Here is a 144,179-nt window from a genome sequence, read left to right as displayed (position 1 = left end):
TCATAATTATGGATTGCAACATATATTCAACTACTGCTGACAGAAAATAATAAATATAATATTCAGGAAGTTCCAAGTTACACCTGGAAAACTGTCAGAACTGTAAGTTCTCAGGCTCTACCTAAACATACTGAATCAGCCACTTCAGGAGTAGGGCCCAGTAATCTGTGATTGAACAAGACTTCCAGACGATTTTGGTAGACTCTAAAGTTTTAGAACATTCATATAAACACAGCCAAAATCTAGAACAGTTCTTTACAAAAAAAAGATATGAAGAATATTCTACTTTCTTTTACCTTTTTTTCCTTAGGCCCTTTTGTTATCCTTCCAAGGAAGAGCACATTTTTCTAACATAACAGTCATACATACATTCAATTTTCTATTAAGGTTTGTGAATATATTTAATTAATAAAGCTATAAAATATAAAGAAATTCAGTGAGTCTCCTAGTTTGTATCAACTGAGATAATTCTAGACAGCTGAGTCTCATCAGATTAAAAAGAGTGCCTCCCACCACCCTCTAAAGTGAGAGACTTATTCAAATATTTTAAGCCTGGACCTGAGAATTAGGCACTATACACAGATGCCAAAAGCTCCAAGCCTCCATGTTGAAAGGAAGTATCTTTTAGGTTTCCAAGGAAACAGAGATTCATGTTAGAATCCTCACTTGGGCTGACATGAATTCTAAGAATCATCAAGATTTATACCTGGAGGCAAGAATAGAAATGGACTGAGCTAAAAATAGTGTATCCATCACAGCCACCATAAGAGAAGACACAATAATAGGTAAGAGCAACAATTTGCCGATTGTGCAAATTCTACCAATTATATTGTATAATTTTAAAGAATGAATTATTTCCAATCACTGTTGCCATGCATGAGTTAACTGGAAGAGAGAAGCAGATTTTCACCCTCCAGTTAGAAGATATGCCTCAGGCAGATTCAGATGCATGATTGAAAATATCTTTGAAAGAAGTCCACACAGCATCTATTAGGAAGTAATGCAGTTTCTAAGTAATTCATGGATGATTCTAGGTCTAGTATGTGTCTGCACAAATACACAATTATATGTGCCAGTATACAGGTTGTGTGTGTGAGACAGAGACTGGATACAGATTATATCAATTAAGTGTTTCCCACATAAAAGTGAAATCTAAATTGAAGAGAAAACAAGACATGCCCTGGAGCCTTGTGTTTTAAAAAAAGTAATAAAGTCAGCCAAAAAACATACCTCAATAAAAAAGTAAATAATACTAGCGAGCTGTGCCAAATATGGCAGATCATAAAACAAACTTGTAGGAAGAGTGATCCCTTAGGTATTAGTACTGATCATAAGTAAAATTTATCCTAGGACTTTTTCAGTTAAGAAAGAAGAATAAAAAGCACTCAGGATAGTAGAGTATTTTATCTTTTCAACTCTTAAAGCAAAGCCTCCATTTAATATTGCATTGATCACTTTTATTGTGTTGTTTTTAAAGGTTCCTCTATCAGTTATGAAAGTATGTAAGGAGTTATACATATTTTTAAATTAATAGACCACATTTTAGAGCATTCTTAGGTTTACAGGAAAATAGAGCAGAAAGTATAGAAAGTTCCCATGCACTCCCTCCCATCCCTCTGCTTAGTTTCCCCTATTATTAACCTCTTGCATTGATGTGAGACATTTTTTTACAATTCATAAATCAATATTGATGCATTATTAACTAAGGTCCATAGTTTACATATGGGTTCAATCTTTCTGTTTTATACTGAGTTTTGACACATGTATAATGCCATATGTCCATTATTACTGTATTATATAGAGTAGTTCACTGCCCTAAAATTCCTCTGTGCTCCACCTATTCATCCCTCACTCACCTTTACCCCTATCCCTCTGGTAATCATTAATCTTCTTCCTATCTCTAAAGTTTTGCCCTTTCCAGGATGTTGTCCAGTTGGAATCATTAAGTCTGTAGTCTTATAAGATTGGTTTCTTTCACTTAGTAATGAGCTTTTTTTTTTCTTTTGTATTTTTTTACTAAATTATAGTTGATTTATAATGTGCCAATTTCTGCTATATAGCAACAATATGCTTTTAAGACTAATCTATGTCCTTTTACGGCTCAAGAGCTCATTTCTTTTCATCACTGAATGATATTCCACTACATGGCTGTACATAGTTTGTTTATACATTCACTTATTGAAGGACAACTTGGGTCACTTCCAATTTTTGTCAATCATGAACAAAGTTTCTGTAAACATTCACATAAAGGTATTGTATGGACTCTTCATTAGTTATGGAAGTATATAAATTATATTTTGGGAGTTTCCCTAGTGGCGCAGCAAAAACGAATCTAACTAGGAACCATAAGGTTGCGGGTTTGATCCCTGTCCTGGCTCAGTGGTTAAGGATCCCAAGCATTGCCGTGAGCTGTGGTGTAGGTCGCAGACACGACTCAGATCCCATGTTGCTGTGGCTGTTGTGTAGGCCAGCAGCTACAGCTCCAATTGGACCCCTATACTGGGAACCTCCATATGCTGTGGGTGAGGGACTAAAAAGACAAAAGAAAAAAAATTATTTTAATCAACATACTTCTTTGTTTAAAGTATTTTTGTATCCCAAAGTGTCTTAGTCATTCTTATCCATACCAAATCCATGAAATTTAGTCCTATTGTATGAACTGGGATTAAAGAAGGGAGGAAAAGAAGACTCATAGGAACTCATGGTTAGAAGGAATTGATGATCATCTAGGTTATTTCCTCTGTTTTCAAGCCTATGTTTGGATTCTTCTACATGTCTCATATTTATACAGCTTCTGCTGACCAATTGTTCTTTGTTTGTCATGCTGTTAATTTTAAAACCATTACTTCTTGTATTGCATCATCTGAATTTTCTATTTCTTAGGGCTACACAGGAATAGTAGACTTAATCATCTCCTGGCAGCCTTGATGTTTTTGAATACATTTTCACATTTCCCAAAATTCTTCAAATTTTTCTTCTTAAAATATGTTTCTGAGTCTTTCCATCAGCATGATCCATTCATGATTCTAGTTGAACTGTATTCAAATTTCCAAACTATTTCTGCTTAAACAAAACAGATATGTTATACTATAGGTTAATTAGACAATATACAATTAGATAAAATTTCATGGTTTTTGCATTGCTTTTAAAAATGCCAAAATCAAGCTATTACAATGGCATAACAAATCTATTGTTTTTAGATTATGCTTGTTATTTGCATTGTTTGATAGAAAAGTTGATACATACAGACATAATCTTAAAAACTTTGTCAAAAGCTTTACAGACGCTGTTTAAATTTAAGGATGGGGAAAAAAAATCATAGAATATCCCTCATTTGAATTATGAACAAAACTGCACAATTCCTTTGATGAAAAATAAAACAATCACAAAAAGTAAAAAAAAAAAAATCAGAAGAAAGGAAAAGAAACCCAAGAAGACATGAGATGTATTAAAATCATAACTACTGTATTAATTACAATGGACTTAGTTGATCCCAGATTGAAAATACCCTAAGAATGAACCAGTGAGTTAGTATAAAAGTTCTAGAAATTCTTACATCACGCCTATAGACTGCTTAATAAATGTAAGCTTTTCAACCTCCAAATCTGGACAATGCATTTTGTGTGTGTGCATGTGTTATTTTAGGATGGCACCCATGGCATATGGAAGTTCCCAGGCTAGGGTTCAAATTGGAGCTGTAGCTGCCAGCCTACACCACAGCCACATCAACACAGGATCCGAGTCGCATCGGCGACCTACACCACAGCTCACAGCAATGCCGGATCCCCAACCCACTGAGTGAGGCCAGAGAGTTAACCCAAATCCTCATGGATACTAGTCAGATTTGTTTCCTCTGCACCACAACAAGAACTCCCTGGACAGTGAATTTTTAAAGTATAGGATCCTGGAAGAGAAATGCTTCCACCAAGGATACAGCAAAATCCCATACACTTTAAGCTATGGTTGCCAGCACTTCAGCCTCATTTTGCCAAGGGACCAGCAGGACAGGAAAGAAGTCACGATCCTAGCAGATATAATTGTTCCTGATGACCAGGAGAAGACAGGTCTTCTAGAACACACTGAGGAAAGGAAGAATACATTTGGTAATCAGATGGTTCCCTGGAACATCTCTTGGTACTTCCTTGCCTAATTTTGGTGGTAAATAAACAAATACACTGCTCTGATAGGATTATATCACCTAGACGATCATACCTCTCAGGAATGAAGATTACCGGATCAGGCAAGGCTTCTAGTGATTTATTGCCAAGAATAAGGGGAATGTAGATGAGCAGCAGAGGAAATATAAATGAGTATCAGTTGTGTCCCCAAGACCAACCATAGTGATGGGGACTATAGTGCATTCCACTAAACTTCTTTTAATTTTCCCAGAGAACCTGTTTCCAGATAGAGAACATATTATATAAAATGGAATCATGACAAAAAAAAAAAAAAAAAAGGTCTGTTACAGATATTCCCTACAGGACCAAGATAGTCATTCCTCCAGCTGCCAATAGTGTCAGCTTCTGATGGCTCACAGCTCAAATCCTTCCAGAAATTACCCTTGGCCAAAGAGAGCCACCTCAATCAAGATTAATCCTCCCAATAGCCATCCCATATCTATTGCCTTAATTTAGGACAACTATCAAGTCTGGATGAACTGCAAAGCTCTCCATGGAATCAACCAGAGATTTTCTTCAGACTTCATCATGGCCTAACTTCTTCTGCACATTCTTCTTTTCCCTCACTCACTCACCTATATGGTTCCCAGTAGTGCTACTCGCCAAACTTACTGCATCCAATCTCCATCTCAAAACCTGTTTAGAGAAGCTAACCTAAGAAACATTATGTTGCTAGATTCCACTGAGAAGCTCTCTAACAATGATGCCTGAACACAAACATCTATAAATCTTTCCATAAGTTCTTAATATTATGCTGATATTTAGAATATCAGGAGTCATCTACATGGGTCAAGCACGTAATAATACATCATTAAAAGAGCAAATTCATACATCATGAATATAATGTTTTGAACTCACATTTGTGTATAAAAGCTAATAAATGCCAAATTTAAATTTCTTGCAATAAAATTTATTTGTTCATGTCAACTATAAGGCACATATTAGAAACTATTAACTATCTCAGATACCAATCAACTATGTTAAACAACTGCGTGATTGTTCCTTTGCCTTTCTAGAAATTCAGAAATAACTAGGAACAATATTATCCATCATGAATTACTTTGTACAATAATTCTCTACCTTTTTAAAGGTAATGGCTTCGGTCTTTTCATCTAGAATTTTCAACGAACTCATATGAGCAAATTGTGCTGCTCATGAGTTTCTCATAATTTTATATTTATTTGCTAAAGGGCAGTGCTCACTGTTCTGTACTCTTTAACTGAATGACTATCATACTTTTTCCAACAGAAAACAATCATCCCATATTATTCTTCATGAATAATCTGTGCTCCTCACTCATTTTCCACATCCCATGAGTCCTCAGTTCTCTTCATCTGCCTCTTTAACATACCTCAAATTATTTTCTCCTTCTCTGCACCTATTGCCATAACATGAATTCAGTTCTTCATTTTTTTTTTTTTAGCACTTTTGCACTAACATCCATCTCCTCTAAGGTTTTACAAACAGCTAATGATGGACCCTGGAATATCCTCCTTACATTTTCCACATACATCCATTATTCCACTCTTCTTGGTCTTAATCTACAGTGATATCAGAATCATTTTTTTAAACCACAAATCTCAACTGTCACTCTCCTACTTAAAAGCCTCTATTGTATTTATGTTAGAGTACAATTTTTATCATGGAATAAATTATCTGGCTTCTTTCTACATTTTAAACTTATTTCTTACCTGTCTTCCATTTGCTATATCCGTTTAAGCTATTCTTAATACTTAAAACACTTTCTAAACATCACATGCTCTTTATAGGCCCACACATTCCTTTCCCTGTTTACCATCTCCTATGCACTTTTTATGTACCCATTTCTACTCCAGACAAGCATCATTTCTTCAGTGTACTCTTCCTTAAGTCATACTTTCTCTATTAACCTGACAATAGTTAGTTGTTCTTGTTACAATGTTGTCATATACACAGTACAAATTGCAATGATTTGCAGCCATGTTACTTATGTATCTTTCTGTTTATTGTACTCAGGCACAAGGGTCTTAAGTTGAATAACTCTGTATCATTAAAGTCCCACATAGTTTCAGACTATGGCTAATATTCAAAAGATATGAATTAAATTGAACTAAATTGCACAGAAGCATTTAGGATTGTTAACAATAGCCTAGTAACCATACGGGCAAATAATTATTTTCTAAACCTCATGCTCAAAAAATATTTTTTAGAGACCCCATGAGGCAGATAAAGGGAACAATCACAGATAAAAGTCCCAAGTTTTTCTCATTAGTCTGATGATCTCATTCTTTCCTTCAATAGGTTGGTCATGTTTTAACTCTTGAAGTAGAGGCAGGGCCTTGAACACTATAGAAATCAACAAGTCATCCAGAGTCAACAATATTAAAAAAAAAATGTAAACCCTACTACTATAGAGCTATTGTGGGGGTTTTTTGTTTGTTTTTGTCTTACTTGTTTGTCTTCTCCTAAGGTGCCTAAGTATCTATTCTCATTATTCCTTCAGACTTTTTGGGAAAGGTTCATGTGGAAATTCACATTTCACTTAGGATATATTCAGGGTTTTTTCCCCTTCTAATGCTAACCTTAGGTAACTGTCTGCATGTTATTAAATTCATTGACTATAATAATGCACATTAAAAAGTTAATGTGACACTTGAGAGAAATATGCAATATAATGTTAGAATAAAGCTTCAGAGTACCCATTGTGGCTCAGTGAGTTAAGAACCGAACATAGAATCAATGAAGAGGTGAGTTCCATCCCTGGCTTCACTCAGTGGGTTAAGGATCCTACGTTGCTGTGACTATGATGTAGGCCAGCAGCTATGGCTCCTACTCGACTCCTAGCCTGAGAACTTCCATATGCCGTAGGTACAGCCCTAAAAATAAAAAAATAAAAAAAAAATTTTAATTTTAAAAAAGAAGAAGGCTTTCATTTTTGAATTTTGCAAAACATTAATACAAAGGTGTTCAAATTATGAGCTTTTTAAATATTGCAGTGAAAACTACTTTCTCTTTTGTATTTATCACTTTTCACATAAGCTCAAGTAGATAATATAGATGGAAAGCAGAGATCAGAAACACTTAGAAATAAAAAGGAAGCAGAACAAATGAGAATGTTTCTCAGTAACCAGAATCTTTAAATAATCTTAAAATTAGACAATGGAGGAAAACATGAAAAACAAGGAGAAATGAGCTTTCCAAGTATTAAGTGGGAAAAACTGGTTTGAGGAGAAAATAAGATATAGTACTCTCCTACTTAAATGTGTTTATCAAACATTCTCTACATCTATTATGCATAAACCTGTTGTTTTATGAAAGATTAAAAGATCATAGAAGTAGAGAATAAAATGGTGGTTAGCAGGGGCAGACAGGGAAAGGGGACGGGGAGATATTAATCAAGGAATACAAATTTCACTCATGCAAGATGAACAAGTTCTAGACATCTACTGTACAGCAATGTGACTTTAACAATACTGTGCTGGGAGTTCCCATTGTGGCTCAGTGGGTTAAGAATCCAACGAGTATCCATGAGGATGTGGGTTTGATCCCTGGCCTTGCTCAGGTTAAGGATCCGGCATTGCCACAAGCTGTGGCATAGGTTGAGGATGTGGCTTGGATCCTGAGTTCCTGTGGCTGTGGCACAGGCCTGTGACTGCAGCTCCAATTCAACCCCTAGCCTGGGAACTTCCATATGCCCTAGATGCAGTCCTAAAAATACAAAAAAAAAAAAAAAAAAAAAAAAAAATACTGTACTATATACTTGATTTTCTAAGAGGATAGATCTTAAGTGTTCTTACCATAGAAAAAGAAAGGAAGAAAGGCAAAAAAAAAAAAAAAAAAAAAAAAAAAGGTAACGATGAGATGGTGATTATTTCTAAGTGCATACACATACCAAATCATCAAGTTCTACAGATTAAACACATAATTTTAATTTTCAATTATATCCCAATAAAGCTGGGGAGGAAAAAAAAAAGACAAGTGAAACAAAGTCACCAATCTTGAAAATAAATTCTAGACATATAACCAAAAGTCAGCATAACTCTGGATTTTATGCTTGGCTGCTTCCTCTTCCCCAATTATTCCCATTCTTTACTGAGAAACTCAGTGTCATAGTTTTGTCAATACTGTCCATGTTAATCTTCCCCCGTCCTGATCTTTTTCCTGAACTTTAGCCCACATATGAACTTTCTGCCTGGCACTGGTTATTGTATAGCTCATCATCAATATTTAATATTTTTCACTTTAAAGAAAACTCATCTCATTACAATTAGTAATGATTTGATTCAACAAACATGAGATAGTATTAAATAACCTTGACCCTAATTTCATTTTCATAGTCAAGATGTCTGGAAGTGACAGACTCTCTTCTTGACCAAAATCTAATCAGGTTCCTCTGAGCCCTCTTCTCAACTAGGACTAAACCTTGGCTTATGTCAATTCTGAACACAAAAGATTTCCTCAATTCCCAACACTAGAGGCTTGAATAAACAATAGCATGATTTCTAGCAGCCCAAGGCCATTTCCCTGGGACAATTCAGACCTGTGAAAGTTCCTGCTTGGGAAAGCTCAAGGCTACCAGAAGAACTTACTGCTTCTTCCAAAACAAACTGCTAGTGGGAAAAAAAAAAAAAAAAAAAAAAAAAAACTGCTAATGTATATATACCCTGAGCCAACACCTGCCTTGCCTCACTGTTGTTTAAAAAAAAAAAAAAAAAAAAAAAAAAAAACAGCCCCCACCAACTTTTGTAATGTTCCACAATCCTGACTGATCCAGATCCTACCTATTTCCTCCTCTCTAATTCTTCATTCAACTCTCAGTCATTTCTGCTTGAATTGGAGTTGATTTCAGTGTATACTGAAATCTCTTCCCCTGAAGCAGTGGCCAAAATAAAAGCTGTCTTGTTGCCTTTAACAAATGTTTGCCTAAGTTTCTCCTTGACAGAGCTAGTTAATCCAGAACTGATGGGCAAGGCACTGGCTCAGAAATCTACTTTCTTTTTATTTTGTCTCTCTGTTTGGCATTATTTCCAATGCCAACACGACCTCACAGTTAAAGATGTCTACTCAATTCCAACCATCACGGATGCATTCCAGTCAACTGGAAGGTGGAAGGGACAGAAGAAAAAGCATGCCCTTTAAGGACAATTCTTGGAAGTTCATGTACCAGCTCTGTTGATATCACGTAGTCACAGTGAGCTGCAGAGAGAATGGAGATATGTAGACTTTATTCAAGGCAATCTTATGCTCTGCAAAAACTGGAAATTTAAAGGAAAACAGATACTAGGATAGAGCTAACATGATGCATCCACACCATTCCCAAAACTGCTTCTCTTTATTTAATGTTTCTGTTGATGTATTTTAGTCATCAGAGTCAAAACTTGGCATCTCTCTTTTTTAGCCTGCATAAGCATATGAAGCCACATTATCTCCTTAATGAAATAATGACATTTAATTAGATAATCTCTAAGATCCCTTTCAGACATCCTATAGACCAACATATGATTTGCCAAGAACTCTCGAATACTTTTAATAGTGTATCTTATAATGAATCTAGGACCAAAAAATAATAACAGCAAAACATTAACTGGCTCCCAAAACATATTCATTGAAATGCAATTGAAAGATTCCTAAACTATAATTATTAAGGCTGGGAGAGGTTTTTGTCTGCCAGTCAGGAAGTAGGGAAAGGAAACTGGATAATGATACCACACTTCAGAGAAAAAAATGTGAGCTTGAAATTTACTACCTAGAGATGAGTTCATTTAGAATAGGTAGTTTAAACTTTACAAATAGGTTTTCTGAAATTAAACTGTTCTCCTAATATTGAAACAAATGTTTCTTGTCAAAGTGTGTTGCTTTTGATATAATAATATAGGAGGTCCCATCATGGCTCAATGGTTAACAAACCTGACTAGCATCCATGAGGACACAGGTTCAATCTCTGGTCTTGCTCAATATGTTAAAAATTCTGCATTGCCATGAGCTGTGGTGTAGGTCACAGATGTGGCTCAGATCCCAAGTTGCTGTGGATGTGGCATAGGCCAGAAGCTGAAGCTCCAATTCAACCCCTAGCCTATGCAGTGGTTGCGGCCCTAAAAATACACACACGCACACACAAACACACACATAATTATGACTTAATTATTTAATAATATTTTTATTTGGAAATAATGCCTGATATATCTATGAGATTATTTTCTTCCCTTTAAAAAAAAATAGCATTCAGAATTCCCATTGAGGGCAGTGGAAACAAATTCAACTAGTAACCTGAGGTTTCAGGTACAAAAATCTCAAATCAAAAACTTAACCCTGTGGAGAAAAGGGAACCCTCCTGTACTGTTGGTGGGAATGTAAGTTGGTACAACCATTATGGAGAACAGTATGGAGGTATCTTAAAAAAACTATACATAGAACTACCATATGACCCAGCAATCCCACTCTTGGGCATATATCTGGACAAAACTTGCCTTGAAAAAGACACATGCACCTGCATGTTCATTGCAGCACTATTCACAATAGCCAAGACATGGAAACCACCTAAATGCCCATCAATAGATGATTGGCTTAAGAAGATGTGGTATATATACACAATGGAATACTACTCAGCCATAAAAAAGAACAAAATAATGCCATTTGCATCAACATGGATGGAACTAGAGACTCTCATACTAAGTGAAGTATGCTAGAAAGAGAAAGACAAAAACTATATAATACCAGAGTTCCTGGCATGGCTCAGTGTTAACGAATCCGACTAGGAACCATGAGGTTGCGGGTTCAATCCCCAGCCTTGCTCAGTGGGTTAAGGATCTGGCGTTGCCGTGAGCTGTAGCATAGGTTGAAGACGTGGCTTGGATCTGGAGTTGCTATGGCTATAGTGCAGGCCGGTGGCTATAGCTCCAATTAGACCCCTAGCCTGGGAACTTCCACATGCTGCAAGCACAGCCCTAGAAAAAGATCAAAAAAAAAAATATGATATCACTTATATCTAGAGTCTAATATATGGCACAAATGAATCTTTCCACAGAAAAGAAAATCATGGACATGGAGAACAGACCTATGGTTGCCAAGAGGGAGGAATAGGGAGTGGGAATTTGGGGTTAATATTGCCTTTGGAATGGATAAGCAATGGGATTCTGCTGTACAGCACTGGGAACTATGTCTGGTCACTTGTGATGGAGCATGATAATGTGAAAAAAAGAATGTATATATGTATGTGTGACTGAGTCACCTTGCTGTGCAGTAGAAAATTGACACAACAACTGTAAATCCGCTATAATGGAAAAAACAAAAATCATTATTAAAAAAATAGCAAAGAAAAAAAAGGAGTTCCAGTTGTGCAGCAGAAACAAATCCGACTAAGAACCATGAGATTGTGGGTTCAATCCCTGGCCTCACTCAGTGGGTTAGGGATCCAGCACTACCATGAGCTGTGGTGTAGGTCACAGACACAGCTCGGATCCCGAGTTGCTATGGCTGTGGTGTAGGCCAGCAGCTACAGCTCCCATTAGACTGCTAGCCTGGGAACCTCCATATGCTGTGAGGCCCTAAAAAGCAAAGGAAAAAAAAAAAGAATTAATTAATTTATTTATTTAATTAAATAAAAAATAGTATTCAGAGTTCCCCGTTGTGGGCATCAGAAACAACTCCAACTAGTAACCATGAGGTTTTGGGTACAATCTCTGGCCTTGCTCAGTGGGTTAAGGATCTGGCATTGCCCTGTGCTGTGGTGTAGGTCGCAGACATGGCTTGGATCCCAAGTTGCTGTGGCTGTGGCGAGGCATGCAGCTGTAGCTGTGATTCAACACCTAGCCTGGGAACCTCCATATGCCACGAGTGTAGCCCTAAAAAGCTAACAATAATAATAATAATAATATATATATTTTGTACAAAAGGAAATGGCTCACTTCTTTCTCCATGTTCTGGAAAATACTGCATAACATTAGAATGATCTGTTTATTGAAGAACATAAAATTTGTTCTGAAAATCTCGGAGTCCAGATTTTTATGGTAATATTTTTGAAGTAATATTTTAATCTCTTCTACTATAACTTGATAATCAAGATTTTAAAAATTTTTTTATTCTATTTTGATATAGTTGTTAGAAAATCCTCTATTTACCAAGGCTTTAAATAAATTGCATGTTTAATCACCTATGATTATACCCATTCTCTCCTGAAATATTACATGAGTTTTATATTTTTCCCTTATAAATCCTGCTCTCTATATATTTTATTACATCGAAGAATCATATTTTAAATATAGCTATTTGGCCTTGGTTTGTCTTTTAAATTTATTATTTACATTTTTCCCTGAATGAATTACTTTTATCTTCTTAATTTGGGTTCATATTTAAACTCCTTTTTTATGACTTCTTGAATTAAATGTTAATTTACTTACTTTCACACTTTTCATTTAATAATTTTGAAAAGTCAAGGTATGATATTGCCTCAGAGTACAATTTTGACCATATGTCTAAGATGATCTTCTGTTTTTACAGAGTTATTGTTATTTTTTACCTAGCCTTTAATTCCACCTTTGAATTCTTCTTTGACCCAATAGTTATACAGGGAAAAACAGAAATTTTCTAATATATTGTTCTCAGAATAAAGCTATTTTTTCTCATTTTAGATTCCCCCCATTCCTTAGATAACATGTTTTCTTCAATGTCATTGAGAATGAATATTTTCACTTTTTTGGAATAAGTATATTTTAAAAAAAAGTTTTATCACTGTTCTTTATAGAATAAAATCTATATCCTGATTTGAAATGGATTTAGTTAAAATTTTATAGGTTATATTTCAATGATTTTAGTGTAAATCATAGAGATGAGAAGGTTGATAATATCTAGAGACTTTATTATGACAGAGGGCTTTCTAAGTCTTATCACTTGATTAAAAAACAAAACAAAACAAAAACATGAATTTGGATGCAGCTTTTAGGCTGAAAGTTTATTAGGCACTTTTTCTGTATGGAGCAGACGTCTTTAAAATCTGTTCTTTTAAATCACAGATTACAGTTGCTCTTGTTCCTAAGAGGACACCAACAATGCAAGCAAGGAAACAATCATTACTTAAGAGGTTTAGAAGCAGTAAGTCAGCCTGACCAGAACTAGGGTAGGCTCGGGAATTAGAAGCTGCTCTTATTTCATAAATCCATCACACTTTCTTGGCAATAGAAAATGCTTAGTAAATATAACGTAGTATTACTGGAAGGCAGTATCATCTATTCCCTTCAAGTTTCACTATACCTTAATGAGGAAGGAATCATTTTTCTCATTTTTGCAGATAGATTCAAAGAGCTTAGGGAGGAATCCAGCTTCCACAGTACAGGAGTTCCCAGGGCGGGGGAGGGGGGTGGAGTGTGAAAACTCTAAACTTATGAATGCAGGACTGTAGGGATGTAGAAAGAGCTGGGAGTCTATCTAGACAGCTGAATAAAAGGCTTATATATTGGATGGGTAGATGTCAGTGCCTTTCTCTTTGACAAAAAAGAAAAATCAAATTAGAATTATAGAATGCAAATTTTTTTTTTCTGTCTTTTTAGGGCCACACTTGCAGCATGTGGAAGTTCCCAGGCTAGGGGTCGAATCCAAGCTAAAGCTGCTGGCCTATGCCAGATCCAAGGTGTACCTGTGACCTACGATGTAGCTTGCCATAGTTTGAAAGCAACGCCAGGTCCTTAACCACTGAGCGAGGTCAGGGATCAATCACGCATTGTCATGGATACTAGTTGGGTTCTTAACCCTCTGAGCCATAATGGGAACTCATAGAATTGAAAATTCTAATAGCTGCACTTTTCTGTGATCTCATCTTTCATACATTGAGAGTGCTAGCTCTGCTTGAACAATGAAAATGGTACCATTTAATCATGCTGGTTTATAATAAGTATGGTGGTTTACTGCTTTCAATTATTACAAATATACATGTTGCTTTTTTTCGTATGGACCTCTATGTGATGTTTGATGCCCAGAATTCTCTTTACACAAAAAGCTTATAACGAATCTTCATACAAGATGTATTTTGTATTCACACTCACCTTTGCACCACTGTTCTCATCCCTTCATCAAGGTAAGGAATGAGACTTTTCCTATTTCCTTGAGATTTTCAGTTTGTGAAAAATGTCATTTCAGGTTTAATTTTAAAGGTAGATTTTAACTTTCCATGCCATATATCAGGAAAACTAAATTTTTCTCTGATTAACACTTCTCTACGATTTCTAAACTAGTCACTATCTTTACCATTCTTAATTAAACAACCATCTGCATCAGCCTATAAAGAAATCAATTGATTTCACTTTCACTTTCATTATTTCACATATGAGCTTCTTAGCAAGGGTCTATATACATATACACTTTGTCCTTCACAGTTAACAGACTATTTTCATATACATTACTCAGTGATGCTTAAGAGTTTCTCTCTCTCTCTCCCCATTCCTCCCACTTTCCTTCCTCCCTCTGTAATGTGTCTCCTTGGGCCACTGCTCAGTGGCACCTTCTTTTGAAGCCCATGTCATGTTCCTCATTACTCTCTTTGTACATCATGTTCTATTACATGGAACACTGCTTCATTTCCCTTAAGGACTTTAGCACCTGTCTCCCACCTTTCCTTTCCATTGCTCTCCTTCATAGAGACACTCATCATTAAGGTGACATTCCTTCTAATTTCTCAACTTGCAGTTCTTAAGGCTTCTCAACAAAAGAGCCTTCCAATTTCACTAGTTCACAACTATGTAAAGGCACAGTTCTAACTCACATTTTCCTTACCAGGAGTTTCTCACATCTAAAAGTTCATTAATTAAAGTTTTCCTCTCTGACCACCCTTCAGGTCTACTGTTCATATATCCATTCACTAAATTTGTTTATTTACTCAGCACAATGACTTCCTACCATTTCCCTCTTGCCCTGGATACTCTATAATGCCACCGAATCTACTCTTCCTGCTGATTGAACAACTTCTGCACGACAGTAGAGAATTACATTGAACTAAGTAGGAGAGATGGAGACATGGTATCACAGGAGCTTTGACCCCGATGTGGCAACCTGCATGAGGGAAGGATATCACTGAGGAGCCCAGGCGCAGACCCTTTCCACCATGGGGCACAGTGAAAAAATAACAGGTTTAAAGAGTACCTAGACCATATGTAAAGGAAAGCCATTTACTAACCCTACAGCATTAGTCAAATGGGCAGGAAACTGTTGAATCTCTCTAGGATAGAAGGCCCTGGAGAATAATTTTTTTGTTGCCCCTCCACCTTGACAGTGAAGGTGGGAACATAATCTAGGTGCTCTAGTCATAAGGCAGGGGGAGCAAATTTCAGCCAATACCACAGACCCCATTAACCCACTGCTCAAGAGGGGAACTCCAGAATTATTATTTTTAAAATGTCTCTGCTACCCACCCCAAAATCTACTAATTCAATGAAATCCCTATCACAATACCCATGGCATTTTTTTTACAGAACTAGGACAAATAGTCAAAAAACTTACAGGAGACCAAATAGCCAAAGCAATCAAGAACAAAACTGGATGTAAAAGCACCCAAATTTGAAACTACACTATACAACAATAATAATCAAAACAATACAGTACAGGCACAAAAACAGACATGAGGATCAATGAAACAGAATAGAGAACAAGAATAAGCCCATGTTTATATGGCCAGTTAATCTATGACGAAGGAGGCAAGAATATACAATGGGGGAAAGAGAGTCTCTTTAATAAATGGTGCTGGAAAAACTGGACAGCGCATGCAAAAGACTTCTTTCACTACATACTAAAAAAAAACTCAAAATGGATTAAAGACTTAAATATGAGACGGAAACCATAAAACTCCTAGAAGAAATCACAGGAAATATGCTCTTTGACATCAGTTTTAGCAATAATTGTTTGGATATTCCTCCTTAGGCAAGGGTAGCCAAAGCAAAAATAAACAAACGTGACTATATCAAACTAAAAAGATTTTGCACAGGGAAGAAAACCATCAACAAAATGAAAAGGCAACCTACTGAATAGGAAAAGATATTCCAAAAGAGATACTGGATAAAGGGTTAATATCCAAAATATATAAACAACTCACACAAACTCAACATCAAGAGACAAACAAATAATCAAATTAAAAAATGGGAGGAGTACCTGAGTAGATATTTTTCACAGGAAGACAAACAGGTGGCCAAGAGCAGCATGGAAAAATGTTCACTAATCAGCAAAGAAATGCAAATGAACACCACCATGATGAGATATCTCCTCATGCTTGTCAGAATGGCTATCATCAAAAATAAAACAAATAACAAGGAAACTCTTATGCACTATAAGTGGGAACATAAATCTTTACAACCACTATGGAAAAACTAAACAGGTTCTTCAAAAAATTGGAACTAGAACTACCATGCAAGCCAGTGATTCCAATTCTGGTTATTTATCCAGCCAAAATGAAAATATACACACATAGATGTACACTAATTCAAAAAGAAATCTGCACCCTGAAGTTCATTACAGCATTATTTTCAATAGCTAAGATATGGAAGCAAAATAAGTTCCCACTGACAAATGAATGGCTAAAGAAAATGGGGTTTATATATAAATATATGCACATGACGAAATATTACTCAGCCATAAAAAAGAAAAATCGTGCCACTTGCAACAACACAAATGGACCAAGAGGGCATTATGCTCAGTGAAATAAGTCAGACAAAGACAAATACCATATGATTTAACTTATATGTAGAATCTAAAAAACAAACAGATGAATAAGCACTGAATAACAGAAGTAGCCTCAAAGAGAAAAAACTAATGGTTGCCAGAGGGGAGGGGTATATGGAGTCGGGCAAAATAGGTAAAAGGGATTAAGAGGTAGAAACTTCCAATTCAAAAATAAAAGTTATAGGGATATAATGTAGCATAGGGAATACAGTCAATAATATAATAACTTTGTACCATGACAGATGGTAACTTGACTTATTTTAAAAAAAAAAACACCTTACCAATAATGCAAGTGATACACAAAAAAATGAAATGTACCACTCTTATAGCAGTAAAAGGGAATTAATTAAATACTAAAATTATGGGATCTCAAAAATAATTAAATAAAAGTAGGTAATACTCATGCATGTGAAATATGAATATTGCATGCCTTCTTCTGGCCCAGGAACCATTAAACATTGTGGTAAAAATCTAGGCTGAAAAGTAGCAGAACTTTTAAGATAATTTGAATGCTTCTTATGCTTTAGGAAATCCCTATTCTAGTTGGGATTTTAAGCCATTAGACTATGCTAGAGATGTCTAAACTAATCCCAGGCCAGCCCTTTTTTTTTTTTTTTTTTTGCTTTTTAGGGCCACACCTGCAGGATATGGAAGTACCCAGCTAGGGGCTGAATCAGAGCTGCAACTGCTGGCCTATGCCAACCACAACCACAGCCACAGCCATAGCCATAGCCACACAGAATCCAAGCTGCGTCTGCAACCTACACCACAACTCACCACAATGTCAGATACTTAACCCACTGAGTAAGGGCAGGGATCAAGCCTGCATCCTCATGGATACTAGTAAGGTTGCTACTGCTAGGCCACAACAGGAACTCCCCCAGGCTAGTTTTGATCCTTATTTGTTTTAGAGTCTCTGGAGTAGTCATTGAACAGATTTTCTTACCTTCTCCACAGTGGAAGTTGTGAAATCAGCCAGCCTTCTGAGAGACAGACTGGATTCCTCATAGACAATCCTCTTAAACTCTAAAGCAGCCCACCATATCTGGTTGGTTGGTTGGATAACTGGCCTACATCACTTCTCTGTTAGCAGAGTCTCCTTCCCCTGAAGGATATGGCTATCAAAATAGAGCTACTGCAAGCTTAGGCTACATAAATGCTAGTGTGATGTTCAGAACAAAGAGGTGGTGGCTCTACTCTATTCTAAGCAAATCAGTCCACATCTGCAGTAACCAAGTAAAATATGATTTGAGATGAAGGGGCTAGAAAATACATCATACATAAAATTTAACCTGTCAGTATTTCCCATGAAGAAGAAAAGATTCACAGGGATATGATAAACCTGAGTTGAAAGGCTCATCATATAAGAAATATCTTAGAACTCTACTAGAGGGAAGGAAATGGATTTGGATTCAAATATAAGAGGAGGGTTATCTTTATAAACAGTAGGTGCCACATTTCTTGACATTTATGTGATTTATTTTTAGAATACCCTTTATAAAGTCCAAATTTATAAGGTCCTAATCTCTTAGTCATATTCTACTATTATCTCTAAATTGATTTAATTTTTTCCCCTTTTAAGACATATTCTTATCTCACATTTGATTATACAAGTTGGTTGCTATCCTTATCGGTTGCTGTAATTAGATTCTTACAATGATCTTGTTATCTTGAAACATCATGACTACAGGCAGGGTGGAACAAGATTCTTACAGAAGCCCTATTTAACAGCTTCAGATGGCCAGTAGCTATTCTGAAATTGCCATATAAACTCTTGATTAAAATAAGATGTGCAGTAAAATAATCAGTTAAAATACCAAAAAGAGAGAGAAAAGAAGAGGAAAAAAAGAGGAGGAAGAAGGAGAAGAAAGAGAAGGAGGAGGAGAAGAAAGAGGAGGTGGAAGGGGGTGAAAGGAGAAGAGGATGAAGAGGAGGAAAGAAGCACCCCTTATTAGCATATAAGAATACTCAAGAATGTTAACATTTTGGTGATTTTTTTATAGAAACATTAAGAAAATATTTTACATTATCTTACCAATATACTCTAAAAACCAAAATGTAACATATAAATTAATTGATAATATAACTTCCAGAATCAAGGGAAATGGAAGATATAATTTATTACTGCATAATGAGAAAAATGGGAATTTGATGATAATAAGTATACCAAGTCAGGGGTCCTAAAGCCTAATTGTACATTAAAGCGAAATGGCCTGGACCCCACAACATATTGATTAAAACAAGATATTTGTAATGAGTTTGGGCATTTGTATTTATTTTAATTTACACAGATGATTATAAGACTTACCTAGGGTTGAGAAACACTAGCCAATTTAAAGGGTTAGATATTACTTAACATAAAACTTCTGAGAACCAATGGAAGTTAGGGCACTATTAAGGGTTCACATTTTTACTTGTCATTTCCTGAGATTTAATTTTACCCAGATGGCTTCCTAATTGGTCTGTTTTACTTTATTTAGTTGAAAATTTTCACTCATTTAAAATGAACCCAAAATGTACTATGCATTTTAATTACTGTGGTGATTTTAGCTTAAATATAAGCTTTTTATAATACAGCTTGGAGAACATACAGAATTTCTTGGTAATGTGGAATAACTTTGTGGAAATTAAAGTATTGGTTACCAATTGCAGCTTTTCACAGAGAATTGTGGTTTCTATTGGCTATTAGCTCATACACTCAGAGATGGCTGCAACTATTTTGCTTTCAAGGGAGCATTCTCACTTGAGCATGCTGTTGTTTTTACATTCACGTTTTAAGTTTTATTTATTACATAGGGGTTGGAATGGGTGATGCTCTTTGGAGAGTAAACCTTAATTAGTGATTGATCCATATATACAATCCCATCTGCTTACAAACAAGATAAACTAAGGGCTTGGAATGACTGTTGCTAAGAATGTTATCCAATTACAACAAAATGGCCCGGTTTTGTAATACATATTAGTGGTGTGGTTCTGTAATAGCCACTGCTAGATCTGGTTATACTAAAGGCATTGCCTGTTCTCACCTCCACACCAGCTATGGAATAAAAGATGCCTGACTCATCACAAGCATGGTGTGATGTGATGTCATAGCCTACATTACATAAACAGTAACACTGCATGGCCTTGGAACCACATAGCATGGTTTCTTAGTAACCACTGGCAGCTGCGGCAAAAAGCATACCCTTTATAGCTGGTAATTTAATAGGAGTGGCAAAATTGGGAGTGTGTATGGTTGTTCTCAAAGGTCAAATAAATTGGAAAACAAATGCCAAGGCTTTTATAAAGTCAAACAGAATTTTATGATGGAAGCAAAGAAACTTGAGAACTGCATAAAATATACAGAATCAAACTAGTGGAGTCCTAGCAGACTTTGAACCTACCCAGATGCCCTGTGAGAAGCAATCACTGACAAGTGATGTAGATACGAGATGCTTTTTCAGAAAATAAGGAAAAAATACATCCTAAGTTTTTTGGCTGTAAATATCTTACACTTAGCTAAACTATAACAAGTCCAGGCAATCAACTTTAGGCACTGCAAAAACCCAGGCACTCAGCTTAATCCCCTCATTAGACACATGAAAATTGATGAGAATGGAGTTTTGTAATATTTGAAAACACAGAATCCATGAATTTCAGAGCTGGAACTAACTAACACTCAAGTCAACTAACTCCTATTCTATGCATCCTCGGGGTATCTTTCAAATTTTGTTTAATCTTGGTAATGTAGCTTGCAATTTTATTTGAGAGAAATATGTCAAATTCTTTTCAGTTTACAATTCAAACATCTTAGGATTCTAAGTTATCTGAATTATGTGCAAGACTCAAAAGCTTTAGAGCAAGGGTCTAGCTCTAACTTCTCCACTGAGATAGTCGAATAAATAGGGTTGGAATAGATAATACAGAGATTTCTGTCTTCTGAGTCTTTATACTAAAGTATCTAGTTAAAATGTATTTGATATTTTCTAAAAATTTACATATATTTATCTTACAGAAGCATTCAGTACTCTATTATATTTTGACTGCAATGGATTCTTATACACTTGAAAGCTAAATACTTATCTGGAAAATGGAAAAATAGCACTTACATAACAGAGTTCAAGACAGTATCTATAGAGAAGTTTAAGAAGGTTATGTTACATTAACTATCACCAATCAAAGAATGTTATTATTATAATTATGAATCATCATGAGCAGCTCAGATCTAGGAGAAATTTTAAGTAGCCAGGATAATTTTAGAATTTTAACAAAATTATCTTTATGCTATTAAAATACAAAGTATCCAAATAATAATCTGACAACAGGTTTTCTTTTCTTAAAATCATATTATCCTCCAACATTAGACATGGAAGGAACCACTGAAACTATGGATTTTTCAGGGATTTTCAATTTCTAAGTGATTAGAAGAATACTTTTTTCTATTAAGCCTTAGGTAAAAGTCCACTATCTAAACTGCTTTGAATTGATTTGATTGAGACAGCTTCCCAGAGGCTTCATCTCTGTACTCAATAATATCTCAATTTTTAAAGTCCTCCAATCTTCCTCAAAGCTAAGTGTGAAAAATGCTGATCCAATGAGGCCCTCCTATTTTACAGGTGAGGAAACCCATGTCCAATGCTATCAAAGATGGTACATTAGTGTTAGAGCTAGAAAGAGATACCAGTGTGCATTTAAGGATTGGCCTTGCCCAAAGAGAGATGTGGTCTTTCCTCCTGGCTCCTGGGAGGTAACCTATGAATCCTTGGAAGGTCCTCTGTCCAACAGGAGTGGCCTTTACTGCCTAGAGGTGTTGAGACATGCGGATTGTCAATTTTACTAATATAATTTAGGGCCTAAGAGTTTGAGACACTTATCAACTCAAACTCTAAAGGGTCTGGAGACTAAGGGCAGCCATATAGGTGGCCACTCATTTGTACATGACCAAGGCCCAATGAAAACCCCAGAAATTGAAGCTGGGGTGAACTTCCCTTGTTCAGCAATACTCCATATGTATTTTCACATGTTGTTGCTGGAAAAATAGGTGCCATTCAAACAACTCCATATAGAGAGGACAAGTGGGAGCTCACACCTGCTAACTCTGGGATGCTGCCTGCTGTTCCCTTCCCTTGGCTTCAGGTGTAAAAAATTGTAACCGTGAGTACAGTGGCTTTTCTAAGTTCTATGATTCCTTCTAGCAAATTATTAAAACTAAGAGTAGTGTTTGGGACTTTTGAACCTTGTAGGCTGTCACTGTGTTGACTTATTTGGTCTATTTCTCTTTTTATGACAACTTGCATAACCCACAAAATCCATTTTTAATTTATTTCAATGGAGGATTTACATTATGTATAGAAATATATAGCTGTACATGTGCTGTCCTATTCATTAATGGCAAGAAGTATAGTAAACTCATGAATAAGATTTAAAGTATATTCTATACTTATTATTAACAAATTATTATATAAATATTGAGTCATAAATACAAACTAAGAAATAAGTTCCTGTTGCAGCTCGGTGAGTTATGAATGCAAATAGTACCCATGAGGATATGGTCTCAATCCCTGGCCGCATTCAGTGGGTTAAGGATCCAGCGTTGCTGTGAGCTGTGGTATAGGTCACAGACACAGCTTGGATCCCATATTCCTGTGGCTGTGGTGTAGGCTGGCAGCTGCAGCTCTGGCTCAACCCCTAGCCTGGGCACATCCATACACCTCAACTGCAGCCCCAAAAAGAAAAAAAAGAAAAGAATTAGACTTTAAGTTTTTCTAATAAGGCTTCCATGAATAAATGAGGATTTTTAAAATACATTTCATTTCACTATTTTCACATATTTATTTCATTGATTTCCCTCAGAGTTCCAGGTGGTAAAAAATTATTGTAGATATCAATATCATAGATCTAAATTTTCAAATGTTGCTTTGACATGTTTGAGCCTCACTAGACACATTCTCCTGCTCTCACCAGATATACCCCCACCCAGTGGGAAAGGATCCCAGCCCTGCAATTTCCCCTATCAGTCATACTAGCTGCACCCACCTAGTCCCCAGTGGTTCCTCCGCAACCTAATAGATTTCACCTCTCTGCCAATCCATCAAATTATTCAAACAAGCCACATCCTTCCAAAGGAACCTGAGGACATCTCATCCTTGTGTTACTATAAAGCCTGTTTCCTCCAGCCCCTCTCCTTCATGCTGCAGTGTGTTCCTCCTTTGGGTTTGAGTATATGTGACTAAATAATTACTGCCAATCTCATCAAACTACTGTTGGGCATCATATGTTTACTTACTTTGTATAGCTTAGGGCATAGGATTCTTCCACCAGCAGGGTGGGGGTGGGGGTGGGGGGAGGTGAATAGGAAGTGGTCAGAACTCAATTGTACAGATGAGTTAAACTCATCTTTCATGACATGCCCATATAAAACAAGACTTTCTAATCACATGGTGCTTTAATTGTAAACATTTCTCTACCTACTGAATCCAGGTCGATATTTCCACTGTATGGCATCCAAGAGAATGGTTGTGAGAGCTGTGTGCTTAAAAGAATAAGTAAGGAGAAAATCTTCCATGATCGTACCAAGGTTGAAAATTCACATTAGAGCTGCGCCTTCCCTTTACTTCTTTTTTTTCAGGCCAAAAGATTGCAGGGACTTCTTTGGCGCCTCTAACAGCAACAGGCTCAGAACAGATTAATTTTAGTCAATGTCAATGTTTTATGGAGCTGGTCTGGAATAGTTCCATGTAGGTCATTTAGCTTGTTTCAATTTCATGGCCACAGCTCACACCCAAGAGCATAGCCTTGTAGCTACAAAGAGTTCCAAAGGAGAACACTGATTAAACAAGCCAGGCTGTGTTGTGCAGCCTCAAGGCAGGCAGAGGGTGGAGATCTGTTAAGCTTTACTGGACACTAATTTCTAGGATTTCATTATAGTTTACTGTGAATCCAATGGATCTGTTTGGGGAAGTACTTTCACAGTATCTTTCCAAATGATGAAAATACTTAGTGAAAGTTGTGCAGCTTCCTTTCAAGGATGGAGAGAAAAGACAGTTCAGAGAATTGCAGGGTAGTGGAAACAGAGTGGGGTTTTCCAGCCAGGCAGCTCAGGGATCACATTTTCTTGTTCTTAATAGCTTTGCATCCTTGGGCAAGTTGTTTTACTCTCTTAATTTCATCATTTGAAAACTAAGAACAATTATATTGGAAACAAGTTCATATATAATACCGTACTATATTTAGACTCTTTCATTTCAAAAATCTAGATATTTGTCAGCATGAATTAAATTTTCTAAGAAATAAAACTAAAATAACCTCAGAATTCCCCTGTGGTGCAGCAGGTTGAGAATCTAGCATCACTGTAGCCATTGGGGGTGGGGGGGGCACTGCTATAGGCAGGTTCGATACCTGGTCTAGGAACATGCCACAGGGGCAGACAAAAAGAAAATTAAAATATCTTTAAGTTTCATGTATATCCTCCAGATTAACACATAAATACAATATTCTAGAAAACAGAAAGTCACGTTTCATTAAGAAGAAAATTTAGGTAATTTTCTCTGAATTACTTAAGGAAAACATGTAACAGCCAAATAAACATACCTGCCTAGAAGCAGAAATGTGTTAACATTTTAAAGTTGATTATGTACTTTTAAAAAATTTGCTAATACTATCTTTTCATTTTGGTTGGAATAATTTACCTGTTCGGATATTCCTAGGAAAGCATTTATGGATTTGCATCTCATGCGGTAAAATAATATAACTCTAGTCTGCCAGGCATATGTGATAGTCTGACATCACATATGTTAAAGTAATATAACTTTAGTCTGACAACCATCTGCAGAGGCTATGGAAATCTACAAATCGATTGAGTGTTGGAGCACAGGGAGGGACTCTGAAACACTCTTGACAAAGGACAACCTACGTGGTGAAATAAGAATGTTTAATACAAAGTAATATGGCTTTGAAATAAAGGAAGTTTTATGTCAAATTTCTGCTATATTGAATTTTGAACAATGACTTGAGAAGTGAGAAATAACTTCAATTTTCCTCTATTGCCTTAGTCAGTAAGACCAAAACCCTAAATCCAGATCATTTTCAGACTGTCTCCCTTCTGAAATAAAGTAAACATGCCCATTTTTTTCTCCTGTCCTCATTCAATATTGACATGTAAATCTCATAGCTGATAAAATTATTTTTCTCCCAGTTTCATAAAAGCCTAGAAAATATAAAATCTTTATTATGCAAATATATTCCAAAAGGAAAGAGTAAATATTTGAGTTTTTGTGGCAGAAAAGTCAGGGAGATTAATCTTTTACTTTCTTTATATATAATCTCATGGTGGTCTGGGCACAGGGATAAAATATAGAATCACCAGATTTGCCGTTAGTTTAGGCACATGACAGGCAGTAAAAATGGTACTATAAATAGCTCATTTTTTCACTTTAAAGTGTAAATGTGACTCTTAAGACCCAAAAGTCTTACTGCAAGTTATCTCCTTTCTTTAAATTTCCAAACTCTAGAGAAGCTAAGTTCATCTGAACTTGAGTAATTTGCATACAAATCATCAGTGTTTTGAAACTGTTTGATATGTTAGGGATATTTCTGAAATATATTTATAAATCTGTAGCATTACTTCCTATGTCTAAATATATAAACACTTCTATCAAATCTTTACATGCATGGGAGACAGGATTAAGATGGCAGAAAGAAGGACTAGAGCTCAACTTCTCTCATAAAAACTACAAACAAATGCTGAGCAACCTTCAACCAAAAGGAGTGGAAACTTTCAAAAAAATATCCTACTCCAGGTAACAAAGAGGAGGCCACATCAAGAGGTAGGAGGGGTGATTATGCAATATAAGAAATCTCATACCTCCCGGGTGGGAAGTCCCCACAGACTGGAAAGTAACTGTATCACAGAGACTCACCTACAGGAGTGAGAGTTTTGAGCCCCACATCAAATCCCCATGCCTGGGGATCTGGCACTGGGAGAAAGAGCCCCTGGAGCATCTGGCACTGAAGGCCAGTGGGAGTTGTGAGCAGGAGCTTGACCCCATTTTTCAAGGGTGCACGCAGACTTTCCCATGCACTGGGTCACAGGGCAAAGCAAAGTCTCCATAGGAATCTGGATCAGCCCTGACTGCAGGTCTTAGAGGATATGCTGGGAAAACAGGGAGTGACTGTGGCTTGTTGTGGGGGAAGGGCATTGGAGGCAAAGCTCTTGGGAACATTCATCAGCATGCATTTCTCTGGAGGTGACCATTTTGGGAAAATCTGGCCCCACCTGTCAGTGCTGAGGAGCCCCAGGGCAAGCAAGAATCCGGGTGGGATCACAGACCCAACCATCAGTAAACAGGCTGCCTAAAGACATCCTAGGCACACAGCTGCCTCTAATCTCACCCACAGACAAAGCCCCACCCACCAGAGGGATAGAAATCAGCCCCACCTACCAGTGGGTAGGCACCAGTCCCTCCCATTAGGAAGCCTACAGTAAGCCCCCATACCAACTTTAGCCACAAGGGGGGCAGACACCAGAAGTAAGAGAGGCTATAAATCTATTGTCTGCAAAAAAGGTCACCACACCAAAAACCTATAAAAATGAAAAGACAGAGAACTATAACTCAGATGAGGGAGAAAGAAAAAACCCCAGAAAAACGGCTAAGTGATCAGGAGATTCTCAGCCTCCAGGAAAAAGACTTTAGATTGTTGATGCTGAAGATGATGCAAGACATCGGAAATAAGCTAGAGGCAAAGATTGATAATTTACAGCAAACACTGAGCAAAAAAAATACATCATATAAAACTTAAGCAAGAAGAGATGCAAAATATAATAACTGAAATAAGAAATTCATTAGAAGCAACCAACAGCAGAATACAGGAGGCAGAAGAACGAATAAGCGAGATGAAGTATAGACAGTGAAAAGCACTGATGCACAACAGAAAAGAGAAAAAAGATTGAAAAGAAATGAAGAGCATCTCAGAGAACTCTGGGACAACATTAAATGCACCAACATCTGTATTATAGGGGTGCCAGAAGGAGAAAAGAGAGAGAAAGGGACAGAAAAAATACTAAAAGAGATAGCAGTTCAAAACTTCCCTAACATGGGAAAGAAACCACTCACTCAAATCTAGGAAGCACAACGAGTACCATATAAAATAAACCCAAGGAGGAACACCCCAAGACATATAATAATCAAACCGACCAACATTAAAGACAAAGAGAAAATACTGAAAACAGCTAGGGAAAAGAAACAAGTAACATAAAATGGAACCTTGACAAGGTTATCAGCAGATTTTGCAGCAGAAACTCTGCAGGCCAGAAGGGAGTAGCATGACATAATTGACATGATGAAAAGAAAAAACCTCCAACCAATATTACTTTACCCAGCAAGGGTATCATTCAGATTTGATGGAGAAATCAAAAGCTTTATAGATAAGCTTTTAAGCAAAAGCTAAGGGAATTCAGCAACACTAAACCAGCCTTACAACAGATACTAAAGGCAGAAAAGAAAAGGCCACAACCAGAAACAAAAATACCACAAATGACAATGCCCACCAGGAAAGGCTGAAATATAGCATAGATATGAAATCATCCATGGACAATTATGCTACCAAAATCAGAAATCACAAGAGGAGGAAGGTACAAATGCAGGACACTGGAGATGAACTTGCAATTAAGAGAACAACAACTTAAAACAATCTCATATATATATATATATATATATATATATATATATATATATATATATATATAGACCCTATATCAAAACTTCAGGGTAACTGCAAACCAAAAACCTACAATTGATACACAAACAAATAAGAAAAAACAACTCAAATACAACACTAAAGATAGTCATCAAACCACAAGAGGAGAGAACAAGAGAAGAAGGGAAGAAAAAAAAGAGCAACAAAAACAAATCCAAAGCAATTAATAAAATGGCAATAAGAATACACATATCAATGATTACCTTAAATGTAAATGGACTAAACGCCCCAACCAAAAGACATAGACTGGCTGAATGGATACAAAAACAAGACCCATATATATGCTGTCTTCAAGAGACCAACTTCACTTCTAGGGACACGTACAAATTGAAAGTGAGAGGATGGAAGAAAATATTTCATGCAAACAGGGATCAAAAGAAAACTGGAGTCTCAACACTCATATCAGAAAAAATAGACCTTAAAATGAAGAATATTTGAAGAGACAAGGAAGGAAACTACCTAATGATCAAAGGATCAATCCAAGAAGAAGATATAACAATTTTAAATATCCATGTACCCAACATAGGTTCACCACAATATATAAGGCAACTGCTAACAACCTTAAAAGGACAAATCAACAATAACACAATAATAGTGGGGGATTTTAACACCCCACTTACAGCAATAGACAGATCAACCAGACAGATAATCAATAAGGAAACACAGGCCCTGAATGAAGCATTAGACCAGATGGTCTTGATTGATATTTATAGGACATTCCATTCAAAAGCAACAGAATACACATTCTTCTCAAGTGCACAAAGAACATTCCCTAAGATTGATGACACTCTGGGCCACAAATCAAGCCTCAGTAACTTTAAAAAAAATTGAAATCATATCAAGCATCTTCTCTAAACACAACTCTATACAACTGGAAATCAACAACAAGAAAAAAACCTGAAAAAAACACAAACACGTGGAGACTAAACAACATGCTACTAAACAACCAGTGGATCACTGAAGAAATCAAAGAGGAAATTAAAAAATACCTAGAAGCAAATGATAACAAAGATAAAACACTCCAAAACCTATGGTATACATCAAAAGCAGTTCTCAGAGAGAAGTTTATGGCAATGCAAGCATACCTCAGGAAACCAGAAAAAGCTCAAATAACAACCTAACTTTATATCTATAGCAGCTAGAGAGAGAAGAACAGACAAGACCTAAAGTTAGCAGAAGGAAAGAAATCATAAAGATCAGAGCAGAAATCAATGAAATAGAAATAAAGGAAACCATAACAAAAAAAATCAATTAAACATAAAGCTGGTTCTTTGAAAAGATCAACAAAATTGATAAACCCTTAGCCAGACTTATCAAGAAAAAAAGAGATGGGACTCAAATCAATAAAATTAGAAATGAAAAAGAAGTAACAACGGACATCACAGAAATACAAAGGATCATAAGAGACTACCAGATGCAACTATACGCTAAAAAAAATGGAAAATCAAGAAGAAATGGACAAATTCTTAGAAAAGTACAATCTTCCAAAACTAAACCAAGATGAAATAGAAAAGATGAACAGACCAATCACAAGTACTGAAATTGAAACTGTGATTTAAAAATTTCCAACAAACAAAAGTCCAGGGCCAGATGGCTTCACAGGAGAATTCTTTCAAACATTTAGAGAGGAGCTAACACCTCTCCTTCTGAAACTATTTCAAAAATTGCAGAGGAAGGGACACTCCCAAACTCATTCTATGAGGCCACCATCACCCTGATACCTGTTCAAAACCAGACAAAGATACCACAAAAAAAGAAAAGTGCATGCCAATTTCACTGATGAACATCGATGCAAAAATACTCAACAAAATACTAGCAAACCGAACCCAACAATCCAGTAAAAGGATTGTACAACATGTTCAAGTGGGGTTTATCCCAGGGATGCAAGGATTCTTCAATATCTGCAAATCAATCAGTGTGATACACCATATTAACAAACTGAATAATAAAAACCATATGATCCTCTCAATAGATGCAGAAAAAGCCTTTGACAAAATGCAACACCCATTTCTGATAAAAACCCTTCAGAAAGTGGGCATAGTGTGAACCTACCTCAACATAACAAAGGCCATATATGACAAATCCACAGCAAACATCATTCTCAATGGTGAAAAGCTGAAAGAATTCCCACTGAGATCAGGAACAAGACAAGGATGTCCACTCTCACCACTACTATTCAACATAGTTTTGGAAGTCCTAGCCAGGGCAATCAGAGAAGTAAAATAAATAAAAGGAATCCAAATTGGAAAGGAAGAAGTAAAACTATCACTATTTGCAGATGGCATGATACTATACCTAGAGAATCCTAAAAACTCTACCAGATAACTGTTAGAGCTCATCAATGAATTTGGCAATGTCACAGGATACAAAATTAATACACAGAAATCAACTGCATTTCTATATACTAACAATGAAAGATCAGAAAGAGAAATTAGAGAAGCAATCTTGTTTAACACTGCATCAAAAGGAATAAATACTTAGGAATAAACCTACCTAAAGAGACAAAAGACCTCTACTCTGAAAACTATAAGATGCTGGATTCCTGTCGTGGCTCAGTGGTTAACAAATCCGACTAGGAACTGTAAGATTGCAAGTTCGATCCCTGGCCTTCCTCAGTGGGTTAAGGATCCAGAGTTGCTATGAGCTGTGGTGTAGATCACAGATGTGGCTCAGACCTGGCACTGCTGTGGCTCTGGCGTAGGCCGGCTGCTATAACCTGATTAGACCCCTAGCCTGGGAACCACCATATGCCATGGGTGTGGCCCTAGAAAAAGAGGAAAAAAAAAAAAAAAAAAACTATAAGATACTGATGAAAGAAATCACAGATGACACAAACATATGCAAAGACATACCATGCTCTTGGATTGGAAGAGTCAATACTATCAAAATGACTATTCTACCCAAGGCAATCTACAATTCAATGCAATCCCTATCAAATTACCAGGGACATTTTTCACAAAACTCGAACAAAAGATTTTAAAGTTTGTTTGGAAGCACAGAGATCCAGAATAGCCAAAGACATCCTGAGAAAGAAAAACGGAGCTGGAGGAATCAGGCTCCTGGACTTCAGAATATACTACAAAGCAACAATCATCAAAACCATATGGTACTGGCACAAAGACAGAAATATAGACCAGTGGAACAGGATAGAAAGCCCAGAATTAAACCCACGCACCTACAGCCAACTAATCTATGACAAAGGAGGCAAGAATATACAATGGAGAAAAGACAGCCCCTTCAATAAGTGGTGCTGGGAAAACTGGACAGCCACATGTAAAAGAATGAAATGAGAACACTTCTTAACACCATACACAAAAATAAACTCAAAATGGATTAAAGGCATAGATATAAGGTCAGATACTATAAAACTCTTAGAGGAAAACATAAGCCAAACACTCTCCAACTTAATGACAGCAATATATTCTCTGATCCACCTCTTAGAATAATGCCAGTAAAAACAAAAATAAACAAATGGGACTTAATTAAACTTAAAAGTTTCTGCATATCAAAAGAAACCCTAAACAAAATGAAAAGACAACCCACAGAATGGGATAAAATCTTTGCAAATGAATGGACTGACAAGGGATTAACCTCCAAAATTTATAAACACCTCCTACAGCTCAATACCAAAAAAACAAAAAAAACCCATCACAAAATGGGCAGAAGATCTAAACAGACACTTCTCCAAAGAAGACATACAGATGGCCAAAAAACACATGAAAAGATGTTCAACATCACTCATTATTAGAGAAATGCACATCAAAACCACTAAGAGGTGCCACCTTACACCAGCCAGAATGGCCATCATCAAAAAGTCTACAAACAATAAGTACTGGAGAGGCTGTGGAGAAAAAAGAACCCTATTACACTGTTGGTGGGAATGTAAATTGGTGCAACCACTGTGGAAAACAGTAGAGAAATTCCTCAGAAAGCTAAAAATAGATTTACCATTTGATCCAGCAGTCCCATTCCTGGGCATCTATCCAGAGATAATCATGGCTCAAAAAGACGCATGTACTCTGATGTTCATTGCAGCAGTATCTGCAATAGCCAAGACATGGAAACAACCTAAATGTCCATTGACAGAGGAGCAGATCAAGAAGATGTGGTACATACACACAATGGAATATTACTCAGCCATTAAAAGGAACAAAATAATGGCATTTTAAGCAACATGGATGGACCTAGAAACTATCATGCTAAGTGAAGTCAGTCAGACAATGAGACACCAACATCAAATGTTATCACTGACATGTGGAATCTAACAAAAGGACACAATGAACTTCTTTGCAGAACAGATACTGACTCATACACCTTGAAAAATTAATGGTTTCCAAATGAGATAGGTTGGGGGGTGGGGGAATGCAGTGAGGGTTTGGGATGGAAACACCTTAAAATTTGATTGTGATGATTGTTGTACACCTATAAATGTAACAAAATTCATTAAGTAATTTAAAAAAATCTTTACATGTATGTAAAATGGTTTTCTTTTAAAAGGTGGGTAAAAATAGCATAAGCAAATGGTAAAACGTTAAATGTAACATGTAAATGAACTCTTCCACTTTAACCAGTATCCTAAGTCTTTCTCCAAGGAAGCAACCACAACAAAAAGTGTTTTGAATAGTCCACCAGAAAATGTACGTGTGTTCGTAAGTTGCCATGTATGTGCAGATTTCATCTGCAAATTTACAGCATACTTTGCCTATAGAATTTTTAACTTAATATTTTATAGATATTATCAAATCAGTTGCCAAAAAGGGAACAGTGTTTAACACTTCCAACAGTAGCATATAGGGATCCATTCCATGCAGCACTATTCATTTTAAAATATTTTTAGATTTATGTTTGATAAGTCAAATAAAGTCATATTAATGTAATTATTAGAGTTAGAATCATCCCATAGGTTTATAAGTCATTCATATTTTTTTATATTTACCAAATTTTTTTATGTTGAGTTATTGGTGTTTGGGGTTTCTTTTTGGCCACATCTCTGGCATTCGAAGTTCCTAGGCCAGGGGATCAAGCCTGCACCACAGCATCAACCCAAGCCACCGCAGTGACAATACCAGATCCTCAACCAGCTGTGCCACAAGGGAAATCTGAGTTGTTGGTGTTTCGTTTATTAAGACTGCATGTTCATGGAGAATAGACTTGTGGTTGCCAAGAGGGAGGGGGAGGGAGGGGGAGGGACTGGGAATTTGGGGTAAATAGATGCAAACTATTGCCTTTGGAATGGATAAGCAATGGGATCCCACTATACGGCACTGGGAACTATGTCTGGTCACTTGTGATCGAGCATGATAGTGTGAGAAAAAAGAATGTATACATGTATGTGTGATTGGGTCACCTTGCTGTGCAATAGAAAATTGATAGAACACTGTAAATTAGCTATAATGGAAAAAATAAAAATCATTATTTAAAAAAAGACGTATTTCATAACATATTAAAATAATTAGGAGTTCTTGCTGTGGCACATAGGATTGGTGGTATCTTGGGAGTACTGGGACACAGGTTCGATCCTCCTTCAGGTACAGAGAGTTAAGGATCCAGCATTGCCATAGCTGCGGCTTAGGTCACAACTGTGGCTCAGATCTGATCCCTGGCCTGGGGACTCTATGTGCCTCGGGTCCAACAAAAATGAAATAAATAAATAATAGATAAATAATGCCTGCCATAATATATCATATTCTTCAAAGGTTGTTCGGCTTTAATTACAAGGTTTGTTAAATATTTGACACTAATAAATTGTATATTTTCAACTGTGTAACTATATCAACTTTTCCTGTGTGCTTTGTGCATTTTGTGTCTTGATAACCTACACACTGACAATCCTAAAACATCCAGTTTATCTCCAACAAGAACTCTCTTGAGGTCTGAGCAAAATAAGTAAATAAAAATTGAACTTTTTAACATATATAAATATGCAACCAAAGCACTAATCTACTTTTTCTGAATTGTTTTTCTCCTGCGTTATCTCTTTCCCATTCAATGTCACCCCACTAAGTCATCACCCAAGCTAGAAATAAAGAATAATTCTAGAATCACATTCAACCTGCCTACACACAGGCAGAAGCAAGGCACACAGGAACACATGCACCCTTACAGGGCTAACAGTCATTCAGTGCACACAAATATAGCTTAACTGATTGCTGAAATACTGAAATACCATCTACTAATTAGTAAATACCCACAGTCTTGAGTCCCCCAGAGTTCTACACTGCTCTAGCTAACCCAACCTCTCCTCCAGGTCCCCCAGCACCTCACCCATATCAGCAACTACTGTAATAACATGTATAGAGTAAGGGGAGACTAGTTCTCACCCCAGGGCATCGGTTCTGACTGACCTGTCTCTATGCATACCAGATGCTACGAGTTTCCATGATCACTGCTACGTAATTCAAACACACGCATGGAGAAGCCTGCCTCAGGTAAGGGAACATGAACAGACGTGATGCATCCCACAGACAAGCAGTGGCTTTCAGGGAAATCATGAAATTCTGCTCACTTTCACAATTCTATCCTTTCTTACTTCTGTGGAGGGGAGGTGGAGGAAGAGATGTGGAGAAGAATACAGCTGAAATGAATCTGAGACTAAGGAAGGTTGAACTTAGCATACACTTGGAAGAGGACAGTAGAAACTGATGATCACATCTCCTCCGCATTCTGATGGAAGTTGACAAAGAACAGCTACTTCAAAGAAGGATGGCTTCATTCACCATGCCCTCCTTTATGCATAATGATCCAGAAAAATGAAAATGTGTGTAATTCCTCCCACATTTCATATTATTGTGTCATGCCTCTGCCATTACTTACGTGGTATTTCAGGCCTTGAATGTTCTCTTTTCTCTTTCCTCAGGTATCATTGAGAAAAATTTCCCCAACTTCTATTCCAGGATAAATGCTCCCCTTCTCTTTTCTCCATATGCCTTGCACATATCTCTATTATTATATTGACACATCTTAGTGTATGTGTGTCTTTTCTTACATACTGTTTAGTTGATGTTATAGATTGAATTTTATTTGTCTTTGTATTGCTAGTATATATCATGTAAATTCCAAAATATTAGAGAACCAAGTAATGAATTAGCGAATGACTGAATCAATGGATGGGTGACTGACTTGACATCACCATTACAATATAACATTTCAATTTCTGATTTATGTACCATCTTTCTTTCTATTCTCTAAGCTCCTAGATTGCTGGGATCATGTCTTTTACAACAGTGCCTAAATCAGTGACTCATAATAACAGATAATTAAATGTTTACTTGAAGACTGGATGAATGAATGCTGGGAAAATTAAATGCTAAAAGAAGAAGTGACAAAGGAGTTCACAACCAAAAACAAGGCTTCAAATAGTAAATTATACATTTTGGGTATTTCTTAGTGCTGTTTTACTTTCTTTATAAATCCCTTTACAATTTTCTTTTTCTTACTTAATGACTAAAGGAATAAAGACATTATTCCTGTTGTGGGTTAGTTATTTAGCATATATAAAGCAAGAAAATGGAATTTAGTCACCTATTAAAATGTATTGAAGCTTGTGGGTAGGTTTCTTAAACAAATAATTAGAATGCAAGGTAAATCTTACACCATGCTATTTTATTTTGTGAAATGTTTTAAATTTATCAACATTTTAAAGCAAAACCCTCTATTGCTAAGATTTAGTTTCAAGCAAAGAGATTTACATGTTCTTGAATCATTTTAAAAAACAAGTTTCTATTTCAAGTAGTTTAGGAAATGGTAGGACAAATAGTATAACCCAAGATTCATTCATTTCAGGCCATGAAATAAATACAGACCAAAGAAAGACCTTAATGCTTAAGAGGGGAAACATGGTGCCAAATGGGAGCAGACAAGATGTTCTGCTATTGTAAAGATACTAGACAGAGATGAAAATATGCATGTAAAGTCCAGGTTGAGATCTGGAGGGAATGTGCTTACTGTCCCTTTGAAGACAGTCCTGATTGAGAAAAGGCATTTCCTAAAAGAGATATGGCAGAGGGGCCTTATCATCATTCTTCACAGTTAATAGATTCTGATGTAAGAATAGTGTATATCAAAAGAATGTATATTATACATATGTGTGTGACTGGGTCATTTTGCTGTACAGTAGAAAATTAACAGAACACTGTAAACCAACTGTAATGGAAAAAATAAAAATCATTATTCAAAAAAAGAATAGTATATATCTAGCATTTGAAACAACACTGGCTAGTAAATTAAAGATCAGTACCTATATAAACATGAAGAAAATTAATGTGGCATATTCCTGAAACAAACTCTTTGCAAGATTTTTTTTAATTTTATCATTCTTATTTTTATGAGGCATTTATTAAAGGAGATGATTCACTGTTACAGTAAAATATTTATGTTTCTCAGGTAAATGTATAGCTATGACTATACAATTTCCAACAGCTAGTGAAATTAAATTCCTTCACCGTTACAGAAACTTAGGGAAAACTGTTACTTTACAGCAGTAGAAAAATCCCAAGGCTATAACTGCCCCAAATAGAGTTACTTTTAAAAGCAACCTGAGTTAACCAAAAAAATCATCTTTAAGAAGAGCCAAGGTGGTAAGTAGATAAACAGAGTTGTGTCAAACCATAAAACTGTTCAGTTTATAAAAAGCTTACAGGAGTTCCCACTGGGAATGGGATCAGCAGCATCTCTGGAGCGTTGGGAAGCAGGTTTGTTCCCCTGCCTGACACAGTGGGTTAAGGATCTGGCATTGCCACAGCTGTGGCTTAGGTTGCAACTGCAGTTTGGATCTGATCCCTGGCCCTAGAATTCCACGTGCCATGGGGCAGCCAAACAACAACAACAACAACAACAAAAAACTTACAGATTTATGAAAACAGTGGCCATGTTTATCTTAGTTACCAAGTAACCTCAACTCTTAGCATAATACTTGGAATACAGTAAGAATTCAATAGACATCTGTTAGTTGAATAAATGAATAGATATATAAATCACTATATAAGAATGAAAATGAAAAAAATACCTATAAAGATTGGTTACTGGAAGGAGTTCTCTTGTGGCACAGTGGGTTAAAGATCTGGCATTGTCCATTGTCACTGCAGTGGCTTGAGTTGCTCCTGTTGTGTGGATTCAATCCCTGGCCCAGGAATTTCCACATGCTGTTGGTGGGTATGACCAAAACAAAACAAAATAAAAAGATTGGTTACTGGAAGATGAGGAAACAGAAAAATGTCAGTGCTGAAAGACTGGTTCACTACTGAGGTCATGAGAGATGACAAATCCTAGAGGTTTCCTTTTAGATCAGGGACAATTTATGTTGCTGGGTTGACCAATCCCATTTAGGGGAGCTATGCAAGAAAATGAAAATACAGTGGGCATTCTGTATCTGTGAATTTTGCATCTGCAGATACTGAGGGCCGACTGTATTCATTACACGACACCACTTTATATAAGAGACCCAAGCCTCCATGGTTTTTGGTACAGTGGGGGCTCTAGTAACCAATCTCCCTCCCTAACTGTAGATATCAAGGGACAACTGTATTTCTAACTAATGAAGAATTACTGAATAAAATCATAGAATACAAAAACAATATATCTATTTTTACTCATATTTTTTCTTAACATTTTAGATTTAGCTTTTATATTTTGCTGTGGTTTTCAAAGTGAATCTCTGTTACACACTGTATCTCAGCAAACCTATGTTTCCTTATCAGTGTATTTAATTAATGACTACTATCAACCTAAAAAATACATGCAAATTAGAAGCAGTTCTAAAGTTGGCAGTAAGATATTTAAATAGATGCTATGGATACAAATACAAAAATGCTTCTAATAATCCTTCCTTCTTGTAATGGAGGAGCAAAGTATGTTTTACCAGGATGCTTTTAGTATAACCTTTATTTCTCTTTACAAAGAATATATATTCATTATGAAAAACTGGGAAAGGTAAAACAAAAGATGATGATAATGGAATGGAATGCTGCATCACATCCTCTTGAACTCTGATTTAGTCATAGCTTCCATTGACAGCTCTACTCAAGCTCAGCCTCATCCTGTGTTGTCAGCATCATCCCTCAAGTACCCCAGGTGTGTGTGTGTTTGGTGTTTTTTTTAATTTTGTCCCCAGAACATCTTCAGCATTGCAGCAAAACACTGAGCCCTTCTGTAGTCAGGACCTAGAAGCACAGAGAGTCAACCCTCAACTAAAGAAAGTCAGGAGGGAATGGATAAATGTTCCAGCCTTCAGCCCTTCTAAAAAAATTATGAATACTTTTCAGGAGGTTGCAGTGTAACAGAGCATCTGTTGCCCACTGTGATATCTTTTTTTCCCACCTTTATCTCACTCTTCCCTCACTTCAGTTCCTAATTTTGCCTCCCAAAACACTACCTGATTGCATGCCTTTTTCTTCAGGCTTTACTTTCAGGAGAACCTAAACTAATACACATAATAACAAAAATATACAGCTGTGCTTATAATATCTAGTGATAACCTTAACATTTTGGTGGTCATTCCTGCAAGGCAGCTTATTTTTAAAAGTATACAATAAATAAAATACTGTATTTGAAAACATAATTCAATGCTGTATAGCACGGAGAACTCTACCCAATATTCTGTGATAATCTACATGGGAAAAGAATCTGGAAGAGAATGGATGTGTGTACATATAACTGAATCACTTTTTGTATGGCAGAAATTATCATGGCATTGTAAATCAAATATACTTCAATAAAATTTAAAAAAAATTTAAACATTGCCAAATTATGCACAGAAAATGATAATGATCCCCTTCCCTGTGTCTACCAACAAATCCAACTCTCCTCCTCCACAGCAGTGAGTCCTGTTCGATCAAAATTCTTGTTATTTTTCTATGTACTTTTACAAGTGTACATACTTCAACTTTATTGGTTCATATTAAGCATTTAGAACTACATATCTCTCTGTATAACTTTGAACACTTTTCCAAAGATACATAGAGTTAGCATTTTTGTTATTTTCTAAAGAGCATGTTTGATTAATTATCTCTTTGACTCCTGACATTTCTTCAATTTCTTCAGGAATGCAGATCAACAAATCAATCGCTAATGGATGACATACAATTTAAAATTTTTGAAATATTAAGTTGATACAGTATAAAGGTTTAAGTTCCATAACTTGAAATTTCAATGCTACAATGTGTTTCAAGGGTTCAGGATCTACATCAGTCAGCAAATGCTGTGTAATACACTGTCCCAAAGCAGTGACCGAGACCAACAGTCATCTCAAACATCTGTGAGTCAGCTGGGGATCAGCTGATTTAGACTGAGATCAGTGGACAGCTTTGCTTCTCACTGTACTTTAGCAGGTAGTTGGGGTATGCTTACTACAGTGACAGAAGAGAATAAAGTGACTCTAGAATTCAGAGAAAGAATTCCACAGGTTTTATAAGATTGATTATAGAGGCAAAGAGTGATCTGCGCTTTGATGGAGGGGTAGAATTGGGAGATATGCAGGGTATTCCATACATTAAATTACCACAGATGTGAGAAGGCCAAAGACTGGCTTTGGAGAGCGTTGAGTTTGATCTATACTGAGATACAGCCAGAGGGAAATTCAAAAGGTCATTATGACAGGTGCTATCACTTTTAGTTGGTACATCTGCCAAACAGATCCTTTCTGAATCCTCTGGGCACCAGAACCCAGGTGTTGCCACATTGAGCAAATATCATCTAAAGAGCTCACCTGTAACTTTTCTTTAATACCAAGTGATTGGCTGCTTATTTTCCATTAAAGGGGGCTGACCAATTACTCTCATAGTAGATAGTCTCAAGACACAACCAAAATAGTCTCAAGACACAACAGAAATAGTGAAAATACTTGGGATGTATCTTAATCAAGAAATGGTTCACATTCTAAAGAAGAGAAATTATTTTTCAGGATATTCCTTGGAAAGAAAAAAAGAGCCCCTGGGATTGTAGAATTAAGCTTCCGCTTACACTATATGTATAATGTCAATCAAGATGATGTCAGTCACAATTCCCCATTCCAATTAGAATACTCCATTCCTCTCACCAACAGTTTAGTTTGAGGGGTAATTTCTGGACCTAAGTCCAGCCAATTACAATCCTTCCCAGAACTTTTCTTCCAGAATTCCAGAGCAATACACTTCCTCTCTCATTAGGAGTTCATGATATTCTAAGCTTATAAGTTTAAGTCTACTGTCAGACCCCCAACTCAACCCAGAAAGCTTCTTTGCAATAGCAAAACGTGAGTTCAACATAAAAAGATAAGCAGAGATAAAAGAGGAGGGAGAGAAGAAAAGAATCCTTTCATCTTCCCTTTGAGATCCCAGATACTGAATTTTATTTAACTCTATTAATGTTGCCAGAGCTGCTCCAGATTTTTGCTCAATACCTGTCAACCCCCCACCTTTAGCAGGAGTGTCCTTGCTCACAATCCTCCAACACCCCTTTAGCAAAAGTTAACATAAATTAAGTTAAAGGGTCCAGAGATAAGAAAGGAAACTACAAATAAAAAGACAGAGGAGTTCAAGATGGCATCAATCTGACCTCCAAAATACCCTGGATCTCATTATACATTTTACTATATAAGCATATAAAATGACACACCTACTGGTGTATAGACAGTAGGAACAATAAAGGATAAAAAGAGGGTGGCACCCTACTCCCTGGAAAAAGCACTGCCCCTTCCCCAGTGGATTAAAGCTTGTGTCTGCCCATCGTAAGCCTCACTCCTCCCTTTGTCTTTACTCTTTAAAATTAAATCCCTCTTGGGAGTTCCGTGGTGGTCTAGTGGTTAGAATTTGGCGATTTCACCACTGCAGCCTGGGTTCAATCCCTAAAAAAAAAAAAAAAAAAAAAAATCCCTCTGAAAAGCTGATCTGTGAATTTACTTCCTGCTTCTCCATTCTTTGGCCACGGCATAAAGCTTGTGCTCTGCTGATTTCAGCCTCTGTTTCCTCATTGGCTGCTTGAACTCAAACAGAAAAAGAACCCTCCCCGACTCATGCAGAGAGCCTCAGCTGGACTAGGGGCCAAGCAGGGTCCGTAGGACTTATTTCAGAAATCTTAGCTATCCCAATTGCTTTCCGTATCCTGCGGTCCAGAAGATCCCGGGATAGGTTTGACTGTAAGACCGAATGTTGTCTCTAGATCTTAGAGACCCAAGCAAGTAGCAGGAACCAGAGAAGCCGGAGCCCTTGAGAGCGGCCAAGATGGTGGAGCCTGAGCTCTGGGCCTCTCATGGGCTCACCAGAATCACAACTATCTGCACAACCACCGTCGTGGAAAAGGACCAGAACTCCCAGGAAAGATTTTCTATAACTAAAGACATAAAAGAATCACAGCGAGACAGGTAGGAGGGGCGAACTCGCGTTTATAATCCAATCTGGTACTCTCGGGTGGGCGACGCACAAACGAGGTTAATTATATGGCCGAAGTTCTCCCACAGGAGTGAGAGTTCTGAGCCCCACGTCAGGCTCCCCAACCTGGGGGTCCTGCATTAGCAAGACGGGTCCCTGGAGCGTTTGGCTTTTTGAAGGCCAGCGAGGCTTAATTTCGGGAACCTCACAGGACCTGAAGGAACCGGGGAAATAGAGACTTAAAGGACCCACACAAAACCTCACGCGTACTTGGCCCTGAGCCAAAGCAGCAATATGATAGAAGCCTGGACCAGACCTACCTGCTGGTCTAGGAGAGTTTACCTGAGGGGCCGGTGGAGGAGCAACACTCGCGGCCGCCATATTGGGAGCTTTTTCTATGTGCGGAGGCAGATGCACCACTATTGTGGTCATTAGACAACAGCCTGCAGGTGCCAGTACTGGAAAACTTCAGGCCAGACAACTGACTGGGCAGGGACACAGCACCACCCTTAAGCAGACAGGCTGCCTAAAGCCTTCCGGAGCCCACAGCTGCCTCTAGACACGCCCATACACACATGGCTCCTCCCACAAGTGGGCAGGCACCTGCCCTCCTGAAGACGCACTAGCCTCTAGCCAGTTTCAGTCACCAGGGGCCCCACACCAGATGCAAGGAAACTGCAATCCCCCAGCCTGCAAACCCAGCCTGCCCATACAGCAGGCCAGACCCTCCCCTGGGACCAGCTGAACTCTGGCCCTGCCCATTAGCAGCCAAAACAAGCTACTGGAAACCCCAGGCCCCATACCCAACTATCAGGAACCACCCCCCACCACAACCACTAGCAATCTCATACCAACTCTGAGATCCCTGAACCTTGTAGCCAGACACTAGGACCTGATTCTGCCCACCCATAGTCTGGCATTACTCCTAGGACCTGGCTTCACCCCCCAGACAGGGAGCAATGAGTCTGCAGGACCCTGACTCTGCCCATCAGTGAGCTAGCACTAGCCGGGAGGCCTCCTAGGGTTCTGCAGTCAGCCAGCTCCTGACCCACCTGCCTGCCGGTAGTCAGCAGTGTTCGCACAAGGCAGGGTCTGGCAACAAACTGGGCTGGGGGCCAATCATGCCTACCACACCACCCACATAGCCCACAACAGAAGGACCCATGAAGCCCTCTTAAGGGGAACCCCTAGAGCATATAGCTCGGCTGACAAGAGGGAAGTGCGCTGCTGGGATGCATAGGACCCCTCCTAAGGAGGGTCACTTCTCCAAGGTCAAATGTAACTAACGGACCTCATACATTAAAATACAAATAACAGCTTAGACAAAATGAGGCAACAGAGAAACATGTTCCTGATGAAGGAACAAGAGAAAACTCCAGGGGAGAAAAAAAAAAAAAAGTGAAGTGGAGATAGGCAATCTACCCAAGGAAGGGTTCTGAGTAATGATCATAAAGATGATCAGAGATTCAGAGGAGAATGGATGCACAGAAAAGTCAGAATTTTTAAACAAAAAGTTAGAAAATGTAAAAAACAACAAGTAGCAGTGACCACCAGTGTTTTGTGATCTGTACAGCAATCTTGGCTTATCCAGACTTAGGCCAACATGCCCAAAATAAGACTCATGACTATTACACATCCAGAGGGAGCCATCCCATCATAGAAGATCTTCAATTCTTTAAAATATATCAAAGGCCCTAGAATTTTGAAAATAATCTTGATAATGAATAAAATGAGAGGACTCACTCTAGTTTGAATACTTACTATTCAGCTATAGTAAATGAGATAGGGTGGTATTGGTAAAGGGGTAGATCAATGAAACAGAAGAGAAAATTCAGAAATAGTGTAACACAAATATTCCCAAATAATTTTTATGAAAGTGCAAAATTCAGTAGACAGAGGATATGATCTTTTTATTCTGGAACATTCATAAGCAAAATAAATAAGCAGAAACTTAAATATAGTATGTAAAACTATAAATTTAAAAGAAGGAGGCAAAGTTCTTAGTCTTGACACCAGAATTATGATCATTAATAGGAAAAATGGATAAGTTGAACCTCATCCAAATAAAAAAATTATCACTATGCTAAAGACCCTATTAAAAGGATGGAAAGATAAGCTATAGAATAGGAGAAAACATTCGCAAGCCATGTATCTGGCAAAAGTCTAGTACTAGAAAATGTAAAGACTCCTTAAAACTCTGTAGAAAAAGAAACAATCCATTTAGAAAATGGGCAAAAGAGACACACAAATATTTCAACAAAGAGGATACAAAGATGACAAATAATCAGATGGCAAGATATTCGAGATCATTAATCATCAGAGAAATGCAATATGTGATGACACAATGCTAGCAAGTATATGGAGAAACTTTAACACTAATACATGGCTGATTGGCATGTAAATTAGTCTGCTGTCTCTTATAAGACTAAGCATACAACTCCATACAACCCAGCATTTGAAGACATGGAAACCTGAAGACACATCATACATTGCTGATAGGAATGCAAAATAGTTCAGACACTCAGAAGAAAGTTTGGCAATTTTTAAAAAAGAAAATATGTAACCATTATATGATCTAGTAATTTACCTCTTGGTCATATATCCCAGGGAAGTAAAAACTTATGATTTACATAAAAACTTTTATGAATATTCATAAAAGCTTTATTTTGTAATAGTGAAAAACTGTAAACAACCCAGATGTCTCTCAATGGGTGGGTGATTAAACAAACTGTAGTATAGCCACAGAATGTAATACTAGTCAGCAATAAAAGAGAACAAACTATACAATTCACACAATTGGATGAATATCTGGAGAATTATGCTGAGTTGGAAAAAAAAAAGTGAATTCCCAAACAGGTGTATTTTATGAAATAATAACATTTTCTAAATGCAAAAAAGATTAGTGGCTGCCAGGAGTCAGGAATGGAAGTGGAGAAGATGGGAGAGGAAAGTAGGTGTGGTTATCAAAGAGCAGCAAGAGTAATCTTGTGGTGGTGGAAATATTCTGTATCCTGATTGTGCTGGTATAGACAACAAATGAACACTTGTGATGAAATTGTGTAGAACTAAATGCACACACACACACAAAGAAGTACAAGTAAATTTCAGAAAATCTGAATAAGATTGATGGATTGTATCTTGTCAATATGAACCTAAAATTATCTCAAAATAAAAAGTTTACTTTTAGAAATGGATTCTCCCCTTATTTCTCCCTAAAGCTAACTGCAGTACTTGCTCTCTCACTTGGCTATTATCATTAGGCTGTCTGCAGGGCCACACAATAACAAGAACCAACAGCCTCAAATATTTCAGATAGACTTAGAAAGGAGTAGACTTTGTTTCCTTCACTTATTCTGTGTTGTGTGTGTCAAGCAGCTAAAGCACTGAATTGAAATTATTTCCAAGGAAATTGAGTGTATCCAGTCGGAAGATGAGACTTCATCTACCCAAATGAATCTTCTGTTTGATAGCCTTTCATTTTCAACTGATGCTGATGACAGTGGATCAAAGTAGGAGATAAACAGAGGCTCCCTTTAAGTGAGACCTTCAAGAGATCCAGGGACCTAGGAAGGGGAATATAAGAAGAGACAAAATATTGGTCAATTTGTGCTAAAGTATCAATTATACATCCCAGCCACAGAGGCCAACATTCAGAAGTTATACCTTTACAGTATGCTGCTCATGCAGCGACCTGCATTCACTCCATATGTTCATATGGACCCTATGTCAACAAGGGCATCTAAGGTATCACTACCTGTGGCAACTGCATTCCTGCTAGAAGCCTTTTAGAAATCATACCCTGAGTATAAGAATGTCCTACTAGTAGTACTAATATATTCTGCCTCATCATTTTCATACAGAAACTCCATTATTTTGGTGATTATAGATGCATTTACCCAGGTGAACCTGACGTAGCTGTGTTTACCCAAATGAATCTTTGCCTCCAACCATAGCAATTCCTGTCAACCTATTTGACAAACAACATTTTTCTAACTGCTTGCTGGGTTAAGATCAAGGGACAATCTTATATTTACAAATTGCCCTGACCAGTGATTATGAGTGTGACAAGATTCAAATTTATTATGAGCTTCTCCCGCCTGTCTCCCACTGACTTTTCTCTGGTCAAAATTACTCAATGAGTTCTTTTTTTCCCTAGGGAATAATCAGAATAAGGGTGTACCTTCTCTCAGAAATGTTGGGCAAGTTTAACAGACATCTAGATTAACTTTCTTTTCCAATTAAGTTATTCTCTGTGAAAGTGCTTTAAAACTGTTTATAACATGGCCTAGGTACGATAGTGTCTCTAATACACATATGAGCTTTGTTCTCATAATGAAATATTCAAATCTGTTTCTGGTGTATCTATTTCAATAATTACCACAATCAGCTATCTTTCTTTTTTTTCTGATTTCATATACATTATGTTTTATTATGATTGAAAGTATCTTCAGACATACAAGGATTCAAGTTTCCTTCAGAGTCTTCTTTAACAAACATGGTCTTACCGTTAAAATAATGTTCCTACAAATTTTTATCAGCATGTGACATAGAGAAATGTCATGTGCTAGAGAAATGTTTCCAAGGGGGTGTACTGGTTAATAGGTGCTCTTTCTAATGCTAAATTAAGAGCTTTTTCTCCGTGTTTGTTTCCTTTAATAAATAATTGAAAGTGCCCACTCTGACCGCAGCACTGATGAGAAATGGGATATAGGGATTAGATATAGAAATAAACCAAAAAAGGATTTCTTCTTTAATTAACTTGAAATTTAATAGTAGGATAATAATCATAATTATATAATTACAATAATGTAATCATAGTGTTCAATAGCTATATAAAGTCTACCCCTCCTCCTGATACTGCCCCTATGGACTGCTCAGGTGTGCTTGACTCATTAGCAGAAAAGAAAATTTGCTTATGGATTTTTAACTAAGTCCATTTATTAAGGGAATTCACCTGATGGTCTCGCAGTTATGTCTGCGAGCTCCCTTGCCAGACACATTCTCCACCCATCTCTCTTCTCTGGGCCCACCAGAGGCTGACTTTGAGGGACTTAACAACTCTGGGCTTCCATGCCTGTGGCTCCTGATTGGGTTCAATTTAATAGAAGAGAATAGAGACACCAGCAGGAGATCAGAGGTCATGAAGTGAAAAATTTCAGGATATTTACCCTCCTCTCCCTTACCTTCACTCCATCACTGACTCCCACTCTGCACCTACACACCCTCCCTCCTTGTCTAAGTACCATGTTTCTGGCAGTAGTTACAACTACACCTAGAAATGGGCAGCCCTTTTTGTAGGTGCAGCTCTCACCTGAATCTAATAACTCCTTTCCTTAACCTTCCCCTTCAGGTATAGGATGGTAATGCCTTCTTGCTACGACTAGTCCCTGGGTACCTCAGTATCACTTGCTGCTTTCCTTAATCCTGTCTATACTTCTGTAATAGTCTCTTCATCAGACTGTTTTCAACATCTGAGCTAAATGCGCTTTCTGCTTTTTTGTTAGGACCTGATTTGTACAACTGGGATTACACCTATATTACAAGATAGGAAAGGAAAAGTGATAAATGAGGTTAGAGGACTCCTTAGGTTCAGTGGAGTAAGACATCCTTTCCAGCTAGAAGATTAGAGAATGCTTTGTAGATGAAAGGCAATCAATAAAGGCATGGGTTAATCCTTCACTTTTCTAATGAGAAATATTGGCTCATTTTTCTCTCAATCTTGCTCTCGCTCACTTAGATTTGGTCTATTTAGAAAAGACTGAATATTGCTTCTGGAAGAAAGAACTGTGGGTTACAGAGTTTGCCTTTCTGATGAACTTGCAAAATGTCAGCATCTCTATATGAGCCTGATCCGAATGCTCCTGTTGAAATGTCATGGAGCCAGCCTGGTTCACAGAGTAGGGTGACAGAAATTCAGCTGGGAAGTGTTCTGGGTTGCAGCCACAGCATAGGGCCAAGGCAGGCCAGAGTTAGCTTGTGAATAGAAGTGAATCTGCCTTCTTTCCCTGTCCCTATCTCTCTCCTTGTGGTTAACAATACACTTGATAAATGAAATGGAAGTGAAGGAGGGGCTTCTTTTCTTTTAAAGACCAAGATTTTGCTCTAATTAAGAAGTATTAAAACAATTTTTTTAAAAATTCAGCACAATGGTCAGGAATAACTGCATCAAGCCAGCAAGTTATGTGGACCATTGTTTAGGCTTCTTATTTTGATTTCCCAGCTATGGCAAACTGGGGCGGAGGAGCCATTCAGCACTCCAATCATAGTAACTGCATCCACCTGGAGAGAAAACAAGGCGTAAGGTCTCAGGTGTCTGTTCCCAGGAGAGTCCTGACCCTCCCCCACCTTCTACCTCCTCTCACCTCTCTCTTCCTCTCCCTTCTCATCTGCATTTCCTTTCTTCCTTCTTTTTTTTTTTTCCCAGTGTATTGATTTGTAGGGGGAGGAAAATTATTATAACCATTGTTAAAAATGTACCTCAGATGGTATCTAAGACTAGAATTAAGAATTAGATCCGGAGTTCCCGTCGTGGCGCAGTGGTTAACGAATCCGACTAGGAACCATGAGGTTGCGGGTTCGGTCCCTGCCCTTGCTCAGTGGGTTAACGATCCGGCGTTGCTGTGAGCTGTGGTGTAGGTTGCAGACGCGGCTCGGATCCCGCATTGCTGTGGCTCTGGTGTAGGCCGGTGGCTACAGCTCGATTGACCCCTAGCCTGAGAACCTCCGTATGCCGCGGGAGCAGCCCAAGAAATAGCAAAAAGACAAAAAAAAAAAAAAAAAAAAAAAAAGAATTAGATCCATTGAGATACTGGAAGAAAAAAACCAAAACAATTGAATTCCTCAATAAAATTCCAAAATGTTAGGGCAGTCCTTCTCAGGCTTGAGTTGCTGACACCCTAATACATCAGGGAAACTGAAGCTGGAGAAAAGGTTCCCTGACATCCATTCTCAATGGATTTCAAGATTTGCAGCTGTGGGTGAGGTCATAGATCAGATCCAGGTGGGTCTTTTCCTTGTGTGGACTCTCCCTTTGGATTTATTGTTCTACACATGGAGCCATTAGATCAACAAATTTGTAATAACTATGTCACCACTTCCCAGAAGCCTTACCTAACACCTTCTCAGTGGGATACAACTGTTATACTGTCTGTCAACCTCTACTGCAACCTGTCTGCTTACCTGCCTCCTTCTCTTAATCTATGTTCACCCAGGCAGCTACAGTGCTGAATCCCCTTAAATTCCTCAGTGAGAATGCTGTGAAAGTTCAACAGCTTATTCTTGTTTAAGGAAGAATTAATGAATAAAAAGAAATGGAAGGATATACAGGGGCAAAAGCACGGATGCATTTTTCTCCATGTTTTTAATTCTCCCTTGCAATAGAATAAACCCAGCATTCATCAAATTTCTGCTCCTCTCTTTGACTGCCTGATCTTAACCATCTCCCACTGAAAACTGTTAGAGAAACTCCAAGAGTCCCATGAACTTGGCAAACAAGAGTTCCATGACAACCCCAGCCAAACTCATTGTTTTCAGTACATCATCCTACTTCTGTCTCAAGGGTGCTAAACTACTACAGTTTCCTCATGGGTCATGCTCCCCACTCTACTTCCCTTTCATTCCCCCACCCTGGAAAAGCTCTCCCCTTCCTCTGTTTCTTACTGGTAGGCTTCTTTTTGTCTTGAGCCTTCACTCAAGCACTGCCTTCCATTGACTGTTTGCTGGCCTCTTTCTGATAGGTCTTCACTATCTCCATGCAAACTCCTAATATTTATCACAGAGGGTTGTAAATAATGGCTTTGCTTGCCTCTCTCCCCTCACCCTACACCTTTCAACCACACATACATATTCACCTATAAAATTATTTGAGGTTCTTGACTGCAAGTTCCAGAACATTTCCTAGAAGGGAATAATTGAGCATTATCCATTAAATGAATGATTAGCTCCATTAGGAAAGGAGAGCAAAGATTTTGTGAAACTTCTTCACTTTTGGTTTTTGTTTTATGTTCTTATTACAAATTAATATATGTTCATTATATTAAAAATGGTAATTGCTATACTGTGTATAATTCCATCTCTCCCTTCATCTTTACCAATTTGGAAGGCAAAATAGAACCTCATTGTTTAAATTTGCATTTTTATTACGTGTGAGATTGAGCTTTTTTTCCCTAAAGTTTAATGGCCATCTGTATGTTTTTGCTGGGTAATCCACTCCTGTCCTTTACCCATTTTTATTGGAGTATTCAATCTGCTGATTAATATATGAAAACTCTTCTTATATAAAAAATAACTACTTTTTCTTGTAAATTTTTCAAATATATTTTTCAAGCTTACTTTATTCCTTTTACTTTTGTTTATTTTTGCCTGGTTTTTGAGATACAAATATTTTTAACTGTTGATAGTCAAATATATAATATTTTAAATGATTTCTGCCTCTGAGTTTATTTATAGAAAAGTTTGCTTATTTACTTATTGTTTCATTTTTAGATTTCATTTTTTACTCTTTCTGTAATTTATTTTGGCATATTTAATTCTCTACAGAAATAACCGTCTCAGCGTGATTTATTGAATAATTCATAATTTCTTCACTGCTTGAAATGTCACATTTATCAGATGCTAAATGTTTACACACACACACACACGAGGTTGTTATTGCCCTGTAAAAATCTGGTTCCATTGAGAAAGATTATCTTGCCTCAGTACAGCAAGATAAGAGATCAGGGTTTGAAAAAAAGACATTTTTATCATAATAAGACATTTTCATGTTTGGCAATGTAAGTCATATTTCCCCTTCTCCCTCTTATCCTCCATTTAGTCTTCTCCTTTAAATTTTTTTTCTTATCTGACCTCCCAGATTATTTTTCCATGTGAAATATAGAATAATTTTTGATAACTTAAACATTATATAAAATGTTGATTGGAATGAAATAAAGGTTTTATATGGATTGAAAAAAATTACACTTCTGAGTACCTCTCTTCATATTTCTAGATAAATTTTTAAAAGCTATTTAAAGGAGATACTTGATCAAATTCATTTCAAAATGTGAAATATTCTCTCTAGATTTTATGAAAGGAGTCTCTTTCCTTCTGTATTAGTTTCCTATTTCTGCTGTAACAAATCACTATAAATAGGACTTAACACAATTTTATTCTCTTATAGTCCTGAAGGTCAGAAATCCAAAAGTGATTTCACTTATCTGAGGGCCCTGGGGGAGAATCCTTTCCCTTATCTTTTCCAGGCTCTTGAGCTGCATTCCTTGCATCTCTTGTCTCATGGCATCTCCTGCATCTTCAAAGTTAGCTTGTAGCATCTTCAAGTGTCTCTCTGTGTATCCCTCTGCTCCCATCATCACATCATCTTCTTCTGTAGTAATATCTTGCTTATTAAGACATTTGTGATTATCTTTAGGGCCTACAAAGATAATCCAGAAAAATCTCACCATTGCAATATCCTTAATCTCATCTACAAAACAAACCTTTTTCATATAAGATAATATTCACAAGTACCAGGGATTAGAACCTGGATATCTTTGGACCCATCACTCAGCTTACTACAACCTCCAATATTGATAACCTGAAGTAATTTTTTTTTTTCTTGACCATGCCCACAGCATGTGCAATTTCTCAGGCCAGGGATCAAAGCTTCAAACCTGTGCCACAGCCACAACCTGAGCCACTGCAGTAATGAAAGGAAAGGAAAAGAAAGGGGAAGAAAGGAGAAAGGGGAGGAAAGGAAAAGGAAAGGGACAGAGACTTCATTTATGAGAAGATGTGGTCCTAATCTCAAGAAGGACCAAATAGGAGACCATGTCAAGCACCCTGCCCAGAGCCTGGCATTTTCCTTGGGCTCCATAGCGCTTTCTTCTTCCCCAACCCTGTATCCCTGAGCCAGTTCTCAGCCTTATGAGTATCCTACAGAGAAAGCCAACTGACAATGTTTGCAAAAGACAGGGCCTTTTCTTTCCGAATTAATCGTTTGCCAAGTGAATTGAATATCTTCTGTTTCCTGAGTCAATGCATTGATGTATTAATGGCTATAGGGATCACAGCCCTCAGTAAGGGTCTCCTGGGGCTCATGGTCACTGGCATTTTCCATATAAATAGGAACCAGATGTAGAATGGAATGGGAAAAACATTCAGGAAGCACCTTGGAGGAGAGCGAAGTCTCAACTATAGAGCCTGAGGAACTTTGAAGTCCACACCAGCAAAAATATGGATGAATGGGAGTACTTGGAAGTAAAAACGTATGTTAACTTTTATGACTCTTTTGTAGGGAATCAATAGCAACCATTTTATTCATTTATTTATTTACTCAAAAAATGTATTGTGTAGTTAAATGACAGGAACTGTGCTGTCTTGATGATACAGTAGCTTACAAGACAGATGTGGACTTGGACTTCACAGAGCTATAGTGGAGGGAAATAAATGAAAAAAAATGAGTTAAAGTTAAATAAAACAAGCCAAAACAACCATTGTTATGAAGGTAATAAGTAGGACAGTATGGTACAGACTAAACAGAAGAAGGTATTTCTGATTTTTGACCTTAACAGGGAAATATAAGTACAAATATGTTTTGTAATTAGTGAGAACGTGTCACCATCCACAAAAAATAATACGTTAATCATGACATGCCAATATAAAAATTCGCTCCCCCTTTTAATGCACTTTGATATAAATTCTACTATGATAATATAATTGCAATCCCTACTATGTTTTAAACAGGTGAAGCCATATCTATAAGAAATAGAAATAAGAATTGGTATAATCCCAATCACTGTAGGAAATTTGAAAAAACGGCCCTCAGCTTTTAACAAAACAAAGAAAAAATAAATAAGGATATGGCTCTAATTAAATAACTAAAAACCTTTACTAAAATTATATATTTTATATATAAATAATTTTCTTCTGCAAGCTTCACAGAACATTTTACATTTTATTATTGTGCTACAAAGGAAAATCTTAAATTCAAAACATTGATCATTCTTTTGCAATTAATGTAGATATTAAAAACCACAGGAAAAATACCACTACCTTTCAAATAAGGAAATAAAACAGAATAGAAATATGAAAGCATCCCCTAAAATTATTCTTATTCAAAGTGTAAGTCAAGCTTCAGTATAGAACTTGAACAAAGCTGTAGGGTACAATCAGTAATTCGAAATACTTCTATAACTGGGCATAAAAGGACCAAAAATGAATTATCTTAGCAAAAAATTAATTTTTAAAATCTTGAAGTAGAGAGTCAATAAAACATAGACATCAATTAATCAGAACACAGAAAACAGAATTTATTTTCTATTTTCTTACAACTTTTTATATCATTTTTAAACTTTTCAGTACTTCTCAGTGCTCTTTCATCATTTAAGAGATTTTTTCCATCTGATTCTCAGAGTCCATTTCTTCTGCATTCTCTTAAAGATACCAGAAGTTCTGTTTCAGATGCTTTGAAACTAAAAATGCATCTAGAAAATATGAATTATTATTATTTTGTGATTATTACTAAATTTGTCATATTAAGAGAGTTGCTAAAAAAATATTGTCCATTCTGGGAGTCAAATATGCTCAGTATGTAGCCATTCAATGAGCTATTACATTGCATTGTGGTTTAATTTGTATTTCACTGATTAAGAAGTGAGGGTGAGCACCTTTTCAGTTGATTATTGGCCATTTGAATGTCCTATTTTGTGAAATAACCAATCAAATTCTGTGCTCATTTTTGCATTGAGTGGTCTTTCTACTCTCAAAAGGAGGGAGATCAGCTAGCTTCTGCCAAAACTGTGGTGATATGGGCCTCTTGAGTGTTAGACCACTGGATATTTGAGGCTAGAACTCAGAAACAAGATCTGGCCTGCGTAATACCAGGATATGAAATTCAGTCGACAATACTTGGTAGTTTTTACAAACTCAAGAGGACATGGTGATTTGTCAATCCAGTTATATATTATGAGGCAGCTTTGTGGCCCAGTTCTCAGTGGATTTTGCTAGAGACTCATTTAAATATAATGACATAGTAATCGCTATAAGCCTGGGACAATTATCAGCATAATTTGGAGACTGTTAATAAGCCAAAGTTCCATCAAAATTTATTACTCCATTGGGGCCACCCTTGGCCTCAAGGCATACAACCAAGTAATGGCTTGTAAAATGACATTTTTAAACTAGAAAACCACATTAAATGTGATTTACAATGAAATTGCTGACATCAGAAACTGGACTTTGTGATTCCATGTGGCTTAAACCTTTAAAAGATGTTAATAGGCTGCAAATAGACTCTTGTTTTTTAGCTTTTAGTCACAAGATGCATCCCAAATCATTAACACATAGGATTTTATTACTTATCAGAATGGTCTTTCTAGATGTCACAAATTGAAATAAAGTCTTTCCCTGGGCCTTAATTCTATATTCAGTTAGAGCAAATAAGGACACTCCAAATCTTCTTTTTTCTTTTTTTTTTTTTTTTTTTTTTTTTTTAAGGTCTTTTTAGGGCCACACCCTCAGCACATGGAAGTTCCCAGGCCAGGGACTGAATCGGTGCTGTAGCTGCCGGCCTATGCCACAGCCATAGCAATACCAGATCTGAGCCGCATCTGTGACCTGCAACACCAGATCTTTAACTCGATGATCATCCAGGACAGTGGTTGAACTTGTGTCCTCATGGATGCTAGTCAGGTTGTTACCACTGAGCCACAACAGGAACTACACCAGTCATTTTAAACTCATACTACTTTAAGCAGCCTGTTTCTTAGAATTGGATAATTTTTAATGTGACAGGACAAAATATTGATATTATGGGATATATTCTCTCTCCCTATCTCTATGTTCTCTGTCTCTCTATCTGTCTCTCTCTCACACAGACACATATACACCTATACAAAACAAATGTGGAATACAAAAATTTTCAATATTAAACCTAATTATTAGTAACATCTCACTTAACTATCAAATATGTAGTTGGCAAAATCTAAAGAAGTATTTAGCATATTCTAAAGGGATATATTTTCATGAGTATATTGGCAATCTCATATAAACACTTCCTTTATAAACTTACAATACTTCAAATTGATTTAGGAAAATAATATGGTATAAGAGTAAGCATTATGATAATTAGGAAATAGACTTTTGTTGTGTCAAAAGGCCTGGATTTAAGATCAGCTCCATGATTTTCAGACTGAATGGCCTTAACTCACGTAAATTTAGAATCCTTATTTCTATAAAATAATCTTTATATCAAAACATAATAAAAATATTAAAAATGTCTGCTCTTTTTCCTTTCAGATGCTTTGAAGATAAAATAAATAATTGTTTCTGAAAATATTTTGTCAATTAAATATTATATCAATCCAGTTATTTTTGTCTCCCTTATCAGGAGACATTTTTCAACGTATCCCTCACACCTGAAAGAACCTTCATGATTCTCTCCAATATAACCGCTTCTGGTTAGACTTCCCTAGCACCTAAAAAGACAGATAAGATACCATTTCTCCAATTTTCATAGAATATTAAATTACCACTGTTATAACTCTTGGATCACTGTAACAGTAGTAAGACTAGCAATCATGGTAGTAGTGTCTTATTTACGTGTTAGATTGAAACCACCTCAGGAACAGAAATTAAGCTCTAGGATCCCAGCACTTACTCCTCACCTGCGCATTTATTTTAAGTTTCAACGTGTGTGTGCAGAGGGGAGTCTGAAACACTTGATCCAACTTACAAGGCTAATTGAAGGAAATATTTACAGATCTGTTCATTTGACTGATTTTTTTTTAATAATTTTTTTTATTTTCCCACTGTACAGCAAGGGGGTCAGGTTATCCTTACATGCATACATTACAATTACATTTTTCCCCCACCCTTTCTTCTGTTGCAACATGAGTATCTAGACAAAGTTCTCAATGCTATTCAGCAGGATCTCCTTGTAAATCTATTCTAAGTTGTGTCTGATAAGCCCAAGCTCCCGATCCCTCCCACTCCCTCCCCCTCCCATCAGGCAGCCACAAGTCTCTTCTCCAAGTCCGTGATTTTCTTTTCTGAGGAGATGTTCATTTGTGCTGGATATTAGATTCCAGTTATAAGTGATATCATATGGTATTTGCATTTGACTGATTTTTATTGAGGTACTACCATATACTAGGCAAATCTTTTTAAAGATGACTTCAGAATATATGCAGAATTATCGTAGTGTTTATTTAAAAACTCAAACACATATTTCTAAGCTTAGAGTTGCTGTATCTGTTTAAAATCAGGAAAAATAATCTTGGGTATGGTTAAAATCTTCACAGCATAGTCACTTAAATTCTAAGATACTCAAAAAAGGTTTGTGTCACTACATTAGGCATCATCCATGAAAATCCGTGAGAAAATACTAGTAAAAAGATTTGCTTTTCATGAATTTTGTCATGTCTTATCTCAAATCAATTAATTCATATAGAAAAACTCCAAATTAGCATAGTCAAATAATAATATTAATCTATAATGTATTTCATAAGAAATTCTTTATAATCCTTAGATCTGATTTTGGAATTCAAAGGTTTAATACTCAATGAGAGAATTCTTAGTGTGATAAATACTGAAATACTATTTTCATAATTAAAATGAATGTTGGAAAATATATAAGTTTCTAACACATTTAACGAGAACCTGCTGTGTACAGAAGCCCATTGGATATATGCCATAGGGGAGGCTGGGCATTTTTCCCATTTAAAAGATTCATATTCTACTAACAGTAATAGAATGAACCTAACTATAAAACTTTAGTAAATGATCAGGGACCTCCACATACATACAAAATGGTTTTTTTATAAAGAATAATTCACTTCACAGATATTTTCTTCTTAATATTTGTATCTCAGCTTTTTTGTTTGTAAAATGTAAATACAGTAATAGTATGGACAGGAACATTATAAAATATGAATTAATGAAATTCAAGATAAGAAATTTTATCCCCAAAATGCCAAAGTACTCAAAAAGCACACAGCAAACATTCATTCAACCATAATTGAAACACTTTTCCAAATAGTTTGTGACTTAAAAGAACTAAAATGCCAGGGTAAAAAAATTTTGAACATCATTTTTACATTCTACAGTATTCACTATTCATTCACACTGTTACAAAGCCCTCACTTAGTCCCTCTCTAGCCAATATTGCTCTGCTTCTGTAATCACAGACTTACCTTTCCTCTGAAGCCTCGCCCTATCTCATTAAATGGAAAATAAGATTATTAACTTCAGAGCTTGTAAGAGAGTTGAGCCTCTTTCACTTCATTAGCATTCATTAGCAGCACCTCCTCCTCCCCTATGTTCTTACTATTCCATGTTTCTTGTTGCCTTTGGTGTGCTCTCTCCTCTGTTTCCTTGGTTTCTAACAGCAGAAGTGGCATTTAGTGACCTACCCCGGTATTGACATTCAGTTACTGCCTCCATTAAAGATGGACTAATTAGAGCGGCCCATGTGTTGGCCCAGAAGTAATTAAAGGAAATGCAAGAATCAAAGCAGGGCACTGATTATCTGATGCTCTGGAATATGAATTCAGCCTCACATTTGGAAGTCGAGGTTATGATTATTGACCTCGTTATACATTAGTAGTACTTTTATATCTGTAGTCAGTGAGTAGATCCATTTTAATCAGTGCCGTGCCTGCATATGTGTGTGCAAATGTGTGCATGTATGTTAGAATGTATTTGATTTCTCCTTTGAAAAGAATTTTATATGAGCAAACATGAGAAGATTTCATTAGTGGAAAGTATCAGCAATACTGAGATCAAGGAAATATCAGATTGCTTACCATCAGACTCATCTAGTTTATTAAAACTCTAAAGACTTTAATTTACATTAAAGTTCTTTTTACGAATAGAAATGCTTAAAAGAGTCCTCCTTGTAATCCCCCCTACATAATTCTCAACTACCCTATTTCTACACTGACTTATCCTTTGGATCAATTCATAGAACCTGCCTAGTCGATGTCTGGGAACATCCGAGACACCCTTTTAGGTATCAGTTCACTCAAAGAGATAGAGAACCCATACTTGCCCCTCAGATTTCTTAACTTGCATTGCGTAACTGTCCGTGTGCTGACTCTGTCCATCCTATTGGCCATCAAAGTGCTATGAGCCACATAATGAAATGACATATACAAAAGAAATGGTCAATTAACATGTGAAAGATGAGAGTGTGGAAATTAAAGAAGCCTAAAGATTATACTTTTTTTAGGAGGAAAAGGGTAACACTGTATTAGAGTACTGCTTCTAAAAGTTCAATTTTCATAAGACTCAACCTAAGGCGCTTGTTAAAATGCCTACTCTGATTCAGTAGGTCTGGCTTGGGGCCAGGGATTTTTGCATTTTTAGCAAAGTCCTAGATGATCTACAAATTGTATTTTGAGCAGCAAGATGCTAGATCCTTTGGTGACTTGGTCAAGATGACCTCCTGTGACTTTGGTAATATTTTAAAATTGGCGTGATGGTGATAGCAGTTCTAAGGAAGAAAGACAGAGATGTGAGGTTTTTTAGGGAAAAAAAAAGTCTTGGGATCTCTCTTTCCCTCTAAGTCTACAAGCCCTTGGGAATCCCAGTGCTTCTTCACCTCCCTGAAAGGAAGGCAAACCCCTTCTTTGAAACTCCCTGTGCTCCTCTTTAATGATTGTGTCAAATCACTCCAAGCTCCATTAGGATTATGCACTTTTACGAAATATAATCCTTACTAAGTCATAATTTTATTTTCACATAAAAGTTTGCTTCTTAGAGTATATTCTGTATCAGGTAGGCTAATAACAAAAATAAGTTCTTAAAATGATGCAGCTGTAGGCAGATGTCCTATGCCCATGTGTCTATAGTGTGAGTATAGCCTCTTCTACTCTTCAGTTCTGGGCATTTTAAATTCCCATTAGTGCGGAGAATTACTGCTTTCAGTTTATCATTATTTCTTCAAATATTATTTTCTGCCCCCTCATTTCCTTCTTCTCTCCTTTCCAAGCATGTATGTATGTTAGAACATCTGACAATGACCCAAAAGTACCCAAATTTTTGCCATTATTGTTCAATAATTTTGGTTCTCTGTCCTTCAGATTGAATAGTTTTTAATGATCTATCTTCATATTCATGAATTTATTCTTCTGTCCTATCAACTTCATTCTGCTAAGCCCAACTAGTGAATTTCTAATTCAGACTGGGTTTTTCAGATATAGAAACTATATTTGGTTCTTTATACAATTTATATTTCTTTGATTCAATGTGAATATGTTTTTCTTTACATCACTGAGAATAGCTTAACAGCTACTTTAAAATCCTTTTCTGCTGATTCCATCTGGGTCATATCACAGTTGGACTCTCTTGAATGATTTTTTTCCCCCTCTCTCAAGACTGGTTTACATTTTCCTGCTTCTTTGTAATTATGGTCATACCCTAGATGTTGGCAATGTTATGTTGTGGATGCTCAGGATTCTGGCAAATTTTTCCAAAAAAATGTTAATTTTTTTATTCATTCATATTAGAATGCAGTTAATTTGTATAGACTCAAACTTCAAACATCTCTTCAACATCAGCTTAAATCTCATTTCAATTCTTTATCCTTAACTGGGCTGCTTACAACCTACCTGAGCAACAAATGTCATGAGTCAGCTGAAAACCAGGCAGAAAAAAACAGAGTTTGGGTCTCTTGGTCTCTTTCTCCCTCTCTCTTTCTCCATCTCCCAGTTCTCACTTTCTGACTGCTATGTTGCTCTAGTTCCTGTTCTCCAGAAACAGGAGTTACTGGGGTTTGAGCTACCCGTGCAGTATGAACCTTTCATTCTAAGATCTATAAAAATGGGAAAATTACCTGTGACGTTCCCTCCTTTCAAATGTTGACGCCTTTTCGAAAATTTTCTGCTTTTGTTTGTCTTCCAGTACCTTCGGGTGGTTGATTTTTTTTTTTAATTTCTTCATTTTTTCTTTTTTTGGTGTTTTGTCCAAATCAATAGGAAGTTTGATCTTTAGGAGCTCACTCAGCCATACCAATAGCAGAACTTCAATTTACTATACATTTAGATCTATTTATTATACGTATATATCCCTAATAATATAAGAATTTAGACCAGAATTTGGTGCTCCCAAAATAATACATAAAATATCTAGCACTGGCTTAGTGGTTAGATACAGATATTGTAAGTTGAAAGTCCCAACCTATCCCCCACCGCCACCCCCAGATACCCAGGGAAAACTGGGTGAGTAATTTTCAGTCAGTTTCAACCTATTGCCAGAATTTTGCCCCTAACTCTGAGCTTTAGACTTCTATATCCAACTACATAACCTGCATCTCTATTTCGACATCTATCAGGCATTTCAAATTCAACTTGCCAAAAATAAAATTCTTGATTACTCTCGTACCAACCTTAAAATTGCTCCACTCCCAGTATCCCCTGCTATTGCAATGTTCAGCTAATCCTCTTAGCTGAGACTTTCAAAATATACCTGACCCTGCTCTACACTACTCCCATTTTAAGCCAAACCACTATCATCTCTCAACTGAACCACTGAAATTGCCTCATAATATTCTTGTTGTTTTCACTCTTACATACCTACAATCAACTTTCCTTAAAGCAATCAAAGTAAAAAAAAAAAAAAAATCCTGACATAGTTGGAAAAGAAATCCAATATCCTCACCATGACCCACAAGATGCCATACCATGTATCTCTGCATAAAGTGTCCATTTAAGCCTGTTTCCTGGATAAAGTTTTTTGGCCACTTTACAGACCCAGATGGACCTCCAGCCAAAACTGTGTTCAGATGTCAAGAAAGATGACACCACACACACACACACACACACACGCAAACACATACCAGGAGAGTATGAAAAGATTTATTACATATATAATAAAGCCTTCTAGGAAGAGCAGAGCAGACTTCTCAATCTGTTCCAAAAATGGCTTGAGAGAGAAAGGAAAGGAAATTAGTGGGTTTTCACAGTGACTAGGAGTTGGGGCTAGGCTGAAGTTTCGCTTGGGTTGGGGACTTGTGTGGTTGGAGCCTCCTACTCGGGTGTTACATATACCGTTGTCTCTGCCTAGATCACTGCCATATCTGAAAATGTGTGGTGTGGTTCTTACCAGACATATGGAATTATGGAAGGAAACAATGAGTGGAAGGTTTTTGCCAGGGTGTATCACAGTAATGGACCATGGAATCCAGGTAAACAGCAACAAAAAAAAGGCTAAGGATTTGCAGATTATAAAAAAGTAGTGGAGTCATTGATTGGAGGTCTCAGTGAGGTTGAAGTAGAGGGTATTTTAGCAAATGAGATGGAAGAATACAAACATGGTTCCTAAGAAGAAGCTATGGAAAGAATAGCTGAAATGCAGTAAGAAATTTTAATGGAGATGAGGAAACCAAAGTTCAAAGAATTAAACCAGACTGTTGTATATTTCATCTCTTCGAAGGAATAAGTACTGAAAATAAAGGTAGAAGTTCGGGTAGAGAGGAATATTGTGAACAAGACATTAAAGTCCTCCGTAATAAAGAAATTGATCAGAGGTTGGTAATCCCATAGAGGAAGAAGAGATGCTGTAGCAGATGGCCTGTGCTTCAATCTAGATGCTTTTGTCAGTAGAAGTCTCTAAATTATGTTTCAGAAAGTGTTGATGGATTCAACTTGAATGGAATTTTTTAAAGATCATCAAAGATTAATAAGCATATTCCTGGGGAAATAGACACATTTTAAGACAAGCTTTTAGAAGTTGTAGTATATTATCATCACATTGCAGAGGTGCTAACCATTATTGCCACTGCTCAGCTTTTCTGAGAAGAGGAGAAAAGGAGAATCAATTTATAGTGAAGAGACTGTAGCCCAAAGATTAAGAGGCCTGGAAAAGTTCACACAAGTAGCAGAGGCTCAAAGGAGAAACTCTCACCCTCTCACCTCCTGGCTCTAATTTTCCCTGACAGCTCTGGCTGCCTTCCCCTTGCCCACAGCTATCAACACATTATAGCCTGCCAGCTGTGAGTCATGCAAACATGAATAAAATCACAATTCTTCCTGCCTTTTAATTTGTTATGAAACCATCATTCCTATAAAAGGTTACATTCATAATATACTTTTTTGTGCATGTGTGTGTGTCTTTTTAGGGCCACACCAGCCGCATATGGAGGTTCCCAGGCTAGGGGCCAAATCGGAGCAATAGCCACCCGCCCAGCCACAGCCACAGCAATGCAGGATCTGAGCTACGTCTGCGACTTACACCACAGCTCACTGCAACACCAAATCTGCAACCCACTTAGTGAGGCCAGTACCCCCGTCCTCATGGATGCTGGTTGGGTTCATTAACTGGTGAGCCATGATAGGAACTCCCCTAATAGTATTCTTAATAAAACATTTATTATTATGGATATATATCAAAAGAAAATGAAAACACTAACTTACAAAGATGCATGGACCCCAGTGTTCATAGCAGCATTATTTACAGTAGCCAAAATATGGAAGCAACCTGTGTCCATCAACAAAAGAATATGTTTTTTATACACACACATACATATACACACAATGAAATATTAACCTTATAAAAGAATGAAATTCTTCCATTTGCAACAACATGGATGGACCTGGAGGCAATTATACTTAATGAAACAAATCAGACAGAGAAAGACAAATACTGCATTGTATAACTTATATAAGAAATCTAAAAAATAAAACAAATGAGTGAATATAACAAAAAAGAAACAGACTTAGATACAGAGAACAAACTAGTAGTTCGTGCAGAGAGGGAATAAAGGAGGGACAAGATAGAGGTAGGAGATTATGAAGTACATATAACTCTGTATAAAATAAACTACAAGAATATATGGTACAGCATGTGGAATATAGCCAGTATTTTATCATAACTTCAAATGGTGTATAATCTATAAAAATATTGAATCACTATGTTATATACCTGAAATGAATATAATATTGTAAATCAAACACATCAAAAAATAGATTAATTGATTAAATCAAAAATAATAAAAGAAGAAATGAATGAATGTATGCAACTGGCATATAGTACAGGCATTACTCACATTTTCTCTTATTAATATCTGAATTTCTTACACTTAACTAAATTCTAGCATAGAGCATATAGTCAGTAAAACTACTAAGCTGAATGAAATAATTAACCATGTAAACTACAGGCATTTACTTACGTACTCAACCTCTCTTCTAATCTGCACAGATATGAACAAGCCCATGCCAAACAATATATTTGACTTCCCAGCAAAAGATTGCAGTTTGGGCTGCTGGGCTCCAATAGGAGAGATAAAAAGTTTTACCATCATCCAAACATGATTTCCTTAAGCAACTCTTCAAAAGATAACCTTCAAGCCCCTCAGGAAATAAACCATCCTAAAGATCTGCAATATGATCAGAAAATTTACACCTGGGTTGGGTAATGCTTTAGCTCTCAGCTCAGGAGACTGGAATTTCAAATCCCAGGTATCCCTCTAGACATAAAAATATGGCTTTTCTATCCATTACAGAAGCAATAGAGAAAAAAAGTTAACTCTAAATTGAGTCTATTTAATGGGCTGCCACCTACAAACAGTAAGTGGAAAAGTGAACTCCCACAAGTCAGTATTGAATGAGTGGAGAGCAGCAGCTGGTAAAAGATTACAAGCAATTTTCATGAGATTTACAGTAAGCTAGTGAACTACAACGTGACAGAAGTTGAACGTGAAATTAAATGAGGCTATACATCAATGAAGATTTTGTTTTCAGCAGCTATGAACTTTAAGATGATTAACAGACAAGAAGTGTGGATTCCCAGGGCTCTTTGGAATACTTTGGGTCAGACAAAGTTATGTACAAGCAGAAGATGAGAACAGTTAAAACTGGAGTAGGAATAGGGAAGAGAGTTCAGTGGCAATACGTAAACTTATTGGGAAACTTATTCCCAAACTGATGGGTATGACTTGAGGTTTTGTCTCATCCACAGGTTTGCACCCACATTTTTCTCCTGCCCAGTCTGCAGAATCAAACCTAGCCCAAGGCCAAGACTCAGCTTCTTACATGTCTGTATCTTTCCCCCTAGTCATGCCCTGGCTTACACACATGAACCACACCAAACCCTGGCCATACAGCATCAGTCCATATTAGTAACTTCGTGGATACCAATTCCCTGGCTGTTATTCAAGCCACATCTCTAGATTTGGTCATTTTCTTTCTCCTGAAGTAAGACTTCCTAATATTCAACTTGAGCTGTTTTCAGATGGGAGGTTTTCCCTGAAAACCAGACTTCCTCCAAGCACTCCCACTGGGTCTATTCTCCTTTTGCTATTCAGACTCCTGTGAAAGGATTCTAGTTTCATATTTCAGTTCCTCTCTTTTCTTCCTTCCCACCACAGTATACCTAGCTAGCACTCTCAGTATAAAGCAGCTTTCTAATTCTGGCCCAGACCTGGATCAAATTGCCTATTTACTTACATACTGCAAGTATTATAAATAATTTTCAGATACTCTGCATCATTTCATGCTTCCTGTATTTTGTTCAAGCAGACAAATCTATAACACATATACATAAAGACTGGCCAATAAATACAATAGGCTGAACAAGCTGGGTGATTCATAGTGAGAAAAAAATATTCTGCTTTTCTAAGCCAAAGCAGATGCATGCTTATAGTATTCTAATACAAGCTTGAGTATGCTCTCAGGAGCCCCACCTAGCCCTGTCCTCCTTCCCTTCTGAGCTCTAAAGTGCCCCACTTCTACCCTCTGAAGTCCCAACCACTTCCAAGAAATATACCCTGAAACAGGAACAAATTCAATTCATCCCTAGGTCCCTGAACCTCTCCTTGTGCAGGGCCAATGCACACGTACCACTCACCCTGACCCATTGGGGTTGGGCACAGCTATTCTTTCAGACCTGGAATGCAGAGAGGAAAAACCACTCAGATCATTTCTTAATCTGCTTCTAAAGATGCCAAGAGGATGATAGAAATGATTTGCCTGGTCAGTAAAGATCTGGAGACATCTTATCTGCATCAGCCTCTGTTTCACCAAAGGCACCATCTTTCACTACTCAGGGCCCTTGAATCAGTCTTTCCCATAGCCCAACATTTCTAAATCTATGATCTCTGGAGCACCTATATTAGAATCACCTGAGAGATTGTTAGAATGCAGATTCTTGGCTCCTCCCCACTGATCCAGGCTGATCCAGATGCTCTAGAGCTGGACTCACACATCTGCATTGCTAACGATCTCCAGGGGATCTGACACACAATAAATTTTGAGAGCCACTTCTGAGAACCTTCAGGAGGAAATACAACTGAGTATCCTGAGACAAAGGATTGTCACCAAGTGGAATTTTAGTCAGAAGGCTAGGGTAAAATTATTCCTGTTTTGGATCCCCAAGACCCTAACAGAAAACACTATGTCTCCTAAAGAAGCTTGAGAAACTCCCTAAAATATGACAGCTGGAATCCTACTTGGGTTGCAAACAGGGGCATGTCTAAGAGTGGCCAAGTAGATCCAGACCTTAGCATGGATATCTGTGTGGTAGGAAAGAGCCATGCAGAGGCTGAGCAGGGATTCTTGGGCAGTCACAGTGCTCCCTAGAGTTAACAAGAAGTTGTCTTGATGGAGTCACCCTTTGCCCTTGAACATATATATACATACCTTGAGTCCTAAATGCATACCAATTGTCCGGTCAGGTAAATATACTGTGCCAGTATGAAGTGGCTTCCCTAAATCTTGATCCATATTTTGATTCAGAAACTTTTAAGGGTCTTCAAGACCTTTGGGAGGTCCTTTGGGAAATTTTTGAAAAAGCCAGAAGCCCCTCGGATTTGCTGGGGATAGAATCCTATATTGATTTCATGCCTCTGAGCCAACAACTTCATCTATGCACACCCTGTGCACACCCTAGATGCTGATTGTGATGTCTTTTGCACTAGAGTTTTAGAAGCTCTGGACCTAACTGGAAACATTGGGGTCTATCTTGAAGAGGCCAGATTTTGTGGGATTTTAGGTAATTCTGGGAAAGAAGAACATTTTCTATGTGGAGTGATTGACCAAGAGCTTGTTGCCAGGGTACCACCTGAAATCCTAGAGCTGAGGAGTTCTCCTTACTACTGGAAGGGGCAAGCCTGCGTGAATGGTTATGTCATTAAGGGAATAAGATAGTAAAGACAGTAAATATTCCTCTCCAAAAAGGTAAGAAAGAGCCATGTAGGGTTTATTCTGACATCAAAGTAGACCAAAAGGAAGCCTATGTGACTAAATCATCTCTCTGGACTAAAGAGGCCCATGGAGAGAGATTTGATGTCATAAAAGATGGGATAGACAATAAAAGTGAAAAATATCTGAGAATTTCATGGTCTACCTATTTTCTGGGTTTCAAAAGTACAATACTGGCATTTCATGCATGGGAGTAGAATGGGTGGCATTTCATGCATTGTAGAAAATGTCCAATAAATATTTGATCAGGGAATGTAGAAGATGTAAAAATCAGGCCAAGAATTTTGAAAATTAAAAGAAAGTTTGTTCTCCGCCTGTATGATAATAATTTAGGAAGGATTAGACTTGGTGATGTGGGAGATTACAGAAAACTGGATCCACTTCCCTGGCATATCTTTATGTTACTGAAAATAAAGAACATTGAAAAAGAGAATTCAGTCCCCTAATGTCTTCTCTGTGGGTCTAAGGGAAAATCAAAAAGGGGGTTGTGGGAGATAGAAAGGAGAAAGGCTGAGAATTAAAAGTACTCGGGAGTTCCCGTCGTGGCATAGTGGTTAACGAATCCCACTAGGAACCATGAGGTGCGGGTTCAATCCCTGCCCTTGCTCAGTGGGTTAAAGATCTGGCGTTGCCGTGAGCTGTGGTGTAGGTCGCAGACGCGGCTCGGATCCTGCATTGCTCTGGCTGTGGCGGAGGCTGGCAGCTACAGCTCGATTCAACACCTAGCCTGGGAACCTCCATATGCCGCGGGAGTGGCCCAAGAAATGGCAAAAAGACAAAAAAAAAAAAAAAAGTACTTGTTTTTCATATTCAAGAAAGGACAAAAGGGTCCTCCGGCCAAAGTCCCAAGTCCCAGTAAGCAACTAGGCTCTTACAGATAACTTCGGAGCAGTACACATGCTCTGAACGCAGCCAATCAGCCACAGCCTCACTCCTGAGAAGTTATCCATCAGAGACAGTTTCAAACTTACAGCCGGTAGCCAATCACCAAGAGTCTTGACTCCAGTGGCCACATTCCTGAAAGCCAGCCTGTCAAAACCAGCCTTAATTCAATGACCACACCAACATAGATGGAACTCCATCAACCCCTAAACTTCAGGCTTCTGAAAATCTACCAGTTCCTGAACACCAGGCTTCCCAAAGCCTTCTGTAAAATCAGCTCTGGCTTTGTTAAGGAAGACTGTGTCCAACAAATACAGCTCTTCCTTTCAGATGATGGAGAAGTTCACCTCATTTTGCATCAGTTATCTAATTTTTTGTTTACAGATTTTCAATCCTTTCATCATTGCCCTGTATTAATTTTTAGACATAAATTTGGATTTATGAGTGGAAAATACACTGTAGAGGAAATCAGATTAGCAATCCTTTTAAATTTTTATTTTATTTATTTTTATTGCAGTTGATTTACAATGTTCTGTCAATTTCTGCTGTACAGCAAAGTGACCCAGTTATATATTTATATACATTCTTTTTTTCACATTATCATTCATCATTTTCCATCTCAAGTGATTAGATAAAGTTCCCTGTGCTCTACAGCAGGATCTAATTATTTATCCATTCCATATCCAATAGTTTGCATCTATTAACCTTAGACTCCCAGTCGACCCCACTCCCTCCCCTTTGGCAACCACAAGTCTGTTCTCCAAGTCCATGAGTTTGTTTCTTTTCTTTAAATAGGTTCATTTGTGCCATATATTAGATTCCAGATATGTATTATCATATGGTATTTCTCTTTCTCTTTCTGACTTACTTCACTTAGTATGAGAGTCTCTAGTTCCATCCATGTTGCTACAAATGGCATTATTTTGTTCTTTTTTAAGCCTAAATAGTATTCCACTGTGTATATGTATCACATCTTACTAATCCATTCATCCATTGATGGACATTTAGGTTATTTCCATGTCTTGGTTATTGTGAATAGTTCTGCAATGAACATAGGGTGTATGTATCTTTTTGAATGAAAGTTTTGTCTGGACATATGCTGAGGGATAGGATTGTGGATCATGTGGTAATTCTATATTTAGTTTTCTTTATTTCTTTTTTTTTTTTTTTGTCTTTTTAGGGCCGCACCCGAGGCATATGGAGGTTCTCAGGCTAGGGGTTGAATCAGAGCTACAGCTGCCAACCTGCACCACAGCCACAGCAATGCCAGATCTGAGCCACATCTATAACCTACACCGCAGCTCATGGTAATGCTGGATCCTTAACCCACTGAGCAAGGCCAGGGATTGAACCTGTGTCCTTATAGATGCTAGTCAGATTCATTTCTGCTGAGCCATGACAGGAACTCTTATATTTAGTTTTCCTAGGTAACTCCACACTGTTTTCTGTAGCGGTTGTACCAATTTACATTCCTATCAACAGTGTAGGAGGGTTCCCTTTTCTACACACCCTCTCCAGCATTTGTTAATTATACACTTACCAATGTTGGCCATTCTGATTGGTGTGAAGTAGTACCTCAATGTAGTTTTGATTTGCATTTCACTAATAATCAGTGATGTTGAGCATTTTTTTATATGCCTATTGGCCATCCATATAGAGAAATGTCTTTTCAGGCCTTCCGCCCATTTTTCAATGGGGTTGTTGGTTTTTTTGCTGTTGATTTGTATGAGTTGTTTATATAGTTTGGTGATTAAACCCTTGTTTTCATCATTGGAAACTATTTCCTCCCATTCTGTAGGTTGTCTTTTTTTTTTAATGGTTTCCTTTGCTGTGCAAAAGTTTGTCAGTTTGATTAGGTCCCATTGATTTATTTTTGTTTTTATTTCTCTTGCTTTGGGAGACTGGCATTTGTATAGTTGACATCAGAGAATGTTTTGCCTTCATTCTCTTCTAGGAGTTTGATGATGTCTTGTCTTACATTTAAGTCTTTAAGCCATTTTGAGTTTATTTTTGTGCATGGTGTGAGGGTGTGTTCTGGTTTAACTGATTTACATGTGGCTGTCCACTTTTCTCACCACCACTTGCTGAAGAGACAGTCTTTTCCCAATTTTATATTTTTGCCTCCTTTGTCAAAGATTAATTGACCATAGGTATCTAGGTTTCTTTCTGGGTTCTCTATTCTGTTCCATTAGTGTGTATGCCTGTTTTGGTAGCAGTACCACATTGTCTTGATGACTGTAGCTTTGTGATGTTGTCTGAAGTCTGGGAAAGTTATGCCTCCTGCTTCATTTTTTGTTCCTCAGGATTGCTTTGGCAATTCTGTGTCTTTTATGGTTCCATATAAATTTTGGGGTTTGTTCTAATTCCTTGAAAAATGTCATGGGTAATTTGATAGGGATCACACTGAATCTTTAGACTGCTTTGAATAGTATGGCCATTTTAATGATATTAATTCTTCAAATCCAGGAGCATGGAATATCTTTCCATTTCTTTGAATCCTCTTTAATTTCCTTTATTAATGTTTTGTAGTTCTCAGCACATAAGTCTTTCACCTCCTTGATCAGGTTTATACCTATATATTTATTTTGGGGGGTGCAATTCTAAAAGGTATTGTATTTTTATAGCCTTTTCTAATATTTCATTGTTAGTATACAGAAATGCAACCAATTTCTGGATGTTAATCTTGTATCCTGCTACTTTACTGAATTCATTGTTCAGTTCAAATAGTTTTTGTGTGGAGTCCTTAGGGTTTTCTATATATAGTACCATGCCATCTGCAAAGATTAACAACCTTTTCAATTCTGAATGATTGGTATCACCTGTTCTTTGTGCATATTTGAACAACCAAATGTCAAAACACAGGTGTAAATTTTGTGATAATTTTCTGAACTGTAGTCATTTATTAAATGAGAGAAATGCCCTTTTATAGTTCTTCAAATAGTATATGATTGTTATTCAGTATGGAAAACTAAAAGTCAGTTATAAGCCAGCCTATACTGACGACTAAGCATAAGAGATGTACAATTTCCTCAACTACCAGCAAAGGAAGTGATAAAACAGCAATTTTTTTGATTAAGAGAAATTCAGATGAAGATACAAGAATCATGGTAGAAATTGTAATGGCTTCCCATGCTGTATATCATTATTAGTCTTTCAGCTCAAATGACTGTTTGAACATACTGCTACCATAAGTATTTTCGGATTCAAAAATTGCAAGTAAATTCTCAAGTGCCAGGATGAAATCTACTGCAATAATAAAAAATGTAATATCTCCTTTTACTATTACAGAGATTATCAATGATCTAAATGTCTCACCTTTTTTATGACAAAGCCATGATTAAAAGTAATCACAATGCAAAAAAAAAAATTTTTTTTGCCTGTGCAATATTTTTCTCATGAGAGGAGCTGACTTATAAGGCTGCTGCAAGTAAAATCCCTTCCAGATGAGACTCCAGAAACAAAAATAGATATTTGTAGAAAAATCTTATTTAATTAGAAGTTATTTTTAACTGCACTATTATTGATGGAAGCAATAAAAATACAGATTATGGTGTAAAGATGAAAACAATTTTATTAAAATTGAAGCTAGGCCTGGATGAGTCTATGGGAGGTACTTGTTGTCCTCTCCATACTCTGCATAATGCTGTCCAACCACGTCTGTATCCTTTATTAATACTGAAGTAGCAGTCATAAAATTATTCTTCCTTCAGCAATGTTCAAACTGAACAATTAATGGATTTTTGTGGCTTTTTTGCATTCAGGATTCTTCAGTTCTCCCAAATTCAAAAACTTGTTGGCTCTCATTAACAAATGAGCTGAGAGAATCCTCAATTTATTTTGGAGGACTTAAATTATATTTTAATTCTGGTGGCCCCCAAAGTTCTTGTTGACTTTAAATAATTCATTGAGTGAAGCCTGTTTATTTCTTGTTCATAGTTTTTAAGCTGTCTTTAGCAAAAGGATTATTCAAATTGAAAACAGAACAAACTGTTATTGAAGTACTCTGTTGCTTAAAGAAATATGCTGAATGGGTTAAAGAAAGAATTGACCAAAGAAAAATATTTCTTTGTCAAGATTTTCCTTTCTAGGCATGACATTACTTATGAACAGGAAAAGAAATTCTTATCTGAAGAGGATAATTATTGCAGCGTTTGCCATGCACCATCTTATCAAATGAGTTTTATTGGTTGACGATTTCAATTCTTTTATGTGAATGTGACTGAATACAGTTCCAGCATGAGAGCAAGTGGATGATGCATAGTATTGAAAAAGAAGGGAATGAACATTGAGAAAATGCTCCTTTTTCAGGGAAAAATATTTTTAAAAGCACTAACTCAGAAAATACAACATGATCCTAGAAAACTGTAAAAGCAAGTTTTTACCATGAAAGATGGCATTATATACTTCAGCACATCTAACATGAAAAGCTTTCTCAAGTGGTAAACTTTTGACTATAAATGTTTAGTGGCTAGCCTATAAGGCTAATGGTGAGTATATTTTCTCATTAATGAAAACTGAATGGACAAAATAATAAAATAAATCTTATGTGACAAGAGAAGCTATGTTACAGTGTAAATGGAACGTAGTCCATAATTATAAGGAATTTTATAAGCAAATTCTGCAAAACAAAGAACTATTAAAGAAATATCATCAAGGAAATATAACTAAAGAAAGTTTTATACAACTTAGATATTTACAATTTATTTGAGATGAAAATGAACAAATTTTAATTTGATTAATGTGAATAATTTAATATGCCAGTGCAATGGTTTTACTTTATTTCAGTGTGCATATGCATAAGCTATTAGAAATGATTCAAATTTAACCTACATTCTTTACTTTTATTTGCTAAATCTGTTGACCCCAATTAGAGAGCTGGGCCTCCCTCGTGTCCAGGATTTAGAGCGCTACCTTTATAATGTTTTCAAAAATATGTACAGATTGACTTGGGACACACAGAGGGCTGGGAAAAGCCCCCTCCTTTAGAAGCTGAAGCTCCAGGCTGTTGAACTGGTCAATTCAGCCTAAAAGGACAGAAAATATCTTCCTCAGGAATGCCACTAAGATTCCCATGTTACAGATGAGGAAACTGAGGCATAGGACAGTAAGGTCACTTCTCATTAAAGAGCAGAGCCTGTGCTACAGTGGAAAAAGAAAAATATAAGTACCTAACAATAAAGCACCAAAATACAGGAAGCAAAAACTGACAGAGTTGAGGGGAAGAAAAAGATAATTCAACAATAATAATTTTTTTTTTCCTCCCCACAGCATAATGGAGCTCCCAGACCAGGGATCAGACTCAAGCCTCAGCCTGGAACTAAGCTACAGCTGTGGCAACGCTGGATCCTTAACCCACTGTACCAGGCCAGGGATCAAACCTGCGTCCCAGCATTCCCAAGATGCTGCCAATCTCATTGCTCCACAGTGGGAGCTCCTAAACATCTCATTTTTTATTACTGAAAAGAATGAATGGACAAAAGATCAACAAGGAAACAGGACATGAGCAAACTGTAAACAATCAGACCTAATAGATATCCATAGAACACCCCAGCCAAAAAACAGCAGAATATACATTTTTCTCAAGTGCATTCGTATGTTCTCCCAGAAACCCCTTATGCTAGACCACAAAACAAGCATTAGTAAATTCAAAAACAAATAAGTTATGGTTTTTGACAACAGTTCAATAAAATTGGAAAACAGTAACAAAACAAAATTTGAGAATTTCTCATACATAGACATTTAAAAACACTCCCAAACAACCAGTTGGTCAAAAAATAATTCACAAGGAAAATCAGAAATTACTTTGACCTGAATGAAAATGAAGATATACCTAAATGTATTGGATGCAACTAAAGCAGAAATTAGAGGGAATTTTACAACTGTAAATTCCTCTATTAAAAAAAATATGATCTCAAATCAATAACCTAACCTTCTAACTTAAGACATCGGAAAGAGAAAGGAAAAACTTCTCTTCGGATAGACCAATCACAAGAAAAGAGATTGAATTAACAATCAAAACACACCCCACAAAGAAAAACTTAGGCCAAAATGATTTCATTGATTCTGCCAAAAGTAGAAAGAATTAATACCAGGTTTTTTTTGCAGACTTCTCCCAGAAAGAGTTTCATGAAGCTGGCATCACCCTGTAAATCAAATTCAGCAAAACACACACAAAAAAAGAATTAATACACTATTGCCAAATGAGATTTATTCCAGGACTGCAAGGTTAGCTTACCTTTCAAAGATCTTTAACGTACTATACCATATCAATAGAATTTAGGACAAAACCGTATTATCATCTCATAGATACAGACGAGCATTTGATAATTTCCAACATACTTTCATGATTAAAAACAAAAAACAAACAAACAAACAACACTCAGCAAATTAGTATTAGAGAAAACTTTCTCACCCTGATGAAGCCTCCTGTTCCCCCCACCCTGGGGAACTCTCTGTGCCTCTCCCATATCATGTAGCAGTTATGCCACTTCATATCCAGAGGCAAGGAATTAACCTCTCTGAACCTAACTTTTCCATATGACAAATGAGATGATTGCAGTATTTGCTGCTAGATGCAGAGCTTTTCTTTTACTTGGAAATTTCCTCTACTATGCAAAATTGTGCTTTTTTTTTCTTTGAGGAGAGTATGTGAAAGAAAATAATTTCTATTCCATTGTTCAAGAGGACCTAATAATGAGGACAGGGAGAGGATCAGAGACAACTGTAAGTGACTTTGAAAGCTGTTAACTAGAGACAAGAAACCAAAAGATGACAGGCAGATGGATGCAGAAAATGCATATATTACTGCACCTTCTTCAAAGTTGTGTCTGCTGAGTTCTCTGTCATCTGGGAAAGAGGCTTTTGAGAGGCTATAGCGGGTACATCCAAAGATAAACCTCGCATCACTGGCTGTTAATTTGATAACAGCTTCCTAGATCATTGAGGAAGACAAAAATCAGATGCAGAAGAAAAATGGAAGAGAAGTAATTATAGAGATTTAAAGAAAAAACTATGACCCAAGTATTCAGTAGCCAACTATATTGTGTTGCTATACCTTGGTTACTTTTAAGGTGACAAGAGTACATTTTTATATATAAAAGGGGATATAAATATTCTATTAGTATTCCTCTCTTTAAAAAGTTATACTAAGTGAGAAAGATAAATCAAATAAAAGTACGAGTAGGTAAGACTTCTTGGCATAAAAGAACCAGAGTGAACATAGGAAGCAGGGAAACATAAATTTAAGCGTAAAAATAGCTATTAACTACGGGTAGAAAATAAATGTCTTTGCCAAAATAATTTGTGAGTAGAAGGAACAAAAATGGAAGCATTACAAAATGCATATAAATTTAGCAATAATAACCTGGATCTAAAGTCACCTAGTCACTAAGAGGAAGTTAGGATGAATTCTGAGAAAGTAGAAAAGTAGAATGAAAAGGGGAACCAGTGAAAATAAGTGGGATAAAATACAAAGATACAAAGAAAGGACACACACACACACACACACACGTATATGGCATAGAAATAAAACTAAAGAAATAATATCTAGGAAAAAACAGGGTCATAAGCCCAGCATGTGATCTTCTTCATCAACCAATTTTAAATATTCCCACAATAGGAATGGGGAAATTTCTGGAGATCAGAAGGCCATCTTATATACTTAAAAGTACAAGAAGTAAGTAGACATAGAAAGATATTCCCAAAATATAATTTGAATAAAAATATAGGTTATCAAACAGAGTGAATAATGGCAAGTATTCTACCAGCACATCATGTGCCAGCTACTGTTCTGAGCACTTTGCATTTTTAATTCTCTTCATCTTCACAACATCCTCATGAAGTAAGCATTATTTTTTAACTCATAGAGCAGGTGAGGAAACTGAGGCATAAAGAAGTTAAGTTACTCCATTGAGGCTATACAGTTAATAAATGCTAGAACTGATGTTTAAACTGTTTTATTCCAGAACAATCTGGTGCCTTTTTTTGTTTTGTTTTCTTTAGAAAGACTAGAACAATGTCAAATGCTAGTCATAAGAGCAAGACCGAAAGAAATAAAAGAAATGGAAAGTTTGTTGACACTGTGGATTAACAAAAAGTGAAAAAGCCAGGAACAACCTTTTTCATGATCAAAGGGAAAGCATGCTCTATGTAAAAAAGATATTAAACAAAAACTGCCAAATCCTGCTGAAATAGTTCCTTTTAGTGCTGGTAATGGCTGCTTTGGTGGTTTAAAATATGTTGCAATTTCCAAAGCCTCTGACTCTCAGGCAAAGCCATGAGTGCAAATGAGAAAACCACAAAAGAACTGGCAGCAGTGATACAGAGGTAAGGTTCATTGATGAAGAAGATTATGCATTGGAACTTTTTTCTTTCTTTTTTTTTTTTTTTTTTTTTAATGAAACAACTACCTATTATGAGCATATGCCCCAAAGGGCCTACTCTTCAAGGACAGAAAAGCATGATCTAGGATTTATAACTGCGAAAGATGACAAATTTGGTTTGAATGGTGGTCCCCAGATTGGTTAAGTCCTGAAGCCCCAAACCCATGAATATGGCCTTCTTTAGAAAAGAATCTTTGTAGATGTAATTAAGGATCTAGATGAGAGCAGTCTGGATTATGTGGGAGGGTCCTAAATCCAATGGCAAGTGTCTTTCTAAAACAGAAGAGAGAAGGCCCCATGAAAATGGGTGCAAAGATTGGAGGGGAGAGGCTACAAGCCAAGAGAGACCTGGAGCCGCTGGACCTGGAGGAGATGAGGAAGGATTCTCCCCTGCAGTCTCTGGAGGGAGCGCGGCCCTTTAGACCTCAATTTTGGACTCCTGGCCACCATAGCTGTAAAAGAATAAGCTTCTGATATTTTAAACCACCAAGCCTGTGGTAATTCTTACAGCTCTAGAAAAGTAATACACCCCCTTCTACCATTTTACAATAATTTTCAAGCTGCTACCTTTGATGTCCACTTCCAAAAGGAAACTGGGTCTATTTCAAATTAAAGTGCCATATTTCTTTCAGTAGTTATGTATTTCTTAACCATTTAACATGTGTAAAATAGCACTCGCATTTTTATTATGTTCTCACCTTTTATATGTGTCACTGATGATGTATTTGAGTATTTTGCCTCAAGTCCATTTTTTCCATAATCCTGTGGATTTTATTGTGAGATTTTGCATAGTACTATAACTTTAAAAATTCGTGTAGATGCTATAGAATTGACTGTACATGTTTTACATGAGAATACATACACATTTCTGCTGGCTATATACCTATAGAACTAGGTTATAAGTATACATATGTTCGGCTTTAGTTGATACTGCAAATTTTTCAAAATAAATTTATTCCCTCTAGCAGTGAAGAGAGTTCTAGGTTTTCCATATTATGACCAACACTTAGGGCTTTTGGTGGTTTCCATTTTTGCCATTAAGATAAGTATGTAGACTGTCTTATGTTATGGTTCTAATTTATTTCCTTGATGGCTAACGAAGTTGAACTTTTTTTTTTTTTGCCTTTTTGCCTTTTTGTCTTTTTAGGGCTGCACCTGTGGCATACGGAGGTTTCCAGGCTAGGGGCTGAATTGGAGCTGTAGCTGCTGGCCTGCGCCAGAGCCAAGCAATGCAGGATCCAAATTGCATCTGCAACCTACACCACAGTTCACAGCAATGCCAGATCCTTAACCCACTGAGCAAGGCCAGGGATCGAACCTGCAACCTCATGGTTCCTAGTCAGATTCATTTCTGCTGAGCCATAACAGCAACTCCGAAGTTGAAATTTTTTAAAATGTGTTTATTAGCCATTTGGGGTATTCTCTTAGGTGAAATGTCTGTTCAGATATTTTGCCCAGTTTTCTGTTAGGTTATCTATTTGATTCTTACTTGATGCCATAAGTTCTTTATATATGTATATATAATTTCTCACTCTGGTGGTTGCCTTTACTTTCACTTAATCGTTCTGATAAACAGAATTCCTTTATTTTATTATATTTCAATTCATTTAATTTTATGACTAGTGCTTTTTGTGTCCTATTTAATAACTCTTTGACAATTCTATAATCATGGTACAAGATCCTCATGTACTTATCTCTGAAATCTTTTAATTTTATTCTGCAGATGATCTGGAGTTGACCTGTGTATATGTGAAGTAGCGATTAAAATATATCCTTTTCCCTTATGGATAGCCAATTAACAAAGCAGTATTTACTGAGAAGATCATTATTTCCCCCAATCCTATTGCATTGTAGGTCTCTGTTTGCATTCTTCATTCTGTCCCATTGTCAATTTGTGTACCAATGCCACATTTTCTTAATTTCTATAGTTTTGTAATATAAGTAGATACTTACACTTAAGTTTAAAACCTCCAGCTTTGTTGTTCTTCGAGATCGTTTTGGTTACTGGCCCTATGCAATACGATATGAATTTTAAAATCACCTATCAACTTCTGGAGAAAAAAAACTAACAGTATTTTAATTCGGATACCATTTAATGTAAAAATTGACTTGAGGAAAATTTATGTCTTTGTTGTATTGAATCTCCCAATCCATGTATGTAACATACTCTCCATTTATTCACATCTTTGATACCTGTCAATCATATTGTAGGAGTTTTTCTGGTAAAGACTTTTATATCTCTTATTAGATTTTTTTCTTTTTAAATGATTTTTATTCTTTCCATTATAGTTGGTTTACAGTGGTCTGTTGATTTTCTACTGTACAGCAACGTGACGCACTCACATATACATTCTTTTTTTCACATTGTCCTCAATCATGTTCCATAAGTGACTAGATATAGTTCCCAGTGGTATACAGCAGGATCTCATTGCTTATCCAATCCAAATGTGATAGTTTGTATCTATTAACCCCAGATTCCCAGTCCATCCCAATCCCTCCCCCTCCCCCTTGGCAAACACAAGTCTGTTCTCCAAGTCCATGGGTTTCTTTTCTGTGGAAGGGTTTATTTGTGCCATATATTAGATTCCAAATATAAGTGATACCATATGTTATTTGCCTTTCTCTTTCTTAGTTACTTCACTTAGTTTGAGAGTCTTTAGTTCCATCCATGTCGCTGCAAATGGCATTATTTTGTTGTTTTTTTTATAGCTGAGTAGTATTCCATTGTGTATATATACCATATCTTAACTAATCCGTTCATCTGTTGATGGACATTTAGGTTGTTTCCATGTCTTGGCTATTGTGAATAGTGCTGCAATGAGTTCTAGGGGTTTTTTGTTTGTTTGTTTAGTTGGTTGATTGGTTTTGCTTTTTAGGTTGGCATGTGGAAGTTCCCAGGCTAGGGGTTGAATCAAAGCTGTAACTTCTGGCCTACACTACAACCACAGTGACGTGGGATCTGAGCCACATCTGAGACCTATGCCACAGTTCATGGCAATACCAGATCCTCAACCCACTGAACAAGGCTAGGGATCAAACCCCCACTAGTTGGGTTTGTTACCACTGAGCCACAACAGGAACTCCTATAAGTGGAATTTTTAAAATTTCACTTCCTCTTTGCATTTTCTCTTATATAAATACACAATTGATATTTAATATCCATCTTGAATCAAATTACTAAAGTCATGAATGATTTCTAATTATGTCTATGTCCAATAGCTTTGAAATTTTTTAGTGTACTTAAAAACACTAAAACATGCTATATGCAAATAATTACAATTTTTTCTTCCTTTTTGGTTCTTATGATTTGATTTCTGTTCTGTTTCTTGCCTTATTGCATTGACTAGGACTTCTAATTTTCCTCAGTAGGAGTGTTTTCCTTCCGGGCTATTCCATCATAGCCCCAGAGTCTTATTTTAAAGTAATTTTTCAAATCCTTTTCAGATCATAGCATGAACAATTTCCTGCCAATTACAATTTTCACTTGAAAATATATCTAGTGTCGAGTTTCATGCCAGCACAAACAGATCTACCTTATTTTGTTTGACAACTACATAACATACCATCATTGTATAAATAAATCATAACATCTCCTGAGCCCATATGTGCACTTCCTCTAAAATCTATTTTTAGCAATAACACCCCAATTTCAGTATCTTCTATATGTGATAATCCTTGATATCTGATCAGATTCTTTATCCTCTGCCCATCTCCCAAGTGGTCTAATCACCCTGGCCTGTCTTTAGCAAGAATCCTGTTAGGTGAGTTTGGCCATAAACCACCAGTCTCCCTCATCCCCAGTGCCATTACCCTTGAAGTTTTCTCTTGGTAATTTTCCATCCACTGATACCCAGCCTGGTCGTATTGGCTACATATTTTCACTTACCCGTGTGGTATTTAAAGTTGGAGTTGAGCTCTATCTTTCTCTCCCACTATAAAGTCCCACTGCAGTGGTCCCTATATCTATTGTGATGGTCCTGAATATAAAATCTGCCCTACCACCTTTAACAAAGGTCATTGAATATTTTTTTTAACAACACCTAAATATTCAACTTACTAGATTTAACCACATTAACATTTTCTAGCCTTTCTGTTCTTCCCTGAGCTCTTCAACATGCATCTCCTAAGAATAAGGATATTTCTCTTTCATTACCGTAATATACTGAGCAGTTTTGTTATGTCTCTTGTTTTGCTAATACAAATAATGCTTTAAATAATACCCGGGCATATTTTGGCCAACTTTTGCCACATGATATATTCTAAGCAATGGGGTTGCTGATACAAAATTTTGATAATAATTGGCAGATTGTTCTCCAGAAATATTATACCAATTTGCACTCCCAACAAACAGTGTATAGGGGCTTCTGTGAAGGAGACAACTTCTGATGTTTCTCTTTGGGTATCTGATCTGGTGATCTTAGCAGCCCGTGACTTATAGAGTAGTATCAGTTAGCACTTGACAGTCACCAACTATATGAAGGCACTCAAGGCTTCTTAAATTCAGGGGTCCTTTTCAGAACCTTAAGTCCCCTTAATGAAGACAAACACCAAGTAGTCATAAATTCTAAAATTTCCATTCTCATTATCTAACTAAACCTAAGTCATAAAAGGATCTGGTAAAACTTTCCTAGATGAAAGAGAATTAGTTTCACAGAGGCACGATCAAAAAGGCAAGGGGCCAAACTTGTGACTCTCAGGCATAAATTAGCCGAAGTATATATGGTGTTATTTAAAGCATTTTTTTATGTCACCAAAACAACAGACACAACAAAACTGTTCAGTATATTGTGACAGTAAGGGAGAAATTAGGAGAATTTCCTGTAATTAGGAGAATGCTGAAAAGCCAGGAAGAATGAAAATACAACAAAATGTTAAATGTTTCCCAAGGATAAGAAAAATATATAAAAGCTACGAAAATATCACTTTAGGTAAAAGCAATGATTAGTGAAGCTTATTCCACTTAAGATCAAATTAATTGATCCTCTCTTAGGTTAAACAAATTATTTTAGACACAGCTGAATGTGAAAAGAAAAGTAAAACAGAACACTTAAAAAGGTAGTTAAGGTCCTCTGAGTTTTGCCAGAAGGATGGCAGAGAGAATTGGTGGAGCAGGCATACCTTCTGAATATGACTGTTATATGGTGAATAATTAATTGCACCAGGATCTTTGTTTTATTTTCTAATTTATGAACTATTTTCAATCATCATTGAAATGATGCTCTCATATAAGTTTATATAACATCAGCAACTAACGTTTGTGAAGATTTGACAGAATGGTCAAATGTTTGCATATTTGTTTTTAATTTGATCCTCAGGTTTTGCAAATAAGCATACTAAGGCTCAGAAAAAAAATATTTAAATAGGCTAATTTCCTATGGCTAGGAATTTTCAAAGCTGAAATTAAACTCAGAATATGCCACTTTTCTAATTTAAATATTAATGAATGTTTATAGAAGATACAGAGAACCATAAAGATTTAAATAACTAATTTTACATTTGACAAGGTGAATATTAATGTTTTCTATATACATATATGCAAATATCTATAATAATTGTTTGCCTTATGTCAAAGTAATATTTATTTTTTAAAATTTGTAGAAATAAAGTAAACCTAAGAAATAAAACTTCCAAGAATTCCACTACTGAGATTAATCAGTGTTTATATGCTTGCATATAGCTTTCCAAAATTATATGTATATATGCATACATGAGTAGTTGAATGAATAAATATTTACTGCCATACCCTGCTATTTTCACTTAGGAATATATTGAGAGTGGTTTTCCATAGCAACAAAATTTCCTGTTTATATTTATTATGACAGTGCTTTTATTATTATAAAAATAACAAAGGACTTAAGAATGCAGGCATTTTAAAGAATCTCTTGCATCCCATCTCCATCAATAACTTCTGTCAACAATTATATATTTTCACATATAACATATATACTTCTCTTTTTCATATAAATACAAACTTAGATTATGCACTGTTCTGCATTTCCCTTTGTTCACTTAATAATGTATTATTGAAACCTTTTATCTCACTACACACATAGAATGTGTCATTGGACTGATATATCATAATTAATTCAACTGGCATTCTGATGAAAAAAATTTAAGTTTCAGTGGTTGTTTTTCAGTATTATAAATAATGTTGCAATAAATACAACTAGTACTAGCAGCATCAGTAGTATTGTTAATGTTATTACCACTATTATTATCACTATGTGCCAGGCACCATTCTAAGTAGTTTATATACAATAACTAGTTTAATCCCCGAACCAACTTTATGAGGTAGTTAATATTATTATCTTAGGAGTTCCATTGTGGCTCAGCAGTTAAGACCACTGCTGTCTCTATAAGGATGCAGGTTTGATCCCTGGCCTGGCTCAGTGGGTTAAGGATCTGGCATTGCTGCAAGATGAGTCATAGGTCTCAGATGCAACTTGGATCAAGTATTGCTGTGGCTGTGGCATAGGCTGCAGCTGCAGCTGTAATTCGACCTCTGGCCTGGGAACTTTGGTATGCTGCCAGTGTAGCTGTAAAAAAAAAAGAAGAAAAGAAATTATTACCTTACTTTTATGAATGAGAAAAATCAGGCACATGGAAGTTAAATTAATTGCCCATATTATATAGACAGTAAATATATATTTCCACACGTGTTAATAAACATACAGGATAATTTCCAAGATGTCTGACCCAAAGAGAATAATCTAAAGTTTCAATTGATATGGTTCCTTTAAATGGAACTATGTCAGTCATAAACAGCAGTATATCAAATTTCTAGAATCCTTCTGCTCACTGAGCATTGTAAAACTGTTACTTTATGACAACATAATAGGTAGATAAATCAAATTGCCTTTTTTGTTGTTCAGAGTGCTTTAATCATAAGTAACTTAAGGCAACTTTTCATTTAATTATTAGATATTTATAATTCTCTACTATGAACTATTTGTACCATAAATGTTCTTTGCTGTTGGGTTCTTAATTTGTAAGATTTCCTAATATGCCAAGGAAAATAATTCTTTGTCATATATTTTGCAAATATTTTCCCAGATTTGCTTTTTAATTTTTTAATTTTGTTTACAAAATTTTTACAGCTGTATCTTTAGATAATATATTTTAATTTTTGTATAAACTCCACATGCTGAAATAAACACACCGTTTGGTTTTTCTTACTTCCTCTCTTTATGTCTTTCTTCGTGTCTAACCATCTTCACATTTACTTCTCTTTGTGTCCCTTTCTCTGTCTTTGCCTTTTGCCTCCTTCCTTTCTTTATTTTCTATTTTAATCTGGCACAGATGAATTAATCACACTCCTTATATTAAGGTACACTGTTATCACATTTCCATATTGGATCCTTGATTGCTGAATTTTGTTTTACTCTCCCTCATCCCTGTGGCCACTACTCTTTCCTCCCCTATAGCATCCTGTTCAAAGATGCTTGATTTATGTCCTTGGCAAAGCCTCATCTGAAGGGAAACTTGGTCATTTATATTTATCTATAATTGAATCTCTCTAAATACATATATACACATCTATCATGCTTTTTATTTTAGATATTTAAACTTGCATAAATAACATCATGCTATCAGTATTTTAATTTATAAATTTTTATTTTATTAATAATTTCACATACAACATCGTTTTAAAATCTGTCCCTATGGGACGTTCCTTTTGTGGCTCAGCAGTAACGAACCCAACTAGGATCCATGAGGATGCGGATTTCAGTGGTTGTTTTTCAGTGTTATAAATAATGTTGGGTTAAGGATCTGGTGTTGCCTTGAGCTGTGGTGTATCTCACAGACGCAGCTTGGATCTTATATTGCTGTCTGTGGCATAGGCTGGCAGCTGTAGCTCCAGTTCAACTCCTAGACTGGGAACTTCCATATGCTGTGGGTGCAGCCCTAAAAGACCACACACAAAAAAAAAAAAAGAAGAAGAAGAAGAAAGATTTGTGCCTATGACTTTATGTCCCTACATCACATTTAATTTTCCATTACCATGGATATAGTTACTCTGTTGCCCAGCTCAAACTTTTGGCATGTATTGCTTCAATTTATCTCTTTGAATGAATTTTCAGTTTGTGTGACAAATTTCCCTGCCCATATATAAATCCACATCTGAATTATGAAAGATGATGTGTTGACCACATTCAATCTCCATTATTGAAATAGTGTGCTCACTTAGTCCATTTAAAGAAGAATCCCTGAATGTTGACTAAAAAATTAGCTTATGAGTTCATGTATGTCAAGTATGTTTTTTCCTAGAAGAGGATTATATAACTGTCTTACTATGAAGATGGATAATTTATTATCTACATGCTGATGACTCCTAAATCCTAACCCCAAATTAAAACTCTGTTTCTGGAGTTCAACTTATATAAATCAACTTACCAACTGACACTTCTATTTGGGTGACTTAAAGACACCTCAGACTAATTGTGTTCTGTACTGAACACATCACCTTCCCAGGCAAAGCTGCTAAGTCTTCAAAATCTCATCCCCACTGAATGAGACCACTATCTACACAGCTTCCAAGCCAAGGTTGTCCTTGGTTTCTCTTTCTCTCTCACCCTCCACAGTCAGACATTCATCAAATCCTAATGAGAATGTCACTTATGTATCAGTTAAATCCATATATTTCTCAACACCCTTTATCATGGGACTTAACATATTTGCTATAAGTGAATTTTTTAATATAGAAGTCTGATCGTGTCCCTTAACAATAAGCTCTTCATTTTCCCTGTATCTAGCCCAAAGTCTGGAATATATTAAGCATTATACAAACATTTTTAAGTTATTAAAAATTTTAAATGAGAAAACAAAGATAAATAAACATTAATAGAAGGTACAGTTCTACTAAAACTTAAAATGTTGTCAAAGACTGAAATGAGAAATGACTATAAAGTCCATTTACTCCACTTTAACTTTTAAATGAAGCATGTTTTTCTCCTTCTCTGTGTAAAGACTGCTGTGTACAACCTGTAAAATTACTCATTTCATTATAAGAAACATGTAGATTCTTTACACACAAAGTAGTAAGGATTGAAAAAGATTATATTCTTTATAAATAACATTTTGTCCAATATCATCATACTTGTTTTTCACTAAACCCTTGGGAAATAAACAGAGATATCATCATTGTTTTCGGATAAGGGGATTTAGATTTAGAGGATATTAAACTCAAATCTATGTTTTCTTGATTTTCATTCAATGTTTTCTACACTATATTATGACATGAATAAAAAAGATTGTCAAAGAGCTGGCTAACTCTAGCCAAAACTTACCTAGAAGGTGATAGAGAAGACCATTTCTTACTTCATTTTAAAGAGGAATCTATGAGTCAGCCATAATTAAATTTTCCAAGCAAACAACACCTCTGGATACTCTAACTAAAGATATCTTATCTAATATACCCATCGAATTTGCCTTCTTGTATTTGAAGACGTGATTATAATTGACTTCTTAGTTTTTAAGTGATATCATCTGACAATAACAATTTTAATGGCCATATCTGAATTTTTGCATTGCTCCACCTTGCATAAAATCAGATGAAGGGATGTTAATTGGGGGTGGTGGTGTCAGGAATGCTATACAAAATGAAAGTTTTTATCAAAAAAACAGGGATATTTGGGTTTTGGTTTACATCTATCCTCCACTGGAAACTTCTACTAGCAGCTTTAGTTCAATCTGTCGGAAATTTGATGGAAGACTACTGACCAAAAGCTAGAATACATTGTTCCTGACTGTGTCTTAATAAGAAACAGATCTGCAGTGCTGACAGCCATCCCCATGAGTTTATATAGCAAAGTATTAGGCCCACAGCTTTAGAGACTGGCGTCTTTGGTGTCCTGACTTCCTAATGAACTATTGCATTATCCCTGAACAAGTTACATAAATGACTAACCATCAGTTTTATATTTTATGGATTGTCTATAATTATTTTTAATACGACATGTTATGCAGCTGACAAAGTGCCTGGCATGTTAGCTATTCATAAATATATTAGCAGTTCATGACAGAAGAATTACAGACTATTAAAGGTGGAAGAGGCCTTAATAACCACGTGAGCTGATGCTGCTTTTTATAGGGGAGTAAACTGATTATCAGAGAGTGGAGGTAGTTTGCCCAATGTCACAAAGACAGGTTTCCACTACAGCAGTGGGTCTCAAATTTTGGAGTGCATCAGAATGACCTGGAGGACTGATTTAACCACTAATTGCTGGAACATATTCCCAGAGTTTTTACAGCTCTAACTCGGGTCCAGACTTTTACTTTTCTACCAAGTATCCAGGTGATGTCAATGCTATTAATCCATTTACTTCACTGAGAACCACTGCAGCACAGTGATCTTTGCACAATGCTTTTTTATATTACTCCATATCTCTGTGTCATTCAAGGTGGATTGGTCAAGCTTAGGGTGTTGTTTCATATACGCCATAGTTTAAAAGCACATTTAATAGATAAACTAGTTTTATTCCACACTAACAAATTACAAATATTAATAATCAAGTATTAGGGTCTTTCCTAAAGTTTTATGAATGGAAAGGGCAAAAGCATGGCTTCGAGACCAGCCCATCCAACACCATTTCCTATGCTCTTAATCCTGATTCAGATCTGGCATTCTTTCCAATATTCCACATGGAAAAGAACATCCTCCTACAAAGGCAACACAGTGGAACAGAGATAGTCTTTTCAACAATTGGTACTGGTACAACTGAACATTTGCATGCCAAAAAATGAATCTACACACAGACCTTCTACTCTTGACAAAAAATTAACTCAAAATGGATCACAGACCAAAATATAAAATGCAAAACTATGAAACTAGACTATAAAAATTAAAAACTTCTGCTCTGTGAAAGACAATGTCAAGAGAATGAGAAGATAAGCCACAAGACTGGGAGAAAATATTTGCAAAAGACATGATAGAGGACTGTTATTCAAAATGTGCAGAGAAATCCTTTACTTTCTAAGAGGAATATGAGAATATGTAAAATTAGTGCTAAACTTTAAGAGCATTAACTTGCAAAGGAAAAGCTCAAGTGTTATTTGTTTTGATGACTGTAGATCTGTAGTATAGTCTGAAGTCAGGAAGCCTGATAGCTCCAGCTCAATTTTTCTTTCTCAGATCGCATTGTTTATTTAGGGTCTTTGTGTTTCCATACAAATTTAAAAAATTTTTTTCTATTTCGGTGAAAGATGCCATTGGTAGTTTTATTTGTCCATTCATTTGTCATTTATTGAAGAAGAATAAATAGGCTTCTGTTTGAAATAGCAGCTGATTATCTGCTTATGACACTCTTTTCCTACAACAGATATTTGTAATTTAAGATGGTTCTCTTAAACATAAATATTTACATTTGTTTATATTTATTCCAGGTATTAAGTAACTTTTTCAACCCCCAAACAGCTCTTTCATCTTTGCTCAATAAAGCTGGAGCTGAAACCCTAGGAACAAACCACATTCTTGCTATGTCAGCTGCTTCTGTTATAGTCAGACTGGAGAGGGCAGTAGAGGGTGATTGTGTGGCTAGAGAAAGGCAGAGATTTCCTTGCTTCCTGACTGCCTACTTTTAGAACACCCAGCCTTGCTTCTTTACCCTGGTGGCAGCTGTGGCAGCAGCTCAACTCAGTCTGCAATTTTCTGATCACTTACAGAAACAGCCTTACTTTTCCCGCATTAGATGTACCAGCACTAGCCAGCCAGTGCTCCCTCTTTCAGAGTTCTGAGTTGCAGATATGGGGGCTCCTCTTCTGAGTTATAAGTTTTAATAATTCAGGAGTTCCCATTATTGCTCAGCGGTATCCATGAGGATTAGTATCCATTAGGACATGTGTTCGATCCCAGGCCTCACTCAGTGGGTTAAGGATCCAGTGTTGCCATGAGCTGCAGTGTAGGCCAAAGACACAGCTGGATCTGGCATTGCTGTGGCTGTGGTGTTGGCTGGCAGCTACAGCTCCCATTCAACTCCTAGTCCGGGAACTTCCTTATGCCACGGGTGCAGCCCTAAAAGACAAAAAAAAAAAAAAAAATCAGGCTACTTTCCTTTGCTCCCCCAGCTCTAGGAGTGAGAGCTGTTTCCTTTGATTGCTACTACTCTGATACCTTAAAATTGCCTCTTTATTACCCTTTCAGTTTCCTAGTAAACACCACTGTATTTAGTTCACAGTTCTTTACATTAAATTATCTCTGTTCAAGTAACTGGGATGTTCTCTGTTTCCTGATTGTGTCCAGAACTAAGACAGGAATTTGAAACAACTAGATTCTTTTTTTTTTTTCTTTTTGAGAGGTATAGTTGACATGATATGCAGGCAAATGCTTGACCACTGAGCTATACCCCCTCTGCTATAGTTGACATATAACATTATATTAGTTTCACATGTACACATAATGATTCAATATTTTTATATATTGCAAAATGATCACCACAGTGTTTGTTTAACATCTCCATACATAGCTACATATTTTTTCCTTGTGATGAAAACTTTTAGGATTTACTCCCTAAGACACTTGGAAAAATACAGTACCATGTTATAAACTATAGTCACTGTGCTATATATTACAACACAATGATTCATTTATTTTATAACTGGTATTATGTACTTTTTGACCCCCTTCATCCATTCCTTCTACTCCCTAACCCACAACCCTGGCAACCACCAATCTGTTCTCTGTGTCTATGAATTCATTTTTTTGTGTGCTTTAGGGTTTTTTTATTTTCTACATATGAGATCATAAGTATTTCTCTTTTTCTGTATGACTTACATCACTTAGCACAATGACTTTAAGGTCCAAACTGCAAAATTCCTTTTTTTTTAAATGGCTGAATTATATACATCACGCTTTCTTTATCCATTCATCCATCAGTGAAAACTTAGGTTGCTTCTATGTTTAGCTATTGTAAATAATGTTGAAATGAACAATGTTATTTACAATAGTGTAGATATCTTATTGAGTTAGGGATTGAACTGAAATTTCTGAATCATATGGTAGTCCTATTTTTAATTTTTTGAGGAATTTCTATGCTGTTTTCCATAATAGCTGCACTAATTTACATTCCCACCAACAGTGCCCATGTGTTCCCCTTTCTCTACATCTTCACTAACAGCTGCTATTTCTTGTCGTTTTGATAATAGCCCTTCTTACAGATGTGAGGTGATATTCCATTATGGTTCTGATTTTCCACTGAATTAGATTTTTAAGAAAAATATATCTGAGCAATAAGAATTTAGCTAATTCAAATATTAAAATAATATCAAGCTCAGTAAACTTACAAAATAATGATGCATTTTAAGATATGAGAGAATTTGGGATTGTTAACATTCTGAGAGAGCTGTGGACTTAAGTTGCAAATATCTCAATTCACATTGAATAGTAACTTCAGACTGCATGACAACTCGAGTTGTCAGCCAACATGGCACTTGAGAACTTGAGATGGGGGAATTAACTAGAGGGAAAATTTAGAACCAAAGAAGAAAAAAGAAGGGAAAATATGTACATTAATATCATATGTTTTAAATATAGCATGCCATTGCTTTATCAATTTATATTCACAGCACAAAAGTTGAAAAAGAAAGGCACAAAGAATAAGTTCAAAATCTCCACAACCTTCTACTGTGCAACTGAATTTAACTTTGCAGCACTCAGGTTTTCAGGGTTTTTTAGCATCATTATAGTTCGCTTACTCTTTTATAACTTGATTCTTGTATTTAATAAGTTAGATCATTTTACTATGATCATAAGTTTTAAAATATTGGTATTTAGAGCACTGTTAATATACTTTCTGTTTTACCTTATCCATCTTCCTGAAGGAGATTGAACATATGTTTCAAAATGAAATGAGAGAGAACAAGAAAACAACCAGCTTCTGATAAGAAAACTAGTATTTTGCCACAGGGAAATTAGTTTGAGATGCATGAGCTTTGTTGAGGTAGGATTTTCAAGCTTCCTTATCTTCTCCCCGCACCCATTTAAAATGGCAACAACAATGCCTCCAGGATGCATACTTATAGAGCCCTCCCAGAGTTTGGCAGAGATATGCCTTCTACACATGAAAATAAATTCAGAACACTTTTTTCTTGATTATAGGAGGATATGACATAAAGGTTGTAATAGTAAAGGAAAAAGGCAACACAAAAGGGAGAGAATTGAGACAGGCCGATAGATAAATCCTCTGTTTTTATCTCAGGCTTGTCCATGTCCTGACACTCCCAAGATTTGGCTTTTCCTGACCATCTTTAGCTTCTTTGTAATACAGACAAGATCCTAAAATGTTGCGCATCCTCCTGTGGAGCCTGTTGAAAGGTATGCCAGAAAGGGAATGATAGGGCATCTCTAGCAGTAACCACAAAGCAGTTTCTCTGAATCAAACTAAAGCAGAGATATCAGAGGACCATAAAGAGTCTTACTCTGCCAGGAAGACAAGGCTTGGGGATGGGGATGTGCAAAAGCAGCTGTAGAGAACTGCCAGGCCCAACACAGCTGAGAAAGGTAAGAATATGAGTTAGAATAGCCAAAATGCTCTGTCCTGAATGCCTGCAGGGCCATAGAATCCAAAGACCAGCAGATCAAGCATAATTCAAAAGTCACCACAAAGATAAGAGAACCTCTTCCTCCTCTAATGCCATGAGTTCTAAGTCATCCAGTCTGGTGGATATATAGCAACTTAGAGAGGGAAGCAGGAAAAAGGGAAGAAAATGAGAAAGAGTATTTTATGAAAGAGTGACTGAATATTACCCAGAGTGACCAAGTGACTATTAAAGTTATCAGACTGGACTGCCCTAAAAGTAGATTAAATATATGTAATTCTTCCCACAAACATGTGGAAGGGGACTGAGAGAGAAGGCGGAATAAATTATAGATAAAATGAGAAATGTACATTTTCTCTCTACTTTAGAGTCAGTTTCAGTTTAGTTTTTCTATCTCATACATGATTATTTCTAACATAACTTTAGGAGAGATAGGATATTTCACAAGATGTATTAGTTATCTATTAACTACCGTAACAAATTACCACAAACTTAGCAGGTTAAATAACGCCCATGTATTATCTCACAATTCCTGTAAGTCTTATGAGGCTGAAGTCAAGGTATTGTCAAAGGCTGCAGTTCTTAGCTGAGGCCCAAGCTCCTCATCCAGTCTCACCGGTAGTTACCTGAATTCAATTACTCGCAACTGTAGATATGACATTCCTGTTTCCTTGACTCAGGGGTCCCATCAACTTAAAGTCAAAATAGTCATCAAATCCTTGTACTTCAAACTTTACTGTCTTCCTCTTCTGCTTATAGCTGCTGGACTGTGTGACTACATTGGGCACACTCAAATATCCAGGATCATCTTTCTTGTCTTAAGATAAACTAATTAGTAACCTTAAGTACATCTGCAAATTCCTTTTGCCTTGTAACATAACAGGAGTTACCACCAAGAGTGCAGAAATTGTAGAAACCACAATTCTGCCTAGTATATCCAATATAACTGGAATAATTTGTTTTGCTGATTTCCTACCATTATCCACTCAGGCTCTTTGTTTCTTTGTTTCTAATAAGCAAGTGAGCAGTGAACACCCTTGTATAAAGGTTATATAAGATCACAGGGTCATGCCTAGGATCTTCACAGAGGAATAGGTGCTGATCATGCCCCCAAGAAGCATGATATACATTAAGTATCACAAGCATTCAGCTCCTGGGGGCCTTTCACACATGCAAATAACCAGGAATCTGTGAGGGCTGTGTGAGGCTATAGAAAGACTAAGTAAAATACTGTGCTCTCGGGCACCGTGGATGCACATTCCACTGATGTCTTACAAGCTCCAGTTCTCGTGGGAGAGCACATCCTGAACACGACTGCTGCCTTTCTTCCCTATGGCATGAATCCAGAGAAAAACATATTTTTCAGCAGTCTCTGGTGTCTGACCATACAGAAGTTAGAGCCTGGTCAGAATGCCATGGGTACAACACTTGCGCCAGAGAACGGCAAAGCACGCTAGCCAGAAGCACCAGGGCCCAGTGGGCACACTGGCACCCCAGCTTCAGGCTGCAGACATTCTGTCATTCAGGCTCACACATGCAGGGAGTGCCATGGAGGTAGCCCAGCACATGGGACTATTCATGATCTCACACAATGTTTGAAAAAATTGGGGTAAATTTTTTTTCAACATCCAATTTTTATAACTTCAATGAAGTAAAATCCCTATGATCCTTCTGCCAAAATCTTTGTCAGTCCTAAATAAATAACTCAAGCTGGAAAATTTTTAAAAGTAGATATAACCAGAGATGCGGAAGAAATTGTTATATGTAAATGGAATTCCGTATACAACCCATGTTAATACACTTTAAAATCTCAATTGAGAGGATAATTATATAAAAGTTTTTAAATTATAAATTATATTCAGGATTAAGCAGGAGCATAAATTTATCGAGTTTAGTGCATATAGATGACATGTCAAATCATTAGAGAAATTATAAAATTCAGTAAATAGGCTGTGATAATAATTTAATTATTTGGAAATATTTATATTTCATCTTCACCTTACCCCATGTGCTAGCATAGTCCAGATGGATTAAAAAATACAATCAAATATAAGACCATAAAGTACCAGAATATAATAAATATGACATTTAAATAATCTCATGGTACATCTGTCCTTTCAAACCAAGTGAGAAGCAACCACGTTACTTACAAATCCGTTTCCATCTGATGATGAAGAGAAAACTGAGTCATTTTTATTTCACATTTCACTTAATTTTCAAAGACTATATCACATCATGGTTACAGCCCTTAATCTAGATCCTTGTCCATTCTTGTGTATCTTGGGCAAATTCTATAATTTATCCAAGGCTCATTTTTTTTTTCTCCTTGTAAATCTATTCTAAGTTGTGTCTGATAAGCCCAAGCTCCCAATCCTTCCCACTCCCTTTCCCTCCCATCAGGCAGCCACAAGTCTATTCTCCAAGTCTATGATTTTCTTTTCTGTGGAAAGGTTCATTTGTGCTGGATATTAGATTCCAGTTATAAGTGATATCATATGGTATTTGTCTTTGTCTTTCTGGCTCATTTCACTCAGGATGAGATTCTCTAGTTCCATCCATGTTGCTCTAAATGGCATTATTTCATTCCTTTTTATGGCTGAGTAGTATTCCATTGTGTATATATACCACCTCTTCCGAATCCATCATCTGTCAATGGACATTTGGGTTGTTTCCATGTCCTGGCTATTGTGAATAGTGCTGCAATGAACATGCGGGTGCACGTGCCTCTTTTAAGGAGAGTTTTGTCCGGATAGATGCCCGAGTGGGATTGCGGGGTCATATGGAAGTTCTATGTATAGATTTCTAAGGTATCTCCAAACTGTTCTCCATAGTGGCTGTACCAGTTTACATTCCCACCAACAGTGCAAGAGGGTTCCCTTTTCTCCACAGCCCCTCCAGCACTTGTTATTTGTGGATTTATTAATGATGGCCATTCTGACTGGTGTGAGGTGGTATCTCATGGTAGTTTTGATTTGCATTTCTCTTATAATCAGCGATATTGAGCATTTTTTCATGTGTTTGCTGGCCACCTGTATATCTTCTTTGGAGAAATGTCTATTCAGGTCTTTTGCCCATTTTTCCATTGATTGATTGGCTTTTTTGCTGTTGGGTTGTATAAATTGTTTATATATTCTAGAGATTAAGCCCTTGTCGGTTGCATCATTTGAAACTATTTTCTCCCATTCTGAAAGCTGTCTTTTTGTTTTCTTTGGGTTTCCTTTGCTGTGAAAAGCTTTTCAGTTTGATGAGGTCCCATGGGTTTATTTTTGCTCTAATTTCTATTGCTTTGGGAGACTGACCTGAGAAAATATTCATGAGTTGATGTCAGAGAGTGTTTTGCCTATGTTTTCTTCTAGGAGTTTGATGGTGTCCTGTTGTATATTTAAGTCTTTCAGCCATTTTGAGTTTATTTTTGCGCATGGTGTGAGGGTGTGTTCTAGTTTCATTGCTTTGCATGCAGCTGTCCAGGTTTCCCAGCAATGCTTGCTGAATAGAATTTCTTTTTTAATTCTCAACAAAATCTTAGCCAACCAAATCCAACAACATATCAAAAAAATTATACACCATGACCAGGTAGGGTTCATCCCAGGTTCACAAGGATGGTTCAACATACGCAAATCAATCAACATCATACACCACTTTAACAAAAGAAAAGTCAAAAATCATATGATCATCTCAATAGACGCAGAAAAAGCATTTGACAAAGTCCAACATCCATTCATGATCAAGACCCTCGCCATAGTGGGTATAGAGGGAACATTCCTGAATATATTCAAAGCCATTTACGATAAACCCACAGCAAATATAATACTCAATGGGGAAAAACTGAAAGCCTTCTCACCCAAATCTGGACCAAGGCTCATTTTTGTGCCTAATTTTCTTCAACTATAATGGGGGGCTAATAATAGCATTTACCCTGTAAGGCTGTTATGAAAATTAAGCAAGTAAATACATGTTGAGAACTTAGAACATGGTTTGGAATGTAACCACTCAATCGCCTGTTTTATTATTCTTTCATTCTCCCTTCTTTCTTGTAGTCTATGATTCCAATGACAAATAAATGAAAAATTCTAGATATGTCCTCCATGTCATTTTAAATCTTTTCTTCCATTTATTTACCTCATTCTTTCCCTCTGAGTCCAAAGGAATTTCTTCCTTTGTCATCACATTTTATGATTTACTTTTCTACAGAATATAGCCTACCTATCTCTGTCTCCTTTAATTAACTTTAAATTTTTAGAAATCACATTTTTCATTTCTAGGCAAACTTTTTGGGTGTCAGATTTTTTCACTTTTCATTCACTGCTGTCTTTTCTCTCATTCTCTTTAACTCATTTGAATTAGTCTTTCTCATATTTCCTTCTTTTACATGTAGCATCCTCTTCAAATGTGTCATTCACCTTCCTTGAATGACACCAGTCTTTTCAAACATTGGAATGTGTTTCTCTCTGGTAATTTTTCTCTCTCTCATTGCCCATCTTTACAGAGGAGAAGTAGGGAGAGCCTATGATTGTCAGAGATGATCAGTAAGATGATTGATCTTTCAGAGATCCAGAGAAAATTTCTTTCACAGATAACAGCCTTTCCACAACTTTTAAACCTTATGTAAACAATATCAGCTTAGTTTTTTTTTTTTTTTTTTTCCTTATTGGAATTCAAAGTCACTGCATAGTGTAGGGAAGAAATAGATATTTCAGTCATTTACCAAAAGAAAGAAAGAAAGAGAGAGAAGGAGAAAGGGAGGGAGGGAGGAAGGAAGGAAAGAAGGAAGGTAAAAAACCTTCTCCTAGCCTTGGCACATTTGCTTTGTGCTGGGCACTCCTTCACTGCTTAGCCAGGCTATTTTGAACTCTGCCTTAGCCTTCACTTTCTGCTTGTGCTGAGCCTAGAGATCAGCCAGAGGTGAAAGCTCAGGGTCTTCTCAGGTCTTTTCTGAGCATGCATGCTGCCCTGGGCGTGTGTGTGACTATAAATTCCCCGGTATACATGGGTGAGTTTTATTTCCCTAATCTATCAATGAAACTCTTTCCCCAGTTTTTCTCTCAGGTTTTCATCATGTCTATTAATGTCAACTGTCTTCCTTAGCCCCATGTGGCAGTGGGTTGTTCTTTGCCTTACAGTGTTTTCTAGTAATGCCCTCTGCATAGCTACTTCTCTGCCTGAAAAGTTCCCAATCATGTAACACAAGTGCCTTGCATCAGTATTTCAGACATCCTACAAACAGATCAAAACAAACAAAATTTTCTGAGAATAACATCTGCTCTTCTCTCTCCAAAACCAGGGACCAAGTCTTCACACTGAGAACCTGAGCTTCTGTCTTCAAGACCAGGCCTAATCAGAGGTGGTGGGGGGGGTGCAGGCACAGGTTAAACTGCAACAGAGCTTTCCTGCCATTTTTGTGTTGTCTTTTTCTTGAGTCAGTATTTGCTTGTTTTCTGTAAACCTGTGACTGTTTTGTAAAATTCGGACAGTTGATTACGAAGACACTCAGAGCTACGTACTGACATTTTCACTGATGCTGCCAAGCTTGTGATTTCAACTTAGCCATGCTGGACCTGGCTCATCTTTTTTCCTTTGCATTCCAGTTTGAAATTTTTCAACAGTGTGACACTTTAAGTAAAATCTACCGGTTTTGAATTCTAGTCTGGCCACTTACTGGCTGTGTGAGCCTTAGTGAGTCACTGCATGAACATTGGTTTCAGTATTTGTAAAAGGAATGATAACAATCACCTTTGAAAGGGTATTATGTGTACAAATGAAATAATTTGAAAGTGTTAAAATATAACATATGATAAAAATAACAATTATATTAAAATTCAAAATTTCAATAAGCTGTATTTTATCTTCCATTCCCTCTGCTATTCAGTTCTATACTAAATCTTCCCAAGTATTTCATCTTTGTCTGATGGCTTTTTTGTCAATCTTTCCAAAGATTATAATACTCTTGCCACTTATTTACCATAAAAATATTTTAAGTGGGAATGTATTTGTAAGAAAGATAAACCAAAATATCTCATATTTGTAAGAAAGATAAGCCAAAATGTCTCATAAAATAGAATAATTCACAACTTAATATTACTTGAGGGAAAAGTATATCCAGTATTCCTCACAATATTTGTTTCATTCAAAAACTATCAAGTAAGGTAAAGGATTCTGATATTTCAGGAAAAAAATTACATCAGGAATTTGCTTTCCCCAGTTCATTTCATGAGTTTAGGGTTCTTATTGTTAGGTCACACATGAGAATCCCCGGGAGAGGCTTTTTTCCTTAAAAAAAAAAAAAAAAAAAAAAAAGTCCCCTTCTGAATCTGAAATGAGAATGAGGAGCCAGACGTTTTCTAAAAAGCTCTGTTGGAAATTATGATAAGCAGTCAGGGTTTAAAACCATTGATTAGAATGTTTCTGTATTCTTATATAAAGAGAAGCAAAGTGATATGGACATAACATCGCATTGGCCATAAGTACACCAGTCTTATATCTGCAAAAAACATCATCACATCTGTTGTTTTCCTTGAGTCTGATACCAATTGAATGCCAAAGATAAGGAAATGTTTCATTTTACCATCAACTGAATTTGGAAGCAATGAGTTATTTATTTATCAAGGGTCAGCCAGCTAGGAATTGAGAGTGGATCTTAGTTTGATTGTGACTGTTCCCCTTCCATGGCACCTGATGTGAGTTTTATCCTGCCTATCTAGCTTTCTTATCCCTTATTCCCAACACTCCTGCTATTGATACTTTCTAAAAACCCATGTCTTTTAACTTATTTCTATTTTAGGGCTGTGATCTAGTCAAGGAATCATGTTTTTTTTTTTTAATCCAAAGTAAACATTATGATTTAACACGCCAAACATGCTCTCACCATCATCTATGATGGTGTTAGCTCTTGGTTGATCTAAGATGTCTGCCCTTAAGATCTCCCTCCTTACATGAGCACAGTCTTTCCTTCCCTGGTTATTTTCATGGATTTCTGCAGACCTCTAAAGAAAAACACAGTGTGAATTCCTGCTTACTCTCCATCTTCATCAAGAACATGTATATCACTCAGCAGTCCACTTCAGCATTTATGCTTTCTTCACTCCCCAACGCCTGACACTTCAAAACTTATCTCACTTACTAGTCACTTTTCATCCTACTATCAGTAGGCTTCTGTCTCAGTGATACCACTGAAAGGACTCATACAAAGAGCCTCTGATATCCAAATCCAGTGAATTATGTTTATTTCTGGCCTTATTTGACCTCTCTGTGGAATTTGATGCTAGACCATTCCAATTTTCTTGAAATTGCCTCTTTCCTTTATACATTCTCAACTGTCTTATTTCTTTCTTTTTTTTTTTTTTTTTTTTGTCCTTTGTCTTTTTAGGGCCATACCTGCAGCATATGGAGGTTCCCAGGCTAGGGGTCCAATCAGAGCTGTTGCTGCCAGCCTACCCCAGAGCCACAGCAACACCAGATCCAAGCCACGTCTGCAACCTACACCACAGCTCACGGCAATGCTGGATCCTTAACCCTCTGACCGAGGCCAGGGATCGAACCCACAACCTCAGATTCGTTTCCGCTGCACCAAGACTGGAACTCCAACTGTCTTATTTCTTTCTTAGTAATTTTTCAAGCTGCTCATCCTCTTCATGGCCATTGTGAAATGCTGTTTCCTCAGGAATCCCTAAGATTTCGTCCTTTACCTCTTCTTCCTACTCTGTGTGGTCTCCCTGGGAAAAATCATCCACTCCTTAGTGTTAAACATCCCACACATGCTGAATAAATCTTGCATTTATCACTGTGACTTGAGATTGAGGGGGTTGGGGACCTGATCAAGGAAAAAGATATGACCATGAGGTGGCAGTAGCACACACAATCTTTATTTTGGTGATATTTTGGAAGGTTTTATATGGGGGAAGTCCCTCACAACAGGACACACTGGAGAGAAGGATGAGTGTCCTTCTTAGGGAAATGAAGGATGAGGAGAGGGGGAACTTACATTTTAGATGATGTGTCCCAACAGTACAGAAGGCAATCTCTGGGTCAAAGAATTCCAAATGGCTGCAGCAGCTTGGGGCTTCATCTATCTATAGCTAGCAGATGTTGGGTGCAGTTTCGTGGGGTATGCAGGGCAGGCAGACTTTAAATCACTAGAAATCTGCTTGCTTGAATTATATTTAAAACAATCTTATGCATAAAAATTTGAATTTGGCATTGGCAGACTTTCATACTAATGGGTCTCAGCCTGCTGTGAAGAAATAAAAAAACCTAGGGGTCAGTATACAGAGACCATCTTTGGTTCCTTTATGTAACAATATCCAGATTTCTGAATGAACTCCAGGAACCTCAGTGTCTTTCCACTAAACCTAGTTTCTTTTCTCTTATTCTGTCTCAGTGAAAGGAACACTGTATCATTGAAGCTAAAGCAACCTTTTTTATCTTTCAAATACTCTAACTAACCCATGACCATATTATTAAATCTACTCTCTTTACATATATTTCATCTCCCACATACTATTCCATCCCCAATGCCTTAGAGCATGGCTTCTCTTTATCTGGCATAGATTATTGTCAAATTATCTTAGCTAATCCTCTTCTCTCTAGTTCTACCATTGCCTGATATATCTTTGCATTACCATCAAGATAATTTTTCTAAAACTCAATTTCTGAGGTCCATTTGCTTGACTTAAGACTCTTTTTAAACTCTCCAAAGTATAGAAGAGGGGTTGACAAATTCTGGCCTGCAGGTCAAACATAGCCGTCTGCCTGGTTTTGTAAATAAAGTTTTATTAGAACACAGCCATTCCCATCAATTACATATTGCCCATGGCTGCTTTCATGCTGCAACAGCTGAGTTGAGTAGCTGTAAACAAGGCTATACGGCTCACAAAGGCAAAAATATTTACTATATGCCCATTTACAGAGAAAGTTTGTCAACCCCTTGTCTAAAAGGTAAAGTTCAGAAGCTTGGCATAACATACAAGCCCTTCATACGATGACTACTCTACATCTTGGTTTTATCTTCACTGTATCCCTCATTACTACTCTGAATCATAGCCATATGAAACTACTAGTAGTTTCCAAAATGTACCAAATGGATAAATACAGTAAATAATTACTAGGCAGAAGGAATCAGAAAGAACAATGGCATCAAGAATACATGGTATCCTGACAAATGATATAAACTGCTCTAAACATTTGTGTGCAGTTGGGGGGAACATAAATTTTCATCTCTTTTGAGAAAATACCAAAGGGTAAAATTTCTGGATCTTATGGTAAGTATATGTTTAGTTTGGTAAGAAACTATCTTCCACAGTGGGTGTACTATTTTGCAATTTCCACCAGCAGTGAATGAGAGTTGCTACATATCCTCACCAACATTTGGTGCTGTCAGTGTTCTAGATTTTTGTCCTTCTAATAGGTGTATAATGGCATGTCTTTTTTGTTTCAATTTGCATTTCCCTGATGACACATGATATTGAGCATCTTTCTATATGTTTATTTTCCATCCACATACCTTTTTTGGTGAAGTGTATTTGTCCATTTTTTAATTTGGTGGTTTGCTTTCTTTCTGTTGGACTTTACCAATAACTTTTTACTATTGTTGTAATGATCATCATCAAGATTATTAATAATGAGATGAAACATTTGTCAATGCTTTCCAAGTGCCAGATAATGTGCAAAGTGTTTTATAAACATTATCTCAAGTAATTGTCATAATAACATTATTTTATCTAAGTTAATCCATGGATAGGTGGCTTAGAAAGATCAATAAATTACATGAGATTACATAACAAATAAGGAATAGGTTCAGAATTTCTCCCCAGTCTTTGAATCTCCAGAGCCAGAACCATTATACTCCTTGACTTCCCTCTGCTAATTGTGACAGGTTTGCCTCTTCTAGTTAAACTGAGAACATCAGAAGGATAGGGTGAATAGGACACATGAATCAGTGTAACAATATATCTGTATCTATATCTGATTAGAAAGTTGAGACAAGCAATACATCTACCTCTAAAGAGAAAACAAAAAGCCTGGAATTAGTTCTTAATTTTTCCACTTTATTTTGTCTTTTTTTTTTTTTTTTTTCTGTCCTTTGAGGGCTGCACCCAAAGCATGTGGAGGTTCCCAGGCTAGGAGCTGAATTGGAGCTACAGCTGCCAGCCACAGCCACAACAACACCAGATCCGAGCCGAGTCTGCAAACTACACCACAGCTCACGGCAACGCCAGATCTTAACCCACTGAGAGAGGTCAAGGATCGAACCTGCAACCTCATGGTTCCTAGTCGGATTCGTTTCTGCTGCAGCACAACAAGAACTCCTTAATTTTTCCACTTAAAATAGACTACTTTGAATGGTATTTTTTCCACTTTAGAGAAATTAAATTTCCTCCTACAGTCAAATAGGCAACAATTTAAAGTGTAAAGTTTTTCCTCTTCCAAGTCACTAATGGAACAATTAATTTCTAATTTAGTCTGCTACTCCCTTTCATCTGAATCAACTACTAATCCAAATAAGTCGATCACCATAATCCATTTAGCATGCCGAGGGTTTCTGTTGGAGACATGCATACATCTCTGGACATTAAGGTGATTAGTAGATATTATAAATGTTATATACGTATTATGTGAAAGATGAAAATAAGGCAGTTTATTAAACTTAGCAGAGTTCTTGTGCTTATACTAATGCAGAGTGATTAGAATTCCATTTATTGACATGAAAACTTTCAAACCTTCAGGCTGACTCCACAGCCCTTCTGGCAGCTTCAGGCTGGGTGCCTGCTTTCACTTCTACACCATTTTCTCCTCTGGCTGTTACGCATGGTTAAAATTCTACTTCTGAAATGGCAACCAAATTCCCTTCAGCTTCCTCAGGAATGCAGATGTAGGGAAGCCTCCCCTGTGGGGTCCCAACTCTAAGAGAAGTTCCCAGCTTTTATCTCTAACCCTGCCATTTCAGGCCCTATAGCAGGTCACGGCTTGAAGACCAGAGGCTTCCTAACCTCATTACGGGGTCATATCTTGGTCTCAACTCATCTTCCCCCCTGTGCCTTGGTTCCTTCTCTCTCTTTCTCAGTGGTTACCTTCACCTTTATTCTAAGCTTAAATCCTTCCGCCCTTTAGTCTCCCCTTTCCACTAACCCTCCTTCCCTCCTTGTTCTAAAGCATAAATGCACAGAATTTAATTATGCAACACATTCATTGCTGTTCTTGCTGAGAAAAGAGATGGAGAAGAATCTGAAGAGAACATATTGAAAATCAATACAGGGAAGTGGCAAAAGTTCTGGAAACCCACGCCATTCATGTGTTTTTGAGTTCTCATCTCTCATCTATGATCTTTGACCACATGACTTTACATGATGGCTTTGCATTCTCTTCTCACCATTGGGAATATGAGTCTCCTAAACTCTCCTTACCCAGACATCACCCCTTTCCTAGTTCTCACCCTAATGAACAAAAGCCACTATCCTTGAACACCTACTTGGAATAAGGAACTGAGATGTTGCTTTTTGCTTATGAAAAAGCATATCATAAGCAATTTCATCCTCTCTGCATATCTCCATTGTACAGACAAGAAAACTGAGGTTCAGAAACATTTCATCCTCTCTGCATATCTCCATTGTACAGACAAGAAAACTGAGGTTCAGAAACATTAGTCATGGAGTTCCCGTCGTGGCGCAGTGGTTAACAATCCGACTAGGAACCATGAGGTTGCGGGTTCGGTCCCTGCCCTTGCTCAGTGGGTTAACGATCCGGCGTTGCCGTGAGCTGTGGTGTAGGTTGCAGACGCGGCTTGGATCCCGCGTTGCTGTGGCTCTGGCATAGGCCGGTGGCTACAGCTCTGATTCAACCCCTAGCCTGGGAACCTCCATATGCCGCTGGAGCGGCCCAAAGAAATAGCAAAAAAGACAAAAAAAAAAAAAAAAAAAGAAAGAAAGAAAGAAACATTAGTCATTTGCCCCAAACATAAAATGTTTGTATAATACAGAGCAAGAATTTGAAGCTATGTCTTAGATTCTTCCATCTACTCTCACTTTACAATACTGTCCCTTTTCTCCAGATATTATGTTGGAATATTAGATGAAAATAAAAGGCTATTCAGATATTTGTTAATCCTAAATGGGTCATTTATTCTGTGACCAGCCTGATGATGCTGTCACTCTCCACTGTACCCTAACACCTCTCCTCTCACAGACATACATGAACCAGGTACACAGAGTCTTGTTGAGTTCTATTTCAGTAAGAGAATCAAGTCACTTCCTCATCTATACTGTGAAATAGTAAGACTCTCTAAGGTCCTATCTCATAGATCGTAAGTCTCTCTGGAATGGAAACCATACCCAATTCATCACTCTATACATAGCACACTCTATCTAGAGCACATAAAGTATGCTGGATGCCTAGCAGATGCTCAAGCATTTTTATTAAAAAGCTAAACTGAACTATTCACATCTATAATTCAAGGATGCTATGTTTCATCATTTTCATAGTCAATAATAATAAAAACAGTAACTGGAAAGCATATTCCAAATTCAAGTGGCATCTAATTTAATGCAGACATTATGGAACACTTCTGATAAAAGTTCTCATTAATTCTTCCAGCCTGTCACTTAGCAAATAAGGAAATAATAAGAAAAATGATGTCTTACAGAATTGTCCAGAATTATGAAGTTCTACGACATAGATCCAAATCCATGACCTGGTTTCCTTCAACTTTTTTAACAAAAAGGATTCTATTACTCTGTCTCTGAGTAGCATTGACAGAAAGGAAATAGAAGCATTAATACAAACTGACCTATCATACTACTTTTAGCATTAGAGAACTTTGATAACAGCAGGATGAACTCACGAATTTATCTAAAAATATAAATAAACAGACATGTATGTACTTGCAAAAAGTATGTTCTTTTTATTGACATATTGTTGCTGTACAATATTATATAAGTTACAGGTGTACAATTTTTAAAGGTTATTATACTTTACTTATTCTAAAATATTAGCATATTCCCCGTGTTGTTCAATATATCCCTGTAGCTTATTTTATAACATAATAGTTTGTACTTCTTAATCCCTTACCCCTACATTTCCTCACTGGTAACCACCAGTTTGTTCTCTTATATCTGTATGTCTGCTTCTTTTTTGATAAATTCACTACTTTGTTATATATTTTTGATTCCACGTATAAAGTGGTATCATACAAAATTTGTTTTTCTCTGTCTGACTTATTTCATTTTGCATAATGCCCTCCAGGTCCATCCATGTTGCTGCAAATGGCAAAATTTCATTCTTTTTTATGGTTAAGTAGTATTCCATTCATCTGTTTATCCATTCATCTGTTGATGGACACTTAAGTTTCTTCCATATCTTGGCAATTGTAAATAATGCTGCTATGAATATTGGAGTGCAGGTATCTTTTCAAATAGTGTTTGGTAGATATATACCCAGGAGTGGAATTGCTGGTTCATATGGTAGTTATATTTTTAGTTTTTTGAGGAAACTCTATACTGTTTTCCACAGTAGATGCACCAATTTACACTTCTGCCAACAGTGTGCAAGTGTTCCCTTTTCTCCACATCCTCTCCAACATGTTATTTGTGTTCTTTTTGATGAAAGCCATTCTCAAAGGTGTGAGGTGATATCTCATTGTGGTTTTGATTTGCATTTCCCTGACAATTAGCAATGGTGAGCATCTTTTCCTGTGCCTGTAGGTCATCTGCATGTCCTCTTCAGAAAAATGTTAGTTCTTCTGCCCATTTTTAATTGGGTTGTTTGGGTTTTTTTTGATGTTGAGTCGTATGAGCCATTTGTATATGTTAACTATTTATCCCTTATTGGTTATCACATTTGCAAAGCAACGAATTTATTCTTAATCTGAAATGTGCCTGAAAAATCAAATTGTCAAAAGTCACCAATTAAAGAGCAGCTAGTACCCTCCTGATTAAACCTTTCTATTCTCTAGCACTTCTGAAAATTGCCAACTAATTTGTGATTTAAAAGCAATCACATAGAAGGCAGACGAAAACTCCTATTAGGGATTTTTAACTTTTAGGATTTGCTCAGTTTACATACTTTAATGTTGTAATGTCAGGATAATAGTGGCTACAGAGATGATGATACCACCTAGTCAGAATTTTTCAGTACATTCTTCATTGTAACCTGCCAAATCATTTCTATATTAATAGTTTAGTGCTATAGATTTATATTTTTAAATTCCTTTTCTTTTTTTTTTTTTTTTTTTTTTTTGTCTTTTTTCTATTTCTTTGGGCCGCTCCCGTGGCATATGGAGGTTCCCAGGCTAGGGGTCGAATCGGAGCTGTAGCCACTGGCCTACGCCAGTGCCACAGCAACGCAGGATCCGAGCCGTGTCTGCAACCTACACCACAGCTCACGGCAACGCCAGATCGTTAACCCACTGAGCAAGGGCAGGGACCGAACCCGCAACCTCATGGTTCCTAGTCGGATTCGTTAACCACTGCGCCACGACGGGAACTCCAAATTCCTTTTCTTTTAAGAAGAAACATTGTAGTCAAGATACTGCCTTTCATTTCTCTCTAAATATAAATCTCCTCAAATCCACTGTAGTTTTAAAGATAGTTTATTTAATGAGGCTTGTGCAGTGACAGCACATAGACTGCTCAGCTTCAAGAAAATATTTTCTGTCCATTATCTTTCCTGGGGATGAAAGAATGACATAATTACCTGTCTTTGTAACATTCATTTGCCTCATGTAACAGCATCTCTCTTCTCCAACACATTTGAGGCAGGCTGCCCAGCTCTGACTGCTGAGATGGACTGAGGAGGCAGTGAGCTCTGAGTTTATGCAGGCAGGCCAGGCGCAGCCCTCCATGAGTATTGCAGGTGTAGCAGGACCCAAGCAAAGCCCAGGCCACCAGCTTTGCAAAAGCTCCTCCTAATGGCTTCACTGTGAGCTGAGCTTCAAGCTGGGCCTGATGGAGTGGCTAGAAGTGGTATAGGCAGCTTCGAGTTCCAGTCAAGGGAAATGCCAGTGAAGCCAAAGAAAAAAGACTGATGTGATGTGACCTCCAGTGTGACTCACAGGAGTAGCCAGCCTTGGGGTACAAACCAGGAGGGAAGTAATAGGATGTCATATTATCATCAAGGATAAAATGAATATGCACAATCCCCCCCACACACAAAAACATACTAATGTACAAACATCACACACATAATTCAAATACATCATATCTTTTTTTATAACCTATTTTCTTCACCTAAACAACATATTGTTAGCATGATGGCATTTCTACAGCAGCATTTTTATTTTGATTTTTTGATTTTTCAGGGCCACACCTGCAGCATGTGGAAGTTCCCAAGCTAGGGGTTGAATCGGAGCTACTGCTGCCAACCTACATCACAGTTCATGGCAATGCTGGATCCTTAACCCACCGAGGGATTAAGGCCAGGGATCAAACCCGCATCTTCATGGATACGAGTTGGGTTTATTTCTGCTGAACCACAATGAGAACTCCTACAGCAGCATTTTTAATAACCTACCTGGTATTCCATTATATGGAGATATTTGTTTGTTTAGCCTGTCTCAATATTTGATAATTTGGATATTTCTAGTTTGAAGTTATTTTTAGAGGTTATAAGAAAGAGAAATGGGAAAATATATTTTACACATTTCAAAGGATTTCCTTAGATGAAACTTGTAGAAGTGGAATTATTAGTGACAAGATTATAAGTGTGTTTAGATAACCATTAACATACTGCCATGATGCCACCTAGGAAAGTTCACACCCAGTAGCAGAGAATGATAACATGGAATTCAAGAAAACTGCTTGTTTGACATAGTAGAATCTAGAATATCTCGGACTGAACAGAATTTTACTTGGACCTTAATGAATTGAATAAGATTGCATAAATTCATTAGTTATTTGTGTCTCATGTTCTGTTAATTCCTTGTGACTATTACCAATATACCATTGGGTTTTAAGCCTTATATTGATCAAAAAAGATCCCATATAAGATTTTTTAATAACCTTTTGTCAATGATTTTACAGCAGTATTTTTCCAGTTTTTACTTTATCCCAAATTTTAAAGGTGTTTTAGCTTATATGAATTTTTATGTGATCAAATGTGTTAATAATTCCTGAGGTATGTATATTTTCTTCCTCTAATTGTAGGCTTAGAAATTCCACCTAAGACCAAGAAATCACATAAATATCAGGCTTGTGTTTTACATGGAATTCTTTGATAAATGGAGAATTCTTTTTTTTAACATATGATGTGAAATATGACTCTATCCCCAAATCTCAGCATTTTCAGAATTCAGAAACATGAAATCTCTCTAGATTGATTTACAAGGCAAATTAGTGTTCTGTTTGCATCATATAGGTCCACCTCATTTCTTTCTAGATTTGTTCCTAAAGGAGAAAGAGAGAGAGAGATCAGCTAAGATATTTTTAAATGCTTCTTGTCCCCTTATCAATAAATGGGTTTCTTGCTCTCTGTACCCTATCTATCATTAATTTAGTTTTGAGTCTAGATTTAGGAGGAAGGAGATTTAAGACTCAGGGAGGATGAAACTAGATAAGAAAAACTAAAGGAGGAAAAAAAACACCATTGCTTTTGATCCCAGTTGAATTCTACAAAGATGATGCAGGCAGAAGGAGAAAAAGCATGAGAGAAGCCATTTCTCACTGCCTCTACTACCCATGAGATGGCAGATGGATGGGACAAAGGCAGTCCCCTGCAGTTCCTGGCTCCCTTCAGTCTGAATATTCATGCAAGAGACCCAGTTGTGTTCCTAAGTCTGTGAGAGAACTTGGAGGTACTAAAAGTATTTGTAGACCACAGTAAGCCTGATTTCAGGCAAAGACCACTCAAGATATGAGGACTTTGTTGACTACAGTGGGTGGTTTCATCATATCTCCTCAAAAATCAGATGGAACCAGTTATGCCACAAAAATCAGCAGGGAGAGATCAATTCTGCTTCGTCATTCCATGACAGTCACACAAAATGAGCCAGATAACTTTATGCATATTCAAGGAACCCAGCTCTCTGTTTCACAAGTCATATCATCTAAGTCACCCCTCCTCCCCCAAAAAACTACTAGCAGAGATCTTAGAAAATGGCAAGCATGAGGATAATCATTTGCCTGAGTTATCCAAGCAGAGACTCATTTTCTTTAAAAGGCAATTTAAATTATCAGAAAGAACGCAGATTATACATTTGGACTAAATATAGTCATTTTCTTTACTCCTCCCTCCCACCCAGTGGAGTGGAGCATGGGAGGGAACTCATGTAGAAAACAAGGACAGTTACAAAGGACTGAATTCTAAACAGCTTTGTATGCCCCAGTTAATGAGATTGAATTTGTTATACTATACAGACCCATACAGACATGTATGCACACACACACACATTTTCCTCCTTTACATTTTTCCAGTTTTTTTTTTTTTTTTTTTTTTTTTTTGTCTTTTGTTGTTGTTGTTGTTGTTGCTATTTCTTGGGCCGCTCCCGCGGCATATGGAGGTTCCCAGGCTAGGGGTCTAATCGGAGCTGTAGCCACCGGCCTACGCCAGTGCCACAGCAACGCGGGATCCGAGCCGTGTCTGCAACCTACACCACAGCTCACGGCAACGCCGGATCGTTAACCCACTGAGCAAGGGCAGGGACCGAACCTGCAACCTCATGGTTCCTAGTCGGATTCGTTAACCACTGCGCCACGACGGGAACTCCTCCAGTTGTTTTATAATGATAACATACTATATTTTCTTAGAAGAGAAGAAACATTCATTTTTGAAATCTGACCCTGTCTTCTTGAAAATTCCTCAGCAACTATTTATTTCAATACACTTCAAAAACAGTTAGAGGATTTTACTTAAAACATTGCTCCTATGTTTTTACTTCACAATCTACTTGGTAAATCTGAGTTTAACCAACACAAGTATTCCTACATCATGGGCTGCCACTATTTACAATGCATATCTAGAAAGATCTTCCCCAAATCTTCCATCTGAAAATTGTATTTCAGAGATGAATTAGACAAGATAAGAAAGGCATAAACATTTTACCTTACACTTAGGTGTGATCTAATTCCTTTTTTAAGAGAACATATTAGCAAATTTACTGCTGTTGAAAGAGACAGTTAAAACTTAATAAATTATTCCAAAGGACTTGAAAATATAAAACCACCTTTTCTGGGCCCTTTATGAGTCATTCCCAAATGGATTTATTATTTCAGCTTGAATTAGGCTCACAGATGATAGTGAAGTTGAAGAGCTCACATTTATTAAGCACGTACTGTGTGCCAGGCAGTTGAAAGGACTTATAGGACTTAATCATTCTAATAACACTGTGAGGAAATTCTGTGTTTATTCATATTTTAACAACTTTAGCATATTGGGACTCAAGGAGGTGAATTAGCTTTCCTTGCAGCTAGGGAGCAGTGGATCTGCCATTCAAAACCAAAGCCCATACTGGCCCTTCAGCTTTTCTCTTCGAGACATGTTTAGGTTTATACAGCAAAGCAAGCAGTGCACCTAGAGCCTGGAAGCCCATGTTCATGTCTTACCTTAACCGGGCCTTTGTTGCACCGTGCTAAGCAAACGATCTGCTAGATGCTTTGACAAACATGGGTTTCTGTGAATATTAAATGTATCTCCATTTCCTCCTCTAATAAAAGAAGGTAACGCTACCTAACTCACAGAGTTGTTTTAAAGGTTTCATTAGAAAAAACAGTCACCCCCCCCCCCAATCTGTGGTCTTACTTCCCTCGGTTTCAGTTAACTGTGGCCTACAAATATTAAATGGAAAATTCCATAAGTAAACAATTCCTAAGTTTTAAGTTGCACATCATTCCGAGTGGCATGATGAAACCTCATGCCATCTGCTCCATTCTGTTAAGGGTATGTGAATCATCCCTTTGTCTTGCGCATACCCCATTAGTCACTTAGTAGCCATCCTGGTTATCAGATCAACTGTCTCAATATCACACAGCTTGATATTAAGTAATCCTTGCTTTACTTAATAAAGCACCAAAGCTCTTAGAGTGGTGATGCTAGCAATTCAGATATGCCAAAGAGAAGCCATAAAGTGCTTCCTTTAAGTGAAAAGGTAAAAGCTATCAACTTAATGAGAAAGGGAAAAAAGTCTGAGATTGCTAAAATCGTCTGAAAAAAGTCTAAGATTACTAAGACCTATGTTAAGAACAAATCTTCTACCCCTGAAATTGTGAAGAAGGAATAAGAAATCCATGCTAGTTTTGCTGTTAGGCCTCAGACTGAAAAAGTTCCAGCCACAGTGTGTGATAAGGATTTAGTTAAGATGAAAAGCCTTTAAATTTGTATAATAAGATATTTAGAGAGAAAGACCATATTCACATAACTTCTATTACAGTATATTATTATAATTGTTCTATTTTACCATTAGTTATTGTTATTTTCTTGCTGTGCTTAATTTATAAGTTAAACTTTATCATAGGTATGTATATATGTAAAAAAACATAATATATAAGTAGTCAGTACTATCCGTGGTTTCAAGCATCCACTGGGGGTCTTAGAACCTATCCTCCACAGATAAGGGGGGACTATTGTATGTGGACAGCTCAGCGTATGATAGTTTCCACATGCAGCCAGGAACTTATAAATGATAGCAAATTATTACTGGATTTACATATTTAAAATCACTTCAGTTTTAAAGAACTCCATAGAGGTAAAAGATGGTGCTAGCCCTCTAGAAGTAGGGTGTAAAACAATTAATGTATCCTTCCTGGGGACATTAAAGTGCACAGACAATGATGAATAATGTATGATGCTTCCAGTGAGAGAAGCTGTGCCCTCCTGCCCTCTGTGAGGTCTACCTGACCTCATGTGCCATGACTTCCCAACAGACCCATTCCATGTGTCCTTCAGAAGCACAAGGGTCATGCTGGACCAGGTCCCTTTCTTCCTGCTCTCCTTACCCACTGGAAAGGCTCTTCTCGTGACAAAACCTTCTCATAGCACAAGTCATGGGGCTTTGAGAACAACAGGAGTCTGGGATCAAGATGTCAGTGTGAGGCCCCACCTCTGCCTGAACTCACCATAGGAGTCCAGGAGATTCATTGCTGCTCATCTAGTGGGGACAAAGCTTCACTTTCTGTGAGTTTTTCTTCAGTGATATTCAGTGGGTCTCTCTGAATGGGAGACTCATTTTTTTATGCATGACAAAAAGTATTAATTTCAGTGCAACTCAGCCCCAGAGGACATTGGAGTAGGACTAATACAACTCTAAGTACAGATTTCTATAGGAAACATATACTTTTCTGTCAAGGTTACCCAGATTAAAATATGTGGCTCCATTCATTGAATCCACACATTCATATACTTTGGAAAAGAGGCAGAGCCAAAAGTTTTTGCAAATTTTTTAATAAAGGAAAGGAAAGCATTCACTCGTGTATGTACCAGTAGTGGAACTACTTTGGAAAGCTTCTGGAGAAGTTCATTTGCACAATCTCAAAGCACATTTTTAATATGGAAATATGACTTTGCACACACTTACTGGCACCTCATCATTGTGCTCATGTCTAATAGCATCTGCACATGAAATTACACAGGGGTTCTAACTAGACCCTAGACAGTTGGGAAATAAAAAGTAATAAAATATATAAGAAGGTCATTATGACATTCATGTAATGTCTTTATTCCCTTTACTATTAAAGAGAAACACACAAACTCACACATACAGTGAACTTCTTCTTGGGTTGATAAAACATACACCAATGTCAAACCAGAGGCTTCACTTTCTTTCTTTTACTTTTAGAGTCATTTTTTAAAAATATAATCTCCAGCACTTTCCCTAAAAAATAAGAAAATAATATTATTGGTTAATATTCACACTTATTTTTTCATATGCCTTTGGCTGTGGTATCATGAGAAACACCACTATTAAAAGATTCCAATGCTATTTGAGCTCTTTATAAAAGAGCTAGAAAAAGAAAGACAGAGAAAAAAAGAGAGGAAGGAATATACTTCCTATACAAAATTTTAACCAAAATATCATGTTTCACATTAATTATCTTTTTATTCAAATATCCAAAATACACCAACATAAAATAACTATTCCACATTTCAATTTTTCAAGGCATTTGAAATTAATATGGTGGAGAGATTGACATATTTCTACCAACAGAGTGTTCTAATATCAGATATTCCCCAAATTTACAAGTCCTAATATTTCACTAAATTTAAAGCATTCGCATTTGTTGTCATCTCATTTACATAGTAATTCATCTACATCTCATTGGGAATAATCTATGCCCCAAATAATTTAAAATTATTAACTCTCTATAAATTCATTGTTGATATATTCATTTACTCATTCAATCATTTAATAAATATTTACCAAGTGCCTACTATATGCCAGATCAGGCACTGATCTAGTTGCTAGAGAGAAAGCATGAATAAAATTAATAAGCTTAGTTCCCATTCTTTAAAACAAGTTACATATTCCCTTACTCCCATCTCAATGCCTCAAACCAAACTGTAATAGCACAAGTAAAAATGAAAGTGGAAAAACATATAAAATTAAGTCATAGTGTATGTTTTCACTATTCTGAACTTAAACTCTATGTTGAATCATGTATATCAAATCTCTTATCAGTCCTAATTTTTTGTGCATTTATTAAATTGCCTCCTCAAGACATGTTACTGCAAGGGAAACTGGATGAAAACAGTTCAAAATCTCCTATAGAAAACAAAAAGTTATGCCCATTAGAATTCTCCTATCCCAGCGAGTATTAAACATCACAACTTTTAGGCTAGGGAAGCAACTACCAAAAGGTACAAGTATCTTATTCCCTAGATAGACACACTACAAGTTAGCAGGCTTGAAACCCAGTCCTAGGGCAGGAGGGAGACTTATTTATGTATGTTTGAGAGTAAATGAGAACACTGACACCAGGAATATAGGCATAAACTAAGATATATCATTACCCAAGGGTAAATCACTTAACTTCTTTGGCCATTGTTTTTCCGGTCAAATGATAACAATGGCACACGAGTTTGTGAAAATATAAAATATGAGAATAAGCATAAAAACCGTTTGAAAAGTATATATATAGTGCTACACAAATTGTGATTTTACTGTTAATAAAAAATAATAATTAATTTTCAATTTTCCCTTTGAGTTAACTCTGAGGAATTTTCTTAATGTAGATAATAATCCAAGAGCTACAGTAAAACACCTAGGAACATCCTTTAAAAGTTACCACCACCTTTTCCTTCCTAATCAATTAGTAGCACTATTATTCTCTATTTATCAGTGAGAACAAGGAAAAGAGGAAAAGTGGCACCATGGATGGTGAAAAAAACTTGCATCCCAGCAAGTGGTATAGCTGAAACACCCATGACAAACAACCAAACAACACTGCAGTTCTGGATGGCTAAGTCCTTATGAATCTTTGGGGAAATTTTTCAATCTGCAGCTGTGAGTCTGACCTAGAATGTATTTTATCCAGAGAGAACAGTACAGAAGCTTTTCAGATAACAGTCAATATTTTTCCTCACCATAAATCTTCACTTTTATCCTAGGAAGTGAAGAAATGGACTTAAAGCAGACCTAAAACATTTAATTCTTTATTAGGAAAGGAAATATACAATACTGACATTGACATAATCTAAAAAATCAGGATAAAACGTTGCACAAGTGGAGTCCATATTACAATGTACAGTAATAGTGTAGGAAGCCTTTACAGGTGCTGTTGAGCAAAATGGATACAAGGATGATTTAAAAGGACTCTCTAGGGAGGTAAAAAGAAAGGAAAAAACAATAAAATTACACAAAAATAAAATGATGGAGAGGAAACTAAATTTCCCTGTGTGAAATAAAAAACATTCCTATTTGTAATCATCACATTTTTGACATTTTACAAGACTGCAAAGATTTTGTGTGGCCTCTAGATTTATAAAATCAAAGACTTGATTGAAAGGAGATCATAATAAGTTACCAGAACAACCTACCAAGAAAATTGGGTAGTCAAAATGGGAGAGCATCTCTCCTCTTCAGTTCTTAAAACAAGTGACTTATTACTATCAATGCCAAAAATATGACAATGTAGAGCAAGTAGTAAAACATATTCCCCATATCTCTATAATAATCAAACAGTTTATCTGGGAGAAAAACTGTTGGGTTTTGCTCCAATGTTACTTCTCATCATCTTCCTTAGTAATAGGACCTGATAACTGGTTAGGTACATTTTAGCTGAGAAAACAATTACATTTGCCAGCCTTCCCTGTAAGTTAGTGTGATGGCTATGTAACTAAATGCTAGACATTGGGTTCTAAGCAGAATTGATTCAAGAAGTGATCCTAAGAGAATCCAAACTTGCCTCTTTCTCCTTCCTACTGTCTAGGATATGAATGTGAATTCTGAAGCCCATGCAGCAATGATTAGATAGATAGATAGATAGATAGATAGATAGATAGACAGACAGACAGACAGACAGACAGATAGATTTATGGTTTATGTTTAAAATCATGAAGCAAAATATAGACGTGATAGTGAAGCAACCAGGATAGCCCTAAACTGCAAACACTGGATGTTATTTACATGAGAGGGAATTGAACCCTATCTTACCTAAAGTACTGATATTTGGGGGTGTTGCTAACAGCTAAAAATTGCCCTAATGGTAAAAAGTCATTGAATTAATATTAAAAGTTTAAATCATTTATAAATGATTTATAACTATAACATAGTACCAGTGACATTTTCCAGATGAAGCTTAGTAGATATTTACATGTAGTAATTTGGATTCTTCACTGAGCCTTATAAATATTTGCCCCACCTGCTTGTGTTCTCTCTCTCCCTCTGCCTCTCTCTCCCTACCTCCTTTCTGCCTTCCCCAATGCTTTATGATATGCATCACTCAAAACTTCATCCTACATCTTATAGGCATAAAGATATTCTTCTACATAATTAAAAATACCATCTTCATGCCTAAACTATTCAGGAATAATTCTATAAATCATCTAGAATACAGGCCATAATAAAATTTTCCCAACTATGCCAAAAATAATTCTTGAAAAGACTAATAAAAAAGATATCAAGGCAAGCCTGATGAATAAAGATACCCATAAAAAATTAACTATCTTGGGAATGAAAAAAAGTACTTAGCTAGATATGTACACTTGAGATGTAAAAAAGATAACAGTATTTATGAGCAACTCTATGATAATAAGTTTGAAAACTTAGACAAAATGGGAAATTTTTATAAAAATAAAATTTCGTGTATCAAGAAAAAACATAAAAAGTTCATTAGTTCAGTAAGAAATTTTGTATCCTACAAGCTTACTGAATTCATTTATTAGTTTCAACAGTTTTTTTGTTGAAGTCTTTAGGATTTTCTATATAATGATTTCATCAGTAAGCAGAGTTTTACTTCTATCTTTCCAATTTCCTTTATTTCCTTTTCTTGCCTGATTGCTCTGACTAGGACCTCTGGTACTATGTTGAATAGAAATGATAAGAATTGGCACCCTTGGTCTTAGAGGAGAAGGTTTCAACCTTTCATCATTGAATATGATGTTAACTGTAGGCCACAAATATCTTTTAAATAGTGTAGACTTGCTGTGAGTCAGAGTGAGACAAAGGCTGCAGGAGAGAGAGTTTGCCTTCTAGGTTCTGGTAACTCAGCAGAACATCAAAAGAACCAGATATTTAAATACTGAGATTAGGAATATTACTAAAGTCAAGAGGGTTTTACAGCCCTAGGGTTCCTGAAGGGCTTAAGGCCCCCAGGAATTTTTTTCCTCTTTCAGCATATGCAAGTGGAATTGTATACAAAGTAAGTTTTGAAAACATTTAAAATATACAACAAAAGTGCTGAGACTGCAGCTTGGGCTGTGATACACACTGTTGAAAAGCTGACTGCTGCTCTAAAGATACCAAGGATGGTTTGGCAAGCTTTTCTTCAAATATCTTTCAGATATGGGCATAATAAGCATATAATGGTCAGCTACACAAACTCAGGGAATCATCCTGATGTTAGAGAAAATGCAAGCACACTGAGCTCAAGTAGCAAAATTGCTCAAAGGTTATACACCCCAGCCAGGATATCCTGCACAATTAGGTTTATGCCCATCTGGCAGCATCTCCAGGCACCTCCATCACAGGCAGAGGATTAAGTAGTAATAGTAGGAGAACCAAGCCAGGCTGTGCTGAATATTGGTACACAAATACTTCTATAAACAGAATTTTGCCCACATTCCATGACAAGATATAACAGAAGTGAGTCTCTTATGTGGAGTACAAGGTGGCCAACTCCAAAAAGAGGTGATGTGAAGGCTGAAGTGCACACTACTTCTGTAGCAGCATTGGATCTGACCAGACAGGGTTTCTGACCTCAGCACAGTTGATATTTGGGGCCAGAAAGTTCTTTGATGTGGGAGTTGTCCTGTGCATTATATTAGCAGAACTTCTGGCTTCTACTCACTAGATGCCATAGCACTTTCTCCCTAGTTGTGACAACCAAAATGTCTCCAGACATTGCCAAATGTTTTTTGGGCAGGAAAATCATCCTTGGCTGAGAACAACTGTATCTGACTGTCAACAATCAGTGGGACTATCTGCAGCCTCAAGTTGCTGAAAATAATTTGAGGAATGAATTTAGGTAGCATTCTGCTTTATACTATTGCATGTTTGTATGCCACCACATAGAGACAATAAAAGATAGTTCTTCCACTCCAGCTGACAGGTTTCCCAGAGTTGGATGTTGGGAAACTGAGTTTCAATCCCTTAAGCCTCAAGAGATTGTCAGTCCTTGAACAGAAAAGTGGAGGTTAAGAGTGGAGCTTTTAGACTAGGAGCAGTGGTGTGCTGGTGCCAGCTCACATCTGTTCTTGCACCTGCTTCGTAAGCGCCAATTGTGTCTTGGAGTTCCCATCGTGGCACAGTGGTTAGTGAATCCGACTAGGAACCATGAGGTTGCGGGTTCGATCCCTGGCCTTGCTCAGTGGGTTAAAGGATCCGGTGTTGCCATGAGCTGTGGTGTAGGTTGCAGACGCGGCTCAGATCCCACGTTGCAGTGGCTCTGGTGTAGGCCAGTGGCTACGGCTGCGATTGGACCCCTAGCCTGGGAACCTCCATATGCCGCAGGAGCGGCCCTAGAAAAAGCAAAAAGACAGAAAAAAAAAAAAAAGAGCCAATTGTGTTTCTTCTCAACTCCATGTTCAGTGATGTCACATTGGTAACCTGAAATTAGCCATGGTGGGAGTCTCTGTGCCATAGAAATTGGCAAGGGCTATAAATTTGGGAATTGTTTGGTTTGGTTTGGTTTTTCTTCACAGAGAGCCAATTGTTAAAAGATTTAGCAACACATCACTGGCTAGGAGAGGCACTATGTACCCACGAATATGATGGGAGCTGTGGAAAAGAACAATAGCATGATCAAGTTTCGCAAAATCTTAAACCATTTAGGACATGCTCTTTTAGAAGGATGGCTCTGTCATAGATTAATGCTTTTAGAGACCATATTAAATAATTTTTAATCAATAGCTTTATAGCTGAGTCTCAGAGGCCCTATGTATCCCCTGTCATGGAGGCACAGCAAATATAAAGCAAAATTAGAATTGGTGTAGATCATTGTAGGCAGAATAATTATACCAAAGTAGATCAATACAGTGTCCCTGGAATGTAGGCTGCTTTGGTAGTTTATGAAGGGAATCAATAGCATTCAGAATTGGATTTAAAGAGTGGTTGGGTGAGGAGGATGGGGAGATACACATCATGATCAATAGAACAAGATGCCTCAGGGTATTACCTGGGTCCCAGCCCCGTTCAGTGGCTCAAAACAAAAAAAAAAAAAAAAAAAAGAATGAAAAGAAACAGAACTTATGTTTCAGTTTATAGTTCAAAAAATATTTTTTCTGAAATAAAGAAAGATTTGAATCTCAATTTTGATAAAGCATATAGTTAACTGGAAAAAGCAACCTAGACTGATGAACTCTAGGACGTATATTAGCAAAATTATTTTAAACTTTTAAAATACACAGGACATAAAAGACATATGCCAAAGATCATCTTCCAAAATACCAAACTTTTCACAAACTCATTTAAAAATCACAGGTATAGTGCTCGAACTCTTTCCTAAATGGGCACAGTCCCACATTCCTCTTGACCCAAAGATCTTGAGTTATACCTATGGGCAGACACTGAGAATATTACTAGCTTCATCAGTGCTCCTTCGCTGGCTTTCTAATCCCAGAATTCTTTTACATTACATATTCAACCAGCCTGTAGGACCTTAATATAACCAAGGGAACCCTGGGGAGATAAAAATACATTACATTGTCTTATCAAAGTTTAGCTAGCAGCAAACTTTGGATTCCATTGATAGAATAAATTCACTTATCATAAATAAATTTAAATAATATGCATATGAAGTGTCATTTCAAGGGATGACTAGTTTGAACTTCTCTCATCTATGCATTGATCAGTGAACAACAGAAAAGTCGACACCACGGAGCATCCTTTCTTAACTGTATTAAAATAGTTTGAAGATACTCTTTCATGAGCCCAGCCTTAGCCTTTTATCTCCAAGATCATGCCTAGCAAAGAAGTAAGGGCAATATTTTTCTCTTTAGTGTTCCATCATTTGGGCCTTTTTAAATGCATGACCCAAAGAAAATAATTAAATGCCCCTATTCAAGGTCAAATAAATCTCTAAAACAAGTTTTATAACATCTGTAAAAGTTTATATTTTTAAATTTTAAATAGTGATTTTGAAACACATAGAGTCTGAAAATAAAGTTTCATGAGTTGACTCAATTTAATTATCCCTTCAGGTGAAGAGTAATCCCTTTCTCAAACACATACACACAACCCGGCGGCATAGAGTGCATATACACACAAAACACAGATATATACATCTCTTTCTCTCTCTTTCACACACACACACACACACACACACACACACACACTCACTCACACACACACAATTGACCTGTTACAATTGAAAGTTATAAATACACTAAAATGATTTCTCATTACCGACTGAGACTTTACATCCACAAAGTAAAACTTTACAGGTTATTGATTTTAAAGCATGTTAATTTCAAAGCAACTGCTATTCTCCTCCTATTTAAAAAATAGCAGATGAGCTCATCCCAGATAACTCAAAATCCATTTTTCCCCAGGTACCCTACATTATGAACTAACAAGTCCTATTGTATTTCTCGCTGGGAGATTCCTTGTTACACACCATTAGCTAAGCTGTTTGTTCTCCTTTGAGATTTGACATAAACATTAGTATAGCTATTATTGCAACCATAAGATACATACATGATTTATCTGCTTTTTATCTTTCAGAGAATAAAACTTCATCTCTTAGATTAACATGATATTAGTATGTGTTTTGAATTTTAATCATATGTATCTCGAGGATAGCCACATTTAAAATCTGTGATGCAGAAATTAGATTACCAGATTTGGAGTCACAAACAAGGGCCTACCTCTGGCAAGCAGCTTTTTGAACTGTCCTCTAGCCAAAGTGCAAAGGGTCTGCAAAGTGCAAGCAGAGGGTGCATCTCCCATACGAACAGGAGGCAGGTCTCCAGTGATGCACCTGCAAGCCAGTTTCCTAACCAAACAACACCTGAGAAGAAACAGGCAATACCTTGTTTCTCTGCCATAAGAGTGTTATCTGATGTTCATCCCCACAAGCAGAACTGGGGAAATCCCTGCTTGCAGAGGTAGAGTTCCAAGGCACAGAATAAGCAAACTAGAAAAGAGACAGCATTTAAATGGAAAGCTTTATTGGAAAATTCTGCGGAACCCACAAAATTATAACCTACCCACTAGCCATTATTGATAGCTATCCATATCTAGCAGAGAGTATCATTTCAGTAAGCAAAACAGGAAATGTGAAAGCTACCAGCTTTGGGTAGAAAACCACAATATTATTCAGATTGGGTGTGTAAGGCCAAAGTCTGCAGACCCTGCTTGGCTCTCTGTACAGCTGTCATATCCCTCCCACCATAGGAGATCAGATTAAATCCCTCTGGCAGCCTCACCCTGCTGCAGGCCCCAAACGCTTCACCTGTGAGGGACTTAAAGAATGCTAGTACAGCCCAAATTTTATCACAGACCTCAGTGGTAGAAATTGATCAGTCCCTTGTTCCTATGCTCCAGTGATAAAAGGCCCCCTGCAGGGGGCCTCCATAGCCGCTGCTAGGGTAGCTTCCTTTACACTCTTTCCCACCAAGACTGAGTACACTGTCTTACTCGATTTCCAGATATCACTCTGATATTCCTGAACGCTATCCCTTGCCCTGCCTTCTCTTCAGGCTTCTCTGTGGCTGATAAACAACCATGGGGTCACACCCATCTGGCCACTAGGCTCCCCAGCCCTACTGGCTCTCATCCTCCCCTTCAGTTTGGTCTATACCACTCCCCGCTAAATACCTTTCATAATATGATGGGTATGCTGAGTCTTGAGGCCACAGCATCAACTCATTTCCATACTTTAACTCCAGATAAATTCTTGACCAAAGGATTGTGCCAAAAGAAACACACACATCATCTCACATAACCCTCACCAAAATTCAGTAAGATTCATATCTTGCCCCAGCATCAAATATGAGAAAATGAAGCTCATAGGTACCAAGTTACTTGCTCAGGGTCTTACTGCTAGGAAGCAGGATACAGGAGTCCAACCCAGTCCTGCTTAGATCTCTAAACCTAACCACTACACCACATTGCCTTCAGAGAAGACAGGCTTAGATCCTCTCTAGGCAAAATCATTCTCCAGAGACCCAGCCTCCACTCTGATTTCCCTCTGTCTTCTCAGTCGATGTGGTGCCTTGTGACAGGGAACAGGTGAATTCCCCTCCTGCTTCCACATTATAAATCCTGGTCAAAACATCTATAATAAAGTGCAAGAAGAAAGGTGTGTGCTGATGCTGACAGCTGGAGAGTGCCAGGAGTATATGCGCTTTTATAATGCCAAGGGGCTTTGCTTGAGGGCTGCAATTTTGAATTGGCAGCTGTTTCATCTTAATGTGGAAATAGCAACTATAAACAGGAGACCAATATCTCTACATGTACCAGTGGTGTTCTGGTATTCAGATCAGATCTTTTCCTTGGGCGAATATAGACTTTCTGTTTTCCACAAGTAGTCATTGACCCAGGGAAAAATGAGACATTGCCAAAATAAAAAATTGAGTAGTTTAGTCAAAGACAATGAATTGGGAAATTTTTTCCTGTCTCTTGCAATATAAAATACAACCTCCTTCATCACTCAGAACATGAGTGATTTTTTTTTTTTTTGCTTCCTGCCAAGTATTGGGGCCAGGGAGGCAAAAATGGTTGTAGATTCTGGAGTGAATGATCTAGTAAAGAAAATGACTTCACACACACACACACACACACACACACACACACACACGAACTGTAAGCATATTCCCTGTGTAGGGGAGATTTGATTAAACAGTGAACCTCCAAGGGAGAATGCTATAAATAGTCATTTGGTACAAAACCACCCTTTCCTCACTGTGGACTTCAGCTACATCAGAGATTAGAGGTAAAGTTACCAAACTTTGTGTAGTGCCTTATATTGGCTTGGGTTTTATGTTTAAGGAACTTCTAGTCTTTATCATACTGGGAACTCACAATTCCTCTGTGTCAGGAAGACGTCCACTGGACATCCATCTCCTGCCATCCTTCAATGCGACAACAAGTCCCCCCTACCCCCCGCAAAAAAAAAAAAAAAAAAAAAACCAGCAGAGAATGCCAATGTAGAATTATTTATCAAGAATACAATTTAGGAGTTCCCGGCATGGCTCAGTAATTAACGAATCTGACTAGGATCCATGACGTTGCAGGCTCGATCCCTGGCCTTGCTCAGTGGGTTACGGATCCGGCATTGCCGTGAGCTGTGGTGTAGGTCACAGACGCAGCTCAGGTCCCGCATTGCTGTGGCTCTGGTGTAGGCCGACAGCTATAGCTCCGATTAGATCCCTAGCCTGGGAACCTTCATATGCCGTGGGTGCGACCCTAGAAAAGTCAAAAAGACAAAAAATAAAAAATAAGAATACAATTTAACAAAAGCACCCTAAATTCTTAGACTTCCCGCCAACATTCAGAGAGAGACCTTGTCCTTTTCTCTTTATTCTTGTTTCTCATTGGGGTTCAGTTTGGATCACTTCTGTTGGCCCATCTTCATCATTCATTGTTTCTTTCCTTGCCTGTGTCCAGTCTGTGGGGGATGTGGGGAAGGGATTAAGTTAGTCTGGTGAGGTGGTGAGCAGAGTTTGGGTTTTTTGTTGCTAGGTTACTTTTGGTGCTCTGCATATCCAAACTCCCCTGCAGTGGGCTGCTGTTACCTGATCTTGGTGTGGGTTTAGGGTACTCCAGGTTTTAGGTTTTTTTCAGTGCTGCTTCCCTAAGGAAGCTTCAGAGGTCCCTGCCTGCCTGCCTGCACCACACACAGGGCCCTCTCTCCTCTGTTTGCCCCTACCCCGCAGCAACCTACTGGTGTGGGTGACATGAGATGCTGGCTTCTGGTGGGGATGCAGTGGGGGGCCCTAGTTCAGCCCCAGTCTCAGGCAAACCAAGAGCACCAGGACCTCAAGAACCAGCTCCCTGATGAGCTCAAGAAAAATTAGAACCTCATAATGATCTGGCTTTTCCTTTCTTTGCAGAGAGTGGAATATGGTCTTTTAAATACCCACATCCTGTTGGAGAGCTGAAATCCTGTGTCCTTTTTAAAGTAATTTTAAAGTAATGCACTTTCCACAAGGGTTAAAAAAATCCCTCTCCCTTTCTTTCAGGAGTGAGTACCTGAATGTCTCAAGACTCAAAGCCCCACAGTCTGTGAGTAAGTTTCTGTTTATAATTCTCAAAATCTCAGCTTGAGATAATGATTGAAGAATTTTCACAAAAGCAGCATTTGTAAAGACTGTTTTACAGGCTTCTCTTTCCTTTGGATTATAATGGATATTACTCTTAAATCGGAATTCACTGGCCAGAGTTTGGTAAATGCAAGCATTTTTTCTTTTAATTTTTAAAGGTTTCTTTACCACAAAACTCTTAGAACCTTACATACCCTGTGTTCTGTCCTTTGGGGGCACAAAAAAAAGAAAAGTACAACATGCTTACATATAAATCTCTTGCATGTGTATAAGTAGATCAGTAGAGTCTCAGAAATAAAATTCTCCGTTCAAATGGTATACTCATTTTTTTTCAGTTTGAATTCAGACACACTTCAACAAAAATTATACTAAATCCACAGAGTGCATTAATATTCACATTTTTAATACATACTCAGTGACCCTAATATTTGCTAATTTTGTAGGAAAAGCATAGCGTCTCATGGCTCGCATTTTCAAATAGGCAATGTGTATACGTGTGTCAGAGGGAATTTGCTCATTTTTCTGTTGGGTTAATCTCTTATTTATTTGGGAAAAAAACTTTATATTTTAAAGGTGGTCCTCTTCTGTGAATTACAATTTTCTTCCTGTTTTGTTCTTTGCCTTCAAATATTGTTCATGTGGTTTTGTTCTCGATTATAAATATTAATGTGTATGTAGCCAGATTTAGCGATTTTCTTCTATGCATTCTAAGTTTCATGCCATGCCTAAAAAGACTTAGTCCACTCTAAATTAGATTTTTAAATCACTAGTTAAACTATTATATGTCATAAATTTAAATTCTACATAACTTAAAAACATTAAGATATATTTGTATGTATGTTATAGATCCATTATCTGTTAAGTTTTTTTAATTTTTACCTGTATTATTTCTTTTAAGCCTTACAACACTCTATAAAACTGGCATTGTTCTTTTTTCCCAATTTTTCTAATAAGGAAACTGAGTTACAAAGTTATTTAATATCTTTCAACTTACCTAAAGTTTCATAGTAAGTAAAGAAGCCACAATTTGCTCCAGGCAGGCTGACTCCAAATCCTGTGGTATTAGCCACACCATTTGAGTCTATATGTGGAATGTAAAGAACCTAGTTTGGTTGTTTCCTATTCTTGAGTGGAATTCAGCAATTAGTAAGAAATTGAAGTCTTCCAAAAACATCTTTAGAAGGCTTTCTTTTCTGTTTGTTGAGTTTTTGTTCACTTTTTTTCCCCCAGAATGAACCTATATTGCTTTCATAATGGTTATTTTAAAAAAAAAATCCATCTGACATTAGAGAAAGATACACTGTGTCTCTCTATAAGGACAGCTTTAGTATTAAATATTCTCCAAGCTTCTTTGAACCTGGAATATAGTTTTAGAAAGCATTTGGAAGACCTAATGTTCTTTTTAAAATAACACATTTGGGATAAGGAACTAAAAGAAGGAATTTTCTTTCCCAGTTCCCTTCACTTTGCTGACAGCTGTGTTACCAGGCCCACTTCCTCAGTAAATAAGCCTGAAAACAATATCGCTTTATTATTCACTGAGGGTTTAATGTATGTTTTAATTAATATTTTAACCTTGGCCCTTTTCAGTTATTCGTGCAAGAGAAAAGGTTTTGTTGTTGATGTAATTTACTTTTTTTAATGACTTCAATGATCTTCTGGCGTTTTTCATCATTCTGGTTAAGCAGTTAAGACAGTCCACATTTCATTGCAAGTTACGCAGGTAGCTGAGGGACCTATTTCCCTCCATCTGACTCTCCCTGTTTGTTGCCAATGTACATCACTGGGAACAAGGGCCTTCTCTTCTGCTCCCTCTATATCCCAGCTCAGCCTAAAAATGTTTATATACATTAACTTGCTGCAAAGTGTTTGTGCCAACAAAATCCAAAGCTTAGGTTAATTACTGGGGGAAGTCCCTTTCCCTGGGCAATCTACAGACTTATTAAAAAATCCTTATTGCAGTTCATGCAAGCCCAAGCTTTTGAAGCTTTTTATAAAGGGCTTCTTCATCTGCCTTGATTAAATCCTACACAGTTAGACTCAGTTCAAGGTCACTAAGTACAGTGATATGTTTCTACAGAAGCATTCACATTTTTTCACCTACCATTTATTTAATTTATTTCTCTTTTCTTAAATTAACAATCGCTGCATGCCCTCTGGGCTAGAGAAACTTCATAGCAGAGGCTGCAGTTCTAATAAGAGCTTAGTTTAAAAACATGTGACATTCATTTGCTCATCAAATAATTATTAAGAACCTACTATGTGCCAGATCTTTAAATTTGGATTTTTTTAAAGTAATAATAAATATATAAGACGTAGTCTCTTCCGAAAGAAATCTTCAAAATCTGGTGGAAACCAGAGGAGCATAAGATATTATTGCAATTCAGGACAAGTGGTGCTATAATGAAGATAAAACCAACTCCATGGCACCAAAGAGAACAGAAGGAAACCTGGCAGTTCTTCACATGAACTGCACATTCCATGATAAGGAAACATCTCTATTTATTCAGCTTCAGATGCAGTTTTTACCATGTTTCCAGGCCAGGCCATCACTAAAAATACATAGTCATATATAGCACATTATTTAAACCTAAGGACTTCATAAGCTAATTTACTACTCTATTGTCATATAAGAAAGCTCATGCTCACAGAGATTAGTTTTCTCAAAGCCACCAGTTGGGAAGACATTGGTTTAGAATTTAACCTAATTTTCCTGCCTCAAGACCACTGATTATCCAGAGGTACCATGATTATACTCTATACCACTATTGCAGCATCTTTTGCATGAATATCCCCATGGGTCAGGCTGGGAGAATGTAAAGACATGCCTGGGAGACACCCCAAGGGATACGTGAGTTTACGATTTAATCTCCCAAGGTAGGCAGTATTTCCTTTTATTTGTTCTGGGGTAAAACTCTTATCTAGTCACTCAAAATTGCAATCTAGCTGTATTTTCAAAGATAAACCAATTTTCCAAATAATTATAAAAGTTTAATTATTTTTAAATTTAGTTTATTGAAGTATAGTTGATTTGCAATGTTGTGTTAGTTTCTGGTGTACTGAAAAGTGATTCTGTTATATATACATATATATACACACACACATATATATGTGTATATATATATATATATGTATACATATATATATATATATATATTTACATTGTTTCTGTATTCTTTTCCTTTATGGTTTATTATAGGATATTGATTATAGTTCCCTGTGCTGTACAGTAGGATCTTGTTGTTTCCATTCTACATAGTATAGTTTACATTTGCTAATCCCAAACCCTCAATCCATCCCTCCCCCACCTTTCCTCCTGCTTGGTAACCAGAAGTTTGAATCTGTTTCTGTTTTGTGGATAACTTCATTGGTGTCATATTTTAGATTCCACATGTAAGTGATATCACATGGTTTTTGTCTTTTTCTTTCTGACTTACTTTGCTTAGTATGACAATGTCTAGATCCATCCATGTAGCTGTAGATGGCATTATTTCATTCTTTTTTATGGCTGAGTGAAATTTCATTTTTTATATATATACACACACATATACACCACATCTTCATCCATTCATCTGTCAAAGGACATTTAGGTTGTTTCCATGTCACTACTATAAATAATGCTGCTTATGAACATAGGGGTACATGTATCTTTTCAAATTATAGTAATGTCTGGGTATATGCCCAGGAATGGGATTGCTGAGTCATATGGCAACTCTATTTTTAGTTTTTTTGAGGAACCTCCATATTATTTTCCATAGTGGGTACACCAATTTGCATTCCTACCAACAGTGTACATTCCACACCCTCTCTAGCATTTGTTATTTCTAGACTTATTAACAATGGTCATTCTAATGAGTGAGAGGTGGTAGCTTATTGTTGTTTTGAGTTGCATTTCTTTAATAATTTGTGAAGTTGAACATCTTTTCATATGCCTATTGGGTATCTGTACATCTTCTTTGGAGAAGTGTCTTTTTAGGTCTTCTGCTCATCTTTTTTTTTAAATTATGTTGTGGTGTTTTTTGTTGTTGTTGAGTTGTATGAGCTGTTTGTGTACTTTGGAAATCAAGCCCTTGTCAGTCACATCATTTGCAAGTATTTTCTCCCAATCTGTAGCTTGTCTTTTCATTTTGCTTATGGTTTCCTTTCCTGTGCAAAAGTTTATAAGTTTGATTAGGTCCCACCTGTTTATTTTTGCTTTTATTTCTATTGCCTTGGTAGAATGACCTAAGAAAACACTTATATGATTTATGCCAGAAAATGTTTTGTCTAGGTTCACTTCTAGGAGTTTTATGGTGTCATATCTTATACTTAAGCACTTAAGTCATTTCGAGTTTATTTTTGTGTATAGTATGAGGATGTGTTCTAACTTCATTGATTTGCATGCAGCTGTCCAAGTTCCCTAATACCACTTGCTGAAGAGACTATCTAAAATATAATTATTCATTAGAATATAAATCAACAGGACTTTTCATTATTTTAATTTATTTCATTTTCTTATATACAAGTCTCATAACCATGATCCATTTTGAGAATCAGACCTCAAAACACATAACTAGAGGCAAAGGTCTTTGCACTAAATCTTCTACCTCTACCTTTTTTTTTTTTTTTTTTCATCCATTCCCATGGCATGTGAAAGTTCCCAAGCTAGGGATCAAACCTGAGATACAGCAGCAACCCAAGCCATAGCAGTGACAATGCTGGATCCTCAACCCACTGCATCACAAGAGAATTCTGACCTCTAATTTCTTTTACATTTACCCTAAAACCTTTTTGATCTTGATACTGTTTGCCAATACAGTTTGTCTAGTAAAATTAAATTGTATAGCCAATATTCAAATAATTATATTAAAGTATCACAAAATAAGGGATGCTAACAAAAATCACTACTGCCTACTAAAAGACAAGTTAACCACCTAGAGAAATGGCCCACACTAAAGTGGTTTAACAGGTACCTCTATCTTGATACTTCCCTCAAAACAAGAAATAAATTAATCTAATTGACTAAACTGCAATAATAATGATTTCTATGATATTTTGAGCACCTTTATGCTGTATTGGTTATCTGTTGATGCATAACAAATTACCCAGACATTTATAGTTTAAAATAAGAAACAGTTATCTGTTTCTATGGATCAGGAATTCTGGAATTACAAAATCAGGTAGTTCTGCTCAGGGTCATCTGAAGGTTTGACTGGGGCTGGAGGCTACATTTCTAAAGTGGCTCACTGACATGGCTATTGGAAGGAGCCATAGGTTCCCATACATGGACCTCTCCATAAGGGCTATTTGACCTCTCCTTTACTTTCCTCCTGAACAAGTGATCCAAGAAAGCAAGATGGAAAACAGTGCTTTTTGTGATCTAGCCTCAGAAGTCACATTCCATCATGTCCACACTATCTTAGAGTTTACACATTTCAGCCTACTGACTGTGAGAGGGACTACATAAGGATGTGAATACAAGGAAGTGAGGATAACTGGAACCACCATGAGCGCTGCATACCACACATACTTAGCACTTCACAGGAGTGATTTCTTTTGACCTATTATAGTCCTATGAGATATGATGGTTACTAATATGATACTCACTTGTGGATATGAAAACTACAACTTAGAAAGGTTAGTAAAATGGACCCAAAGCCTCCAGGGAGCATGTACTAGAATTAGGTCAACCATGTCTCCTCCTCTGAGCATTTAGCTATGGACTTTCTACCCCTATAAGTGCATGAGTTGCTGATGAAAAGCTGAAGACAATTCTTTGCAGTATTATTGTGAAATCTCTGCAGAAGTAAAGGTTAAAGGGAGGAGAATCAAAATTCACATGCATGTGAGTGCTGCTTGCACAGTGCTATAGAAGAGGACATAGAATTACCATCAGTGGAAGAGGATCCTTCTATTCCTGGCCCATATCGTGCAAGAGCAGCCCATCCTCTTTACCTGGAATCTATTTCACTAAGGATCTAACTGCTGACTCCTTCCTTAAGTAGAACTGCATTTCAGAAAACAAGGCTCAGGACAATAGACCTAAATGAATCTTAAGAATCTTAAGACTTACTTAGAATCCATAAAAGAAAATCACTCACTGTAAATTAATACATCAAAGTCTGGTACTTGCAAGTCTATCCCTTAGTTTGGGGATCATTGTCAGCACAAAACTAAGGGCAAGGTCTTGCTGGTTGACTTAGCCAAGTTCCTTCTCTAAAGCAGCCAACCAGCTAAATATCAAAACTCCGTCTTATACTTTAATAAAAACAGATAGCTCCCGAAATACTTTTTCACCCTTAATCAGTTTGTAATCATATCTCACAAAAATGATGTTTCTGACTTTATGGAGTACTAGTGCCCAAGGACTAAAGGGTGTTGACCCCAATCAGGAATTGTACAGGAAGAATGTTTCATCCTTAGATCAAGTTAGCATCTTCCTAGGAACAATTCCCCCTTTGAGCTTATTTAAGAAATTACATTTTTGAAAAGTAGTTATGAACTTCAGCACCAGATTCAACTTTATTCCTGAAACCTAATCATTGCCACTTTATAAATAACAAACCAAATAAGTAATACAAATGCAAATTAAACTGCAGGGTAGGACTGGTGGCTGGAGGGAAAGAAATCCTTAGAGAATTGGTTTATCTCCTAGGTAATGAAGATGACAGACTGGGGTGCAGATTAGTTTGTTCTCTCCTAAGCCATGGGGAAAGAAATGATGAGAACTGAGGGCACAGCTGTGGAATGTATCCTGAAGCCCATGCGCTTGGGCTCCCAAGGTTGTTCCCCAGCTTTTGCACAATAATGTTTGATTACTGCAGTAACTGAGGACTGTTTTTATTTGTGTTTCCCACAATGCTGCAACAGTATGCATGCTCAGTGTGGGACTGAGGGAAAATCTTTAATGTGTGACTGCTCTTTTCCATAAGAATGAAGCTAACCTCACAGGGATCGGGTCCTGGAAAAGAAAGTTTTCAGAAGCAATCTAATATCTAACAGCAATGGTCTCTGTGCAGGGGTCTTTTTGTAGCTGAGAGGCAGTTCTGGAAGTAGGGGTATGGAATAGAGTATAAACTACACTATGTCAATAGGACACAAAAGCAGTCATTTCTGTATGTGCATTCCCTCATGGAGTGGGGGATACTATTCCTCTGGACATGTCTGAGTCCCAGTAGTGGCCAAACAGGATGCAGACTGAGAAAACCAGTCAGCTACAAATACAAACTACCATTCATTAAAATGAAAGGATGACTCAGAGAGTGGAATAACGAGCCCAGAGAGTATAGACAAGAGCCCTGAAAAAAAAAAAACAAAAAACAAAAAACAAAAAAAAAAAACTCCTGATCAGATATAGAACTACATTCTAATAAAGGAAACTCCATCATTTTCTCAGTAATGTTTCATAATTGCTATCATCCAGTGATCTTCATGCCTCACATTCCCCCCTTTTTGAATAGAAATGTCTACAAAGTTTACCCTATGCCTGTGCCATCTTGAAAATTGAGTATGTTTGAGATTAATAGCTTACTTCCAGAATTTTGCAGATCAAGAAAAATTCTACTCAAAGAATCATGCTCAAAGGACTATATCCAAAGAGATTTATGCTTACCTGGACCTGGCTTAGATTATGAGATTTTGAACTTTGAGCTAATAATACCAAGCAATAGCAAGAATATAGATAAATAAGATTCTTCATGCATTGTTATTATTAAAAAAATATACTTTTGAGGTGAAAATGGTGAAACTTGGTGAAATAAAAGATGTTCATGCCTATAACCTTAGCTGTCTTACTCCTCAAGGGAGAAACTCACATGGGAACATAAGGAGGCAAGCACAAGGATTTCATTAAAATATTGCTTATAAAAAATGGCTTACAGTACCAAAATTTAGAAGCAACCTTGATGCCATTACTAGAGTAATGAATAACTAAAACGTGGTGCAGATATTTGGTAGAATGTGATGTAGAAGACAGAAGAAGCTAGAGATTTACAAACAGCAAAACTTGTAAATCTTTAACAATAAGACTGAGTAAATAAATGAAACAAAATGAGTTCTGTAACATAACACCATTTGTATAAATTAAAAATACCCACTTGCCAAATAAAAAATCTACGTTTTTCACTGAAACTATTTAAGTAGAGCATATTAAATGCTTTAGAGTGGTTTTCAATGGAAGGTAGAGAAACAAACATAAATACAGACAATAAAGCAGAAAAAAATAAAGTAAAAGAAGTTGCATGCTAATGAACTGTGAACCAAGAAACATGATTAACTCAATTCTCAGCATCTCAGTCCTCAAAAAAGAAAACAAGTGTAGAAAAAGGAAGGAATAAGCCAATGAACCAAGAGACAAGAGGGCAGAGAGGGGAGAGGGAAAGAAGACAATAAAGGCAAGTTAGCTAAAAGGTATGTAATACTTTGAGCTGAAGAGCTTGGGAAATCACAGGATGGCATTAGCAACTCTATATTTGGCAACTATTCTGGCTCTTTTTCAGATTTTGTGATCTGCATGGGAAAGCGTCAGGAATTATTAATTACTCAAGCTGAAGAAGATTTTACTTTAGTCATGTTTGTTGTATTTCTAGCTCATCAATGGAAGGAAATAGTAATGTAAGGAGTCTAAGATATTATTCTACTGGAGGAAAAATACTTGAGAACTTTTACGCTCAATCAAGTTTCCTGGTACAGAGGTGTCTTGAGCCTCCTGGGAAATTGTTGTCATACTCTATATAGAGTATTGAGTCATTTGGGGTCTCTGGCTCCTGAATCCCTTTTCAGTGCATTAGATTCCCTTTGAAAACAGGTATGAGGGCATTTTAAAAGCTACTAATTAGATAAAATTCATATCATATTCAGACATTGTGTTTCATTAACACAATGTGAAAAGGCTACTATTAACCACATTTATGCCTTATTAGCAGTATAAAAGCATTTCAGTGACTTGCTTGGGCAGCCAGTAAGTAATATTGCTAGCTTCTCTATTGCCCATATTAATTATGAATCCATCCTTGAAAGGCAGCAAGATAAGGCTGGCTGAAGATGAATAGAAATATAGGACTGTGTTTTTCCATTTCTCTCAGTCCTTCTTACACTGAAACCTTAATGGTACTTAGATAAATGATATTCAAGAACCACCATTTCTGAGACCCTTAATGAGACCATTAAAACCAAAGAGAGGAAAGTGTTGTGGGTTACAAAAAACAGGCCAGGAGAGATGGCTCATGCCCAGTAAAAAATCAAAAACTCATTGTTTGCTCAGGAAGCCAGGTGTGAGGAAGGAATTCAGGGTCCATCTGGACACTTAAATCTTAAAATAATGTGTAAGAGGAAATTCATAGAATTGAAAATGAAGAGGAGAGCAACAGATGCTAGACTAGAGAGAGAGTGTGTGTAAGCTGACGGTCCGAGCCTATGGAATAAGGAAAACATCACTAGACTGAAAGACCTGGAGAGATTAAAGGCAGAGAGTCATCAAGAGCCATTTAGCATATGTGTTAATAACTGTGGTGATTTTTATTGTTCATGAAATTCTTCCGTTAGTGAATGTCAGAAGAATCTAAGATTTGTATATTGATCATGTTTGGAGTGTACTTTTATGTATCTAAAGGGATGAGATCATACGAAACAAATCAATGCATTTTAGAGGAATGTACTCGACAATGAGCAAAAATCATCTTGGTAGCTTTTCTAAGAAAGGGAAAACTTGCATTTGAAGAGTGGGTAATAAGGCACATTCATCTAAGTTCTATTCTTCAAAGCAGAAGTAGTCAACCATCATAAAAAGCTAACCCCTTGGCTCAATACACAATTGCATCTAATTTATTCAACCCAAAATGTGGGGCTTCTAGGAAGGTGGAGGAAGTGACCAGAAAGGGATTTCTTACCTATAATTTTGTAGACTATAATTCGGATGTCCATGCCACATTATGATAAGTAAATGAGAAGCTCAGTTTTAGAATAAGCATAAATAATAAAACTGTCCTTAAGAAAACCAAAGTCGGAGTTCCCGTCATGGCTCAGTGGTTAATGAATCGACTAGGAACCATGAGGTTGTGGTTCCATCCCTTGCCTTGCTCAGTGGGTTAAGGATCCGGCATTGCCGTGAGCTGTGGTGTAGGTTGCAGACATGGCTCGGATGCCGCGTTGCTGTGGCTCTGGCGGAGGCTGGCGGCTACAGCTCCGATTAGACCCCTAGCCTGGGAACCTCCATACGCCGCGGGAAGAGGCCCTAGAAAAAGGCAAAAAGACAAAAAAAAAGGAAGGAAGGAAGAAAGAAAAACCAAAGTCATATTACAGGGGAATGTAGTCTTTGCCTTGCTGAAAAGCATAGTCTTAGTCATCCCTGGAGGAATTGTAATTTCTTAACCATTCATGTAAAGAGAGACCAAAAACACTACAGTAAATAGAGTGGGGAGGGGTGAATATTCAGTCCAAGCAATTAAATGCAAGAGGTCAGTGAAGGATACTCCATGACCACTGACAGATGGCTAGCTTTCCTCACAGCCAGAAAAGGTAGACGTCGCTAAACCCTCTCCAGTGAATTCTCTGCCTCAGAGTTTACCAGGAGGAAAGAGATGAGCAGATGCTGTAACAATAAGCATTCCCCATGGGTGGCAGGGACAAAACACTTAAGGAGTCAGAATCACATCACCAGAGGTGATTAAGAAATTTATTGTGAGCAGATGGATGTAACAGCTACTGTAAAGGGCAAGGGAATAGATTTGTACAGATATTAACAAAAAGACTGTACAGTGTTCTGATGTCCTGATCCTTTAATTTCCAAATCCAGGTCCTCTCAGTCCTTACTGGACAATAGCACCTCTAGGAGGCAGTGGAGAACAAGCACAGGATAAAACATGGGCAGTTGAATCAGTCCCTGGACCTAAATTGTTTGAATTGTTTTCCTGCAATTTACCTACTCTGTGAAAACCTCCACTTTTAGCTTTGCAGAATGAAGATAGCCTTGTCCACTTGGCAGGATTATTGCGAGGACGCTGATAGTAAATGCAAAAAGAACTTACCCAAGTACCTGGTACATGATGTGAGCTTGGTAAATTGCCCCTAATTGTATTGTTATTATCATTACCATCAGCCATTAGTACCTGTTCCTTCCTATAACATGCTTGAGATCAATGTTCACATTACTTGGACTTGTGATTTGAATAATGAACATTTTTTTGAGGGAAAACATCACAGTATTTTGAGAGCACTGTCTATATTTTGGGATAACAAGGAAAAGAAATTACCAAAATCAGGTTAAAGGAAAAAGAAACACTGAGAAACACATCTAGAGCAGAAAAAAAATGAGCTGCGAAAATTACTATCATGCACCAAACTACCAAAATTAGCCTCTGGATCCAGTAAACCACTAGAGAATAAGAACACACAAAATTTCTTCAAACAGCTCTTCTCTCAATGTGTCCATGAATGACTTAGCTGGTATGTGCAGCAGAGAGGAAGGATGCTCTCTGCAGTTCAAGCCTCTGCCTGGTATACAGCAAATGAAAAACTGAAAAAGTTCCAAAAGACCAGTGCAGATGATGGGTCCTTTTTAAAAAAGCTGGAAAAGCAAAAGGTAAAGATCCCTGGGACACAATGAAAATGTTCACCTCTGTAAAAGGAAAAAAAAAAAGATGTTGCTTCCTGATAGCACTTTTTATAGAAATTGTCCTGGATGAAGAAACAACTTCCTCTATAAGTTCTCATTTTTGTCACTCCAAAACTGACAGCAGGTAAGCTACTGTTATCTCCCTTTCACAGGTGAGGAGGTGACACTCAGCAAGCTGGGATGAGAAAGTGGAAGACCAAGGTTTAAAGCTCAGACTTTCTGACTACCCTGCCCTGTTTCTGCTCCCTCACACTCTCCATACTCAGAGAATCAATGGGATCTCTTTCTCTTGGGAATTCCAAGAATAGATTTCATTTTTGAGAAATGCAGTTCTCTCTAGAGGGTGAATTAATGACCTCTCTCTCCGTCAAGATTCCTTCCAGCTACCGATTCCTCTGCATTCTCCTTCTCTGAGCCTGGGCTACTGGGTTGACCTACTTTGGAAGCAGAAGAAAAGGAACCTGTAAGAGAGGAAGGAGCCAGCACTGGAATGTCATAAATACTTCTGGGTTTTAATGAGGTGTATATAAAACCAAAATTTTGAATATGATGACAACATCGCAATATATTGCCAAGTGGGTTATGAAACACATAGACTGATTGACACTATTGTCAAAAACAAACTCAAAAATAGAAAGCATATAGGTTTATGCTATATGTCAATAACAGCTTTGAAACAGGCTCCATCTCAGCTCATAGCAGCAGCCCGTGAAATGGTTTAGCCCATATGAATGCTTCATTAATATTTGGGGAACAAAATAGCTCTACACCAAGTAGCATTTTCTGGGATATCTTTCCCTATTGTCTGTCTTTCATTTGCCTGGATTCAAATGAAGGCCCAACAGTTTTCTCAATCTCACTGTTCCCTAGGGTTTTATCCACAAATATGGATAATAGAATCTACCTCATAAGTTATTTACAGGAATAAATAAAATCATGTAAGTATAGGGCTTTAATGATGTTAGTATATTATAATTACCCAGTAAATGTTAACTATTACTATTAGCTCTTCTCATGGGTGCCAAGCCCCTGAAACCCTCCTCTCTCTTCAGCTTAATTAATTCATGCCTCACCTGGGATCAATCTGATCCTGTGTTCTTTTTTTTTTTTTTTTTTTTTTTTTTTGTCTTTTTGCCTTTTCTAGGGCCACTCCCTTGGCATATGGAGGTTCCCAGGCTAGGGGTCTAATCAGAGCTGTAGCCGCCGGCCTGCGCCAGAGCCACAGCAATGTGGGATCTGAGCCATGTCTGTGACCTACACCACAGTTCACGGCAACTCTGGATCCTTAACCCACTGAGCAAGGGCAGGGACCAAACCCAAAACCTCATGGTTCCTAGTCAGATTTATTAACCACTGAGCCATGGAGGGAACTCCCTGATCCCGAATTCTAAGAGCAAACTTGGCCTTGAACACCGCTGTTCTTCACCACAGAAGTCAGTGTCACTTAGTCCTGGTTCCGTTGTAACCTTTGGCACCAGCTCTGATGGCTGAGCTAATTAGTTTCCTAGACCTGCCATAACAAGGTACTATAAAGTAGGGAGACTTAAAACAACAGAAATTTATTCTTTCAGAGTTCTGTATGCTAGAATTCTGAAATTAAGAAAATTCTGAAATGGTCTACAAACCATGTTCCCTTTAAGACTTGGTAGACTTCTTCCTGCCTTTTCCAACCTTCTGGTGTTGGCCATCAATTTGTGCTGTTCCTTGGCTTACAAATGCATCGCTCCAGTCTCTCCCTCAGAGGTCCCATGGCCTTCTCTTTCTGTGTCTCTGACTTCACAGGGCATTTTCTGTTATAAGATTTCAGTTAAGATCCACCTTAATAATCTCACTTTAACTTGATTATATCTGCAAAGAACTTTTTCCCAAATAAGGTCACATTCACAGGGACTGGAGGTTAAGACATTAGTATATCTTTAGAAGGGGACTCTATTTAATAGCATAACACTGGGTTTCTACCTTATTTATTCATGCAAGTAAAGTTTCTTTTATCACATTCCATGCAACATGCTTGTAAATAAGACAGGTGACCGTTCCTGCCCTCATGGAAACACCAGTCTAGGGAGGGAAACAGACATTGAAGAAATAAACAGTGAAAAACTAACTACAACTGTAGTGAATGCTAAAGGTTGTAATAAGAACCTATAACAAGAAGCCCTGACCTAGTTCTTGGAAAATGGAAGGCTTCCCAGAAAAAAGGGAACTGGAAAAAAAGATGAAGCTAGGCAAAGGGGTTGAGTGGATTAGACAGCAGTCCAGGCTCAGGTAACAATATATGCCAAGTTCCTAAAAGCAGAAAGGAGATAGGTGCTTGGAAAACATTAAAAGGAGGTCATATTTTTCTGAAACAGAGAGAACAAGGGGTCAGGGTATAGAAAGTAGCCAAACTTCCAAGTCCATTCAATGACTATAAAGAACTTGATCCTAGGAGTTCCCTCGTAGCTTAGTGGGTTAAGGTCCCACATTGTCACTGCTATGGCTCAGGTTTGATCTCTGGCCAGGGAAGTTCCACATGCTGCAGGTGCAGCCAAAAAATAAATAAATAAAGCTAAATATATTTTTAAAAAATACTTAATCCTAGGAGAAATGGCATCCATGGAAGAATTTTAGGTAGAGAAGGATTGTTATCAGATTGGTACCAGTTATTTTTCTGCTGAATTAAACTACTAACAAGTTTCCATAGCTTCATAATCCTCACATATAAGCAGGAAACACAAGGGTCTCTTTGACAAGCTTTCCCAGATTTCAAGATGTTCTTTTCTATGTTATTGTTAGCAGTCATCATCACTGGTGTCTGCTCATTCTGTCTTGCCTATGGTCTCTCTCCTTGGTCTTCTCATTCATATCAGCCAGATTGTAATCACTAGAACACTAACTAGACCTCAAGTAAAAGAAGGTATGTAACCCTGGGCTTAAAGGCCTTTACCTTTCCATGTGACCGACCTCACTGAAGACAACTCAAATGAAAATCCAAACTAAATAAACTTGCAGAAAAGTTTACACACACACACATTAACTTAGGAGTTAGCCCTTCCATTAACAATATGAGTGAAAAATACGAAGAAGGAGAGGCATTATGTTAAACTTCATGGTTGAACAAGATAAGCTCTCTTCATTTGATTGGAAATATCATGGAATTTTCCCAATGAATTCTGCAAAAGTAATTTATTTTAAGTTTATAATTTGGTGACAGTAGGTATACACATTTGTGTCTTGATGCTCATTTTTCTTTAAATGTTCATTTTTATTGGCTTGGAAAGCTAACAAAGTAAAACCTACTTCATTTGCAACTGTCAAGCAAATGAAAAGAGAAATTGCAGAGGTTTATCCAAATGTTTGATTCACTCTGAGATCTATTTAATGTTTCAAGTACAGTGGGATCATATTCAATTCTAGATTCTAAAATAACAACATTCCACTCACTCTTCAGTCTAATGCACAGTATTTCTTGTGTAACCAGGAATCAGAAATACCAGGGATTTAGTTTGAATTTGAGACCCCCCAATGCCTCCTGGATTTAATGCCTCTTGGTATTAAGTAGGAATGTTAAATTAAGGAAAATGCCAGTCTCATAGCTTTGCTAAATGTAATTTATAGTTTAACCATCATATTAAATCCTTTAATTGAAATCTGTAAAACAAATGGCAGTCTTAGTAATTCCTTTATCAGCTTCCTGTTCTCTGCCTGCTTAACACCAGCCTCTAACCCAGGGGAAATATAGTTCCCAAATGCAATCCTTGAACTTGGGGAAACGTCACTGAATCTTCACATTGCATAACCTTAATGTTCACTATTCCTGCAAGATAATGCACTTTAATTTATCATACAAATGTGCTCATTTCCTTTTTGTGGTTCAAATGCATATTAACAAGGCCTTTCTAGCTTAATATTATCTGGACTTCTGGCTTACACTGTAATTATACATTAAAAAGAACAATAGTTCAAACAGAACAAGAAACAGAAAAACAGAATCAAAATGGCAACTAACAAGGTTAGCAAAACTACAGAATGAGAGAGAAGCACAGAGATGATAAGGAAAAGCCAGGATTAGCAGGATATTATCTCTTTCCCAATACATTGCTCTCTGCAAAAGCTGTTGCTTGTTTTTTATAATGGGTGCTTTCCGACTTAAGTGTACACTGGGCTTTCTTTGCTACCATGTGCCTAGATATTTGACAATTTCTCTGTCTAGAACAGCAAGACTTCTCTAGTTATTTAAAGGTACGCACATCCTCCCACAACCTTAAACCCGAAGCCAGACATGCCAATTAATTCTGCTAGTTAGAGAACAGGCAGGATCAGACTGAGGGATGGGTCAGCTAGTCCATGATGTGTAAAGGAAAAGCCACCTGGGAAATAAGGAAAAGGACTCAAGAAGAATCCACTTACACCTACTTGCTTGAAGGATCCTGGGCCAAAGGGGAAAGTGGCAAGGGTGAGGGAAGGGAGTAGGAGGTGAAAGGCACAGACCCAATCCCGACCCCTAGGTGGTCTTCAAGACTAGTACCAAGCTCCAGTGCCCATCTACAGGAAGGACCAGTGACACTCCCTCCAGCTCACTGTCAGGGCAGTGGGTGGATCCTGGAGAGCTGACCACCACCACTGGCTATCCTTAAAGGAAAGCTCCAGCTAGAGAGGTGAGTACCATCCCAGCATGGGGCTTTCAAGCTTTCTGCTGAAGACGCCTGGGGCTTTCCACCTGTCGAACTTCGCCTTGAACTATCTTCCTTCTGGCTCTGAAGACTGTGACCTACAAAATCACTCCTTACACTGTACTAGCATAGCTCTTCCTCCCTGCAATGGCATAAGACTCTCCAGGAGTATTGTTATCAGTTTCTCGCCAGTTATTATTTCTGAGGAATAAAGCCACCAACATATTTTCAAAGCTCCATAACCCCCATGTGTAAGCAGACTGTAGGTCTCTTTGCTGAAGCTCTCCCAGATTCTGACCTGCTTTTCTTTCTGTTTCATTTTATTACCATCACCCTCGGTGTCTGCTTATACTACACCCTGCTTTCCATTCCTCTTTATAGGATTCTCATCCATTTTAGCCAGAATCAAATCACCAGGACACTATGTGGACCTCAAGTAAGTGAAGGTGTGGAACCTTGACTCAAGTGTATGAAGAATCCATTCCAAAATCCTACAGTTATTCCTAGCACCCAGAGGAGGCTGTCAGAGGGTCAAGTGCGTGCTCAGGGAGTAGAAAAGGGGATAGGAGAACTGGGTGTGCAGAAGTGGGAGGTGGTCATGGGCACTCCAGGGACCTTTGTGCCTCTTAGCGTGTGGTGAGGCTTATGAGAAGGTGGGAGCCAGCAGGACAGGATGCTTCCCAGTGCAATAACCTTCCCTGTGGTCCCTTCCCACCCCACACAGTGGCTTGACCTCCCTGCCCAGCACCTAGATTCTACCTAACCTTGATTCTGGGCTTTCTGCAAACCCCATTCCTGACTGTGCTTGTGTTCAGCACCATGGGAAAGCTCCAGAGTCCACACAAGCCCCACTTTGCTGATGTTGCCTACTGTTCAGCAGCCAGGGAATTGGGAATTGGGGCAGCCTTCCATCCAGCCCCTTGACTTTCTCAAGCATCCTTCCAGAAAGCCTTTAAATCTGTAAAAAGCCATCCACTGATGCTACATTTACCTGACAGTTGCTTCCAGCCTCCAATCTGAGTGACACAGTCCCTTATATCTCATACGCTGACTTTTTTTCTTCAACTCTCTCCCTTCTTCTAGAATGTCTGAGTTCCCCTCTACTTAATTCCCTTGAGATCATACCACTTTATTTCGGAGAGAGTTCAAAGTAAGTGCTCTGGGTCATTTCACCATCTTGTGCCATCTATAATGTAGCTAGTCCTGGTAGCTGACGGCACCTTCTCTAACTTAAAATATATTTACATTTCCTTGTTCATTTTGGTCAGGATCACTGGAGTAGAGATGGAGGCATATATCCCTTTGTTGCTGTTGCTTTGTTTCATACTGATTTTCAATCTTGGTTTCTCACAGCCCTTTTCCAGGAATTTGAGACTGTTTTCCCCAGAAGTAAGACATCCTGGCTTTAGTTTATCCCTGAAGCTCAGGGATAAATAGCTAACAGAGGGCAGGCTTTTAAAGTGTTTCTCAAACCTGCATGAGCTGGGATTCACTAGAGTGCATTTTGATGATCCCACAAATTTTTCCCATCACAAAACCATTTCCCCCCTGCCCACAACCAGCAATCACCCTTGGGTAGAACACAAGAACTTTCTTCCGCATTCTCAGAGCAAGTTTCCCATCCACTTGAGGACAGCCCCTGAAAAATCAGGAGTAACCTTTGCCTTCTCTCCTGTTGAGTCCCTGAATCTAAGTGATCTAGAGTCCGATCACAAGTTCCAGTGTTTTCGTCGTCATTTCTTGGGTCATCATGTAAAATTAGACTTCTAGCAACATTTCCTGGTAAGCCAAAGTTCCCAAGATCATTTACTTACTAGGCAAAACCTAAGTTAGGATTGTTACCTAATATGGGAGATTAGAAAAGGAAGGAAAAGGAGAAAAACATGAGTTATTTCTAATGAGTTTTTTAGTTTTATTCTATTTCTCTATTTCCTCCTTTTTTACTTTTTTTAAAAACAGAATAGAGGAATGACCACTTTTCAAGAACCTACAGTGTGCTGAGCCATGTGCTGGCACTTTCTTGAAATTATTTTGTCTAAATTTCTAAAAACCTTACTAGATAGGCATTTTAGATGGCTGAACTTTAAAGCTAGGCCAATAAAGGGATATGTCTAAAATTACACAGCAGGTTGGCAGAATCAGAATTCAAATTGGGGTGTCTAAGTCCATAACTAATGTCCCTTCCTCCATCCCACTCCATTTCTCAAAAGTTTCATTTTATTGTCAGTCTTCAATCAATACATGGATCATGGCATGACCAAATTAAGGAGGTAGCACATTGCAGAGAAAGCCTATTGTACCCATTCCAATTCAGAAAGCCTGGGTTTTTCTTTTTTCTTTGGCTGTGTGACCTTGGACTATTTGTGTGGTTTGTCTGCCTCTCTCATTACATCTATAAAATTTATTTCAATAACTGGATTATCTCTAATGTTCTTTTGACTCTGACATCCTATGATTCCTATATATAAGTAGATGAAGCCATTTGAATAAATTAATATATTGGAAATCAAGACACAATTCTTTCTACCTCTTTCCATAATAGTCCTCCCTTGAAGAACTCAATTTCCAGGCACTAGTGTTCTCATCACTATGGACATTACTGCTTTGACAATGCCATTTCATTCACCTTTAGAATTTAAAAATCGTCCACCATGAGCGCATTTCAAAAATTACTCGCAGGCAAAGGTTAAAAAGTGGCAGCTACATATAATGAATTTCTGAAGAGTATTCAGTCCCCAATCCTTCTAATACAGGTACCACTTTTCAACAATAAAGGGACCAGAATAATCAGAAACAGAGTCTTTAAAACACACACCTCATATTCATCCTTCATCTTTTCAGCAGTCCTACCACAACTGAACAAGAGCCTTTTCACACTTCAAGGAAACTCCTTTAGCCTCTTCATTCAGGTTTGATCTTAAGGAGGAGAAACAATAGCCATTCGGATGACCACCAGAGACTTCACTTGAGTTCCTAGTTGCTAAGGTGTGTGGGTGCCCTGTGGGCATTAGGCAAAGAGGGAAGAAATTTGGGGTATCTGGTTTTCTTTTATCTGCTATACAGTTCTCACTGTAAATTAGGGCATTTTCAGTTTCCTTAGTCTCAAGTTTCTGTGGCATTAGCATCTCCGGTCTCCATATTCATTATCATTCCCAAAAAAACATTTCCAGAGGATATTGTTTCACTATTGTTCTTGTAGCATTTTCTTTGAAGATACCTTTTGAAGAAACTGATGCTCCAAAAGGTGGAAAAGGAAAATATAACTTGAATGTGATAGAATTTGTATCAAACACTTATACAACACCACCACTCTATATATTTTACAGCCATATTTATGAATACAAATTTGTTGAAACATATCTGAAAGGATATACAACAAACTGATAATTGTACTTTTCTCCAAGGAGTGGAGTGAGTACAGGGGACATGGGCGAAAGGATGTTAGCATGGTCTGAAACATCTTAACGTTTTGCAAGGAATTTTTAAAGAATTTTTAACTCTAAAATGTGTAAAGAAAATGAAAAACATGTGCTACTTTCCTTTACTTTCAATGGTTAAGATGATTCTTTGATTTCTGCAGCCCTGGGCAAATATGCTTAGCTGTCTGCTATTTGGGCATGGGGTCATCTACCTCCTACCCTTCTCCAGCAAAGTCAGATTGGCAATCCTAAAGCAAGTCCAGTAACTATTTTACTCCACTTCTGATATAAAAGAACATAAATAGGACAGATTCAGGATCTGACTTGAGCATATGTCAGGAATATCCACCTTGTTCCCTCGCCCACCCTGTCCTTGGCCCTGTGCCCAGGTGGAGGACCTCCTGCCCATGCATCATGCATCTGGGTCTTCTGCAAATACAGTCCTAGAATTGATGAGAGTGTCCCCTAATTTCTGCCTCTGCTTCTCACTGCCTACTTTCTCTTCTGCCACCTTCCAACCCTCCCACTGATGCTTGTATTTCAACACTAGTCTTTTTAGCCCTTCATGACCCCATGAAGTCCCCATCACCACCCAATCTAAGGTGGTAGCCATTCCTTTAGTCTTGGGACTCTGTAGATTCTTCTAGCTCAGAATATCAGTATGGTAAACAAGTAAGTATATGGTTAAAAAAATTCTACAGTGCTCATCATAGCTAATGGGGAAATATTGAACATATTCATCCTGAGGTCAAGACCAAGTGCCAATTATCATCAGTTCTATTCAACATCATCCGAATTCACAGCCAGGACAGTAAGAGGAGAATAAAAATTAAGCCATGAATATTGAAAAGGAATAAACAAATCTGTCATTATCCTAGATGATATGATCTTGTAGGTAGAAAATTCAGATGAATCTAATTTACAAATAAATTGCTAGAATTAGAATTTAGCAGTGATTGTAGATATGAAATCAACAGGGAAAAAAAAGTTGCAGTCTATGTAACCATGAAATAGAGATTCTGTATACATTAACAACAAAACTATGAAGCACTTTGGGAAAAATTTTATCAAAATTTTGTAAGTCCAAGGAGAAAATTACAAACAGAAAAATAAAGAACATGTATTATTTTTAAGTGATCTACAAAGTAGTTGGGAGTATTGAATATTTAAATGAAATGTTTCAGAGGTAACACATAAAACAGTATTCTTTAAATAACAGAAATGTCATAGGAATCATCTACTTGCTGAAGTTGATACATTTTTGCATAAGCATCTGCAAAATTTCAAATTAAAAACAAATATAACCTATTTATCTAAAACAGTTTTTGAATAATTAGTTTAAAACACCAGAAAACGTGTATACAATAAAGTGATAAATCCAACAAACCAGACAGCAAATACTACTGTAGTATTGTAGATTTGTCACCATATGGGATAAACACTAATCAGTTGGCAATTGTTTAAAGTCTAATTATTTAAACACAAATAGCATAGCAAAACAAAGCAAAAAAAACACACACACAAGAAAAACCTCCGAGCATGGTTTCTAAATTCATCAATTGAAAGCTTCTATTGTAAGTTTACTCAACAACTTGAAACAAGTTGTAGCCTGCTGAGGAATAATAATCACAGACAAATACATGATAACACAGGCTTCAGGGCTGAACCTCTCTTAATATGTCCATCAGCACATCATTCCCTTAGTCTTGTCTGACAAAAGCTGCCTCCACAGTCCCTGATATGGTTGATTGCTTTTGTATTTTGCAGCTGTTACTCTTTCTTTTCTGGTTGTCATTTATGTGGAGTATTTGAAATATACTTGCCAAGGTGGAGTTTTCTTTAAATAATCTAAGACATGTAATGGATGCCTCACCCGTTATAAAACTTCAAGCTTGCAACAGGAGAGTGGTATTTTAATGATTTGAATACATATTTTCAAAGGTTCAGCAGAGAAAAATGCAAATGAAGTGCCGAAGAATTTGTTGAAAAAGTTGGTAAAGTCCAAATATGCCGGTTTAACTGCAATTTGGAAAAAGCACTTTGGAGTATTTCAATAAAACAAGTGATTAAAGAATCCTGAGTTAGATCCATATAATGGGTAACTCTTGTCAACTTTAAATTTATTGAAAACAATAGAAAGAAATTTTTGATAAAACATTAATGGAATATACAACTAAGGTGATAACTATGAATGAAGAAATAAATAAAAATTATTCTGCCATCAAGAAGCAAATAGCAGCAATTTTTTTTTCTAGGTTATACCAAGAGCGGTAAATGGTTAAGAGAAAGACATAAATTTCATAGAGATTAAGCCCTTGTCAGTTGCATCATTTGAAACTATTTTCTCCCATTCTGTAAGTTGTCTTTTTGTTTTCTTTTGGGTTTCCTTTGCTGTGCAAAAGCTTTTCAGTTTGATGAGGTCCCATGGGTTTATTTTTGCTCTAATTTCTATTGCTTTGGGTGACTGACCTGAGAAAATATTCATGATGTTGATGTCCGAGAGTGTTTTGCCTATGTTTTCTTCTAGGAGTTTGATGGTGTCCTGTCGTATATTTAAGTCTTTCAGCCATTTGGAGTTTATTTTTGTGCATGGTGTGAGGGTGTGTTCTAGTTTCATTGATGTGCATGCAGCTGTCCAGCTTTCCCAGCAATGCTTGCTGAATAGACTTTCCTTTTCCCATTTTATGTTCTTGCCTCCCTTGTCAAAGATTAATTGACCATAGGTGTCAGGGTTTATTTCCGGGTTCTCTATTCTGTTCCATTGGTCTGTCTGCCTGTTTTGGAGCCAGAAAGACAAAGACAAATACCATATGATATCACTTATAACTGGAATCTAATATCCAGCACAAATGAACATCTCCTCAGAAAAGAAAATCATGGACTTGGAGAAGAGACTTGTGGCTGCCTGATGGGAGGGGGAGGGAGTGGGAGGGATCGGGAGCTTGGGCTTATCAGACACAACTTAGAATAGATTTACAAGGAGATCCTGCTGAATAGCATTGAGAACTATGTCTAGATACTCATGTTGCAACAGAACAAAGGGTGGGGGAAAAAATGTAATTGTAATGTATACATGTAAGGATAACCTGACCCCCTTGCTGTACAGTGGGAAAAAAAAAAAGAGAGAGAGAAAGACATAAATTTCAGATAAAAGTAAAGAAGTGGATTCTTGGACAGCTTGAAAATGAACTTAATAAAAAGTGAAATATATGATCACGTTGAAAAAGATTTAAATATCTTGCCAATTTGACACGAAATACTGACATCAACTATGATGACAAAAAATAATAATATGCCCTACAACCTGGACATCAATAGCAAACTAGTTAATGTGGGTCATTAATTTAAAGAGTATTTAAGATTAGTCACTACCCAGGATACCTTGAAATGCTCTGAAATTTTACAGCTTATATATAAAAGAAACTTGGGGGAGAATTTCCCAAATTTGATAGGAACCCTAAGCAGGTACATGACATTACCATTAATGAGGTATAAAACGTAAAGAAAATTTTCCAAGCCATCAATAATAAAATAAATTCTGCCACCCATGCTAGAGTGGTGACTAAATCATCTTTATGTTACCTATATAGAAAGTTACATTACAAAATCATTTTCATATAAAGAGGCTATCAAAGCAGATCAAAAAAAAAAAGGCAGAAATAGGTCTATTGAACCAAGCTTTTAAAATTAAAAGAACTTATTTTTCTAGATTTGGGGATGTTTATATTTGTCAGCCTTTTAATTTTGGAATTTGTTGTGAGTCCTTTTTTCTTCCAAATGAATATTCACATTT

Source organism: Sus scrofa, chromosome 14 (assembly GCF_000003025.6).
Source record: "Sus scrofa isolate TJ Tabasco breed Duroc chromosome 14, Sscrofa11.1, whole genome shotgun sequence".
Lineage (NCBI taxonomy): Eukaryota > Metazoa > Chordata > Mammalia > Artiodactyla > Suidae > Sus > Sus scrofa.
Note: the sequence above shows the minus strand (reverse complement) of the source record.